At 34.7% G+C, this 105,878-nt stretch overlaps 2 protein-coding genes and 1 long non-coding RNA gene across 4 annotated transcripts; 2 read left to right on the forward strand and 1 right to left on the reverse strand.

The window, feature by feature from the left end:
* Nucleotides 1-2,450: 2,450 nt before the first annotated feature.
* On the forward strand, nucleotides 2,451-94,012 carry LOC123554346 (uncharacterized). 2 transcript variants are annotated; one of them, XM_053548164.1, is made up of 9 exons: nucleotides 2,451-3,468; nucleotides 3,672-4,425; nucleotides 4,703-4,791; nucleotides 5,101-5,223; nucleotides 5,621-5,780; nucleotides 87,601-87,735; nucleotides 90,332-90,468; nucleotides 91,175-91,307; nucleotides 92,025-94,012. In XM_053548164.1, exons 1-8 carry the CDS (start codon nucleotides 3,439-3,441, stop codon nucleotides 91,280-91,282), a joined length of 1,536 nt encoding a protein of 511 aa, XP_053404139.1. In that variant the 5' UTR covers nucleotides 2,451-3,438; the 3' UTR covers nucleotides 91,283-91,307; nucleotides 92,025-94,012. The 2 variants fall into 2 exon arrangements, with proteins under 2 accessions (XP_053404139.1, XP_053404138.1); XM_053548163.1 differs by lacking the exons at nucleotides 87,601-87,735; nucleotides 90,332-90,468; nucleotides 91,175-91,307; nucleotides 92,025-94,012 and adding exons at nucleotides 6,708-6,842; nucleotides 8,080-8,216; nucleotides 8,902-9,039; nucleotides 9,779-11,427 and having other exon boundaries at nucleotides 2,520-3,468.
* Nucleotides 18,774-31,042, reverse strand: LOC128558544 (uncharacterized). The gene is made up of 3 exons (XR_008371696.1): nucleotides 29,810-31,042; nucleotides 29,014-29,128; nucleotides 18,774-19,298 (listed from the first exon to the last, which is right to left on the reverse strand). It is a non-coding gene; the product is annotated as an uncharacterized LOC128558544 (long non-coding RNA).
* LOC128558543 (baculoviral IAP repeat-containing protein 1b-like) lies at nucleotides 85,262-87,590 on the forward strand. Its single transcript, XM_053548166.1, has 3 exons — nucleotides 85,262-86,022; nucleotides 86,302-86,390; nucleotides 86,701-87,590. The coding sequence occupies exons 1-3, from the start codon at nucleotides 85,266-85,268 to the stop codon at nucleotides 86,854-86,856; spliced, it is 1,002 nt and encodes a 333-aa protein (XP_053404141.1). The 5' UTR covers nucleotides 85,262-85,265; the 3' UTR covers nucleotides 86,857-87,590.
* Nucleotides 94,013-105,878: the final 11,866 nt, after the last annotated feature.

Genomic DNA, 105,878 nt, shown 5'->3' on the forward strand with positions numbered 1-105,878 from the left:
TCTGCTTTGTAGGCTCACTAGAAGGAATTATAATAATACAATAAGTAAGTCTAAAATTTGTAACTCTCTTATAATCCCCATTTAGGTATATTTTGTACGGGAACATTGCCACCGCCCTCATCTTCATCATCATCTTCAGCACCGCTATCAGATTCTTTTGTCTATGCTATAGGGTAGCTAAACCAAATTTTCCCCTAACAGATTTGATATTATTTGAGGTGTTTTTTTTGGCGCGGCGGGGTTGGGGTGGGGGGGGGGGGGGGGGGGGGGTTAACAGATCCGACACCTAAGACACTGTCAATAGGTTAGAGACCACCAATTGTTTTCCCATAGACTTACATTGTAACAATATGGCGTGCACGGCCTTCCATACATCGAAACATGTATATCTAATTACAAGTTTTTCAAGAACTATCTTAGTTCTACCAAAATATCGGACGAAAAACATATGAATAGTGATACTTTATTTAAGTAATTTTCGTGTGAATAAGATGACCCCCTGTTTACATCATTGACATGGCGGGAGAAATTCGCTTGATAAAACTTTTTTTCAATACACATAAAATGTAGCAAATTTTGCCAAAATGTATAATAAAATACTGTAAATGCAGTGAAAAAATATCAACTTTGAAAAAATAATCACTTCCTGGGTTTGTTTACATGACTGACCAATCAGAACGCACAGACGTTACCTTATTCCCAGGTATACACTTACCTCATTCCCAGTAAGTCCCCTGTACTTTTTTGAATTGGTGGTCTCTGACCAATAGGAAAGTGAAAGTAGACTTGTTTTTTTCTCTCAATAATTAATTTTATGACAAAAGTCAGCATATGATAAAGATTTTAAAACTTTTAGTAGTTACAATTAACACTACTTATTTTATTTCATTCAAAAAAGGTAATTTTGAATGTTTTATCTTCTCTGCGGGACTTATTTTAGTGTATTAAGTTACGCTCTATGTATAGATTGCGTAAATTCCGAACAGGTAAATCTTCCTTAATCATTTTCTTTTTCATAAAAATGATAAATATGTTCTGAAATTGCTTCATATTCTTTTAAATTTTAGCACCAATGTAAAAATGAATATGTCTTTATTCATATGTCGTTATCTTACTACTGTGTGCTGGATATTTATGACGATATTTGAGGACTTGAATAATTTCATTTGAAGTTTCGAAATCAAGATTTAAAGATGGCGGACTGGAGTTACTAGGATTATCGGAATAAACAAAATGGATTGAAATTTAATTTCAAATAATATTTAGTCATTAGACATATCTTTAAGGGATCCAGGAATATGAGGAATCGTTTGTTCTAACTACAACATTTCTTAATTAGCATCTTGTGATTGAAACAGAAAATGATCTCAGAGAAATTAGCACTAACCTTTTTAGTTTCAATGTATGACTTTCAAGAAAATAAAAACGGAAAGTGGAAGATGTGAAAAAACTCTTAGATTCTAATTCAGTCATAAAAATAAGGACAAAATTAAGCAACGTTCAAAGAATGCAAATGCCCATACCTTACTCTACTTGGAAATATCAATACGTGTAAAATCAGGACACTGCCGTTGAACGGTCAGTAGTAAAACAACACGGGTGATTTTGATGTATATTACTTGCGCCAAACCTCACTCTTTAACAACCCTACTCCCCACCCCCGCCGCTCCCCCAATCTCCCTTCAACTATACTACAGATGTGGCAGTAACCATACGTAATGACACAGTGTAAAACACTTAACACATAAATGCTCATGTAAAGCCCATGTAACCGTACACGTAAGTTAATGATATTATTTACTCAATGATTTCACTGAAGCCAGAGCACAAAGTTGAACGTATATACGCTCTGTACATCCAAGCTGCGTACAAGTCAAATGGTTTATCGCGTCCAGAAATTTGTACAAACCGGACAGAAGTTGCGAAATTGTCATTTGTGCAGGAAAGAAGCGTTTACCATAATGTCCCGTACTGGACAGGAATAGTGACCATGCACGGACACAGCCAATTTTCTCAGAGGGGGTCCGATCCCCTGCCCCCTCCCCCCCCCCACCCTGGAAAATTTGAAATTTAGCACTTCATTTTTTGCATTCTGGGACAGTTTTATGGACTATCCTGTTAAATTTGGGAAAATGATAAAATCAAGCTTTCTTGAAGGTAAAATTCTTAGTTTCCTTTAGATAAATAATATGAATTATGTCGGGGTCGTATGTAGCAGCAGCCGCATATACTTTACATGCAGTCCTAATGTTGCCTTTTTCGAAAAACATTTTCTTTCCTTTTTGTCTTCTTTCCTTAAATTTAGCACTTCATTTTGCATTCTACAGGTTTTATGACTCTGTAATTGGCGAATGATAATTCAAGCTTTCTTGAAGGTAAATTCTTGTTTCCTTTAGATAAATAATATGAATTATGTCGGGGTCGTATGTAGCAGCAGCCGCATATACTTTACATGCAGTCCTAATGTTGCCTTTTTCGAAAAACATTTTCTTTCCTTCTTGTCTTCTTTCCTTTTTTAAAGATTTTCCACCCCCGGTCACCCCCTCTGGATCCGCGCCTGGTGACATATCATGCTTTCTGTTTATGCAGGTAAACTTGTGTTTGGTTAAATTTCAACAGAGCACAATTGTCTGAACAGTGTACAAACTCATTACTGTTTTTTCAGGCAAGGGTGGAAAAAAAGTGGTAGACAATGAAAGCAGTAACATTTTTATTAAAAAAAAATAAACAATGAGACAAACATTTCCAACATCTTTGGACGGTTCAAAAATCCCATGTTAAACATACGATAAAGCCCGAAACGCGTGAAAATGTTCCGATGGTAAATCGGGTGAAGTAAGCGCTCTATGTATGAAGTTAGATTATGCGTCTAGATTGATTAAACTGGGCGAGTCTACTTACTTATTACTTGAGGATGAAAAAAAAAACGTGTTTTTTAAATGTTGCTCTTAAACAAGGGTGGCGGTTGAACTACTAAAAGTACAACAACAGTTAATTCACAACAAATCGTACGGTATGTTTTATAATCAGTTTAGTCGTATTTACGCTTATGAGACCTGTTTCACCCACAAGTAAAGAATTCACAGGTCCATCATGAAATATTTTCCCCAGCGCGCATATACTTGTCCTATTCAATATGATCGCGGCCGCGATCAATAAAATAATAAAATGGTTTCTGTTCATTGTTGTATTTAAGATTCATACAGCTAGCGAATATTTCGATCCATTCTAAATGGTAAAGGAAGTTATTAGGTCGGATCACATTACATAGCTACTTCTTTTTGAAATTGTAAGTGAAGCATAACGTTTTCTTTGACTAGATCTAAAATGTTGATATTGAAATTCAGGCGTTACTGTTATACCATATAAGATTCTGTTCCATGTCAGAGGAATATTTCTGACTGTATTCATTGATTCGATTAGCCGACAGGAGTCTGGATGACAGGGGAAAAAAAAGACAATGTGCATGTATGATAAGTTAACTATAAATAACACTGTAATCACCTGATATATAAGTTTTACAGTGAGTAAAATAAAGCGTCCTGTGAACCATTGTGGAAGTAATTTTATCTTTCCTTACTACCAAATTTTAGCGTGTGTAGCATATATATCAATAGCTTAAATTGTTATCTTTCTTATTTACTTTTCATATGCGTACTTTTTATTTACAGGTAAAAATGGGTGAAACAAGCAGTTTTATGCATGAATACAAATTAATGAAAGAACCCCAACAGCCAGGCCACAATCTACGGGCGTTTTATTTGGATGCCAACATGGAAAGTTCGTCACTAGACATGATGAAATATGAAGAGTTACGCCTGGCAACCTTGCGAAGTTTTCCCAGGGAAAATAAGCCCGACATTGTCAGCATCGCAGTAGCTGGGTTCTACTGCGGCTCAGATGGTGATGCAGTGACTTGCTATTGTTGCGGTTTAACACTTAGAGAACTGACAGCAGAACACAATCCTATGGAGATTCATAGAAGGATGTCTGAACACTGTAGGTTCATTAGTCATAATCAAGACGTGAATAAAAGTTATTTCAAACGAACTCGTTGTGAAGAAGTCATACTTCAAGCAGTTCCATCTTGCGACAAAAAGGATCACCAGACACCATTTAAGGATGTGAAAGATAGAGACGAATGTACAGCATACCAAGAAATGGGATATCTGGAACATCTAGAAAGAAATCAGATAGCTGTTTCTGCTGTGCAGCAAGGAGTGAAAGTTAAGGCAATGTGTAACGACCTTGACACAAAGCAAGCAGACGAGGAGAATAACCTAAAGAAATGTTATATAGCACAGTTGGAAGAAACAACGCAAGAACTGGGGACAGCGCGTTCCAGTAAACTATCAAATTCTCAACAATTTGTTGATTTGGGTATCAGCCTGCGTAAACCTGTGTTAGGGACTGCTACAATTCCAGGTAGGTGTAGATTCATCTCGAAAGCTGTTTTATTAGGTAAAAATATGTTATATCAGATCAAATTAATCACTGGCGCTTTAAAACAGATAAAATATTATTGATTTGATATCTTTTAATACCTTAGACTTCTGATTAATATTGTTTGTTTTACATTCGCCCTTGGTGGCTTGGATATAAGAAATTATATCAGAGTAGCCGGTATTTTGTTTTGCTTATTTTCTTTCAATTCTAGCTAATACAGGAATCGTTTAAACGAGTAATAAATAAATACTTCCAGATTGTCCCATAGACCTGAAAGAAAAACACAAACAGAAGCCATCGATACAGAGTGAAGAAGAATTCATTAGTTTGCATGAAATACCATCTGTAAGCATTAATTTCTTTCTTCAAAATCGGTAGAAAACATAACGGTATCTTCTTACAAATTGTATTGATTATTCAAATGATTTAAATCATATGTATACAGATATCGTTAAATGTACCGGTATTTCGTTTTATTTTCTAGGAATGTATACATTTAAAAATGTCAAAAGATGTTATTGAAAGTCTTACATAAAACAATCTTAGCTTATATGTAGTAAGTCATAAATCAGTTTTAGCTTAGATATACTTTCTAGAAATCTGTCTCATATATATTACCAAAAAACTAAATGTCTTATGTTAAACATATTTTAGAGTGTAAGCTTGAATGTGCCATCCTGCCTGGTAAAAAAAGTTACACTGATAGGAAGAGGGACGTTTGGTAGATGCTATAAAGGCATAAATGCAGAGTCTGGTGCGATGCTAGCAATAAAAGAGGTATTTATTGTATCACTATTTACATATTACATGCATGTATTGTAGGGTGCCTACAATGGGCTTTAAAAGTCAATGTTGCAAACAATGTTATTGTTGGACCTTTTGAAAGTTTCACTAAGTTTGAATAGTTTTCATAGGAAAAGAACTCTATAAGACTTGTCTTTCGTTCTAAGCCTTTCCATCAACTGTACTTGTAAAGTTAGTATGTTAATATAATCATGTTTATTGTTGGGAAAATATGTTTGAACAAACTGTTTTCATAAAAGATGTTAAAGGTATCATTCACTAATCTTAGTTTAAAAAAAGATATCATGGTAATTTCAGTAAAGTAAATATCATTGTGTGGTTCTTATCATATAATGAAACAACCGACAGGTAAATAATCTTTTTTTTTCAGATACCTTTCAGTGCTCAAGGGAAAGATGGAAAGCCTGCACTAGAGGATACAAGAAAGGAGTTCTCTCTGCTGAAGGGTCTTTGTCACCCAAATATCATACGTGTGCTATGGGAAACATGTGATAAAGATAAATATCATATAGTTATGGAGTATATGCCAGGTGGGTTAAAAACTAAAGTCTTGTATTACTTACATTTCCTGTCCTGACACATACGTGTACTTATGTCATAATTCATACAGCGGTACCTTTTAGTTCCTGGCAAAGAAAGGTGGGGATGAACAGAATGTCAAATTTCAAAGCACTTTGAAACAGTGTTAATTTAATGTGCTTTTTAGTTTTGAAAAATGGTGTTGGTCACATTTAGGTTATATTTTCTTTAATTTTATTTCCTTTTAAAAATGATTCACATAAATCCAAACAATCACTTCTACGAGAAGTGCATTTTGTTTTGTCACATAAATGTACGAAAGTGAATTCGTTTAGTAAGACAAGAGGACTCCGTGGTCGAGTGGTAAAGGTCGTAGACTTCAATCACTTCCCCTCACCGATGTTGGTTCGAGCCTCACTCGGACCGTTGAACTCTTCATTAGAGGAAGCCATCCAGCTGGCTTGTGGAGAGCCGGTGGTTTTACCCAGGTGCCCGATGCTCATTTAATAGCTCCTTGATAATAAATAGGTGGCGGAAGGGGCACCCGGGGTCTTCCTCTACCATCAAAGCTGGAAAGTCGCCATATGACCTATAAATGTGTCGGTGCCACGTTAAACCCAACAAAATTTGTAAGACTATCTGGTCAATTTTCTTGCCAGTACATGTACTATTTAAATTTTGGAAAGCCACAATTAGCAAAGCATTATTTTAGTGAAATTATTTTTGGGTTCCCACATAAGGCACAGATTTATGGGCAATTGCCAAACGAGTTATTTACGCAAAAAGCATTTATCTAAATATTAGTATTAATTTATATTGAATATCAATCATTTATAAGATACGATTATGTTAAATATAACCATCGAATACATTTTTAGATTTCTAGAAATCTTTTATAAAGTTAAAATAGTAACAAATGCATACCCTTGATCTCACAGGTGGATCTGTCGGTGGTCTTCTACAATGGACTAAAGATGGATTAGAAGAATTACAGATCATACGTTACACCAAACAGGTTTTGCACGGCTTATCATACCTGCATTCAAAAGGAATATTACACAGAGACATCAAAGGTTCGTCATTCTTTAAGTGGTATATAATAGTATGTGTGATATTCTAAAGTTGACTACGGTATGGGAAGGTAAAAGAAATATTTATGTGTTCATTAAAGCCATAATGACACACAAAAGGAGATTAAACCGGAACAGTCTTTTATTCAAAATTCAGTTCCCAGTCTTCATATGATTTACATTAAATACTGAAAGGTGCAAATGACTTTGTATTTTAATTTCTTTTTATGCTTCCCCCACCCTCTCCCCTAAGGCATATAGCAATTAAACTGTCCGTTTGCCCTTCCGTACGAACTAGATTGCCTACAGCCCAAATTAATGACACTATTTAGTTCATATCCACACTCGACTATCGACAGACCTACAAAGTGACCTATATATAAATGATATTGACACTTATATGATTTAAAGCCTTAATTAACAATATTTTTGACCGAATTCAGTCCATACTCGCACTCGACAATGTCTGTGGCAAGACCTATAAACTGACCTATATTTAAGTGTCCCTCATATGACCTTAACCTTCAAACTTAAAAAAAACCCAAAATTTTTGGTCATACAGCCCACAAAAATGACCAAATTTAGTCCATACTCCCACTCATCAAAACTCCAAACAAATCTATATATAAATGACATTGACTTTTATTTGTCCGTACGAACCAGATTGCCTGTAGCCAACATTAATGAATCTATTTAGTTCATACTCACTGTGGCAAGACCTAAAAACTGACTTATGTAAAAATGATCTTGACCCTTATATAATGCTCAAACTTAAAACCTTAAACATCATTTATGGTCATACAGCCGACTTAAACTACCGGTTTTAGTTCATACTCTAACTCAACACACCTAACTTTGTTGCAAAACCAACAAGTTGACCTATATATAAATGACCAATAAATGGAAAAGAAAAACATTTCTTTTTTATTTATTATATACTTGTCAAGGAGTAACATTAAATTTTTGATATTTTCAACATATAGATGATATTGACCTTCATATGATCTTCACCTTTATACTTAAATTGAACGAAGAACGGCTGATACACTAGACACCAGACAACCGCTCCCCTTTAGTACTTGCAATGTGAAAGCAAACAAAGTTCTATTTGTTTGAAATAGTACTATGTAAAAGATAGCTGATAAATACACTATAAAACATTTATGGATAATAATATATAGAAAGACCCTCGAAAAATGCCGATTAAAATACATTATTTTGATCACCTTTTTATTTGCAGGAGAAAACCTACTTCTAACAGGAAATGATCTTGACCTTAAAATAGGTGACTTCGGAAGTGCGACTAATGTGGATTGTATAATCAATGGAGTGAAAGAAAAATCCCATGTAGGGACTGTGCCATTCATGGCTCCCGAGGTATTCAATTTTTTCCTTTTCCTTTTTGTTATATGCATAGCTGTTCTGTTTTTGTTTCTTCAAGAAAACACTAAACTAAGACTGATCAGTTGTATCCTTGAACTCACTTTCATAAAAACTCATAAATAATGTCATAAATCAGACTAAATTACAGAAAACTGTAATTTTCGTATTCATCTTAATATAATCTTTTACAGCAGGGACATTTACTAATTTTGCATACAATGGTTTATTAAATTGATAATTCCTTCACTAATTTTGGGGTGTTCTATAACAATTGTATTGAAAAAGTATGCGACATTAAATTTTTTATTCCTCTTTTACATTGGAAGGGAAAATGAACACTGTCCTTTTTAGCAAAAGTATCAACAAGTTATAGCCGGAGCTATGATGACTTATTTTAGAAAACCGGTCTAATAGTCCGCTGTCGTGCCAATGAATTGATAATGTTGCCATATGTTTTTTATTTATAGTCCGATGTTCATAATTATACGTCCGTTTTAATGTTCATTAAGCTCATACCAAAATCAAATAAATAAGTAAATAAATAAATAAAAAATAATATATATACATTGCCAAGTGTTGAATATTTCGCTTCATTTCGTGTTTGTAATTATTTTTCCTTCACGTAAACTACTGTATTATAAACCGTTTAAGTTCTGATATTACATTTATGAATTTGAAGGTGGCAAGGGAAAACAGCTATACGGGTGCCGGGGATGTGTGGAGTGTTGGGTGTTGCATTATTCAGATGGCTACAGCCAAACTTCCGTGGAATGCAGACAACTTTGACAACTTCGACAAATGGAGGCTTTTATATAAGGTTTCTTTGTATAAAATTTTTTGGTCAGGTTTTAAACTGACTGAACCTAGAATAGCATCGATATTAATTATATAATATGAATAACTATATGAAGTATTCAGTACTATTTAAAATCATTATTCAATATCTTTTAAATGGATATTATATGGTATGAACTATAGATACATTTCTCCTGTAATTTGTTTTGCTGCATAACCAATGCTTTTGAGGGCATTTACTTTTACAGACGTATTTATTAATCAGTACAAACTCGCCGCGGATTCACTTTGGTTTTATTTTGTACAATAACTTACAATGTAAAATGCTTTCGAAATTTTGAAAATTGAACACAAGATGCAATTTTAAGTGATATGTGAAATTAGAACTCATAGAAGAAAAGAAGAGACAAGAAACAAAGATTTTATTACATTTCATGTAATTTTTCATCAAGACGTTTAAAACGAATCTAAAAACAGATTGTTTTATTTGTGTATTAAGACATGATGTTTTTTCGAATCCAACTTTGTTTCAAAATTAATTGGCGCCAAGTACTATAGGACATTCTTTGGAGAATTTGGATCTTAAAAAGACAACTAAAATGATACGTTTATTTTTCGTATCCTTGTGGAAGTTTTGATAACAATATCAATCAGAAGTTTGTATATCTCCAGAAAATTGCAATGTATTATTTTCAGTTGAATCACTTTTTATCACAGTATAAATATATATATTTCTATACTCTGTAATTTTACTGTTATAGATTGGCACGTCGTCGGATCCGCCTCCCATCCCACACTGGCTGTCTCCATCCCTGAAGAGGCTTACCGAGTCTTGCCTGCTGACGAATAAAGAAGGCAGGCCATCAGCAGACGAGTTGTTAAAAAACGATCTCTTCATAGAAAGTAGGGAAGATGGCTATCCAGGTGTTTTTGAGCAGAGCGGAAATGTGCATGAAACTATGTAGGAGAGGTGGAATGAAAGAGGTTTTCATTATTGGTGGGAAAACTATTTTAGCTGATTGAAATTGTTTATGCCTTTCTCATTTCACGTTTAGCATAGTTCCAATATCAAGCTGAAAACTGCGTTATACTTCTTGTGTGTGAGAACGGAGGATTGATACATGTGAAAATATGAAAGCCTTCTTTTTATTCAAACAATATAGTCGTGTTTACTCATTCAGTAAATTGTGATCTTAACTAATTATACTTGTTTACTGCGTTACATCTCTATGTGCATTGTTTAATTATTGTTATTTTTGTTGTTCTCAAGATTTCTTGTATATACAGTAGGGTTATTTTGATGGTAACTTGATCTGGCACAGTGTATTCGGCTTGAGTGGATTTTGCCAGGCCAGATCAAAAGAGGCACGGCAAATTCCACTCGAGCCGAATACAACATCACAGACCTTACTGCTGTTATAATGATCCTTTATTATATATATCCCCACCGTTTTGTTTGTTGTTTTGTTTTTAACCAAGGAACATTAAGGATGATTGATGTTAAGATTGAACTGAGTGAGTTTTTTTGTGCATTAGCTGTTTATAGAACACTGTCAGGCCATCGATATTCCTTAATGAAAGTATCTGGCAACAAACATAACACAGGATTTAGAGTAAAATATACGTAATATGTTTTCTGTCTGTTCGTTTTTACTTGTGAAATACAAGTAGTATTTACTACAGACTTTATATAGGCAGATGATTATTTGATATTTGTACCGCCAGTATATACTTTAGCTTATTTCAGGATCTTTATTCTATTTAACATCAGTGCTTTAGTGTTATTCACATGTGATATGCTGTGTAAAATACCGCTTTTGTATTTTTTACCAACAAAAAACATCTGTTAACAAAAGTAAAAGACTTACCTTATTTAACAAAAAACAACAACAACAACAACAACAAATTGTTAGTAAAAGCAAAATACTTATTTTATTTATTTTATGTTCATTTTTTTATTCCAACCTTGCTTAATATTTAAAGTGTGAATGTAACGAAAGGAATAATAGCATTTGTCTTATTTCAATGCAGAATTTGAATTGTCAGATCATTGATTGTATAGTTTTGATAAAGGTACGGGCTAAATTGCCATGGAAATATATCCTTTTTCTTATGTGTAAAGATGTATGAAGATGTAGTGAAAACTCTTACACTTAGTCCAGATAAAATAACTGGACAATTAAGGACACGAATAGCTTCAAATAATTTCTGACATTTATGAAAATCGGAATAAAAATGAAATGAGCGGACGATCAACATTTGTCTTTTAGATATATTTTTACATTTGTTTAATATTCTAATTGAACAATTTTAATAGTGTTAAGGATATACAGAAAACTTACGTATCTGTATAAAACATGTAGTATATAATTGTGAAAAATATTATATCAATAAAATCAAATAACCATCATACACATGATGCGAGACACATCTGTTCTCAAGTAAATTACTCTGAGAATTTATAAAGAGTATATTTGAAGAAAACTTTGATGACGCACTGCGTGTCACACTATTTCGCGACAACGATATGATCTGCCAATATCGGGCCGATATCATTCTGATGTTGGCCAAATATCGTTTGCCAATGTCGGACCGATGTCATTATGATGTTGGTCCGATATCGTTTGCCGACGTCGGGCCGACATCATTCATATTTGCAGCCGATATTGAAGCCGATATCGGGCCGTTATAGACAACGACGTCGGTTTGATATCGGGCCGATATAGAATGCTGGCTGGGTTATTCCATCAAAAGCGTGGTCTTTCAGCATGACCATCCGCGACCCCACGTTACACGTGTCACCAGAAACTTTTTACAGATGAGCAGCATTGACGTTTTGCCTTGGCCGGCGTGCTCACCGGACTGCAATCTGATTGAACACGTCTGGGATTACCTTGGACGGCGGTTATGTTAACGTTAACGTTAACCGCAGCCTGCAACGTCCAGAAACTGACAGCAGCGCTCCACCAGGAGTAGGCCAGACTCCCACGATATCTGTTATGTAACTTGTACTGGTCCATGAGGTGACGTCTTGCTGCTGTGCTACTGGTTGTGTAATTAGTGGAAATCCTCTGACCAGTCTATTGATATTCAAGACTTAAAACATAATGCGACCAAGAAATGCTGTCTAATTAACCATCATTTTTTTTTTAAATAATTAGATTGCGAATGGAATTGTTCTTTTCTAATTTTGAATCACGGTACACAAAATATTATACAATGAGTTTCTTCCGTCAATGTAGAGACATATTCGTTATACTTATGTAAAGCTTGCCACAGGGCGTAAACCCTAGCACCACCACCAAAAGTGATAAGGAAAAAAGCTGAATTTATTTTTCATTGATTGATGTAACTTACCAGTATTTCGAAAATCGGAGAATAGAGGGCTTTGTAACCAGCAGGAAGTTGGCAGTTAGCAGTTGCAGCAGTTACAGCAGTTAAACATTGCGAATGTATGAAATGTCAATAATTATAAAGCTGAAAAATATCAAAGCTTTTAGTAAGAATGTAACATCTATATACAGTTTGAAGTTGCATAAACCTACGGATCACCGCAAGTTTGCACTGGAGTAGAACTTGCAGTTTTGCTGTTGTTAGGTTTTAATAGCAGCAACAACATTCTTTATTCAAATAACTGTTGCAACAACCACTAAATTAACAGAATCAATGTTACTACTGTATTCCAAATTTTGAGGGCGAACCATATATAGCTACGTTTATTTTGGAAATAATATCTAGCATAAACATATTTAACATATATAAACAATTCGCAGAGTATATGGCATACACCAGCGAAAGAATTTCACGAGTCTAGTCTGGGTGAATTATCCACGCAGCGTGTAACTGACTAGTATTAAAACATGGTTCTGCTGTTTATTAATTTCGATCGATTCTAATATGTTTTTTTATGTAAAGACGTAGATGGAAGAATGGGGAAGCACTATTTCACGTCTCATTTAAGGCGTCAAATCTTGTAGGTGGAAACGTCATCGTGTGTAATTGTGCTAACAACGCTGAAAAACGTAGGAGTGCGTAGAGTGAGTTATATTCTGCGTGCCTAATAATCCATACACTATGCGTAAATTAGCTTTAAAGTGTAACAAGCCTTTATTAAATGTATATATAGCAACACTCTTTATCCGTATCTGTTAAAGGTAATTTTACAAAATGTGCACATATTTAGAGCTCTTTTACTATACAACATTAAAAAGCTTTTTTTTAAAGAAACATGTTGGTTCATGTTGAAAAAATGTTACAGTTATAAACTGTTGCGACATCAACCATTTCTGTCAATTCATCATACAACACCAACATCATGTCTCTGGTACTGAATTAATAGAATTATTGTGTCTAATACCTTCATACAGAAAAAGACTTCTGGACATAGATATTTAAATTGTAGTTACATTAATGTAACTGCTATGATATTACATTGTTATAGTACGTAAGTTATACCTTGTCAAAACAATATTGTCTTTTTTCTCCTACTATCGCATGTGCAGAACTAAAGTGTCAAGGTTCCAATTTCACTGGTTGCAGTTCCAATGCGGTTTTGTCTTTTGCCTGACATGAAAAGATAGTCACGACTAGAGATCACATGGGTGGGTTGTGGGGTAACATATGAACCCACTAGCCTGATGCTATTTAGCGAGAGATACGCAACGAGAAATAGCTTTTTATACTGAAAACCCGTCCTTGGAAGTTAAAACATGCTGTCTTCAGTCAAAACTGGACGACGATTATCCCTGAAACATTAGAAATACGCAAGTCAAAATAGGAGACAGGAGCGGGATTCAAAGACACACATTTGGTTGACTTGATGAATGAATAAGGATTATCAACCTGGCATGTCCGATCATCCAATTAAGTTTCAAAGTTCTAGGACAAGTGGTTCTTATGTTAAGGATTGAAAATGGTTTCTCAATGTTCTGGCCCCTCTGACCTTGAACTTTGACGTAGTGACCCTAAAACCCTAGTTTCTTCTACGGTTACGGCCAGGCAATCAACTCCTGGAGGCGAAATAGCGTTTTCGAGCGTTCCTAGCCAAACGTAAAAGTCCACCCCTGCTCGGAAGCCAGACCTGAACCAGGATGGCCACCACCCGGGCGCGTCGGGCGTCCACCCTCTCTACAACGCTCACCCGGTGGCACCCCAGTTTCTTCTACTGTTGCGGGACTGGACCCCGACACCAAAAACTCGCCATTTTACGGTCTTCCCCGAATCTGACGCACGCTCACGAAAAAACCAGACCTTAACCGGGGTGGCCGCTATGCCGGGTCCGCATGCACGGACCCCCTCTACAACGCCCACCCGGTGGCGCCCCAATTTCTTCTACGGTTACGACCAGACAAACAACTGCTGGAGGCGAAATAGCGTTTTCGGGCGTTTTTGACCAAACGCAAAAGTCCACCCCTGCTCGGAAACCAGACCTGAACCAGGATGGCCACCAACCGGGCGTGTCGGGCGTCAACCCTCTTTACAACGCCCACCTGGTGCCACCCCAGTTTCTTCTACTATTGCGGGACTGGACCCCGACACCAAAACTCGCTATTTTACGGTCTTCCCCGAATTTGACGCACGCTCACGAAAAAACTAGACCTTAACCGGGGTGGCCGCTATGCCGGGTCCGCATGCTCGGACCCCTCTACAAAGCCCATCCGGTGGAACCCCAGTTTCTTCTACGGTTACGACCAGACAATCAACTACTGGAGGTGAAAAAGCGTTTTCGAGCGTCCCTGACCAAAAGCAAAAGTCCAGCCCGCTCGGAAACCAGACCTTAACCAGGATGGCCACCATCCGGGCGTGTCGGGCGTCCTCCCTCTCTACAACGCCCACCCGGTGGCACCCCAGTTTCTTTTACGGTTACGGCCAGGCAATCAACTGCTAGAGGCGAAATTTTAATTGCGTTTTCGAGCGTTCCGGACCAAAGGCAAAAGTCCACACCTGCTAGGAAACCAGACCTTAACCAGGATGGCCACCACCCGGGCGTGTCGGGCGTCCACCCTCTCTACAACGCCCATCCGGGGCACCCCAGTTTCTTCTACTAGTAGTGAACCGGGCCTCTATAGATCACAATGCACTCGTTGACCCCTTCTTTATTCTATATAAATGAGGCAGTCGGGCTGGGAGGGAGTTTTCAGACTCGTCCATGCACGACAATTTAAGATATACACTTATTTCATTCTGTATGTCGAGAAGTTTACATGTTCAAGTTACTATTGCGTTAAATCGATCTATTAAGCATACTAAAAACATGGAGTAAAGCGATATTCTCTTATTATCATACATCTTAAAAACAGTAGTAAAAACAGGTTCGTTTTGACTTACGTTATCAATTTTTATTATATTTGTCTTTTTAGATGTGAATTGTACTAGATGCATGTACATTTTGTATTATCCTTCTGTGCATAAACAATACTAAAGTACCTTTTAAAATTATAACAACGAAAGTGTTTTACTTTGTTTTATTTGTTTATATATACATATTAAATGTCGGTTTATACACATAGATTATGTTTATTTTGCATCAATCTACAGAACACTTTAGTATTAGCTTGAAGTTCAATAGTATTTACAAAATGACTGCCATTAGTATTCTATAGCTGTCCTCACATTGTTAAACAATGCTAAAACCCATATGGACAGGAAACGTAATTTTCTCTAATCACTCTCTTATCAAACACTATTTGATAGTCTTTCCTTTCGGATACAGTTACTAGTTGGGCAGTATCTCTTGCTCTTGAGATTTTGTTTGCATCTGCAACTGATACTTTGCCCAATGGCGTTTTTGTCACAAATTTCTTTAACACTTCAAAGTTCACATTTAACAAGTTTTTGCAATTAAAGGTAATTTCTCTTATCTTGTAGTGTGTATAATTACCATTCTCGTCAGGCTTTTGTAGCTTGTATGCGTAATTTTTTGCACCGCCTGTCATGAAAGTTTGAATTTCGTTGTTTGGCACCTCATCTGTCAGGCCACCGAGATAATCATCTAGATCAGGTGTCTGCTTACCATCCTTTGTTGTAAATATCACTGAGTCAGTGTCTGCGTACAAAGCCCTATTACCCACACAGTCTAAATAAGAATAAAGCTTTAAGCGAGCTTGAGCCGTTGTGTAAGCCGCTATAACAACATTCGTTTTTGTATTTGAATCTACGAAATCACCTGCATACTTCCAGCGCATTTTAACCATTTCATTAGATACATAGTTTACCGCAGTTACATCTTCCTGGTCCGCTGCTAGCTTATCGAAATAAATACTTGGTTCGGTAACATAGTCCACTTGCTCCATATTTGATCTTTGTCCAAACTTTCCCCAGAAAGAGTTTAGCATAAGCTTTGCTAAGGCACGCATACCTGGATTTTTCTTAATCTTGTTGTATTCAAGAAGAATTCTTTCTATTTGGTGGTACATGTTTATATATTTACGTTTATCTGCTTCTGTTTGACACCACTTTGGCCATCCACTAGCTTCCTGCTTTATTTTTAGAAATGTGTTGACGTATTCTGTAAATAAACCACCAGTCTTTGTAATTGGATCATACTGTGATAGTTTATCAAAGTGCCAACTTCGTAGATTTTCACAATTGTGTACCCTTTTCGTACAGCCGTTTTTATTTCGTCTGTAACCCAGGTGCCATCCGTATGATATCATTTACCATGATATTTAGTCTCTGTACAGGTTTTACAGAGGTGAAACAGGAACTTGTTGTGGTTTCTACAAGGTAGCACAGGATTAAAAAGGTTCCTTGGGGGAAATACTTTACACTTCATTAGGCCTTCATAATCGTCCAATGAAGTGAAGTCATCTGTGATGATGTCAGGGTGTTCTAATGGTATCTTACCAGTTTTGTTGATATAGGGATACAGGGAGGTAACATCATAATATTTTATATTCTCGTCAACTGTAGCTTCTTTATACATGGTGTATGCCTCTGGACGCCCTCCATAGAAGGCATCGCGTGGTTGTAAGGGTGTAACTATATCCAGCTGGCCTACAAAAGTTTTCATATGTTGGTCTTCTTTTAACAGTTTGTCAAAGTCTGATTCCCATATGCATTTGTAAGTATAGCCTTCATTTTCCAGGTACTTTCTTTTTTCTACTATTTTGTCGTACAGATCGCCCATTGTCATTTGATTTACAGAATTGATAGTAGGCCGAGCGGTTTTGGTAGGATTCCCGTGCTAGAAATCGCCATGAAATTCTAATACAACCTTTTCACCTTCCTCTGTTTCATAGTATCCGTCAATAAGATACTGTCCAATAGCTTTCTCACCCTCATTCCTTGCATGTTGAATGTTTCTTCCTTCAGTATGGGCAATATGTTTTATCCATTGAAGCGCTTTTATTGACTGTTTTCGCTCAGGTTTGTATCCATGGTGTGGTATCAATGCAATGGTTTCTGAATGAAGGTAGTTGGGTTATTATATGAAATGTCAGGCAACCCTTTAAGTGTCGCATTCTGATTTTTCTTTCGGTCGAACAAATGTGGACAGTATCCTTTCTTCAACTCGTTGAACCCAAACATGTCTGGTAATTTTGCCAAAGCCATTGGTAGAAAATTAATCGAATCTATCATTTTTACTTTACAAGAAGGTACCGTAAGACACATGATTTTAGCTCCATTTGGTATAACCTTTGGCTGTACAGCATTTATATATAAGTACTGAAGTATAGAATAAGAGTCATAGCCTTGAAAATTATGGCATAATACCGTGGGTTTATAATTGTCTTCTGAGAACAGCCAATGACAAAACTCGTTAAGGGTGTTTTCTCCATTAAAGATGACTTCTCTTGGATCGCAATTTTCACATTCGTCATTTTTATCCATGCAAACTGTGCAAACTTTCTAAGCGACACATAACTTGGGCTTATTGTCATAGACACCACAAGTATCTTTCAAACAATTTTGGCATTTTCCGAAGACATCTGGGTTGTATCCCTCTTTGCACTGAACTATCTCGTCCTGCGTGCACTCAAAGTTAAAAAAGATGAACGATTTTGCGTTTTCTATTTGATCAATTATTTCTTCCTCTACAGAAATTAGACCAGCAACTGTTTTACGTTCTTCTGGCATCATGTAACACAAATGTCCTTCTTCAAAGAAATCTTTGCAAATGTCGCAATATGAATTTCCACAAATGTGTTGGCTTTTAGTTAATTTTGTGTTAACCGTCCTACTGCAATCTTTACATCGGTATATAATTTTGCATGTGGAATTTCCTTTAGTCGTAACACGATGGTGAAGGTCAAAACATTCTGCTCCATAGAAATATATATTACAGTTATTGCAGAGAATCCTATCCTCGTCTAAGAACCCATAAATTTTCCTACAGGCATGACAAATATTGTTACATTTGTGATCGTCTTTGGTGTTGTACCCTTTGCAACACTTTTTACAGTAATAATTTCTTGATACGAAGGCTGCCATACTCGTTATAACATCATAATGGTCATCGTGGTAGTACAAATATAACTTTTTCTCTGTGTCAGGTCCTGTGTATTTATACTTAATGTTTGATACACATGATTGTAATTGTAGTACTTGTGAATTTCAATCCTCCATCCACATTTCAGGAAGAACATCAGGTCTTGTGAAGTTGTAATTATAGAGAAGGTACTGTATGGTAATGTTCTCAATGACATCCTCCAAAATCCACATTCTTCCATGGACTAAGAACATCATGGCGTCTTCTATTGTGAATTTTTTCCATGAATAGGTAGCATATACCATAGGTAGCTAAGTACAGGGATGGACACTCCACAACTAATCTTACTAAATCCTTTGACTTAGCTCCCTTGGTGATGTCTTCAAATATGGCTTTGAATATTCTTTTCAGTGTGAGTAGCACATCTTCAGTCACCTCAATATTTTTAAAGTTGACCTTGTATGTGGAACCAGTTGTCTTAAACTTTTCTATTTTCTGCTCTCTAATTTTCCTTACACTATAAAACTGTTTAGGATCATCGTCCTTCCTAAGCTTCTTTACAAGCGGACCTTCATCGGTATTTGTAGAGGACCTTTTTTGTGCACCTCCAGTCTGGTTATGAAACCTATCAAAATGATCATCTAAGGCTCCACGTCGAGTAAACACTCGTAAACAATCCGGACAATGATGGCTGTTTTCACCGCTATGTAAATCCCTTTAAACGTTTTCTTGCAGTTTGGACATGGAAACTTTGGCCAGTGATTTTCTGTCCGTCGATGTTGTAAAAGCTGGCTTAGCTTTTGAAATGTAACTCCACATGTTTCACAGTGGTAAGTCATGTCGAATTATGTCTGAAATAAATGATGAATTATATTTGATAAAAGCTTTGACAGAATTGATTTTACAGGAAAATGCAATATTAATAGTAATAGATATGTAATTTCTTTTCAAACAATGTTAGAAGAAAATAACATTGATAAAGAAGGAAAAGCCGTAATGCAAATGATCTCTTTTTATACTTTCCTTATTATCCATGTGTACTATAAAGGACCTCGGACATTTTCCTATTCAGATTGCCTTTCCAATTAAGGAAAAAGTGACATAGGGCTAGACTTCTGAAAGTGCATAGTAACAATAGTTGAAGACCATTTCTTGATAAATGCGACTTCATTTTACAAGTTTATGAACAAAAAGAAGACTTTGTAGACATTTGTCATTCTCTTTTCTATTAAAATATGAACATAAATCATTTCTACGTTTGAAACATCTTCCCCCACCTCAGTGACACAACAAAATATTTCACATGCCTTTGTAAATAATTATTATATACATATGCTGCAAAATTGGTACTTGGTCACAGGGGGGAAAGTGTTTAAAATTGAAAAAACTACGTACAGGGTGTCAGCAAATCAATTTTACATAAATATTTGCCACTTATTGCATGTGTTTCCTAAACATTACATAGCTACAGCTTTATTCATTTTTGTAAATATTGCAAGCATAGAAAACACTAAACTAAATAAATAGCGAACATAGAAAGTCAATCTAGAAAGCAGACTGATACTTATAAGTTTAACTTATGAATTTTTCAATCAGATCTGTTACCTCTTGACAGTCTAAGTCCGTCAATTGAGTGTCATCAGGACTGAGACAACTGCGTCTGTCGTAAGTCAAGAACCAAGCAAGTGGCTTAGACATATTACATATATATGTGTCTTCAACGTAAACATGACAAAGAGATATAGACGAAACTTCTATGGGAATAGTACGGTGCCATTTCCGTGCAAAATTTTTACATTTTGTGGGACACAATCGAAGGGAACCTAGAATGTATTTTAAGAACAACATTTGCTTTTATTCGATCCAGCATCCTATACTCTAACAGAACTACACCAGACACCAACTCCATAACTGACCCCGTTGCTTCCAGAACTAACACTGACGCCCATAGAACTAGTATTGACTCGCCCAGACCCCCCCCCCCCCAGAATTAACATCAATTCGCTCACACGTCTGAAACTTATTTCGAAGCTAACCGAAATACTAGTAAGGACCTCAAAGAACTAACACAAAAACCCAAGGATATATCAACATAAATGTTGATACTAGCTAGTGAAGGTTTGTTCCACTGATATAAAATGCTAAAAGTAAGGCACCCCTGAACCAACAGTGTAATAGGCAGTCTCCTGCACCCCTCCGCTTCAACTGAAAAAGGCCAACTACGCCAATGCATGGCCAGCTACACCACTGCATGAATTCAATAATAATCCTCCACATAATGCCCGGTCAGTATTGTACATGTATAAAAACAGTATAGAAATAGATGTATAGAAAACAAACAATAGGCTATGATCAATGCATCTGTTATCATGGGCACTCGGGTAGAAATAACTAAAGTACAATTATGGGACGGACCAAAAGTTTTGTTCCACTTTTATTTTTTCCTTTTCGTTTATTTTTTAAAATGTCAATAAAACTGATAATCTGCATGGTATAAGTTTATTTAATGTGTTAAAATATTTCATAGTAGACATACCTTAAATGCCAATCCTTATTTTAACTAAAATACACATATTAATTTTTTCAAAAATATGACCCTTAGTTACAAACTGTTAGAATTTCAAGAAAACGAATATGAAATAAAATTATTTTTTGTGACAGTTTGATAGGAATATTACTTTTTTATCAGTATTTGAAGCCATTATATAAAACTACATTGTATCAGCTATTGAAGTCAAGAAATAGCATTGAACTTAGGGCAAAATCCCTAGCATAATGTCCGATGTCCTTATATTTGGCGCGTGGCTAGATTTAATCCTGACAGCAATATTTTTACAATTTAAGTAATACACGAGTTGTTAGAGTTTAACAGAATCACCATACGTTTATTTAACAGTTACAGTAGTCGTTTATCATAAACGTTATTGATGTTCGCGCGCTTTATGTCAGATAAAAGTTTTCGTTATCCAATTCAATTAACTTGTAGTAAAAATATTCTTTTGGTGATCGTAACGAGGTTTACATAAACAGTGTAACTATTTAGAACTTAAACCCATATACACAAGTAACAAATTTGCTGCAAATGCAGCAAATGAGATTGCACGGCAATCAAGAGAATTGTAGCGATTTAAGCTCTAAGCCTTATGGTTTGTAGAAAAAGTCCAATTTTGACCCTGGGCCCATGAAAGAGTAAGATCAAGGTCCTTTTAGAAATTGTTGATGGAGACACGACTTAATATGGACATCAAACGGTCACAATAGCTAATCTTATCACTATGTGACAGGTATTAATCAAAGCGCTCAAAGCGCTGATGGTGGCTGCTAATCAATGTGTAAAATATTACAAAGAAAGTGACATTTGAAGAATTCTTAATTTAAACCAGAAGAACTTTTTTTTTTTTTTTTGGGGGGGGGGGGGGGGGGGGGGGGGGGGGGGGGGGAGGGGGGAGGGCAAAATATTCAGCTTTGGTTCCAAAATTAATCCTTTTTTCATTGCCAGTCATTGTTTACATACACACTGATTCTGTCTTTAACAAATAATTTTGATCCTTTTTGATTATTTGTGACGAAAACAACAACTTAAATTATTTTACTGTAAATAAATAATATAAGCTTTTTCTACAAACCATTCAGCTTTTAAGATTTCTTTCTAAAGCGTTTGGACAGTGCCTGTCATTAATAAAATACACACTGATTTAGTCCTTATCGGATAACTTTGGTTTTCATGAAATTTTTGTGGAAGAAAACAGCACAAAACATGCACCACAAATGCACCTCAGAATTTCAGTTCTGCAGCCAGTGTATTTAAGAGGCGCATTAATTATCACTCCATCTGTTAAACTCAAAAGTCCGCTAGACATAACAGCAGGCTTCGACAAAAATGTTGGACATTTATGTCAGACAAACTTACAACTTTAGTTAGATCATGAAAAAAATCGAAAATTAAATTATGTAACTGGCGAAACGAAACCGTTTTAATTTTTATACATATTTGTATCAGTCCAGATATTTTGAGCCGCACCATGAGAAATCCAACATAGTGCGTTTGCGACCAGCATGGGTCCAGACCAGCCTGTGCATCCGTGCAGTCTGGTCAGGATCCATGCTGTTCGCTTTCAAAGCCTGTTGCAACTAGAGAAACCGTTAGCGAACAGCATGGATCCTGACCAGACTGTGCGGATCCGCAGGTCCATGCTGGTCACAAATGCACTATGTTGGTTTACTCTTGGCGCGACTGAAGTGAGCAGAATCTGTCTTAAAACAATTCAGTTTTTAAGTTGGTCAAATCTGTTATCCGATGGCTTGATACAGTCTCAAAAAGGCGAGTATTAATATCATCGCTGCGCCCGTTGATAATTCGTGTTTTGTTAGACGAAACTGTACCGAATACATGTGTATCTGTGCATTAATATAGTATCTTATGTTGTACATTTGCTGAATGAAGATTATCTGTGAAGGAATATTATTTAGAAAACATACATGTCTTTGATTCTCATGGCAGGTCACATTGCAAACAATATTGAATGAATTTTAACTGAATATTCTTTTGTTTTGTTCACTCTCGTATTGCAAAGCATGTTTAATTATATTTTGTTCTTAATTAATATAACGATGAACTGTACATGTTCAAGTTATATCAATAAATTACTGTCCTGTTCTGTTCTGTTCATAAATCATCTTACTAAATTAGTGCTCTAATTAGTGTTAATTGGCAGTAGCAACGCCTGAGGAAATCCGTATCACTGCTGATTATCGATTTTCTATAAATAGCCTAATTAACATCTGGTCATGTTTTCCAGTGTTTGAAACGACAACGAGACAATACTGTCTAAAATCCGGTAACATTCTTAGATCACTAGGGTTGCATTAATATAATATCTTATAATTTGATAGCTTATGATTGACGAACATTAAAGTTTATTCTGACATATTTGAAAATTGTTACAACTTGCTGGAAAAGCTATGGTAGGTACAAACTGGTATTGTCTGTGGACCGGAAATTCCGTTTCTATTTTAAGCCGTGGATTATCTGTATATGTATATAATCTGTAGATAATTGCTATTAGAAGTCATCGTTCTTTATCAAATACAGTCTTATATTTTGGGAGTTATACATGTGATCATGCATGACAATGCGGTTAGGAAACATGTTTGAATTGTCAGTCTGGATTCCCGGCTAGGTTTCTACCTTTTTTACGTTATAAGCTGCGTGACCTTTAGGGCAGTACTATGCAATAGCTAATCATCGCTCAGTTCAGGTGACATGAGATCAACGTTTATTCACGTGATCATAAATTTGCATATTTGTATTCATACACGTGGTTGTTTTAATTAAAACGTTGGCTTCAGTTTGTATTGATTTTAGTTGCCGAATTTACATTAAAAATGGTATTAAGGCATATATTGTAGCATTGCATATTCTACACGTTGTGTAGATAATTATTTCCCTGGAAAGCCTGGATCTATTTTTGGTTGCGTTGTTAGGATGGTCTTAAGAACTGACAAGATTTCTCAAACAGAGTATTCTTTTTAACACTGGTGGCAGCAGCCACCAAAAATGTAAGCAAAAGTGAAGGGTAAGAAGAAACAGAAGTGTGAAAGTAACTTATTTTGTAACAAGGGCGCGAAAGTCACAAATACGCCCGTCAAGAGTTTATTAAAAGAAAGGTTTCTGTTGGAGAATTGGTTGTATGATTATATAAGGCAAGTTAATCTTAAAAAAAAATGCAAGACCACACAAAAATCCTACCAGGTAGAGATATGTCAAAATACACCTCAAAATTGGATGTAACATGCATGTTGTACTACAAAAAAGTGGTCTCGATTAAGTAATGAAAAAGTTATAATATAAGCTATTTGTAGTAACAACAAAGGGAAGTAATTCTATAGAAGGGACCTGCGCATGACACTTCGTCTCATGATGTACACTTGTGCCAAATGACATCAAAATCCCTCCATGCATGAAGAAGAAATGCATCGGACAAAGTCATTCTTGTATCTGACCTTTGGTCTCTAAGTGTGACATTGACCTTAGACCTAGGGATCTGGTTCTTTTGCATGACACTCCGTCTCGTGGTGGTGAACAATTTGTGCCAAGTTTCATTAAAATCCCTCCATACATGAAGAAGAGATGCTCCGGACAAAGTCATTCTTGAATCTGACCTTTGACCTCTAAGTGTGACCTTGAGCTTAGACCTAGGGACCTGGTTCTTGCACATGACATTCCGCCTCATGATTGTGAACAACTGTGCCAAATTCCATCAAAATTCCTGCATGCATGAAGAAGATATGCTCCGGACAAAGTCTGTGGACGCCGCATTTTTTTATGATGACTCACTATATATGTCCAAAGTCTGGCAATAATGAGTTGGATGTCATCCAATGACACCCCTGACTTGATAATACTTAATACTTTGAACTTTTGTGTCAATGTATTAAGGGGGACCAGAAACCATGGATACAAATTAATTTTATGGAAGACAAAAATAATGGTATTGTTATTGACTTGTTAGAAATTAATTACACAACTATGTAGTCCATGACAATTATTAGTCCCCCACAAGTATTTATGACTTAGCTATTTTTTCTGCATAAGTAACTGGATCCTTCTGCTCTGTCAGTATTAATTCATATCAGTCAATCTATTTCTATGCGATATCTTGTCAGGGATAAAAACTGTAAATTTAGTAGGAAACTGAAATGTTTATTTATATGAATAATTACTAATTCTGCTTAAAAAAGTAAAACTGCATATTTAAGTCAGGCTAGAGAACTGCTTTGCTGTTTATGTACATATAAAGATTTGTCAATGTGCAAAGGGCTTATTGCTAGGACTTGAACCTAGAATTCTTACAAGAGTAAGTGTGTTTCTTTACACTACAAGAAGTGATCCCATAGCAACAGTGACATGTATTTAAATACAAAATATTACATATGTATGTAATCCTTCAGAAACAGATACATTTTCTATATATCAATATTAAAACAAAAGACTAAATTGTTTAAGCCTACATGTACCTTATGTAAATATACTGATAAAGCAAAGTAGTATATAAATGATAAAATGCATAAAAAGATAAGGTAATTCCAAAAACTCTCAGCAATATGATGAGTATCCACTATTTATAAACATTAGCTAGATCTAATAAATGTATACTTTGACTACAAGTTATACCTCCTTGTCTAAATTTATCAAAATGAATACAGAAGCAACGTTAGACTTACGTCCACTTTAATGTCACTGTACTGTATTGTAGTATATATCACTTTTTGACAATTAACTGCAGAAATTTAGTAAGCTGTAATAGATACCTCAGGATTTCATTACTTGTAGTTTGTGTGCAAATACACATATGCACATTAGGTATGTAAGAAAGTGCAGGCATCTGATACTAACCATGCAAAGCTACTGCAGTCCCCCATAGGGCATCAAATGTCAAAAAAAACCCGGGTCACCTTGCGGACTGCATTACTCTCCTGTATGGTGGCTGATTTCTGCCATTCGCGTTTTCGAAACGCGACCCGCAGAGCGAAAACACAAGTATAAACTATTTGAAATGGTGCGGTGCGAAAACTCACTATTTAGAGGGGGCTTGGAGTGAAAACACGATAATAATCCATGTCGTGGGACGAGATTTAGTAACTGGTATGCCGGGGGCGCGGGGCGAAAACAGAATAATTATCGCTGCTTAAATATCGTGTTTCCCCCCACCCCCGAAATTTCAGTTACTAGATCTCGCCCCACGACCAAGCTAGTTATCATATCTTTCTTCCGCGCCCCGCTAGATAGTCCCCATGATTTTAACTTGTTAATTCTCTTTTTTTTCTTTTTTTTTTTCTTTTTCTTTTTTTCGCTCGGTGGGTCTCGGGGCGAAAACTCGCTATTTAGTGGGGCACACACAAAGCGAAAACAATAACTCATGTCAGAGTTAACTGGACTGCTTTTACACATCAATGATCATCACCAAGCCATGACTCGGAATCATCGTAAATTACAATATTCACATACCCAGCTAGGATATTGATGCAAGTAATATTGCAGACTTTTCCATCATAATTCCTACAAAACGCTTGATTCACTATGGGTCATTCGGGATATTCCAAAGATCCCGGAGAATGCGAATGGCAGAAAACAAACTCCGCCAAAAGTTACTACTTTTATGTATAATGATAATAAATACACCTTCAAATTTATCCCTATAATTCCCTAATCCATTGGCATCAAGCCAATATCCGACATCTTTTATCGTTTCCATTTTCCGACGACATATGTGACAAATAAAGAAAACAGTGACAATACTGCTAGCAAGACAATTTGACCCCAAGACATTTCAATTCGAGCCCCAAGACATTTCAACCCCAACTCCTTGGACATTTCGACCCCATTCAATGATATGCCTGAAAACATCTAAGAATGTCGTCATTATTATAATTAAGCTTTAATCTATAGATAATTGAGCAATTTCAAAATGTAATTGCGCTTAATTACCAATTAAAATGTTACAATAAGGTTATTTTCGCGAAAATAAGATTTTTTTTACGAAAATTAGCCATATTTGTCTAAATTTCTTTATTTTCTAAAATTCTTTTTTTAATTTCTTAAATACTATATTAGTACATGTCTTCTTATGAAAAATGAGTGATTTTTATCTCACAATAACGAAATAATCATCATTTATAAATTATTCTTTTATTAACGAAAATAACGGGATTTATGTATCAGCCGCGTTTAATTTTACGATTTGATTTTGTTTCCGCGCAGAATAGGACGAAATCAACACTCCCATAGGATTTTCTTTTCAAAACCATGCTAAATATAAATATTTTTTCTTGAAACTTAACATGGACACGTAGAAATATATTCCTAATAAAAGCTCGAAAGGATTTTTAAAAATATTCATTACTTTAGATTATATGTCTTGATTTTGCCCAACACTTGAGATTTCTGCGCATACAAAATCAGGGGAATTCAAGACCCGCATACGCTTTCTTTTCAAAATCACACTAAATATTATTATTTTTTCTTGAAACTTAAAATGGGCACGTAGAAATATATTCCTAATAAAAGCTCAAAAGGATTTTTTTTAAATATTCATTCCTTAAAATTTTAAGATTTGATTTTGCCTCTCAGTTGAAATTTCAGCGCATATAAAATCGGACGAAATCAACATCCGAATAAGTTTTTCGTTTATTAATCATACTAAATATAAATATTTTTTCCTGAAAATTGACATGCACACGTAAAAATATATTCTTAATAAAATCTTAAAAGGATTTTCAAAAAAAAAATGTCCATCACTTTAAATTTTATGCCTTGATTTTACCTGTCACTTGAGATTTCTGCGCATGTAGAATCGGCAAAATCAAGACCCGTATACGTTTTTCGCTTCAAAACCACCCTAAATATAAATATTTTTTTCTTTGCACACGTAGATACATGTATATACTTTTGATAAAAGCTTAAAAGGATTTTAAAAGATATTCATTAGTTTAAATTTTATGTCTAGATTTCGCTTATTTGATTAGATTTACCTATTGACCATATCGACATTATAGGATAAATCCCGTCTTCCGGTATTTCCATAAATGGTGGTGGGGGGGGGGGGGGGGGGGGCTGGCGAGCTTAACCGATATAAAGACCGTGTACAATATTAGTGATTATTTTTGCCAGAAGATAAGGATTTAGGAAAGTTCTTACCTTCATAAAATGAAAGTTCTATTTTACAACCTTACAACCTCGGCAACAAAATCTGTGCAAAAATAATTTGTTAACCTTGAAAAATATGAATATTTTCACACCATTGGTATCGAGCCACATAAGCGGCAGTGTAGAATAAAAGATATCGAGTTCTCAGACGAGGAAGGAGAAGAAAGTGAAGATGATGAGGAAAGTGGCTCTGAAACTGTATAAATATTGACAGTATTTTGTATGTAGTTCATTTGTGAAGCAACGTTTGAATAGAACAGACATAGCTCCATGGGAGAAATATTTGAAAACAATTTACTTTGATCCTAAACATCCAGCGAGTTCCTCTGGACCGCAAAAACTGTATAAAGCGGTAAAGGATGAAGGCAGATACAATATTGGAATGCACAGAATCAGAAAATCCCTACACAACCAAGAAGCATAAAGCCTTCATAAACCTGTGAGAAGACGATTTCAAAGAAACCATGTGGTGAGAGCTGGAATAGATGACTTATGGATGACTGATTTGTCCGACATGCAGAAATATGCAAAGCGGAACGAGGGATATAAATACATCTTACTGGTCATCGATGCGTTCTCCAAGTACGTTTGGCTACGTCCATTAAAATCAAAGATGGGTGATGTTGTAGTAGATGCCTTCAAGGATATTCTGTTAAAATCTGACCGAGTATCTAACTTTTGTAATTTTCACGTTACTGTATCCGATGTAAAACACACGCAAAATAACAATATTACATATTTTTTCACAAACTGGGCATGGATTTGTCGGCAAGACGCAACTACATCCCGCTGCATTCCCCGATTTCTAAAAAGTTTTTACTGTAAAAAGACAATAACCAAAAACATTCAATTTTACTCACCTTACTCGTTATTTTTGTAAACATCCTGCGCAATGCCTGCGCCGTCGGAAGCGCGATGCCTTCATTTCAGTGCGGCACATTTTTCATACCCGTGTATATTGAATTATCTTTGAAACTGTGTCAAATAAATAAATGAAAAATACTCTAATTTAGAAATAAGCAAATGCAAAATTCAACCTATATCTTGTTCAAATGGGGTCTCATAGTCATGTTAAACAAAGTTTAATGTGTGAAATGTCTTTATTTACGTTTTCCTATATAGTTTATTAAGCATCAATTAAATTGGCGAACGTTTGAGGAGTGAATTGTGCTATATTTAAATAGGAAAATCTAATATTTGATACTATATTTAAATAGGAAAATCCAATATTTGATACTATATTTAACTTACATGGTTACTGCATTTGTTCTACGGAAAGTACAATATTTGTTACTTTAACCCTTACCCTGCTAAATTTCTATAATGAATTTGTTCATATTTTAATTTGGACAGTACCATTAACTGTTAAAAGGGGATGCTTACCAAAAAAGATATTGACTGAATGGCGAACAGTGTAGACCACGGTCAGACTGCACGGAAGTGCAAGCTGATCTTAGTCTGCACTGGTCGCAAAGGCTGAAACATTTGCCGCCAGCAGGCTAAAGGTTAATAAAAGACGATATAAAAATGAGAAAGTTGGGTAAACATTATTTGAACGTTTAACATTGAAAGTTTTAGCAAATTTGTGACTACAACCTTCGCTGCTCGCATTATTAAGTGGGAATCCAGGATACTATAGTATTTATAGATTCACACCTGACCAGCCCGATTGCATCATTTATATAGAATACCAAACGCAAAAGTCCACCCCTGCTCGGAAACCAGACCTTAACCAGGATGGCCACCACCCGGGCGTGTCGGGCGTCTACCCGCTCTACAACGCCCACCCGATGGCACCCCTGTTTCTTCTACAGTAACGGCCAGGCAATCAACTGCTGGAGGCGATATAGCGTTTTCGAGCGTTCCTTACAAAACGCAAAAGTCCACCCCTGCTCGGAAACCAGACCTTACCAGGATGGCCACCACCCGGGCGTGTCGGGCGTCCACCCTCTCTACAACGCCAATTCATAAATTCACGATTTCTAAATTTCACTCAAAAATCATGATTTCTTGAAATCGTTAATTCTTCAAATTCAATAATTTACATTTTCCAAATTTCACACAAAAGTCGTGAATTCATGATTTCATGAATTCGTGAATTCTTGAGTTCCTTAATTTCATTAATTCGCGATTTCCAAATTCAGTATTTCAATAATTCATAATTTCAAGAATTCTCGATTTCCATTTCAATAATTCACAATTTCACAAATTCAACATTTCAATTATTCAATAATTCAACATTTCAATTATTCAATAATTCACAACTTCATAAATTTACGATTTCCATATTTCATGTCAAAAAATCAAGATTTCAGTAAGTCAATATTTCAGTAATTCACAATTTCAAAAATTCTCGATTTCAATTATTCACGATTTCCATGTTTCATGTCGAAAATTCAATATTTCAATTATTCAATAATTCAATATTTCAGTAATTCACAATTTCAAAAAATTCTCGATTTCAATATTTCAGAATTTCACTAATTCAAGATTTTAATTATTCAATATTTCACAACTTCATGAATTCACGATTTCCGTAGTTCAGGTCAAAAATTCAAGAATTTAATTATTCACGATTTCATGATTTCACAAATACCACGTCAAGAATTCTCGATTTCATTTAAATACTTCATGATTTCTACTTCACAAATTCATACTCAGAATATGGAACAATGTTAGCGATAATTGAAAACAACGTTTTTTTAATTAATTAGATCTTCGTAAGAGCACTGTCTACCAAAATCTTTCAGTTTTTCCATATGTAAATATTAGAGTCCTTTTAAAGTATAATATAACAAAACGCTTTCTCCAGTAAAAAATATTTAAATGCACGTAAACTATCATCACATCAGATATGATTATCGTTGACATCCCTAATGTTAACAAAAAGTATACGTGGTTAACATCCCTAATGTTAACTATTAAACGCGTTTCAGTATATATATATATACCGCCGAGTTGTAGCAGCCGACAGATACACGTGGTTACTATCAAGTTTATCTGGATAAAAATAGAACACGGTAAGTGATTTATTTTAGCTTATGAGAGTGATCTGTCGCTTTTATTTTTAGGTTTGGATTTTCCAGACCGTTGAAAGATATTAATATAAAAATATTTCAAATACTATACAGATTGAAATGTACCGGTAGCTCAGTTGCTATAATTACTGTTTTTAAATTAACTTTTGCGATTAGGAGGCTGTGGGTTCGAATTCCTCACAGGGCGATTTGTTTTATGATTGAATTTGTTTTATTTATATTTTTCATATGTTTTTTTTTTATTTCTTTTTATTTCATCATTTCAATTTCGTTTTTAATTTCATTCGTAACATTTCAATACATTCAATACATTTCAAACACACGCGTCCAATGGAGCATCCTCACACTCGCTGGAGGCGTCGGTTTCCTCCGAATTAGTGTCATCAGCAAGTTGAATGACCAAATTGTCAAGAGCTATGTTAGCCATGTTGAATAAATTCACAATCAAGAAGATATTTGAAAAACATATGGTATATGCGAAAATAGCAAAATGTTAATGCAATTCAAATACATGTTTAACATCAATATTTATCTTTTATTTTATATATACATATATTTTTCATTTTATATTTTGTTAACAGACATCTTAAAATGATGATATGATCTCCATTGGAATTCGAACTCACAAAAGTTAGATTCTAGAGCCGTCGCGCTTACCACTGCACCATGGCGTCTAATTGTCAAACAGGCAGTCAGTTTAATATTTATTATAAAATTAAGTTATAAAAAGGAAGGGTACCCTTTTACTGAAGTGGTTTATTCCAGTAACCTTTCAAATCTATTAATAAAAGCGACAGGTCACTCCTAAATGCTACTAGTAGTTTGATTTAACTCGAACTGGTCCTCGCACACTTTTTCACTATGCAGTTCTATTGGAAAACCATAACTTTCAGAACTTTCGCGATGAGAACTTTTTCTACAATGTAGATATTGATGAAACTTATCACAGATTATGTTGAGGCCCACATGGAAGATTGGGAAACCAAATGTGTTGCCTCATTAAATAAAGTCTTTTCTTACTTACGTACTTGCTTATACTTACTTTTTTACTAATACTTACAGATGTAAATAAACACATGATCAACCTTTAATTTGGTGGAATAAAATATATAGGTCCGTGTGCTTATTTTTGAGATATTTGAACACGATTAAATGGGAGGCGGACATGTCACGTATTTTATGATAGAATTTTGAATTTATAACGTGCAATATGTTTTAATATTATATTTTAACTTTAGAAACATATAGAAACAGTTCCATTGTAACAAATTTACTCACAGGTTTCGATTAATTCATAACTTGATTTACATTTCCGTATGCATCTATGTTTTACCGATAAATGATGTTACGACATCACTTTTTCTTCTTTTTTTTTTTTTTGAAATGTGCAGAAGTACCTTGAAACATACCGGTATAATTGACCATGGATGTAATTTTTTATAAGATTTATTTTACACGAGTTATGAACAACGTACAATTAAATGAGTATTTGACACAAAAAATGTCATTGTTTATAAAGAACAATTCTTGTTAATTGTAGTTAGTGTTGATCATAATTTGAGTTGAAAATATCTGAACAAACATTAAAAACTTTCCCCCTGTAAAATGAGAAAGTGATGTAGTTTGTGTCTTTTTATATGTATATGACTCAATACTTTGATTCAGAATGATAAAACGAAAGGTATCATTTTAAAAAGGAATAATTTATAGTAAAACCAGGATAAATATAGAAAGAAATGAGACAGAGTAGCTCTGCAATTTAAATATAAGCCTTTTTTATTTTCTAAAATTAAGATACATTAAAAAATGATAATTAAAAAAGCTTACCTGTCACTGATCTTTATTCTTCTATCTTGCTCCAATAAGGCGCGCACTTATACCAAATAAAAAGACAATTGTATTAAAAACTTCTAGATTGGAACATTTAAATTAAGTGCATATGATATACGAACCAGCACTAACAACAAATTGATTTGTGGTACCAGATAACATGTCAAACAATTACTTTATTAAGAAGCAGTAAGATAATTATGCACAGAGTCTACTATGACTGTGATTGGCTGCAGCTGGAATCCTTTCAGAATTATTATTGGATACATCCACCTGCAGATAGAGGGCCATAAACCACCAACTTAAGAGGGCCACAAATCACTATTTTTGGGGTACTGTACAATTATTACATAACATTATGTAAGAGATTAGTGGGTATTACCATTAACTTCTGTTTTAAAACAGTAGGAGTTCCTTTTGAACTGTGAAATCAGTTAAATAAACATCACTTTAACTCGGCAGGGGATTGTCTTTGATGTGTCCCCTATACCAAAGAACTATAAAAATAATATTTTATACTTCTTTGCCTATACAAAGGAATTAGTGAAACTTTAAAGAACAATAAACAAAATTTAGTGATATAACCAAAGTATATAAAATTTGCTTACTGAAAAAAATATTTCTAACCAATGAAATTTAGAGTTTGGTACATGAAATTGTATGATACATAATGTATAATTTTCATTCTTTATATATTTTCTTTTCTCATTCCAGTACATATTACATTTAAAGAAAATTAACAACACATTTTCCCCAACTTTTATTCAATGTAATTATTCTCAAAGATTAATAATTATAAATAAATGTTTCTATGTTAAACATATAGAATGTAACCAAAGGTATTTAGACAGTTGCAAAATTGATAGTTACCTATGTTCAGAATATGTAACCAAAGACATATAGAAAGTAACCAATGTAACTGAGATATTTGATGAAAAAAGAATAGAAACAAACCACGACTGGAACAGTGGTAATACCACTGCTAGTGGTATGACTCGATCATATCAGTTGGTAGATAGGCATCATGTTACGGCAAATGGACATATTCAAACTTTTTATTGGCTCAGTAATCAATGAAATGCCAAATAAAAACGGTTTACTTACTTAACTAAGCCATTAAACAACACCAACAAATTCACAAAAAACTGCGAACTTACTGGCAGACTGCTTGGAAAGTCAGTCATATGTCGGCTTCTGGTACGGAAGGTCTTTTCACCCTAAACATCCAAAGACACCCCAATACACCACAAGGCACCTAGAATATTAATCTATTTGTATCTTTTATTAAAACCATATTTTTTTTAAAGACATGTTAAATTTGTTTAAATAACCTTCAGAATATATTTGTTCAAGGAAATATATCTGAGAACATCAGCTGAAACGAACTTGTTATTATTTTAATTGTTAAGGAGGAACCACACTATAACTTTTTTTCAGAGCCCACGTTATTGACTGGTACCAACAAAAACTGGAAGATATTTCTGATTTAGATCTGTGTATATTTTTACGTTTAGTGCATCAGTGACGTTTCCATGACGTCGCAAACATGACCACTTCGCGCACTTTTGACGTCAGATATACGTGGACAAAATCTGCCTTGAAAGGGTTGTACCGGCAATATTTTTAAACGTAAACCCATAAATTATACATGAAATGAAAGCTGACATGAAACTCCAGACGATGATTTAATCGGAATTGTTCTACGTTTTCGCGTAATAAAATGAAAGCCAAAAAACGAGTTTTCTTTTTACTTAAATTTTCCACAAAAAATAGTTTCGCTCAGCATTAAAAAAAATCCATCCGTAATTTTTTTACCAAAATTGAATATGTTTTACACTAATACATCCTGTAAATATGTAGTAAAAAACAGAAAGTTTCACCGTGCCGTTTTGTAGCTATATGAACTTCTTAAGCATTACTACAGTAACATTTTTCGACGCTGAAAAAAAATGACGTGAATGTGAAGATATGGCCCTTAAGGTTAGGCAAAAAAGGTTTGTTTCTGGTAACATGCTAAACAAATAGGGTAGGTAGCTAAAGTGCCGCCAGTTTTTATTTACACATTTACAATTAACTATAATAGATTTTTATTTAATGATGATTTAATCGGAATTGCTCTACGTTTTCGCTTATTAAAATGAGAGCCAAAAAACGAGTTTTCTTTTTACTTAAAATTTCCACAAAAATAGCTTCGCTCAGCATTAAAAAAATATCCATTCGTAATTTTTTTTATTAAAACTGAATATGTTTTACATTAGTATGTTTTCTGAATAACAGTCAAAATTTAGAAAGTTCTGCGGAGGCTGTATTTTTCAGTTGATCTTCATGAAATTTGATCAGAATAATTGCCTATATAAAATCTAGGTGGAGTTTGAATATGGGTTATCTTGGGTCAAAAAGTAGGTCATTAGGTCAAATCAAAGAAAAACATTGTGTATGCAATAGAGGCTGTATTTTTCAATTGATCTTCATGAAATTTGGTCAGAACAATTGCCGTGATTAAATCCAGTTCTAGTTTGAATATGGATTATCTGAGGTAAAAAACTAGGTCACTAGGTTAAATCAAAGAAAAACAATTTGTATGCGAGAGAGGCTGTATTTTTCAGTTGATCTTCATGGAATTTGGTCAGAATGATTGCCTTGATGAAATCTAGGCTGATTTGAATATGGATCATCTTGAATCAAAAACTAGGTCACTAGGTCAAATCAAAGAAAAACCTTGTGTATGCGATAGAGGTATTATTTTTCAACTGATCTTCATGAAATTTAGTCAGAATGACTGCCTTGATAAAATCTAGTTGGAATTCGAATATGGGTCATCTGGGGTCAAAATCTAGGCCATTAGGTCATATCAAAGAAAATACTTGTTTAAACTTAAGAGACCACATTTTTGATCAAATCCTAATGAAAATTGGCCAGAATATTTGTTTCCATGAAATCACGAGGTCAGACATGTTTACACTGTTATGGTGCATTTCTCAGGTGAGCGACCTAGAGTCATCTTGGCCCTCTTGTTGTTTTTGGGACGAAACTACCGCATTTCGAACTTTAAGAAAAACTATTAATTTCTACCTTTGTACGGTAAATTACTCTATAAAACATACCAGACCAGATATAATTAGAATGTATATCTGACATGAAATGAAATAAAATAATCTGGCGTAAATTACCGTTTTCTAAAGATTGCCGACACTTCAACTTTTGTTGTTTTATGGGGGCAAGGGACAGTTAATATGAAAATTACACAAATCTGCGCTGATACCAGTGCGAAAAAAAATCATGAAAAATCCAATTTTGATAAATTCAAGACAAGTGTTGAGCGAATGTATTGCATAGACTTAGCACTTCATTGTATGACATTTTCAGCCTGCCGATTCTGTTGCTTCTGTGATAAAACAGGTAAAACGCAGGTTTCAGGTCACTAAAGTTTGAGGCAAAAATGGCCCAAAATGCACGCCTTGCGCGACCTGTACCGTATTATCTGCAAATGACTGACCTAAACCACATGCATATTTTTAAAGCATGTGGCCAGACGAAAATAATGGTGGGAAGAAAAGTGTCTCATAACCGTTTACTTTTTCCGCTGTTTTGAGCTGAATCTGGATGGATGAATGACCGTTTCCATTTCGTCTGAATTCCCTTACCTCAGGTAGGACTTTAGGACCGGCCGTCTAAAATCGATTCAAGTATAAATTTACTTTACACAATAACTACTCGTACGCAGGAATCCTCATTTCTATAAACATCATAAATAACTAGTTGAATATAAATGCCTTTAAAGTGCATCTGTCTATTTTATTAAAAAACGTACTTTTGCAAAGAAAAAGGGGAACAATTCAATTTTTGATGGGACAAAATTATGTTCCAGGCTCTCAAGAGTCTTCCCTCTTTGATAAAAATCAGACTGGTTCATTTTGCTCATTCTAGGTAGCAGGGTACACTTAGATGCGAAAATTTTGGGCACGGACGGTCTTACATGTACAAATGTAGCGAGTCGCAATATTGCACTTCCCTTATGAGCAGAATCAGGGTGGCCATTTTATAAATTGCGTGCATGCTTTGTGCTTTTAATTAATGGCAAGATCAGGATTCTCACACAAGAATAAAGAAAGTTATCAAAACGAAAGGTTTACACCATCCATGAAAAATAGCATGCCAAAATCATCAATTTTGCACTTTTTGAACAGCCTGCAATAATCCCGCTGCAAGAACAATGCCCGATTTTATTGCATTTCTCATTTTACTTACTGAACGTCAGGATATAAACGGAATGGGGGCCCATCCAGCTCGTTTTTTCACAAAAATAGCGAAAATGTTCCTGAGTATCAATCAACAAGCACAGAACCCTTCCGTGATTTGAATTTTTCCACGAAAAGGTGTCTCATTGATCATACAAAGCTACCAGCAGTTAGTTTTCCAACTGACATCAGAATTTTACATGTATCGGCTGTATAAATTTTCTAAAGAATTAATAATCATTATCTCTCACCTTAATTTACAGACATCCAAAATCACGAAGTTCTATTTATAACAAATATTGACGGGGGCCAAAATTCGAAGTGTACCCTGCTACCTCTAGCGTATAAAGTCTGAACACCACTAAATCCAGTTGAGGTTTTTATTATCCCCCGACGAAAGTCGGAGGGATATAGTTTTGGCGTTGTCCGTCCGTCCGTCCGTCCGGAGCCATATCTAGGAAGTGGTTGGGAATATTTTGATAAAACTTCATATACATGTTCACCACTATGAGTTTATGCGGCCCGTCAAATTTCAATCAGATTGCCCAAGTAACACCAGAGTTATGACCCTTAGAAGGTTCTAGTGTTAACTATAAAGAGTACTATAATAAATACGGCAATTTCTGCATCATAACTTTTGATATATTTGACCTAGAACTATGAAACTTAACCAGAGTTTAGATAACCATAATGTGATTGTGCAGACACAATTTGTTTGGATTTATTTTATTAGTTCAGAGTTATTGCCCTTTAATTGTATAAAAAATCCACATATCTGTACATAACAAACTTACTATTTGGTAGAATTTCATTAAATTTCTTTCATTCTATACCATAAATATTTATTGTAAACATGTGAAGTTTTGTACCCACACCGGGTCACCCTCTTACCTTGGTCACATTCCCCCTCCCGACCCCAACCCCCCAAAAAAATCCAAAAAAAATAAATCTTATTTTAGAATTTTTTCAAACAAACTTCATAGACATGTCAACCCCTATAAGGTTATAAGGCCCGTCAAGTTTCAGTCAAAGTGCCCAAGTAACACCAGAGTTATGGCCTTTTGAAGTTTCTAGTGTTAACTATAGGGTACTATAAATATAACAATTTCTGCATCATCACTATTGACATATTTGACCTTGAACTATGGAACTTAAACAGAATTTAGAGCACCATAATGTGGTTGTGCACACACAATTTCGTTCGGATTTCTTTTGTAACTTCAGAGTTATTGCGCTTTAACTGTATAGAAATCCACATATTAGTACATAACAAACTTACATTATGTAGAGTTTTATTAAATTTCTTTCATTCTTTTCCATGAACATTTATTATAAACATGTGAAGTTGTGCACCCACACCTAGTCACCCCTTGCCTTGGTCACACCCCCTCCCCCTCACAACCACCCTCCCCCCAAAAAGAAATCATTCCTTATCTGATATTTTTTTCAAACCTTCCTTGAATATTTATCAACATGCAATTTGTACCATTCCCCCACCTCGCTCCTCCACCCAGTCATGCCAATCACCAATCATGCATCCTCTGCCCCCACCCACTTTTCATCTTTAATTTTCCATTAATATTTATAACCAACATGTTAAGTTTTGTTTCCTCACCCGTTCACACATCCACCCCACTCCCCCTATCAAAAATATATAAACATATATTTATATATATACATATATATATTTCCATTCATTTTTTTTTAAATGTTCAGACCTTCAACATGTTAAGTTGTAACTGCACCAACCTTGCCCTCAGCCATGTCCAAGATAGTTTATTTGATTGTGTTCTCTTAAGGACATCTGTCCTTTTAAGTTTAAATGTACATGTTAAACAGCAACACTTGGTGCCAAACTACTCAAAGACAATATTTCGTTCAAGTTAAATTTCAAGCTCACATTTCAGTTAACTTCTAAGCTTATTACAGTTAGCATATTCCATTCAAAATAAATTCTTTAGTCAGGATCAAAGTGTCATACATTTATTATGTACTCTTTAATTAAACATTTGTTTTCTGTTAAACTGATTTTGACTAATGAAATTCTTTGCTTCTTAGTAACATCCTTAACTTTTTGCCAGATATATTTTTTTGCCATTCCCCACCGCAAACCCTTTCGGCGAGGGATACCAATTCATCGAATTTGCTTGTTTCATATTAAATCCACTTACTTCATAACAGTTTTTCGACATTTTCTAGCATATCAGATTTTCAGACTTGGATCGCTACTTTACAAAAATAAAAAGAAAAGGGGGTGTTAACTTTTATATAAGAAAATTACAGTTTGTTAAATACAACCCGCTGAATTTACTACTTTTCGCTTCTTTCAATTTCTCTTTTCGAGACATTAAATTCTTACGCCGCCATTTTTACTTAGCATGCAATAGGAACATGTCGATTTCAATAGAATGCAAAGTGATACATACTGAAACGCGGTGGGGTAAAAGTAAGCACGTCGATGTCGAGAAAATGCACTAGGAAAGGAAAAAAGATTAGTACTATTTATATTTGGACTACTTGTGATAGACCTGCGGAGGCTTACATTCTATTTGGTAGTGATCAGCCTATAAAACAGTCACCCATTCCACGGTTGGGTTTTCTGCGTTACTAAAAATAACTTCCGACTCGCCACTTAGCGGCTGTAGCATTGCTATTTAATCTTTGAAACTTTTAACACTTCAGTGCCGTGTAAGGCTCTGGGCAAGCCAAAGCTTGCGCGCTACCAAGGGGGACAAGCCTCTACGAACATATAGCCCAGGTCCCAACATACCACATATTGCTTGTCTTGCAGATTTCAGTCTATCATCAGTACCTGTTGTCACGTGGTCTATTATTTACACTATTTCGTCTTCAAAAACTTCACACTTATAGGCATTAAAAATGTTACTTTGACTGCAACTCACCTCTATAAACCTATTAAAATGCGTAACTAAGCAAAAAGTCTTCTAAAGCATGCTATTTATTTATGTTTCCTATTGATAGTGGATATCTATTAAAGTAGGTCTTCACTCGTGTGACTCGCTATGAGTTTGGTTTATTCTACAATTTAGATCAACGCATGTGAATTGGCACTCAAAATGCATTGTTATCAAAAACAAAATTGTTGGTAACAACTTACCTTGTTCTTGACAAAATCTACTTCAAAATATTTTAATACAAAAGACGTTACACGGACTATACACTTAAATGTACAGCAAGAATGACATAATTTTCACTGCGCATGCGCGAATAACTGAAAGACTGAAAATGATCAAATCCGGTTCAATATAATACAAATTCTGCAAATATTGCAAAATATAAACCAGAAGGAACAGAATCAAATAATATCAATTCCATTATTGTTGCGATTAAACGTTAGAATATTCACTTTCCAAGTGTCAAACGAAAATTTAACAGAAAATATGACTCGATGGGAAAAAAAATCGTCAAATCCGAACCCATGGCACATTCTTACACCACCTCTATATTATTTTTACTATATGTTCTATGTAGGCACTGGACACTACTGCAATTTTGCATGCATTCCAACCCCCTAAAATACCTGAACTCAACAGAACTATTCAAGAGAAAAATGCCAGCCACAATAGATATGGGGTTAACCGGCTCTTTCTTCCATCATTTTGAACAAAATCACATACGTATGAAGAATACTCTCCAGATGGCTGCAAACAGGCAAAACAGGCCCTATCAAAAAGTCATGTTATGCATATTCTGACATTCTCATTCTGTCAAATTGTACATGTACCTACTATTTCATATCTCCTCTATTAAATTATGCCATTTATTGCAGGTCTTTCACTCAAAAATTCACCAATATTCACCATCAAACAGAGGAACTATTTTCCGCGTAACCACTTCCTTATTGTGGTCAACCAAGGGCAAATAATTGTGTTCTTGAGCCATATGCCTGGCCCTGATGGGCCGTGCAATAAAAACAAAGCCTAAAACTTTTGAAAAAGAACAATATTTCCGCTCTTTACTAGGAAGCAGTTATATACAAGAGCTGGTGGAATCTCATAACGCAGTATCTGAAATTGTTTATTAGCATAGTTGCACCCTGCCCGTCCGTCCTTTCGTCCGGTCTGTCTGTCCAGGAAGGTCTAATACGTATTAGTTGTTCCAGGTCCGTCACACATATTTCCGATCAATAACTGGAGAACCATTTGACATAGAACCTTCAAATTTCATAGGGTGGCAGGGCTTATGGATTAGATGACCCCTATTGTTTTGGGAATCAGTTAATCAAAGGTCAGGGTGACAGGAGCCTAAACATGGAAAACCCATTACCGATCAATATTTTGAGAACCACTTGATCCAGAATGTTGAAACTTCATAGGACGATTAGACATACATAGTAGATTACCCCTATTGATTTTGGGGTCACTCTGTTAAAAGTCAAGGTCACAGGGACCTGAAAATGTGAAACCATTTCCGGTCAGTAACTTAAGAACTACTTGACCCAGAATGTTGAAACTTCATAGGATGATTGGATATCCAAAGTAGATAATACCCCTATTGATTTTGAGGTTACTCTAATAAAGGTAAACGTCGCAGCAGACATAACATGGAAATCCATTTCCGGTAAATAATTTGAGGCCATTTGACCAAGAACCTTCAAACTTCATAGGGTGATATGACTTACAGAGTAGATGACCCTAATTGTTTTTGGGCTCACTCCATCGAAGGTCAAGGTTACAGGGACCATCTGTCCGTCACACTTCATTTTGGATCAACAACTGGAGAACCATTTGGTCTACAGCCTTCAAACTTCATAGAGTGATGAAGTGCTTGCAGAGAAATGACCCCTATTGTTTTTGTTGCTTCTAGATCAAAGGTCAAGGTCACAGGGGGGCTTGACCATGGAAAACCGTTTCTGATCAATAACTTCATAACCACTTTGCCCAGAATGTTGAAACTTCATAGGATGATTAAACATGTAGAGTAGATGACCCCCAATTGTTTTTTGGGTCACTTGATCAAAAGTCAAGGTCACAGGGACCAGAACATGGAAAACGGTTTCCGATCAATAACTTAAGAACTATTTGACCCAGATACATACAACGATAGGACTTAAAGAGTAGATGACCCTTATTGTTTTTGGGACACTTGGGCTAAGGTCAAGGTCACAGAGTTTTGAACATAGAAAACTCTTTCCAATCATTAACCTAAGAATCACTTAACCAAGAATGTTGAAACTTAATAAGATGATTGGACATGCAGAGTAGATGGCCCCTACTGATCGGTCACAAGGGCCTGAACATGGAAACATGGAACAATTCTTAACTTGAGAACCACTAGGCCCCGAATTTTGAAACATTGAGGAATGATTCGACATTCCAAGAAGATGATCCTTATTGCAGCCTACTATCAGTGTCTCTTTGACTTTTGCTCTTGTCTCCTATTGACTTTTTGCCTTAACGACTACGCATGGGGAGAGATGCGCTTTTCTGCAAAGCATCTTTTAATTTTTCATGGTTATTGTCATATACAAGTAATACAAAGTGTATGTTAGTTAGTTTTTGCAACGTTCATTGAAAATTTGTCTGGGTGCCGGTAAAATACCTTTGTATGTATTTTTGCAGATCTTCCTACAGTAAGACAGTGATTTAAAATTGACCAAACATGGATATTTGTCAAAAAGTGATATCGTGTAGATTGAGAAATGTATCTGAAATGAATTTCTGTTTTCATTCAAACGTTAATGTGAGAATCGTATCCCACAATGGCTCTCAATGCAGAATGAGAGTGTAATGACACTCCATCAAAAACGCCTGCTTACATTTTTCGTCAAAAATTTGAAAATATGCATACCATTTTTCAAACGGATTCTAGAATAAACTTCGTCAAAAATAATAATACCTTTATGACTTATGTTTGCTTTAATTTTAGTTTAACCCGATCGGTGTCTCAATTAATTATATTGCGACATGACTTACCTAGGTGAATTTTGTTTTTACTGATATCATCCAAGCGTTTGTTAAGAATATGATATGACAATCACAACATGACTTGAAATAATGCTATTGTAATTGTTAATATTTCTACTTCATACAGGATGAGTCTGTATCACTTCAAACATTAACTTTCTTATGTTAAGCTTATGTAAGGTATTTTACACGACCGAATGAAATTTCATAAAGCGGTATACTCTTACCTCAGTGAATCTATATAATCGTTATATGTATAACTGGTGGCACACTCCTCATGGAACACGTTTTGAATCAGTCCAGATTTTATATTTCACAGTAGATATAGTACATATAGATTTCGTTTATTTGTCGATTGTTGTTAACATGTCGTGATAAATAAGCCATATCATGAGTACATGTTTGTTGACATGCTTTCATGATATTCAAGGCCATCACTTTTTTTTAACATATATCTGATATCTATGGTAGCTGATTTCTGCCATTTCGTGTGTTCGTGTCGGCGAGGCGAAATGTCGAAGTAACGAAAACACGAAAGGTCAAAATTATGCATATTTATTCGTGTCGGCGGGTCGAAATGTCGAAGACACGACAACACGAAAGGTCGAAAACAGCTTACTTGTCGTGTGTTCGCCTTTCGACATTCGAGGCGAATACACGAAGTAACGAAACATTGAAGGCGAAATAACGAAATTTTAGAGGCGAACACACGAACTTTTGTATTAATCACTTTTCGTGCTGGCGGGTATCAACTCTTCGTGTTGTCGCCCTTTTTTGTCGTGTCTTCGTGTATTCGCATCGAAAATCGAAAGGCGAACACACAAGAAATAAGCAGATTTCGACCTTTCGACTTTTCGTTACTTCGACCCGTCAACACGAACATACGACAAATGTGCAATTTCGTCCTTTCGTGTATTCGCCTTCCGGTAAGCATGCGCATAACAATTACACATATGCTGCTGAAATGAATATGCTGTCTAAATGATGTGTTTTACCATTTATAAAATATTATTTGTCCTAAAACGAAAGCTAATGATTTATATTCCATAAAAGATGTCATTGTGTAGATATTTTATCACTTATATTAAATTTACATGTAGGCTACATACATTAAGCTTCTGTCTGAGTCTAACGGGGCATATCATTAATATTACGCCGACCTGAATTTTGAGTGCTATCTAGATAATGTGTTTTACCATTTTTACATTTTTTTCTCAGTTTATGATAGAAAATATTTCATATGCAATAAAACATGTCACTTTTCAAGTATTTCAGTTCTGGAATAAAATTCATATATAAACCGCGCCATGAGAAAACCAACATAGTTCATTTGCGACCAGCATGGATCCAGACCGGTCAGGATTCATAAAGTTCGCTTTCAAAGCCTATTTGCAATTAGAGAAACCGTTAGCGAACAGCATGGATCCTGATCACAATGCGCGGATGCGCAGGCTAGTCTGGATCCATGCTGGTCGCAAACGCACTTTGTTGGTTTTCTCATGGAGCGGCTCATAATCATTACGCCCCAGTTTGCGCCATTATTATAGTGTATTAAGGCAGACCATACACGATACATTTGTAGTGTGTTTGTTTCGGCTGGTCGAAGTAACGAAAGGTCGAAAACAGCTCAGTTTTCGTGTGTTCGCCTTTCGTCTTCCGAGGCGAATACACGAAGTAACGAAAACATTGAAGGCGAAATAACGAAGTTTTAATACCCGCCGATACGAAAAGTGATTAATACAAAAGTTCGTGTGTTCGCCTCTGAAATTTCGTTATTTCGCCTTCAATGTTTCGTTACTTCGTGTATCCGCCTCGAATGTCGAAAGGCGAAAACACGACAAATAAGCATTATTTCGACCTTTCGTGTTTTCGTTACTTCGACATTTCGCCTCGCCGACACGAACACACGAAATGGCAGAAATCAGCCACCATAGATATCCGATATATCGACATACTTCATAAATAGATTGTTGGTCATAGATTAGGGGGTCACTACGTAATAGCGTGGATTTGGAAGAGGTCCAAGTGTGGTCTATACCCGTCTAAATGCACAAAATCAGCATTTAATTTTGCAGTATAAACTAACCCAGCATGTAAAAAACATGTGCTTAAAACGTTTACCTTTTTAGCTCCCCTGAACCGAAGCTATTTGCATAGGTGTGAGATCCTGCGTCCATCGTCCACCGACCGCAATTTACATAAATATCTTCTCCTTTTTAAACTACTGGTGAAATCACACCAAACCTGATCTGTGGAAGGGTCCGTTTTTTCTTTGAAAATAAGAAAGAAAAACATTTAATGGACCGCTTATTGGATCTCCATTTAACTTGGTTTGTAGCGTCATTGTAAGGTCCTCTCACAAGTTGTTCCAAATAGAAGCACTTTGATGACCCTTTCAGGGGCAGCTAGAGCTATAATAAATAAAACATTTACACCACTCTTTCTAACCGCTTGATGGGTTTTCATCAAACTTGGTCCTAATCATCATTGTAAGGTTCTCTCCCATCTATATTCAAGTAGGACACTTGACCCCTTTTAGGGATCGCCAGAACTGAAATTAGAATAAAAACGTTAAGCAACTTCTTTTTATGATGGGTCTCCATCCAACTTGTTCTTTAGCATAATTATAAGTTTCTCTCCCATATATAGGGCACTTATTTACATTTTATAACCTGCTAGAGCCAAATTAAAAAGAAAAAGAAACAATCATTTCAACAACTTCTTTTCATGAACCGCCTAATGTATCTCAATCAAACGTGCCATGTGGCATCATTATAAGGTTGTCTTTTAAATTTGTTTCAGCTGGTGTAACTTGGTCCTTTAAGTAGAGTTAAAATAAAAAATTAAAACTTTTAAACAACTTCCCCTCGTGAAGCGCTTGATGGATCTTCATCCACTTTGATTTGATAGCATCATTATAAGATCCTCACCCAAATGTGTTAAAATGGGGGAACTAGGTCCCTTGTATTGGCCACTGGAACTAAAATAAAATAAAACCTTTAAAATTTTCTTTCACAAACCGTATAATGCATCTTCATCAAACTTGGTCTGTAGCATCATTGTAAGGTCCTTTCCCATATTTTCCAGCGGGGGACTTAGTCCTTTTTACCGGACGCCAGACCTCAAAATAGAAAGACATTCAAACCACTTCTTCTTGTTAACCGCTTAATGCATCTTCCGCCAAAATGGTTTGTAGCATCATTAAAAGGTCCTTTCCCAAATGTGATCAAATCGGAACAATTAGCTTAATTAAGGGCCGCTAGAGCTAGATAAGAAACACATTCATGTAAACAACTTCTTTTCATGAAGTGCCCTATGGATCTTCCTCAATATTGGTCTGTAGCAACATTATTAGGTCTTCTTCCAAGGGGGTACTTGGTTTATTCTAGGGTCACTAAAACTGAAATGGAAAAAAATAACGTTTTCTTCTTATGAACCACTTGATGGATCTTCAGCAAACTTGGCATGTAGCATCATTTTAAAATCCCTCCCAGCTTTGCTCAACTTGTGGGCACTTTGCCCTTTATATGGACGCCAGAGCTAAAATTAGAAAAAAAAACTTAAACATTTTCCTGTCTTGAAACGCTAAATAGTCTTTATTATGGGCCGCTAGAGCTAAAATAGAAATACATACCTTGAAACAACTTCTTTTCACGAACTTTCATGAAATGTGGTCTGTAGCATCAGTTGAAGGTCTCCTCCTAAATTTGTTTCAAATGCGGGCACTTGATCCCATTTAGGGAAGAAAAAATAGAGAGAAAAAACGTTAAACAATGTCTTTTCATGAATTGCTTGATGGACCTTCATCCAACTTAGTTTGTAACTTCATTATAATGTCATCACTCAAATTCGTTCAAATGGAGAAACTTTACCGCTTTTATGGACCATAAAAGCTAAAAATAGAAGAAAAAAAAGTTCTTCACATGAACCGCTTGATGGATCTTCGTCAACCTTGGTCTGAGTATCATATTGCAAGGTGCTCTCCAAAATTTGTTCAGATGATTTTCCACGATCTCACTCTGCGCTAACCAAATTTAAAGAATAGAGACGGGTATATAGGCCTACGAAATGTTATATATTACATGAAAGAGTATCCTCAATATGCATAGATACAGTTGAGAATAAGTTGGATGTTAATATGAGTTGTAAAGTTTTAATGACCTCAGAAATGTGCTGATTCCGACCGCTAATAATGTAAAATATTTTTTAGTTTTATGAAATTGTCTAAAAATGAATGAATGTTTTCACTTTAACATGTAGTGAATCGCTTCGTTACAATGCCAAAAACTTGCTTTTTGAATTCTTAGAAGAACAATATTTTATCTAAAGATACGAGTGTATTCTGTTAAACTATTGAAAGATATAATACCAACGGTATGATTAAGACTGTTTCTATGTTTCTTTAATGTTAATTTGTGCAAAAGTAAAACAATTTTCTCATGATTTTAATACATGTAGTCTCTTATACTGCCTCTTAATGTTAATTACACGTATAGGTTAAATTTTAACTGACACCATTTGTATTTGTATATATTGTATAAGAGTCATTTTTAAGTGTTGTATATTTTTGTTTTCGACAATTGTTAATGGCTATGTTATTTTGCTGTGTCCAGACTCCAACCGTATTCATTTGTTAGCATACAGTTCAATTTTGCGAATATTCATAACGTCAGTTTCCCTGCTAATCTGCATTTGAGGGGAGATCTCTCAATATCAACGTAAACATTAGATGATATCAATATGGATAGTTGTCCGGGACGCCAAATTTGATTGTTTGTTTTCTGGTGTTTTTTTTTTTTTTTTTTTTTTTTTGAAAAAGAATAATTCAGGCTGTGAATACCATTTTAGACGTAAATTATCACTGTTTTAGGCGGCGCAATTTTCCCTACTAATCTGAAAAGCCCTTCTCCAATTTGTACCGAGAAAGATACACGAGTTCTGCAGTGAAAAATATTGTACGACATAAAGAGTCAATACAGTGAAAAGATAAACTCATTTTATCTATGTTTAAGTGGAACTCTTTTTTTAAATAAAAAGGAACAGAAGTTTTAGATTCTTGTACAATCACCTTTTCAGCTCATCAATTCTATGTCGGGAGAAAATGAAAAAAAGCTCTTCGAACTAAACAGAATTCATTATGTCACATTCTAATATAACAAGACGTATATTTCTATGTGAACAAAAATATACACAAGCTGGTATCTCGGTAACCACCAGAGGAAATAGAATGAAACATAAAACGCTGGTCTTATTCGTTGTAAGACGATCATTAAAATATAATGTTATGCATTCTAATCTGCATACTTTAAATTTATTTACAGAAAACTAATGGACGGAAACAACGATTCGCCGCCTGAAGAGCGACCAAATGTTGTAACAGATGCTGAAGACCAAATTCTGCATATATTGGTTTGGATGTACGTAGCCAGACAAAGCATTGTTCTAACATATAGAGCAATGCGATTCCCGTTACTAAGATACATCACGTTTCTGAACTTTCCCAGACGGGGCCTTCAGGATGTCCGTGATTTCGTCGACGCTGGTTTTTATTATGCAGGAAATGGTGACACTGTTTTTTGCCATCGGTGTGGTTTTAGTAAAGGAAACTGGGTTGCAAGAGACAGTCCTTTAGACATTCATCGTCGGCATGCTCCTCTCTGTACTTTTTACCAAAATGATAACGTCGTGAATATTCACCCTGTCTTCAATTTTCCTAGAACTAGAGAAACAGCTGGAACAGTAAATAGAGACGATTTGCATGGTCCATATCCTGAATCAAATGCCGCCAGATTCGTAGAGCAAACGATTGAGCAAATTGAACTACCTATGGCTAACCTACCAGGACACGAAGGGCGCATTTCTATACAGGTATCGCCAGAAACTTCTATATTGGAGGCAAGAACAAACTCTTTTGCTAACGATATGGGTGTTCACATTAGGCAAATCAGATCAATATATTCACGTAGGCCGGATATCGCCGACCCGATAAATGAAAGTCATGGATATTCGCATTATGATAACATGAGAAGTGTACAAAATGTTGACATTCATCGTCGGCATGGTCCTTTTTGTACTTTTTATGCGAGTATGCACTCCGTCTTCAATTTTCTTAGAAATAGAGAAAATGCTCGAACAGTAAATACAGAGAATTTGCATGGTCCATATCCTGAATCAAATGACGACAGATTCGAAGAGCAAATGACTGAGCAAATTGAACTACCTATGGCTAACCTACCAGGACACGAAGGGCACATTTCTATACAGGTATCGCCAGAAACTTCTATATTGGAGGCAAGGACAAACTCTTTTGCTAATGATATGGGTGTTCACATTAGGCAAATTAGATCAATATATTCACGTAGGTCGGATATCGCCGACCCGATAAATGAAAGTCATGGATATTCGCATTATGATAACATGAGAAGTGTACAAAATATTGACATTCATCGTCGGCATGGTCCTGTTTGTACTTTTTATGCGAGTATGCACTCCGTTTTCAATTTTCTTAGAAATAGAGAAAATGCTCGAACAGTAAATACAGAGAATTTGCATGGTCCATATCCTGAATCAAATGTCGACAGATTCGAAGAGCAAATGATTGAGCAAATTGAACTACCTATAGCTAACCTACCAGGACACGAAGGGCACATTTCTATACAAGTATCGCCAGAAACTTCTATATTGGTGGCAAGGACAAACTCTTTTGCTAATGATATGGGTGTTCACATTAGGCAAATCAGATCAATATATTCACGTAGGCCGGATATCGCTAACGAAATGCTCGCTATCAGTGAAGGTAGTTTAGATTCAAACAATACCGAACAGTCCTACCAAAATGTCTGAGAAGGTTACTAAAATCTAGCAGGGGCTATTCAGCTAGGCAAATAATCTGTTTTATATCCCATAAATCTACACGGCCTGCTGTGCTGACCGACATCCTCACATTGATTACCTGCTATTTGACCTTACCTTACATGAATTACTGACCACATGTTTAATGCCTTTTCACTAATCATAGCAGAAATTTATAGAAGTCTTATATTGTGTACAAAGCAAGGAATGTTCTATTTTTCATCATTTCCAAAGAGCTATAAAATAAATTTAATCTTATTTATTATTTCGGAGTGAGTAATTTTATATTTTTTGTATTTATCAGCTATATTCTTGAAGCAAAATTTATCTGGCAAAACAATAGGCAGTACAGTTCAGTTATTTTCGAGAACGTTTTTTCATAATTATTATACATTATTATACATATATACAGAATGAAACTAAGAATATTAGTATTAGTCTCTACCTGTTTCACCAGAGGGTTTTATAGTTTTACTACTTCTATCCGTCGGTCTGTCCATGCTTTAATACGAATCGGTACTTCTGCTGTTACAGGAGACAATACAAAATAGTAAATTTAATTAATTCCCTAATTCTTAGATCGTGACTAAAACTTCTTTTAGGTGGCTTAGTTCCGTCCACCAGAACGTCCGTCTAATTGTTTCAATAAGTGTACAAAAGAAAGGATAATGCAATAGCTTGAAATTATTTGATAAAACTGTCTATATGTTATAAAAAAAACAACAAAAAAAAACATCAGGTGATAATGCATGCATTTTGTTTTTGCCTAGTTATGCGAATGTAAGAAACTATCCTGAAATGACTTAAAAAGTATATGGTAGGTTATTGTAACTTGCTATACTGATAGGAGGCACATCATTTATTTTTTGCAATGTTTGTGCCTTGTCATGAGAAAACTTTAATAAAACAGCTCTTGCAATAAATTGAAAAGCATTTAAGGTAGATCAGTAGAGGAATTAAAATCCTGGGCGAAGCAATGAAAATCGATCCCTTTACGTTAACATGCGATATACCGAATGATATATATATATTTACTATCAATTTGAAAGTTGCGTCCTACGGTCCCTGCCATCATTAGACAGTTCTGTTTAAATGTTATGGGATGAGTTGAATTTGGATCAATTCCTAATTTAGGCAGTACTTTTTTCATATTATCTTGATACGACTGTTTTCTTTTTAGCTCGACTTTTCGAAGAAAAAGTAGAGCTACTGCACTCGCCCCGGTGTCGGCGTCGGCATTGGCGTCGCCGTTGGTTAAAGTTTTTGATAAAGTAAAATATCTATGTTAGTATCAAAGCTATTGACTTGAAACTTAAAATACTTCTTTACTATCAAAGTCTACACCAGGAGAAATAATCCCGATAACTTTGATTGGAATTTTGACAGAATTATGCCCCTTTTAACTTAGAATTTTTGATTAAAGTTTTTGATAAAGTCAACTATCTCTCACTCAGTTACTATTAAAGCTTTTGCCTAAAAACTTGAAATAGTTCGTTACTATCAAAGTCTACACCAGGAGAAACAATCCCAGTTACTCTGGTTTGAATTTTGACAGAGTTATTTCCCTTTTTAACTTGGGATTTATTTTACTGGCAAAGCTCTAATTCAGAGTCAAGCACTGAGAAAAGTAGAGCGCGCTGTCTTACGGACAGCTCTTGTTTAAAGGTCCAGTAACACTTAGAATTAACTTACAGCATGTTACAATATATTTTTCTGTGACATTTAGTTGTTTCTACTGTTCTATATGTGATATTCACATCTATATTTTTTACATGTACATTTTGTATATTTTCTAGACTTTTGGGTGATCTCAAACTTCAAAGAGTTAAGGAAGGCCAAAGTGACTGACATTTGTCATTAGAACCTTGTTACCAAATATCTCCTTACTGTAAAATCTTTTGATTCAATATGTTTGTTTCTTTGATATGTCATTGAATGCTGCCTTTGAAATTGTTTAAACAATTATATTTCTGTACCTCTGTATTTCTGTATCAGTTTGCTAGAATCTTTAGACCTGACAACATCTTAAATTTTATTCTGGATATATTATATTAATAAACATCAAAAACCATAAACTGACTTTTTGCTATTCCCCAACAACAAAACAACGTATCTATTACACTACATGGAAAACAGTTAAAGACCTGCTCCAGTCCTACCTTTTAACTTTAAATTGCCACTGAAAAAGCATGAAATACTGACTATGAACAGTGGCGCCTGTCAAAATAGAGTTTATTTTATATAAAATTCTATATAAAATATCTGTGGTTTTGCTTGCGAAAGTGTGGCGTGTGGCCGTTAACTGTGGCCTATTGTAATCATGGGTTGCATACGCACAGGAGACATTTCTCTCTGTTTTGCAATATCATTGAAATAAAAATACTATGCTATATTTCTGTCGTATAATTTCAACTTAAAAAAGCAACTCTAAGATTATTTTCTGAGCAAATAAAAGCCAATTTCATCAGAAAGTTTATAACTTTCTAGGTAAAATAAATGCTACATTCAAAGTACTGGGCTTTTAAGCTATTTCTTACTATAACTCCAATATGAACTGCTAATTGTAAAGATTAATTTGTTTAACTTTCATAGGTTCATATGCTTTAATTGACTTTAAAATGTGTTAAATTTCCTTTAGCATTTCATTCAAAATGCATCTTTACACAGTTTGTACTTTTTGCCCAGATCTCAGAGAATTTCTCTCTTTTCCCTTAATCCATGCATGTAATTTTATGACCATTTAATGGACATTAGTTAATCAAAAGCTGTTAATTCAGACAAGTTGCAAATTGATATGATCAGTGGCAATGCCTCACCTGACTATAGTCTAAGAAACCACTGCATGGCTATCCTATCTGCAGAAATAAGACTGACCAGATACATAATTTTATAATTTATTTATTCGCTTGTTGAAACTTAAGATTCCAACAAGGATACACATTTGCTTTCCAGTCTGTCGCAGTACAGACTTAGCCAAATGCGTGAAAAATACTTGAATTTAACTGTTCTTGATTTTGTTTTATTCTTTATGAATACAGCACTGTTTTTAAAAATATTCATAATATAATAAATTTAAGCAGCATAAAGTTACTGGAATTATAGCTTTAAAAAAAAAAGAAGTTTTATAGATGGTATAAAGCTCAGAATGATCGAATAGCCTGCTATACTCTTGAACTCCACCTTTGGTCCTTATAAAACCTCTATCTTTATATGGTATACAATTAATGTGATTGTTTTTGAACAAGGATAAAACTGTAATTCATAGCATTTCCATACTTTTTTTAGTCAATTGCTTAGTAAGATATGCAGTACATCATGTTTCTCTAGCAAGTCTTACCTAATTATATTTGAAATTCAGTTGGTTCGAACTACCTATGTCTCGAATAAATTTCCATTGGCCGAGCAAGTCGGAGCACTTGAACAAAGTTGGACTGTACTATATTTCGCTGAACAATTATTAAACATATATGAATATTTACTGTTACACCTCAGTAACAAAACTTTCAAAACAGCAACATCTTAATTAAAGATACATGTTTTTTCTTCAAAATAATGTAAACTACGTAAATGATGTGAATCATAAGGATATTTCATTCATAATTTTTAACAGAATTCGCTCATCTGACTTTGACTGTTTGACCATAATTATATATGTCACGTCAGATCATGAATGGTTACATCTGTATTAAGTATAAACTAGTGGCCCGTAAAAGGGACCTAGAGCCACCATTTGGACACATTTGGGAGAAGACTACTAGTTACTTTACAATAATGCAACAGAGCAAGTTTGATGAAGTTCCGTTTAGTGGTTCACGAGGAGAATTTGTTGTAAGATATTTCTAATTTTAACTCTAGTGGCTGCTGAAAGAGGCCAAAATCCCTATTTTGAACAAGCTTCAGAGAAGACCTTATTATGACGCTACAAAGCAAGTTTGATGAAGACCCATCGAGCAGTTCAAGCGATGAGTGAGTTTAAAGGTAATACTATTTCTAGCTCTAGCGGCCCCTAAAATGGGACGAGTGCCACAACTGGAAGTATTTTTGCAGAATACCTTATAATGATGCTTCAAACCAAACTTGATGAAGATCCATCAGGCGATTTTTGAGAAGAATTTCTATTTTTAGTTTTGCATACAAGGGGCTGTGCTCCCAAATTTGTACAAATCAAAGACTTTGATGACGATCAATGAAGAGATTCATGAGAAGAAGTTGTATAAAGGTTTTACTATGTTTAGCTGTCACTGCCCCTAAAAGCAGTAAAGTTGACCCATTTGAATTCTCTTGAAAAAGGAACTTGCAAGACTGCTGTATGTAGACCAAGTTTAGTGTACTTCTGTTCAAGTTCCAAAGGAGATGTTTATGAAACTTCTGGACGACAGACTACAGATCATGAATGCGAGGCCTATACATATAACCCACAAGACCCTTCGGATTCGATGAGTTAAGACATTATTTTAAAGGCACTGACCTTCAAATCATACGGCAACAAAATTTATGAGTATTTTTTTTTTGATGCTATATATTTCTTCAAAAGGCTTTGAAACATAGTTATTTTCAGATCATAAATCATGGATATACATAACAATTAGTTGTTTTTACTGATTTTTAGCTCATCTGATTTTTTGAAAAGAAAATGATGAGTTATTGTCATCACTTGATCGGCGTCGGTGTCGGCGTCGGCGTTGCTTGGTTAAGTTTTATGTTTAGGTCAGCTTTTCTCCTAAACTATCAAAACTATTGCTTTGAAACTTGCAACATTTGTTCGACATTATAAGCTGACTTTGAACAGCAAGAAAATAACTCTATCCTGCTTTTTTCAAGATTTATGGCCCCATTTGTACTAAGAAAATATCAGATTTCTTGGTTAAGTTTTATATTTAGGTCAACTTTTCTCCTAAACTATCAAAGCTATTGCTTTGAAACTTACAACACTTGTTTACTATCATAAGCTTACCCTGTACATCAAGAAACATAACTCCATCCTGCTTTTTGCAAGAATTATTGCCCCTTTTGTACTTAGAAAATCAGTTTTCTTGGTTAATTTTTATGTTTAGGTCAAGCTTCTTTCTCACTACTAAACTGTCAGAGCTATTGCTTTTAATCTTAACTTGGCTAACCTCGCTTGCTGTTACCCCAATATCAAAGCTTGACCCTTGTTAAAAAGCATGAAAAAATAACTCCATCCTGCTTTTTGCAAGATTAATGGCCCCTTTGACTAGAAAATATCGGATTTCTTGGTTAAGTTTTATGTTTAGGTCAACTTTATCTCTTAAACTATCAAAGCTATTGCTTTGAAACTTGCAACACTTTTTCACCATCATAAGCTGACCCTGCATATCAAGAAACATAACTCCATCCTGCTTTTTGCAATAATTATTGCCCCTTTTGGACTTAGAAAATCAGCTTTCTTGGTTGAATATTATGTTTAGGTCACTTTTTTCTCTTAAACTATCAAAGCTATTGCTTTGAAACTTGCAACAGTTGTTCACCATCATAAGCAGACGCTGTACATCAAGAAATATAACTCTATCCTGCTTTTTGCAAGAATGATGGCCCTTAGGAAATCATGAGTAGGACAATATTTCTATTATACAAAAAATATCAGATGAGCGTCATCACCCGCAAGGCGGTGCTCTTGTTCCATTCGAAATGAAAAGCGAAATGGTAAACTGCCTTAATTATAAAACTATATATTTAAACACCATTAGGTATCTATTCATGTACGTGGTGTATCAATTTGGTCAAAACTGCAAGAAAATATTTATTGCCCGAGTTTGATTCCCAACTCGGGCTTTTTTTTTCTTGACTGGCATTTTAATTAGTTTAGAAACCAAAACTCATGTTCTAATGTTCATAACATCACCAAACTTTAATTTTAAAGATTGATCATTTTACCTAAATTCTGATGGTTGGTGCCTTTAATGCTTTTTCAATAAATAAACCTGAAACACTGTTAAAACTAGAATGCTTTCTCAAAGGGACTGGGCCCAAAATTTTGGCCATTTATGATTTTCTTAAAACTGAAGGTTTTGTCATATTATGACTTTTATAAATGGATGTTTATTTCTTTTTTTTTTTAATCCACATGATGCTCTATGCATTTGATCTTGGTCATGCAGTTTAATTAGGAAACAGATTATGGAAATTCATGTAAATAGAATTCTTTATATTTTTAGATGATATAAAATATCAAACTCGTTGCTTAATTAGAAAATACAAAAAGCATAAGATCTATAACTATTTTACTTAAAGTTTTCATTTGCCACAATTTTGAACTATAAACAACCACATCTTTTTGAAATAAATTTCACAATATTGATTATAAATAACACAGACTTCTTCTTGTAACAGATTCAAGCTGTAACAATACATGTACAGATCAAAATGATCCAGAAACAAATACACCACAATAAATCACTATTGTGATGACCTGTGGTCCCATATTACTCTACAGGGGCTAGAAATTTTACTGCTATGGTGATCAGGTTAATTGCTTCACCAGTAAGCAGGCGCCCTAGTAGCTTCTACTAGGAAAACTGGGCAAAAAGAACGTACTGTTTAGTAATACAACAACTGTATCTTTTTCTTGATTCCTCATGCAATGAAACCCACTGACCTAATGTTAATCTCAATGTTAAACGCTGACCATGGAGAGGTGTTAATTTTGTATAAAACAATTTGACACTGTAATCGACATCCATTTTTAAATAATTTCACCATAAATTGGAATTATAAATAATCAGGACTTTTTATGTACAGATTTCAAGCATGTAAACAAATTCACTTTAATTATAATGAGCCAGAAAAAAACATGTCAAAAAACTTTCGTTGTGAAATGAGACTCGTGGCATATTTACTCTACAGGTCCGAGATTTTTCATCACATATACCAGTTATGCCTTTGCAACAGTAACAGACTTTCTTTCGACTAGAAATCGGCAAACAATCGGAAAGTACTGTTTGTAATATAGCAGACTGGGAACTTTTTCGGATTCGCTATGATAACCCATGACGTAAGTTATTATGCTACACGTGACATGGAGAAGGGTGCAATTGAGCAACTAACTCGAAAGAAGATGAAAATGCGGGAAGGTCGAGCACAGAAGGCGGCAGCTCAGTTCTACAAACTTATCCGCAAAGCATTACAATGAGTAGTAACGAGACCAGTGAAATGCGTGACGAAAGAAAAGAACAGAATTTACAGGCGACAACTGTTGTTGATGTGGAAGTTGAATCAAACAGTGAGCAGCCAGGTGAGCAAAATCGACAGGTATGGCCATTTAAACATTTTGCGCAGTTCTGCAATAGTTTAAAGGATATATTATCAACGAATGTTAAAGTAAAGTTAATCATTATATTAAAGTGGATCTTTTAGAGGTAAATATTTTTGTTAGTAACGTTCCTTATTGTAATGGTCTATTTTAATTAAAGGTGTGCATTTAAAAACAATACGTGTAAGTAAAAATGATAAAGATTGTGAACGTTATTAAAAGTTATGTCAATATATTTTAAATGGAGCATGTAATACCATGATTGATATCTGATTGAAGAACAAAAAATAAATGGTGGAAGCAACATCGGTAGTGGCTGTATGGACGAACTTGATGATGTAGACACAATGAACCACAGCTCTGTTGGTGATATAGATGATGCCAGTACTGATACAGAGAAAGAGAACAGACATGAAAGTTGCGAGCATTACCAAACAAATGATATAATTCCACACGAAAATAATTCAAAAGGTAAACAATTGGCTATGATATTCAAACGTTTCTAGAGATTGTTTTGGTTGAATTATTTGAAATGATATAAATCATATTTGAATATCTCAATGGTTTTATTGTTTAAATTAATGATTTGAAATATTTATTGATTCAGATATATTTTGATTGTAATAGAAATATTATATTATATGACCAATACTTAATAGAATTCTCTAAACGGTTATGTTGATGGGGTCAGCGTCAACAGAGAGGTGTTAAACACTTTTATGATACTTTCAAAAAAAATAGATATTCTCTATTTAGTTATTGGCACGTTTATTATTATATCTATTAGCAAGAGATATTTTTACAGCATATTATTAACAGGAAGAAGATGATATTAAACAGACAGCAAGACATAAAGCTTGATTGAAGCAAATTCAAATGCGAAAAAAATAAAACTAGGACTAACTTGACTTTAAAAATAACAACAGAGCTTTAAAACTTAGGATTAGGAAGTGACTATTTAAACATTGGGCTGCGTACTATAAATTGATTGAAAATTTATATAAATCATTTTCAAATGATAATTTAAAATCAAGTACAAATTTGTAATAGAAACTAAAGCACATAGATATCACAAGATGTCTGGTCGATTTTCATTATGAATTACTGTTTAAACTTTCTAAGTGTATGATGTTCAATAATACGTTATCATGTAGCCTCTGAAACATCAATATCATAGAAGATTGTATTCGGACTACGCGTCTCAAGATTTAATCTTTTCATTGTGTCTTGTTCATTTTAACTATTTTGGAATTAAAGCATTGTTATGTGCTGAAATAACCATATTCATGGACAAATTAACAGCAGTGATTCAATTTTATGTGAACTTTCATTTCAAAGGTTTTCTTCATAGAATTTACCAATATTTTAGAAATACTCTAAAATTGCTAGAAACATAGATAAATAGTCAAAAATATTTAATACAAATAAGGTGCTTTGTCGTTACTTTATACTTATTTTAGAAAATTTGACAATCATTATTTGTTTGATATTGGTGATCTCTTATTGATAGTACAGCATTTCTAAAGCACTGAGTTTAGAATTTTGTTTATAACAAATAATTAATCAAGCATAACTTAAAACAAATTATTTAGATTATTCTCATTCTAGTTCAGCAAATTTCTATTACTATATATTATTTCTCAATTTGAAGTGAAGAAGAGTTATTTTAAAATCTCAGATCAGCTTAATAAGATTTTTAAACATAAAGGAACACGATAAGTTGATTATGTTTTAGTAAACCATGGACCGCAGATGATATTCAAAGCTTAGGTTAGACAGGAAGCTTATCAATCAGATAACAGAAATGGCTATTTATACTGCTTAGATACTATAAAATCAGGACAGACAGACGATATCTAATAACTTTAATATCACGATGACTATTTAAAATCATGTAGGTATGGATACTCCGACATGAATTCAGTTAATTTTAACTTAGGAATTGAATCAAAGATTTTTATTGCCAGGGCAGAAGATACTATTTAAAATATGAACGCAAATTAGTAAGTAAACCGGGTTCCAAAATCAAAACACCAGATAACCCAGATGTCAGGGCAAATTCGAAACTTTTCAGTTGCGGATGAATTCTGTTTAAATATACACAGTGTAGTGATTTATAATAAAAACTCGTTTTATGTAGGTCTGAAACCATATATCATAGCAGAAAAATGATATTCAGATACCGCGTCTAGATAATCTTTTTTTCATTCGCCTGTCTTTCGCTACTACATGTTTAATGTATTTTTGAATTAATGCATTGGTTGCTGAAATCAACCAATATGATTTACCAAATTAACAGCACGTGTATTTCACATTCTAATGCAGAAACGAGTGGAGCTTCATTTTCAAAAGCGGTTGCATTACCCCTTGAACAAGAACTAACCACAAACACAACTTTAGCAGAAACGGATTCACAAGATGCTGGAGAAAGCATAGGTAATGATGAGCTACAAATGCACACTATTTTCAAAGCAAAAGGTGCTTCTTCGTTGGTATCTTTATACCTCTATTTTCACGTATACGCAAGTTTTGAGCTTAAGGTTCAATGAGAGTTATTACTGAATTATCTGGTGTCCATCGTCCGTTGTCCATTGATAAACCTTTACCAGATTTTGTAAATAGTCCCACTTGACTGTGCTTATGAATCTTCTTCTCATAAACAAATTCATTATTTCATTTTCAAAGCATTAACGTCAAAACCTAAATCTCCTTTTAGATCTCTATCTCTAAGTATACATACATTTTCTAACTTGAGCTTAAGGTTCAGTATGAGTTATCTGTGCCCACAGTCAATTGTGAAGTTGATAGAAGTTTATTTTAAAATAAGCACTCCGACACCGAATCAGCTTTAATAAACGATTTTTTCTCAGCAAATTGGCATGAGGCGCTTACGCAGGAATCAGCCTGAATTAAGCTTTGTGGATTGTTCAAATGGCTGTTCTTAGTAAACCTATGGACCGCCGGATATTAAATGATAAAAGAAAACAGTTAGAACCACTTGAAAGCCCATTTATCGATGCAGAATAACAAAATACCTTGGCTTTATCATGCTTATGTACAGAAAATGCAAGAGGATTTTCAGTTAACGTATATCTAACTAACTTTACAAATCATATTCACGACTTGTGTTAAGATATTCATGTAAGGTATGGATTACCTCCCTGCAGTGAATATTCAGTATAGAATTTTAGACTTTATAGGTAATGTGAATCAAAGTATTTGTTCATTATTGCCGAGAAGAAGCAAGAAATACTTTCTAAAGAAGTAACCTTATTAGCCCCCACCTAGCTGAAAACCAGTTTCGTGGCTATAGGATTGCGCTTTTTCGTCTGCCATTCCGACCGTCTGACCGAACTTACATTTACATACTTAGCTTGCTATAGGAACAATTAATGTCATTCATTCCGTATGCTTTTATGTGGCTATTGTTCTTTTACGTGGCTAAAAGAACAATAGAGAGAGTAGCCACATTAATACCTATATGTAGGAACTTCCGTCTGTCCGTCCGTCCGCATATTACCCCATATTAAGACGATGTGTCATGCACATTTTTCAGACACGCAAGGCTACACTTAGCAGTCAATTGTGAACATGGCATGAACAGGTCTGTTTCGTGTCCGGCCCATAACTCTTTCATTCATAAAGGAATTTTAAAATAACTTGACAAAAATGTTTTCCGTAATCAGGCGACGTGTCATGCGCAGCACACAGAACTCTAGCTTAAAAATATTTTCACACTTGGAGATCAAATGTCAATAGGTTTTATCCTCCTTTCAGGTCCATGACTTTGCCATGCAAAACATGATTTAAAGAGAATTCCTATAGTTTTTTTCCTTTCATAGAATCTTTTCAAATTCACATATATGATAAGAAAATTTGTGCTCAAAACAATGAACAAATAAAAACAATGGGTCACCAGGCTTGTTTTTGTGAAAAATTGTTTTGAACACACCCACTGTTGCTGAAACTGCCAGCGATTTTTCAACATTTTCATAATTTTCTGCTTTTTTATAAATACCATCCAAAATATACATCAAGACAGCACAATAACGTTTATTCTTTTTACAGATTTTATTATATACTTACTTGATATCATAATCATATTTGTAATACTATATCTTCAATATCCTTACAATAATGGGTACAAATTACAAAAACAAATATTGTTTCATATTCACTTTTGTGAACTTTTTTCAATGAAAAATACTCATAGTGAAGAATATTTTTTAGGTTTTGAAAAAAACTCTCTCATAGATTTTTTTCCTGTTTTTCTTGTGTATAGATAATTGTATTATGAGCATAAAAATGGCTAAAAATGTATGGGTCACCAGGCTAAATTTTTTGTTAAGACCGCTAGAATACAACACCTCTTCGGACGGAAAATGGCGCGAACCATGCCAAATTGATTACATGTATGTCTGCTAGTAGTTAAAAAAAGTTTTCAAAATTCTTAATTCTTTCTATAATTGAATACTAAATAATCTGAAAGGTGATATTGTCTTATCAGTACTAAGTCAATTATCTTACATTATATGAACAACACTGTCTTTGTACTAAAATGCGATATGAAAACACAACCACAAAAATGGCAAGATACCGGTCAGGCATGATACTTGTCAATATAACATAAACCAGTATCAACATTTGATTACTGATAAAAACTTATCAAAAATGTTATTTCATTCAAGATTCCTCAAATTTAAGATCGTCTGTCACATGTTTCAACAAATGTCATTTAAGTTTTCCATAGAAAGTGTCAGCTGCGCAGAAAGATGCGCATAAAAAACTATAGGAGTTCCCTTTAAATATTAGTTTGCACTAATATTTCCTAGATGAGACAACATGTCATGTGCAAATTCCGGACCCTAGCTGAACGGTCAAGGTCACAATTTTCCTGTCAGGTCTTTATCTCAACAATCCTTAAAAGAATTATAGTATTACTTCGCCGCACAAATGTACCCCCATAATAACACGACATGTCATGCGCAACACCAAGACACCCGACTCTAAGGTCAAGGTCACGCTTTAAGGTCATAGACCAATAAGTATTTTTTTTCTGTACGGTCAATATCTCTGTCATTCATGAAGGGATCTTAATATTACGTGTCAAAAATGTTTTCCATAATGAGACAATGAGTCTTACGTAGTACCTAACTCAGAGGTCAAGGTCACAGTTAAAGATCAAAGGTCAGTAGGTTTTATTTCCTGTCTGGTCATAACGCTGTCATCAATTAAGGGATTTGGATATTACTTAACACAAATGTCAAGGTCACATTGGAAGGTCAAAAGTCAATATTGCCCTTTTCCTGTCCAGCAAATGTTTTAATATAAGCTCATGTGTCATTTGGACCCAATTGAAAATGTTAGTGTATTGTCTTCAGAATTATTTACCTTTAAATTCTTACATTTCTTCGCATATTTTTCTACCATATTTATAGATATTGTAAGCAATCAACAACTGTAGATTTTTGTTTATGCAAATTTTGATCCAAATGTTGTGATATAACATAGAGCATATATGGTACAGTTTATACATAATTGAAAGATATCAAATCATTATGTAATACTGCAGTAGGGAAGATAATTTGCCTTCCAGTAGGAGACTGTGTATTTAGTATCCTCATTGGAAGATGATAAAATTATGTCAAAAGTGAAATGCAGTTGATGGATATTGCAACGCTTTTGAAATAATGTAAATAATTTACATTCTTCTTGTATTTTACCAATATCTAACTTTCACTTTAACCCAATTTATAACCTTCATGGCGGGGAATCACGTGGATAATTTTCTGCTGTTAATGCTGAGCGGTGTTTTGTATTTGTTTGATTCCTATGTATTTTCCTTTTTAAAAAAATCTTCAGAGAAAGTACAGGCGTTAGAAGTACATTACAGCACTAGACTTTACGCCTTCCAACTCCAAAGCACTAGATAGTACACCTCTGATTATCTTCAAGAATGTTTATTTGTAAACTATTACATTTTACCTTAAAGCAGAACAGATCAGAATATAGTTGCTACTACGCAACTTACAAGATGTCACAACTTAAATTGAACAGATAATACATATTGACAGTCCAGTGTTATCCTGCTTCAGAAATGTCACCTTCTTGTGTGAGATGTGCAATTTACACTTGTCAATCTTACTTATCAATTTTAATTCTGATTCTTTATAATTCTCAAACGCTGGGCACTGAACAATGATAAAAACATTTTACAATAAATATCTTTGTTGAATTAAGGTAACTTTTGTGCATACGTGATACGTCTAACCCAAAGACTAGCCAAGTTTTAAATACAACCATGATTAAGACTATGTAGTATACGACATTTTGTGATATATTTTTTCAATTCTTTTCAGAAAATGGTAAAGTCGAAATCCCATCTGACCCTCCAGGTAGCGAAGAATAAATTTAGAAAGAAAATAATCAGTGCGAATGTTTCTAGTGCCACTACGATTTATGGAAAGAGAAAATTGGCGAAAACACCAAACAAGTCGCCATTTCGACAGCCATTCAGATCACCTTTTTTACAGAGCATCACCTGTTTATAAAAAAGTAAAAAAAGTACTTCTTCAAAATGTTTATTTGACAATGGTCATGGAGCGAGCCAAAAGAAACAAATAAAAAATGCTGTCTTCCGATAAGATGGGAATTTATAACCATGAACGCTAATGATAAACATATTGCACAATGTGCCGTGTTTTACATTCAAACAATTTTCTATACTCGCTCAGTCTGGAATATAACGAACAAACGTTTGATATAACATCCAACTAAACTTTTTATGAGTAACAAGTTAAAAGTGTTTTTAATATGTCTATCGGGTATACAAGCGCTCCTGAATAAGGGCGCTCCACATCCTACGTATTACGTTGTAAATTCTGTGTTGAGTTGACTATTTTCTTTAACGATGTCGTACTTTTCTACTAATGAGTTATACATGAAGTAGAAAGAATATACACGGTCCTTAATACTAAGTGCTTATTAGTTTTATTTTTTTTTAATAACCAGTTAAGTTTTTAGAAATATTTTTCAGCACCTGAAACTATAGAAAATTCCATTAACATAGAACATATATGTTACCTACGAGAAGTTTATTATATATACTTGATATAAATACATGTATTTGACGAAAATATAAGTTTTTCTATCATTTACAATCCGTGTTTCAGCTTCTTTCAGCCTAAGCTCAACTGGCCCAGCTTAGCTTGACCTTGAGCGAGACATATAAAGACTCTTCGTTGGTAGCATGAATCGAATCAACGATACACTTTTGAAACAGCTTAACATGGGTAGTGACTACGTATGTGTGAAGAAACAAAAGTCCAGTTGATGACCGACAATGGCTAATTCTAATTTGGCTAGACCCCTATCGCAAACATTTAATAAGATACACAACTCATTTCCAACGTTATGGCATTTATTTTATTTTTTTATAACATAATAAAAACATAAACGATTGATATTTAGGCCAAAAGCTTGTTTGTTTCCAGTATCCTGACCTTCTTTGAATTTTTGCCTCGACCCTAAACGTTTTTATGTCCATGGAATTTTTTTAAACTTTTTAACGAAAAGTTGCAAAACTGCCCTTTTTATGTTTTAAACACGGTTAGTGATGTTAAAAGTCAACTTGCTGATGCTTTACGGCATAACCCCATATTTGTATTAAAGTTTTGACACATAAATAATTTCCGAAACGTCCCATTTAGTAAATAGGGAAAAATTCCGACCTACCTAACCTATATTGTTCCGCCGGCACTCCTGCCTAGGACCGGGAACAGTTGTTGAGTTGGGTTCGGACAAAGAGTGATGACAATGTACCTATATTTCTAGCAAAGAGGCAAACTCAGTGTTCAGTAGTCACACATCTTTTATTCAGATATAAAGTTCTGGCAGTTCCATGGTAAAACATTCAGTAGTACACAAAGTATTCATAAGTTCCACATATCTCCAGAAGTTACTGTTCAATGACTCATATACAGTATGCTTAAGTCAGGATTTATTACGAATTGTGGAGCCGATCTGTATGCATTCAACACAGGGGTTACTTTCTTCAGGGTGATGGAAAGATTGACAATTGAGGAGCCGAAAAACGTGCCTTTTATAGTTTTAGCACAGCTCCGCATACGACAACAATACGTGAACAGTACGTAACGTACGTGGAGATAGCTACTATCCAATCGAAAATGACGTTACATAAAACGTACAGTGACACCGGAGCAACCGGAAATTAAACAAATGTCGTGGAGCGAAAGACCGATATAAGCGAAGTATTTCTCGCATATCTTTCTAAATAACAATATTCCAAGCGATTCACCGATATAGATTGATCAATAACAGGTAGGGCTATCGATTAATACCGTTGTTTAGGTCTGACATAAAATACGCGTGACGAAATCGTTGATGTAACTTCTGGTTCTATGCGGTCAAAAATATACATGTACAAGTTTCATGTTACTAATCGTGTTTAGATCAGTTGGACGACCTAACATTGCACCCTCCCCTAAAAGGAATTCAGTCCCTGAATTGGAGTGAAATTGATAGTACTCAATAAGGAAAATGTCTCTAGTAGGTAAATGCTGGTGGGGAGTCAAACTGATCCAAACTAGACTGACTAAACATTCATGAAAATAAGAATGGCATGCATGTTAAATCACACAAGTATACAATAACATAATTACGGTAAAAGATAGTGACTGGTTTTCAAATATTTTATACAAAAGTCCGCGGCTAAACATTTTACTGAATTACTTGAAATTTCCCAACTATGACAATTAACAAGTAATAATACATCAACTAGTAAATTCAACAACATATCAATTTGAAATATCTTTATATTCTTTTAGAATTATGTTACTCAAAAGTAAATGCTAAACAATACATATTAAGTATCCTATCCTCGGCCGAAAGAATAGTTTACTTTAAAACATAAGATTAATAATTAAAATGTATAGTTACAATCTAACGTGATACTTTTACGACTTAAATATGACAGTCTTGCTCACTAAAACTATCACACTAAAGGTATTCTGCTTTAAAATAATCACATAAACAGATTAACAAAATTACACTGTACCCCATATATAAAATTTACTCTTAAATTCCTCACAATATCATTACTTGGTATTCTCATTTAAATATTCATACTAAAACTCTAAACTCGGTATCCTTACCTAAGTGCCAGGCCTACTATAAAATGATTCGTAAACTAAAATAGGAATATAAACATTCCAAAATAAAGTCTCAATCACAGTGGCACATTAAAAGTACAAAAAGAGTGGGGAGACAAAAGGGCTTGCACGACCCTGGGCGCCAATATAATAATACAAAAAAAATACCTGTCGGGATCCCAAAAAGTGACTGCCTATTATTAAAAGGAGAACATGGAGTTTTAACCCCCCACAGGCGTATGTCAAACAACACATGTAAAGGTGTGTGAAATGGCACATGTAAAGGTGTGCAAGGTACATGTAAAAGGTGTACCCGCAGGGCCTCCAATCAGACATTCTTAATCAACTTACATACCGAGAACCCTGCTAAGGCCCATGAGCAAATAACAATAATAGGACAGAATTTAAGTCAGCAATAGGTGTAGGCCTAAACGTAGTAACATCTCCTGGTTACTATAAACAAGTCTCCCATAGTATTCAAGTATTCTATTAGTAATAGCAAAAATAACGTATGTGCTGACAATGATTTATATACATATAAAAAGTGCAATAAACAACTGACCGTACGAAACCTTTACACATTACATATAAAGATGATTCATGGATACCTTTAATAATATTCAACTTCTATATACTGCAAAATCTCATGTACATTTCTAAAATAGCTATAGCAATATGATCTTAAAGTAATAGTGCACTATTAAAAGAGTATGAACTTTTCAGATGGTGTCTAGTGTACAGTGTCAAATTAAAACAATGCAGGCTAATGACTAAAAACCAATTACATGTAATGATAAAGAATTACCATTTAATTAATAGGAAAAGTTATGTACTGGTAGTTTAGTTTAAATAGACATATATGAATAAACTAGACTGTATACTGGTAACACTATTTAGCATAAAATATTAATTATAATTAAACTCCTATTTTTACACATTTTTAGAATAATATAACACCAACAGTAATACAAAAAATTGATAATACTACTTAATTCTATTACACAACAGTTCATCAGACAATTATCTTCTCCTGTTTCTGTAGTCCTAGTAAGTCCTCCATGGTGTGGTCGTTAGTCTCGACAGTGCAATGGTCAATAAATAAATCCTGGTCTAGGTTAGCCTCTGGATATTGGGCTATAAATGAGTATTCATTTGGAATTTTTGGGTTCAAGTTCTGCAATTTTTCATGACATCCAGTAAAGGCACTGTATTTTCCGTGATCATTGTCATTCAATAAAGGATTTGGGAGTTCATTCCAGGAATTGTCATTTTCACATCCATCATACGTATTTGTGGCAGTTATGGGAATCTTCTGTTGTCGATGGCTTTCAGCTATACGTAAAGCTTCAAACCTGGTTGCGGTTATCTCAGCTTCTTTTAAAGTTTTAGGTTGCCTCTCCAATAAACGTAGTCTAATATCAGAATCACTGATACCTTCAATGAATTTATCTATTGCAAAAGCTTCAATCAAGCACATTGAAAAATTTGGATAAGCCAGTTTGGTCAATTTCATGATATCACGGGCTAAGTCTGAGATAGTCTCTCCTGGAAATTGTCTTCTGTTTCTCAGCTTGACTTTAAATAATTCTTTCTGCTTTAAGGTTACATGGTGTTCATTCAGTTTCTTTACTAAGGTGTCATAGTCCCACTTCTCATTCTGGTCTAGTTCTAGAAGAACTTTTCTAGCACTTTTAGTAAGACAACTTACTAAATAAAGTCCCTTTGTCTTTTGATCCAAGCTATTTATCTTGCAGTTAATGTTAAAGGATTCAAGGAATTCTTGTAAATCTTCTTTTCCATCATAAGTAGGTGGTTTAAGAACTACATTACAGATTGAATCTGTTTTGCCTTCTTACTCTTGGTTTACTGGTTGGTAGTCAATTTCCGTCTCAGACATCGTGTTATCTGTATAGTGCATATGAGGAAGTGAATTTCGGTTTGTTTCTGGTACGGCATTCTCTCTAGGATATTTCCTCACACTGTTCTGTTGTAACTCTTTAATACTCTGAACGTCATGTTCTAGGACTCTTAATTGTTCATGGACTTCATTATTGTATTTTCTCTAGGCCTTTATACTATTGGAAAGATTTTCTATCAAATTATCAAGTCTCTGTTTAACTTTAATCATTACAGACGTTTTTGGGTTTCCACTAAAGTGCATTCCTCCTTCTCCAACGCTTTCATATGGATCAATATCTTTTTCATGACTTAGGTTTGTATTTTCATAATTAAGCTGAAGATCATCATCAATGGCTTTGTTTCCAGTCTCCATTTCAATCGTGTTACATTTAAATGCATTGGTACAAGTCATCACTTTTGTCTCTTTCAAGGTAATTGGCAGGTATTGTGATGTAGAGATTCTCTTACATTTTGTTACAGCAGTCCCCCTAACAAATTAATGGTCCTTGGATCTAATGGAACCAGCCGATAGAATCCGTGGAGCTAAATCCTATCACCCAGGTATGTCAACTAATGATAGGGTGCTAGAATGGTCAATCGTTCCTTTAATGTACTGTATTATACTCGAGGTAGATGGTTGTTTATGTTTTCTGTGGAGCTTATGTCTTCACCGGAGCTGATTGTGGAGCTTAATTTCTTGTGGAGCCAAAATACAATGTTGTGGAGCCATTTTTCTGTGGAGTCACTTTATGGTTGTGGAGAAATATTATTGTTGCGGAGCTATTTTTTTACGGAGCTACTTTAGGGTTCCGGAGCAATTTTGTGGAGAAATTTCACGGAGCTTGGTTGGTCAGGTCTCTAGAACAAATGATGGTACTTCTGGTTGCTTTGTTTGTTGTGTTGATTCTCTACAGTAAGTCTTGAAATAAATCATCCCACTTCTGACACCAGTTGTTCCGCCGGCACTCCTGCCTAGGACCGGGAACAGTTGTTGAGTTGGGTTCGGACAAAGAGTGAAGACAATGTACCTATATCTCTAGCAAAGAGGCAAAATCAGTGTTCAGTCACACATCTTTTATTCAGATATAAAGTTCTGGCAGTTCCATGGTAAAACATTCAGTAGTACACAAAGTATTCATAAGTTCCACATATCTCCGGAAGTTACTGTTCAATGACTCATATACAGTATGCTTATGTCAGGATTAATTAAGAATTGTGGAGCCGATCTGTATGCATTCAACATAGGGGTTACTGTTTTCAGGGTGGAGGAAAGATTGACAATTGAGGAGCCGAAAAACGTGCCTTTTATAGTTTTAGCACAGCTCCGCATACGACAACGGTACGTGAACGGTACGTAACGTACGTGGAGATAGCTACTATCCAATCGAAAATAACGTTACATAAAACGTACAGTGACACCGGAGCAACCGGAAGTAAACAAATGTCGTGGAGCGAAAGACCGATATAAGCGAAGTATTTCTCGCATATCTTTCTAAATAACAATATTCCAAGCAATTCACCGATATATATTGATCAATAACAGGTAGGGCTATCGATTAATACCGTTGTTTAGGTCTGACATAAAATACGCGTGACGAAATCGTTGATGTAACTTCTGGTTCTATGCGGTCAAAAATATACATGTACAAGTTTCATGTTACTCATGTACAAGTTTCATGTTACTAATCGTGTTTAGATCAGTTGGACGACCTAACAATATTTTAGCATGATACCGGAAACAAATAACATTTTAGGCCTTATGATTTAGAGAAATGATTATAAATGAAATTATGGTTGAGATCAATAAATCGTTCTGTATTATCCTAACAAAACAGTGGTGGTGTGGAGGTTAAAGCAAGCCTTAAGAAACGGTACCATTTGTATCCACAACAATTGATATAAGAGCTGCTACTCGTAACGGAACGAAAGGCACAGAATTGTATAATTACAATATTGTTTTGATCTCGTTTTTGGAAGCATAAACATTTAAATTAGTGAATTTCACTTTATTTCAAACAGAGTTAGATAAATATCAAAAGGTCTATATAAAAACTTAGAAATCACACATGCCGTTGACCAGAACATGACCTCCTAGAGAGATTTCTAACTCGTGTAATAGCACGGCATTAAGTAATTTTTCGTTGAATTCTAAATACATACAGGAGTTAAAAAACGAGAGCTGTTTTTGAGAAAAGCGCATGTCTCCCACAATTGCTTTTTTAAAAATCATCTTGATTGGCATTTCTTCTCAATTATGTATCTGAGTCAACCATGCACCAAGACCTGTATCACTGGCATTAGTATCTTTGGCAATTCAAGGGTCATAATTCTTAAGTGCCTCGGCCGATTTGGCTAGTTATCGAACTTGGCCGAGAACTTTTGTTCAAGTTTGGTGAAGATCGGATTAGAACTGTCTGACTTAGAGCGCGGACAAGATTTGTGACAGACATGCTTTTAAAAATCATCTTGATTGGCATTTCTTCTCAATTATGTATCTGAGTCAACCATGCACCAAGACCTGTATCACTGGTATCAGTATTTTCGGTAATTCAAGGGCCATAATTCCGAAGTGCCTGAGCCGATTTGGCTAGTTATCGAACTTGGCCGAGGACTTATTGTCAAACACATTTTGTTCAAGTTTGGCGAAGATCGGATGAGAACTGTTTGGCTTAAAGCGCGGACAAGATTTGCCACAGACAGACACACGGACACACACAGAGACAGGAGTAAATCAATATGTCTCCCACCACAGACATTACTAAGGCTGATGCAGAAATATGTAACGCTTCTCTGTGGTCACCATTGTCAGTACACTTTTATCACAGGTAATTTGTTTAAAATCACAGATAATCACAAAAATAAAAATAAGATGAAAATAAAAAGATACAAAAATGCACCTGGCAAAACAATGTTTGGTTCGATATTTCTGTATGCAGGTTTGTCATACAGACACTGATATAAAAATAAAATGTTCATAAACGTAAAAATTAAGTACCCGACTTTCTTGAAGATTTATGTCAAACTCCTTAATAAACTATTTTACCCCGCTTTAAAATTACAGAGTATTGCAGGTATTTTATATAAAAATACTAAACTGCCATGTTGAAAAGATACTTTTTCATAGACCATTTTCAGATGATGTTTCGGACCAATGACACCCACAAAGGTGTCAGCGAATTTAGCCACTCGACAGCGTTTCTTTACGCTATAGTGAAACACAATATAAGTAAATACTAAAAACAATTTAAATGATTTAAATATACAAACATATTTAAACACTAAATCATAATTCCAAATAAATACCATCTTTATCAAATAAAAGTGTATTCACTTGACGTTACAAGTTTTCTTATGCCTGTAAAGGCTTGTGCGGAATCTATAACCTTTCCGCACGAACACTTATGGTTCTTTTCGCCCTTGTGTCCAGCAATGTGATCGATGTACAGTTGCTGGCTCCTAGTTTCCATTCCGCATTCGAGACACACATATTCTGGCTTTCTGTGTACGTTTGCATGCCTTTTCACATCGGAGTTAGTTGGGAACACTGCCTCGCAAACAAAACACTTATGTTCTTTCTTTTCTTGGTGAGCACTACACCTGTAATTTATGGAATTTCCAGTTGTAATAATTTTTGTGAAGAATCTGTTACTGGCCTAGATTTGAAGTTCTTGATTGACCATTGCGTCAACAAATAGCCAGGTACATAAAAAGTCATTAGTTGTCTCAAAAATGGTCATTTAGCCAGTGAAAGTTTGTCTAGCACTTGTATTAAGATATTTATTTAAACATAATTAGATATGGGTGACTTTAAATATAAAAATCTTAAAATTACCTAAGGCGCGTCATATTTGCTCTGCTGTAGAATCTTTTCCCGCAGCACATGTATGGAACACTTTTCTTGTGCCTTCTCACGTGATCATTTAGGCCGGATCGGCTCTTGAACTTATTCCCACAAGTTTGGCAAAGATGCTCTTTTGTGCTGTAATAAAATGAGAAACTGTTGTAACCTTAGGGTACGCAAAATTATGTATTCAAACAAGATTTGGAAAGTGGAAAATGTGTACGTGAAAACCATCCAAATTTAGAGTGTACGTGAAAACCGCCAAATGTACGTGACGGCCATCATTTAGAAAAATTCGTTTTAGCCGCCGCGTAGCTTGACATTTTCTTTCTCGAAAATTGAAGGATATCATTTCGGGGGCAAACATTGCTCAATTTATTTACAAAGCACGCTTTTTTACGGTGATATTTATAATATACCAGCTGTACGTGGAGTCCATCATTCTTGTTCTGGGTACTTTTCGTCAAATTCAATGAATGTTCTCGGAAAGTACAAGGATCTCGGCCCTAAAATGGGTATCAAAATAAATCGGAAGTAAGGCCGCATATGAGAGGATATATACCAACAAAAACAAATTATTAAGTACTAGAATACCCTGTTTTTATAGAAAAAAATCGGCTCTTCTAGATGCCATTTTGTCCGTGTCACCCGACTGTTTACGTCACGTGATTCCCCGCCGTATTTAGGGTCATTTCTCTATTTCGTTCACATGTGGTCAAGTACACGGGGTCACTTGGCCAGTGTTAGGTGCTGCAAGAGCAAAAACAGAAATACCATTAAACCTTATTTCATGAACTGTTTGGTGGATTTTCCTCCAACTTGGTCTGTAGCATCATTAATGTCCTCTCACGTATTTATTGATGTCAATTTAAGAGAATACAGGCCGTTAGCTCCAAATATAGAAAAACTTCCAACGTCTTCTTATCACGAAGCGCTTGATAGATATCAATAAAATGTAGCACCATTTTAAGCTCCTCCTTTCATTTAATTCAAACAGGGACACTTAGACATTTTTTGGTCACTTAAACTTAAAATAGAAGTGTCGTTAAACTTAAACAAATTCCTCTGATGAAGCGCTTGAAGGATCGTCATCAGACTTGGTCTGTAGGATTCTTATTAAGAGGCAGGGGCTCTACTTTACGCCTCTATGGGGACACTAGAGCTAAAAAAAAAGAAATCATTAAGTTTTGTCTGTAGTATCCTCGTAAGGTCATCCTTCAATATCTGAAAAAGTGGCCTCTAAAGCTGCTTTTATGGGCTTTTATATACTAAATACAGTGGTTACTATACACGATTCAGTGTGTTGGTCAAATAGTCAAGGTCAAGTTAGAGGCTTAGGGTCGCTATGGCCTACTTGTATATGGAACCGTTTTGGTCAAATACATTTGTTGTTTAAGTTATAAACGGTGAATAAAGTTATGCTGGTTCTAATCCAAAAGACTAAAACCGGGAAGTCGTAACGAGAAGGCCTGAATCCTCGACAGGGTAGTATCACCTTGAATGATAACCTTTTAACCAAACCTTGAATAATTCAGGCAACAACTGTTATTTATATCAGAAGTGTAACGAACATTTCTTAATAACTATTAGACAGACATGTATTTTCAAACATGATTCTTTTTGTCTTTATTGGTAGTAAAAGAAGTAAGATGTATTTTGTATACATGTTACAAAACTAACATTACATAAAGTATTATGATGTAGATTAAATTTACATTGATCATAATCAAATAACATATTTTGTAAACTACTTCCGGTTTGAAATTCTCAAGGGGTAGGTATTTTGTATTTCTTGCTAATATTTTTGCAAGATTCGTAAAATTATATATCCAACAATAAGACATTCAAACCGCACTTCAGATCATCTGAAAGTCAAGGTCACAACTAGGAACATCTCTCGTGCATGTAAGAATATTAAGATGACTGATAAATGTATTGGCTTAAATAAGTTTAAGACGTAACAAAATGAAACAATCAAGAAAGAAACGTTTCAAAAGTAATAACAGTTGAAACAATATTTTTAAACATGATACGCTTGTTTTTCTTTTTTGTCGTTTTGTTGTTGTTTTCTGTTTTTGTTGTTGTTGCTCTTTTGTTGTTGTTGTTGTTAAGGGTTTTTAGATTTTTTTAATTGTGAACCACTTTTACCACTTTTGAAATAAATATTTAGATATCAATTCTTTATAAGCTGGAAGGGGTAATGGTTAACCAAGAATAATATTTTATTTACATTTTGTTATATCATTTAGATAGAGAGCGAGTGTAGCTGTGTATTGTTTATTTAATTACTTTTATTAATTTAGATATATTGTATTTAGCCAACTGACTGGGTTCCAAGCAAACATGCTCTATCATGATATATGGGCGATCGGATGGCTTATAAAAGACCTTTTTGGTGTAAGTGTATATGTAGACGACTACGGATAAAGGATATCATAGAATATTTAACAAAAGATACTTCCGCTTCTCTCGTAATAAATAAAGGTAACGTTATTCTCCTCTGTTCGATATTTTTTTCACGTTCACACTCAGTAATAAACACAATATTGTTACAATTGGCTTTAAATCCAGCAAGGATATCCTAGAACCTTCAGTAATATATGTAGTACTTCCTGTGCAGCCATTATGTTTAAAATTTTACCCTTGTGCCTAACGGTCTACAAAGTAAATAGTTCTTACTGTGTATAACTTGTTGTTTCATATAAGCCTTTCATTCATTTACACTTGTTTATTTGTATTTGATACTGTGTACAAAAGGAGTAAAATTATGATTGTAAAATCTATTCTATGTAAATGGATGATTCAGAACAAGTTTTCTGTGTATATAAATAAAGAAGAATCGATTCTGAGCAAAATCTGCGGGCCCAAGCTCCTCTAATTTTTGAGTCTGAACAAAAATACCATTGGCAGAGTTTTTATTCCATTGGTGTCGAAGACCCGTGAGGCATATGATATCCGTCGTCCATACGTCCACCCGTCCACAACAAAAACGTAACACATTATTAGTTAATATTAATACCAAGTGTCATAGTCATCGCACGGTTGCGTTAGACCGCCAAAGGAAGAACTGATCTTGCTTATTGATCGGTTGGTTTGTGTCAGACTTTCTTATTACCTACGTTCCTGTTTTGATTTTGTATGGAAACTGGCTGAATTTTTCGTTAACATTATTGCTGTTCAAAATATGTTCTGTCCAGTGTTTCAAGAAAACACCTTAATGATAATTGAAATTGATCGAAAAACGTATACATTTACGTAGTCGTGTACATTTTCATTGAAGCAAATGAAGATTTGCCCGTAAGAACGGTTGTAGCGGTCTAGTGGTAACACTGTCTAACTACGAAACCAGGGATCTTGAGGTAGAGCTCCCGCTCCTCCTGTGACGTATCTCTCTGCCAGTTCTATTTAAACGATAGTCTGACTGCCTTAAACTCATTTGAGGAAAGAAAGACAGATATACAATAAGAAAAGCCACCTTCCAAAAACGCAGTCCCTCACATCGTTTAAATCCTATATCAGTGTATACATGTTTGTATGTATAAATGACTACTACATACACAAAACAGAGACAAAAGTAAAACATATAGACAATGCTGACAAAGAACAATCGAAAGAACGCAGTAGAATGGTCAATAACAAGACGCAAATCGAAGTTTAAACTGGTTTACAACTTTGCACTATCCTTCAACCTTTATCAAGGACAGTGTAAATTAAAGTAATTGATGTCAGACGAATCCTTGAAACAAAACGACAAAACTCATGTGTAAACAGTTCTTAAACGAAATCCTTACGAATTATATAGACATTGTTGAAGGCAGAACAACAAGAAAAATATCAATAAGAAATAAAATTTATGGCCAGACGAACATAGCCAGAAACAGTTCAGTTCCGATGGGCTTTAGGAACTCTTCTACCTGTTCCGTTAGAAACTATTGCTGAAAAGCGTAGCGAAACTAAATGAAATACGCACATTCGATTCTATCTTAATAGTAAAATAAAAGTAAAAGAGAATGATAGTTTACTTACAAAGGTACATATTGTGTTGTTTCCTGAAGTATTAACGATGGCAAAAAGACCAATACGTAATGGACTTTACTCAAACCTGACAAATGTCAATTTAAAGCGTAGTTTTGCCATGCGTCTTTGTTTAAATGCTTATAATTTCGATCTGTTCTTGAGGAGGTGGGAGGTGGGGGTGGGCGGGGGGGGGGGATGGGATGAGTGGGGGGAAGGGCAATACATGTTATCTTATATATATATTGTCAAACTTGACTTTGCAGTCAGGTGAATCTAGTTTACACGCTAGGATATCATTGAAGGTTCCATGTGCACCGCCGTATGAATACATCTGCGGATGTTTCTAAATTGATTTTTGTACTTGTGGCATGTGTAAATGTTGAGTTCTGCTCAACCCGGGGCTAGAGGGCGTGGACGGTAGCATGCATTTCCACTTTTTCTATTTTAGATACAGAGTTCTAACAACAACAAAAAAAGAAAATCGAGAATGACCTACTCATATAGATAGGACCCAGCCAGGGAAGCTAGCTTATGTCTGCAGTTCCCCAGACGAGTGCTGCCTCCCTAGTAAATCGCCACTCCGTAACATTATTTATTTTTCCAAACTACACTGTATAGATGATGTATTGTAAAAGGCTTCAACAGTAGAAAAATAGGAACATACTTTGTCAGTTTTTGCGATAGAGAAATGGTTCAGCACTTGGTAGAAAGCTTTATGGCAAAGTTTTTATCAGACAGGTAGAATGATACGTCATATGTTTTCAGTGTTTCTGAAAATTTGAAACAGAAATTTGTAGGTCAGATTATTGCTCTTAAGACTAACTTAGAGTGGCCCCCTCACTCACCAGACTTAAATCGATTAGATTTCTTTTAATGGGGATGTCTAAAAGAAACAGTCTATTCTCCCAAGCCAGATAAATTATTGCATTTGAAGGATTTAATTCGCCGTGAAATGCGCAGTATCAGTTGTAAAACTTGCAAAGACACTATCAGGAACTTTCGATGCCGTTTACAGTGCGTTTTGCAAAATCAAATCGATGGGGACATTTTGAACATCTATTGTAACTGAAGAAAGTGACATATGAAAATGATTTTTGTGTAAAAATAACATACATGTGTATGCTAATGATATATATATTATAATACAGACTATTGTAAAAACTGACAATGTTATTAAAGTTATTTATATTATCATATATTATGGATCACCCTTTACATTAGACAAACACACAGTATATAAATTTTATATCATAAAAACGGAAATAAAAAGGTTGGTTCGTATCATTTAAGACCGAGTAAGACCTACCTTTGATGATTTTTAAGTTTTTGTTTGATGACATTGCCTTGAACTTCAAAACGTAGCATGTCCAGAATATTTTAGTATTAATGTTTCAATCAGCAGCAATCATTCTTTTATCACATTGAAAATTTCCATTTTGTGTTACACCACAGTAACGAGTTTTGCGTCTTCTTCTGAAATACAGACTGAAGATACCATTGCCAAATAAATTAATTTAGATCTTGTCTTAAACGCAATTTTCCAAAACTATCTTTCCTACGTTTTACACATAAATTTGAAGAAACTTTAGCAGCACTTGTTACTTGCTAATATATAATAAACCAGTTTGATATTGGCTATATTTTCTAGGATTTAGACATAGAGCGTGTTGTAATGTACATAAAGATATCGGCCGTGTAATGAAGTATTTCGACCCCCATAGAATAATGACCCCCCTGGTCATTATTCTATAGAAAAAGTGACCCCCGGTCATAGTATTATGACCTCCAGATCATATTACTATGACTCACCCACGTGAAGTAAACTGAACCTCACGAAGAATATTGACTCCCATAAAAAAACGACCCCCGGTCATTTGGTCAAATTTAGTGATAACTCATGTTATCTAAGGCCTAATTGCTGCATTTTATGCCCCCACTCGGGGGAGGGGGGCATATAGATTTGCCCTTGTCCGTCCGTCCTTCCGTTTGACCATTAGCCCCAGATACCATCACTTGACACAGAAATCAGAGCATTCCGCAACGGGAAAAGGGATTCTATTTCTAGACGCTGTATCTTGGTGTATACATTTTTTTCAGGAAAATAACAATTCACAATACGTTCACAAAACACACCAGTGTCCATAACCCCTGCAAACTTCGGTATGAAGTAATTCTTCAGAAGAAAACTGCACAAGAAACTGCTAGCATAGAACTTAGTATTAATAGAAGTTGCAATACTTAGCAGTGGCAGTAAAGTAAGGTAGCGGCAACAATAGAAAGTAGTGGTAGTAGTAGTAGTAGTAGTTGCAGTGGTAGCAGCAGCAGCAGCAGAGGAATAAGTGACAGCAACAACAGCAGCAGGAGAAGAAGAGGTAGATGTACAAGACGTATTAGTGGAAGCAGGTATAGTAGTATCAGTAGTAGTAGTAGTAGAGGAACAAGAAGAAGTACATGTAGTAATAGCAATAGAAGTAGCGGCACCAGTAGTAGTAGTACAATCAAAATGTTAACTATTGGCAATGGAGGGTATTAGAGTTGTAGATCTAGTAAAATTGTCCGTTAGGTTTGGTGGGGATCACTTTTTAATAGATATTATCGTCGAAAGTCTTTTTAGGAGCCGGTGTTTAACACGGAAAGAGTAACATTTTTAAATAGAAGAATGTCCGGGAATCGATATTGTATGAGAGTTCGAATGTAGTAATTTCGGCAGTGAGTATTTTACATGGAAGGAGTCACTTTTTCTATAGAATAATAACCGGGGTCGTTATTCTATGAGATTCGAAGGCAGTCATCTTCAGGGAGTCTGTATTTTACTTGGAGGGGTCAGTTTTTCTATAGAATAATGACCGGGGGGGGGGGGGTCGTTATTCTATAGAGTTTTCAAAGGGAGTCAGTTTTTTATAAGGGGAGTCAATATTTTACAGGAAAGGAGTCACATTTTCTATAGAATAATGACCGGGGGTCGTTATTCTATGGGGGTCGAAACACTTCATTACACCGGCAGCCCATGTCTTAAAATCACCGATAACAAAAGAATCGGGAACTTTTTCCTACACGTCCAAAATACAGAATTCCTTCATACGTAAACTTTGAAACTTTCTAAATTAACTGTTGACCATGCTGGCAAATGGTTCTAGGAAGAAACTCTATTCAAGTAAAAGTGTTTATACTGAAACAAAAATTCGTGTCATAAATGGTCATAATTTTCGTTTTCTGTAAATTTGAAGTGAATACGTATATATAATAAGAAAACATATGGTAAAGGTTCTGAATTTTCAGTTTCGGTTATGTTTCTAGAACAGTAATAGGATAAAGGGGCTACTCACTAACCTTACCAAAATCACCTAATTGCAACATGTAATTTCAAAAGAAGAATAATACCCAACAGCAAGAGCCATGCCTCGCCAAACCGCAACTGGGGGTAGGTAAAAAAACAAAAAGAAAACAAAAACAAAGATGTATCCATATGGTAAAGTCAAAATGTTACAAACAAAGTCAGCATGTATCCACTTTCAAAACAGAAATTCAGCTAATCAATGTTATTCGAACTTTCAATTTAATGTTATTTAATCACTTTCAATGACGGCGTCATGACAGTATCATAATCTAAAACATCAAAGTATAATCCTTAAACAAACTTTAAGTTCCAGTGGAAATTTTCACAAATTAAACCAAAGCCGACATTCCAAAGAATTGCCTCTTACAAATGAAATGATTTTGTTGATTAATAGTTACTAAGAATACGTTATTTCATCTCTATCAGGTCATGCATTTTGACTATAACTCACCGCAAAAAGCTATAAAAATAAATTTTATACTTCTTTGCTCGCCGCAACCTACATAAATTACGCATTGACCTGCACGCACGTATGCACAGACAAAACAAAGCAAAGCAAAACATAGAGACAAAAACACATGCAATAATAATTCAAGTTTCAAGATTATTGAAAAAAGAATTGCAAATTTAAAATGTATACATATGAGTAATAAAATTGTATTTCATAGTGCTAGTACCTGGGAGACGTATCAAGTACCAAGTAGTACAAAATATGATATATATATTATATAAATTAGGAATGAGAATATACATTACTTGCATTTCGACATGATATGTTTACAGAAAACTTACATTTTCACCAAAACTGCTTTGTCATTAATATTCTTTGACTTCGCTCCCGTATCCAGATCCCGGGTTTTAGTCCCTGATGAGCATTTCGTAACAACTGGCAATAAATACGAACACCGCTGTGTTTATCTTCGAAACTTATATCTTGAGAATTGAAAATATGGCGGTGCGGAAGTAATCGTATGACGTCATTCTATTACCACGCGCTTACTGAAACACGCTAGCATTGTGTTCGCGTTTGGCTATCGGCAAATATCATGTTTGGCAATATTTTCAAGTGTGTTCTTGTTAAAATTGCAAGGCCGATCTTATGTAACGTTTTAGAGAATGTTTCTGCCATCATGTTTTTTTTCACACAGTATAATTTGATTTTCTTTTGTAAAAAGTTCAAGGTCAAAACTCAGCCTGATTACTAGATCTGGTGATTAACCTTTCATATTAAATGAAATAGCATACCTTTTTTACATTTTCATCCAGGTAATTCTTAACAACCGTGTCTTCCATTTTATACGTATAGAAACCGGAACGCAAAAAGTTTCGTATAGAAGTCTTGATTAACCACCGTGTATTTGTAACTTGCACAGTCACCAATTGTTACTATGTTTTTGCGTGATATTTGTATTACAAAGGTTCTAGCAGCATTGCGCCTGGTCACAGGTGTAATAACATGTATTTACATTTACCTAGAAATATTGTTTAAATGTACATGTATGTACTTTTTAATGTTACCTTAAATATCAAGTAATGTTATTTGCATTTTGGGTCGAAGGCCTTATATTACAATAAACCAATGTCGTATCGTATCAAATCGTATCGTATTTACTGAACTTCTAATGGAATTAAGTTTTGCAGTAACCGAACGCAGGAGTTCAATACTAGTAACTTATCTATAACCTATTTATAGTTTAACCATTACCCTGCTAAATTTCTATAATGAACTTGTCCATCTTTCAATTTGGACAGTACCATTAACTGTTAAAAGATACTGACTGAATGGCGAACAGTGCAGATAATGATCAGACTGCACGGATGTGCAGGCTGATCATGATCTGTACTCGTCGAAAAGGCAGAATCAGTCGTGTCCAGCATAATAAGTGTTAACAAGTAAAGTAGATAACCATTAGAAACCCCCAAATTTGCCAACTAAATGATCTACTTTGTAGGCTCACTAGTAGGAACTACAATAATACAATAAGTGAGTCTAAAATTTGAAACCCTCTTGTAGCTGATTGGATATTTAGGCTAGTTAGAACCTGTTGCTATTGATAATATTACCTCTAGACATCGTTTTGTGGCCTTGACCTTTATATTAAAGTCTATGACTTGCAAAAGAAAACAGAGACAAAATTGATCAAATAACATCTGTTCATGTGACAAGACTTTTCTAACATTCACCTTATAAAATCTGCTAGCCTTCTAGAAAATGTAATGCGTTCGCCGATGATCTTAAGGTTTTGCATTATATATAGCTACCAACGGTTTTATGAGATGGTCTCGTACATTAAGGCTGAGTACTGGCAAACTGTGAATATTTCAAACGTTGCTTCTATAGGTTCCTCCATGACTGAAGGTCGCTGACTTCGAACTCCTTGCCCATCGCCGACAAGGGATCGAAACCTTACTTGATGTGTAAAATTCTTCATGTAAGGAAGCTGGCTTATCGAAAGTCGTTGGGTCTACCTAAATGCTCGCCTAAGCCTGAAGGAAATGCCTGGATGGGCACCTTGAGTCTTTCCCCACCACCAAAAGCTGGGAAATTCGCATTTCCCATTTTATTTTGTTTTATTTTTTTACCTCCTTATCAATAAAATGTCTGTCCAATATTTGTGTTGTCCCTTTGAAATTACCAGATATATTTTTCAGTTTTAATATTTTAATGTTTCAATGAAAAAAAAAACAACACATTATGAGAACGCTCTTTCTAGTGTAGTGTATATGTACTTATGGAATTAAATGTTAATAAACATGTATTCACAGTGCAAAAACATCCATAATATATAATGTGTACAACATGTTTGCTTTCTCACTTATGAACGTTGCGACATGGTACTTTTTGTTTTGGATTATCGTTTACATATACTCGGTTTTTATCGTAGACTCCTGGTTTTTTACATTTAAATTAAAGCGAAAGTGTTCAATATAGTTTTGAGGTGAAATTTTGAAGTATTCTAGGTTGTAGCATCCTCTAGGACAAGTGAAGCTAGAAAGTGAACTTAGTATGTTCATTACAGTGATATTCCTTCTAAAGTAAGTCTTCAATACATTTTTAACCAACGCAGAAAACGGCAGGTACTTGAAAATGCATCTTTCTGAATGGTCACTTAGACTTCCCGATGACAATTGTCATAATATTATTTTAAAATTAATACTGCTTTTTCTTCTGTTGTACAGTGCGGACTTAATTAACGTGTATATTTATCTTAGCAGTAAAATCCGTGAAAATGTGCACTACTTAAGCGCGTGGACCCTTCTCGCACACCATAACTATAGTTAGGACTTCTTGAATGTGTAAAGGCATGTACACAAAAATGGCAGATTTTGCTGACACTTGGGTTGTAGACTTGTAATGTGTTGTTTTAGAGAAATAACTAATGGAAACAGAAAAATAGCGCTCAGCTTATTTACACGAATAGTTCAGGTTTATTTTGTATGTTACAGCTTTTCGCATTTATGCCTAGTGTGAATCGAAAATTCTGACACTAAAATACGGATAACTTTTCCCACTTTAGTCTTTTGATTAAAGCAAGAGTTCGGTACTTCATTGTTTTAACGTATTGTCACATTGGAATAAAGTTTGTTTTACAGCCACTTCGAAATTCTACAGAAATAATATTATGCAGAGCGCCGTCGGGTATTTCCGGATACTTTATGTCTTCCCAGACATATTTTGGAAAACAAATAGAATTTCGCGCCTTCACGTATTCGAAAAATCAAGGGAACTTCTTACCGACCTTTGACTATAGTTTCCGGTGCTCTACCCACCCACCTGATTTATTTTTCAAAATGGTATAGCCCTTACGGCTAGTATGTTCGAGTATTCCACTTTCTATTTTATTTCTCTACAACTGCATAAAAATCAGATGCCTTAGATTTACAGTAACTGTTTTACTTTGTTGCTTTTAGAATAGATTGGGCCGAAGTGAAAATAATTATTTCACAAAAATAAACAACATTACACTTCAGATAACAAAAACTGCTTTTGCCTCTTTGAAAGGTCAGGACTTCATTTCTGTTTACCAACGTATTTCCCGCAACAACGGCAGTGCCGGTTGTGATAATGTGATGATAATCGTGATAATGCATCTGGCAATAGGATAAAGAATTTTTTTGGTGACAGAGACTGAATGTTAAAATAGTGGATATTTAAAAAATGTTGTCTATTTAGGAGAACTAATGTAGTCTGTAATTTTTATCTGAGACAGGGAGGTAACTGCTTGTCACCTTGTGGTAATTTATTCACGTAGTGATCATTCTTTATTTACATAAATGTATGACGTAAATTCCCATTGTGTACATTCCGTCCAAATTGTCTAAAATAATTCTTTATTTTTTTACTTAGAAGTCGCTTTTGGTATATACGATATATATCGTATAGGCTACAAACTTTAACGTGAACTCCCCCCCCCCCCCCCCCCCCCACTTTATTCATATTTACTACGGGGACATTGCCACCGCCCTCATCTTCATCATCATCTTCATCTGCATCTTCATCATAGCTATCTGGGATAGCTGGACCAAATTTTCCCCAACATAATTGATATTATGTGATTTTCAGGTGTTTGGGGGCGGGGATGGGGGCGGATTTTGTCTGACACCTGAGGGTGTGCCACATCTTGTTTATTTACAATACTTATAATTGGAAAGTGAAAGTAGACTTGCGTTTTTCTCAATAATTAATTTGATGACAAAAGTCAGCTTATGATAGAGATTCTAAAAGTTATAGTTTTAAAATTAACAACATTTGTTATTATCTTATGCAAAAAAAGACAAGGTAATTTTTAAAGTTTTACCTCCTCCGCGGAACTTTATTTTAGTGTATGTACAATAATTATGAAAATAGTGACGTCACGCTCTATGTATAGGTTGCGTAAATTCCAAACAGGTAAACCTTCCTTAATATTTTTGTTTTCATAAAAAGTGATAAAAATGTTCTGAAATTGTTTCATTTTCTTTTAAATTTTAGCACCAATGTAAGCATAAATATGTATATTTTTCATTTATCATTGCCTCTTACTACTGTGTGCTAGATATGTATGACGACATTTGAATAATTTCATTTGAAGTTTCGAAATCAATATTTAAAGATGTCGGACAACTGTATGGTTGGCAAAGAAATCGTCAGAATTGGAGTTATTAGGATTATGAGAATAAAAAAAAGGGATTGAATTTAATTCCAAATAATATTTAGTCATATTTTTAAGGGATAATGGAATATGAGGGATCGTTTGGTCTACTTACAATATTACTTATTTAGTGTCTATGGGGCTTCGATAGAGAAGTTAACCGTTACTTATTTAGTTTCTACGTGTACATAAGCGTCCACCGGCTGATCACATATTTAAACCAGGGCACCGCCTTCGAATGGTCAGTAGTATAAACAACACGGGGGAGTTTGATGTATTTTACTTGCGCCAAACCTCACTCTTTAAACAACATTACATAATCCTTTTCAAATTATTACTGAAGCAGTTTACTTTGACGAGATCTCAAATGTTGATATTGAAATTCAGGCGTTACTGTGATACTATATAAAATTGTTTCCATGACTATATTCATATATACAATACTTGGTCATAGAAATGGGAGACTGAATAGAGATTAAGTTGCCTATAAATAACATTGTTATCACCTGTCTTGACTATGCTTTTCAAAAACGTACTTTTTATTTTTATTTACAGGTAAAGATGGATGAAACAAACAGTTTTATGCATGAATACATATTAATGGCAGAACTCCCACAGCCATATCATGATATACGGGCGTTATATTTGGATGCCAATATTATGAAAGGTCTGTCAGTAGATCTGATGAAATATGAAGAGTTACGCCTGATGACTTTCCAGGGATTTCCAAGAGAAAATAAGCCCGACATTGTAAGCATCGCAGTAGCTGGGTTCTACTACGGCTCAGATGGCGATGCAGTGACTTGCTATTGTTGCGGTTTAACACTAAGAGAACTGACAGCACAACACAATCCTATGGAGATTCATAGTGAAATGTCTGAACACTGTAGGTTCATTAGTCATAATCAAAACGTGAATAAAAGTTATTTCAAACGAACTCGTTGTGAAGAAGTAATACTTCAAACAGTTCCTTCTTGCGACAAAAAAGAACACCAGACACCATTTAAGGATGTGAAAGATATAGACGAATGTACAGTATACCAAGAAATGGGATATCTGGAACATCTAGAAAGAAATCAGATAGCTGTTTCTGCTGTGCAGCAAGGAGTGAAAGTTAAGGCAATGTGTAACGACCTTGACACAAAGCGAGCAGACGAATATCTGGAGAATAACTCAAAGAAATGTTGTATAGCACAGTTGGAAGAAACAATTCAAGAACAGGGGACAGCTCGTTCCAATAAACTATCAAATTCTCAACAATTTATTGATTTGGGTATCAGCCTGCGTAAACCTGTGTTAGGGACTGCTACAATTCCATGTAGGTGTAGATTCTTCTCCAAAGTTGTTTTATTAGGTAAAATATTATGTTATATCAGATCAAATTAATCACTGGCGCTTTAAAACAGATAAAATAGTATTGATTTGATATCTTTTAATACCTTAGACTTCAGATCAATATTGTTTGTTTTACATTTACCCTTTGTGGCTTGGTTATAACAAATTATATTAGAGTTACCGATATTTTGTTTTGCTTATTTTCTTTAAATTCTAGTTAGTACAGGAATCGTTTAAACGAGTAATAAATAAATACTTCCAGATTGCCCAATATACCTGAAAGAAAAACACAAGCAGAAGCCATCGATACAGAATGAAGAAAATTTCATTAGTTTGCATGAAATACCATGTGTAAGCATTAATTTCTTTCTCCAAAATCGGTAGAAAACAAAACAGTAGCTTCTTACAAATTTTATTGATTATTCAAATGAAATAAATCATATGTATACAGATATCGTTAAATGTACCGGTATGTCATCTTATTTTCTAGGAATGTGTACATTGAATAATGTCAAAAGATGTTATTGAAAGTCTTACATAAAACAGTCTTAGCTTAACTGTAGTAAGTCATAAATCAGTTTTAGTTTAGATATACTTTCTAGAAATCTGTTTCATATATATTACCAAAGAACTAAATGTCTTATATTAAACATATTTTTAGAGTGTAAGCTTGAATGTGCCATCCCGCCTGGTAAAAATAGTTACACAGATAGGAAGAGGGACGTTTGGTAGATGCTATAAAGGCATAAATGCAGAGTCTGGTGCGATGCTAGCAATAAAAGAAGTACCATCAACATATTACATGCATCTATTGTAGGGTGCCTACAATGGGCTTTCAAATTCAATGTTGCCAACAATGTTATTGATGGACCTTTTGCATTTTGTTTTGTCATATAAATGTACGAAAGTGAATTCGTTTAGTAAGGCAAGGGGGACTACGTGGTCGAGTGGTAAAGGTCGTTGGCTTCAATCACTTGCCCCTCACCGATGTTGATTCGAGCCTCACTCGGGGCGTTGAATTCTTCTTTAGAGGAAGTTATCCAGCTGGCTTGCGGAAGGTCGATGGTTTTACCCAGGTGTCCGCTCGTGACGGAATTATGCCAGAAGGGACACCCGGGGTCTTCCTTAACCATCAAAGCTGGAAAATCGCCATATGACCTATAAATGTGTCGGTGCGTCGTTTAACCCAACAAAAACAAACACAATTTGTAAGACAATCCGGTCAATTTCTCGCCATGTGCTATTTAAATTTTGGAAAGTCACAGTTAGCAAAGCATTATTTCAGTGAAATTAGTTTTTGGTTCCCACATAAGGCACATATTTATGGTTTACGTAACATCTGCGATTACTTCATTTTCACATTATATCTACAACAATTGTCAGCAAATGAAAAGATTGTTTAGAAGCATTTATCTAAATATACATATTAATCTATATTAAATATCAGTCATTTATAAGATACGATCATGTTAAACATAACCATCGAATTCATTTTTAGATTTCTAGAAATCCTTAACAAAGTTAGCTATCTAGTACAAAATTCATACCCTTGATCTCACAGGTGGATCTGTCGGTGGTCTTCTGAAATTGACTGAAAATGGATTAAAAGAATCACTGATCATACGTTACACCAAACAGATTTTGCACGGCTTATCATACCTGCATTCAAGAGAAATATTACACAGAGACATCAAAGGTTCGTCATTCTTTTAAATGGATTATAACAGTATGCATGATAATTTAAAGTTACTACGGTGTGGGATGGTAAAAGAAATATTTTTGTGTTGATTAAAGCCATAATGACACCCAAAAGGAGATTAAGAACAGTCTCTTATTCAAAATTAAGTTTCCAGTCTTCATATAATTTACATTAAATACCGAAAGGTGCAAATGACTTTTTTTATTTTAATTTCTTTTTATGCTTCCCCACCTCCTGCCTTAAGGCATATAGCAATTACACTGTACGTTTGTCCCTCCGTACGAACTAGATTGCCTACAGCCCACATTAATGACACGATTTAATTCATACCCACACTCGATTATCCTTGTGACAAGACCTACAAACTGACCTATACATAAATGACATTGGCCCTTATATGACTTAAAGCCTTAATTAACAATACTTTTAAACCTACAGCCCAAATAAATGACCGAATTTAGTTCATACTCGCACTCGACAATCTCTGTGGCAAGACATATAAACTGACCTATATGTAAGTGACATTGACCCTTATAATGACCTTAACCTTCAAACTTAAAACCAACATTTTTGGTCATACAGCCCACAAAAATGACCAAATTTAACTCATACAATAAACCTATTTATAAATGACATTGACCTTTATCTGTCCAACAGTAATGAATATTTAGTTGATAATCACACTCGACAATCCTTGTGGCAAGACATAAAAAGTGATATATATACAAGTGACCTTGACCCTTATATAACTTTCAAACTTAAAACCTTAAACATCATTTTTGGTCCTACAGCCGACTTAAACTACCCAATTTATTTCATACTCACACTCAACACACCTAACCCTGTTGAAAAAAAAACAAAGACAAATATCAAACAGGGAATGCCACGTACCAAAATCGCAGCCTCCCCAAAACGAAACTACAGCACGCAGACGTGCACACCACAAACACACACACACACACATACACATACACGTGCACACATATAAAGCCAACACACGAGGACAAAACGAACAAACAAAGGAACACACACACATACACGCGCACACACACAAAGCCTACACAAGAGGACAAAACGAACAAACAAAGGAACACAGTGGGGCACCGCCTTGGAACGGTCAGTGGCAAAAACACCACTGGGGAGCTTAAACCGGTTTATGGTGCGCACCCAACCTCACTTTTACCCCACCATGTTCCAAAGACACGGGACAGTGTAAATAAAAGTAATCCCCTGCAGGTGAATCTCTAACACACGTAATGGAAACAAAAAGCATGGCATGTAAAACACAAAAATGCTCGTGTATAAAAATATAAAAAGCAAACCTTTAGAACCAAAAACGTATGTACTCAATGCCTTTTCAGAAGACAGAGCAACAAGAGAAACACCCTTAAGGGCCCGACGAAACAGGCCAGAAGACAGATATCAAAACAGTTCAGTCCTGGTAGGATTTAAAAACTGCTTATCATAGAGTCCTCCCCCTCTTCCGTCAGACACAATCAAAGAGGGAAGCGTAGTGTCCAATTGTAAACGGGTTGAACACTAAACATGCGGTATGTCTCAAAACATTTGGGTCGTAACCACTTTTAATAAAACGTTTTATAATTTTACCAAATACATTTGGAAAATTACCATGACCCAAGATCTTACGAAGTTTGTAAACCACATCCCCATAAAAATCGGGTTTAGAAATACCTTCTCGCAGAAGTGTCTTTAAATTACTATTGAATTTTAAAACTAAATCAGAATTACGATAGTAAAATTTAGCAAAATATTTACGCAATTTGTAATAACGGTAGCCTTGCTGAAGAAGTTTACTTGTAATATATAGATTACGTTCATTGAAATGCTTGACATGACTACACGCTCTGGCAAACCGAATTAATTGAGAAATATATACCTGATAAAATGTAGCCTGAGGTACATCCCCATCCAAATGGGGAAAATTTACAATACTAAAGTTAAAGTCATCCCTCTTGTCATAAATTTTGGTATGTATAATATTGTCATAAATAGAGAGATGTAAATCTAAAAACGAAGCATCAGTATCCGAATTGTTAGTTTTAATTAGCTGAAGCTCCCTAGGATAAATAGTACCCACCAATTGACCAAAAAACGGATTATCCATATTAAGAATATCATCCAGATAGCGTGATGTATTATTAAATGCAGCCAAACCAACAAACTGATCTATTTATAAATCCTTGTTGAAAAACCAACAAACTGATCTATATATAAATGACCAATAAGTAAAAAGGAAAAAAGTCCAATGTTTTGTTTTTCTTTTTTATTTATTATATACTTGTCGAGAAGTAACTTTTAATATTTTTAACATATAGATGACCTTGACCTTCATATGATCTTCACCTTTATACTTTATAATTTATACTTTATACCTTAAAAAGCAACTGAACGTAGAACGGCTGATACACTAGACACTAGACAACCGCTCCCCTTCAGTACTTGCAATGTGAAAACAAACACAGTTGTTTTTTTTTTAAATAGTACTATGTAAATGATAGCTGATAAATACGCTATAAAAACATTTATGGATAATAATATATAAACATTATTTTGATTACCCTTTTATTTGCAGGAGAAAACCTACTTCTAACAGAAAATGATCTTGACCTTAAAATAGGTGACTTCGGAAGTGCGACTAAGGTGGATTGTATAATCAGTGGAGTGAAAGAAAAATCCCATGTAGGGACTGTGCCACTCATGGCTCCTGAGGTATTCAATCTTTTCAATTTTTGTTATATGCATAGCTGTTCTGTTTTTGTTTCTTCTAGAAAACGCTAAAACTAAAATCAATTGTATCCTTTTACTCGCTTTCATAAGAACTCATAAATAATGTCATAAATCGGACTGAATTACAGAATACTGTAATTTTCGTATTCATCTTTTACTATTATAGCAGGGACATTTTCTAATTTTGCATACAATAGTTATAACATTCACATTATTAAATTGATAATTTCTTCACTAAATTTGGGGGTGTTCTAAAACAATTGTATTGAAAAAAAGTATACAACATTAAAATTGTTATTCCTCTTTCACATCGGAAGGGAAAATGAACACTGCCCTTTATAGCAAAAATATCAACAAGGTATAAACGAGCTATAATGATGACTTATTTTAGAAACCCGGTCTAATAGTCCGCTGCCGTTCCAATAAATTGATATACTGGCATATGTGATTTGTTTATAGTCCAATCGATGTTCACATTTATACGTCAGTTTTAATGTTCATTAAGCTCGTTCCAAAATTTAAATAAATAAATAAATAAATAAATAAATAATATATTGCCAAATGTTGCATATTTCCCTTCTTTTCGTGTTTGTAATAAGTGAAGTGATATATTTTCCTTCGCGTGAACTGTCTGTATTACTCAATTATAAACCGTTTAAGTTCTGATATTACATTTATGAATTTGAAGGGTGGCAAGGGAAAACAGCTATACGGGTGCCGGGGATGTGTGGAGTGCTGGATGTTGCATTATTCAGATGGCTACAGCCAAACGTCCATGGAATGCAGACAAATTTGACAACGAATGGAGTCTTTTATATAAGGTGTCTTTGTATGAAGAATTTTGGTCCTGTTTTAAAATGACTGAACCTAGAGTAACATCGATAGTAATTATATAATATGAACAAGTATATGCAATATTCAGTATTATTTAGTATCGTTATTCAATATCATTTAAAAGGATACGATATGTTATGAACTATAGTTCTCCTGTAATTTGTTTTGCTACATAAACAATGCTTTTGAGGGCTTCTACTTTATTCTATCAATACAAACTCGCCACGGATTCACCTTGATTTTATTTTGTACAACAACTAAGAAAGCAAAATGTTTTCGAAATTTAGAAAATTTGAACAAAAGATGCAATTTTAAGTAATAAGTGAAATCGAACTCATAGCAGAAAAAAGACACAAGGAACAAAGATTTTATTACATTATATGTACGTTTTCGTCCAGACGTATAACTCGAATTTAAAAATATTATTTTATTTGTGTATTAAGACATGATGTTCTTGGAATCCAACTTTGTTTTCAAAATAATTGACGCCAATTACTAGACATTCTTTGGAGAATTTGGATAGATCTTAAAAAGACAATTAAGAATAATATGTTTATTTAACATCTATGTGAACAATTTTATTAACAATATCAATCAGAAGTTTGTATATCTCCAGAAAAGTGCAATTTATTATTTTCAGTTGAATTATTTTTATCACAGTATAAGATATATAAATTTCTATATTCTGTATTTTATTGTTATAGATTGGCACGTCGTCCGATCCGCCTCCCATCCCACACTGGCTGTCTCCATCACTGAAGAGGCTAACCGAGTCTTGCCTGATGATGAATAAAGAAGGCAGACCATCAGCAGAAGAGTTGTTAAAAAACGATCTCTTCATAGAAAGTAGGGAAAATGGCAATCCAGGTGTTTTTGAGCTGAGTGGAAATGTGCATGAAACAATGTAGGAGAGGTGGAATGAAAGAGGTTTTCATTATTAGTGGGAAAACAATTTTAGCTGATTGAAATTGTTTATGCCTTTTCCATTTCACGTTTAGCATTAGCTGAAAACTGTGTTATACTTCTTGTGTGTGAGAACGGAAGGTTGATACATGTGAAAATATGAAAACCCTCATTTTATTCGAACAGTGTAGTCGTGTTAACTCTGACATTCAATAAAATAAATGTGACCATAACTAATTACTTGTTTACTGCGTTACGTCTAGATGTGCATTGTTTAATTATTGTTATTTTTGTTGTTCTCTAAATTTCTTGTCTAAAATAGGGTTATTTTGATGGTAACCTGATCTGGCACAGTGTATTCGGCTTGAGTGGATTTTGCCAGGCCGGATTAAAAAAAGGCGCTCCTGGCAAGTTCCACTCGAGCCGAATACAACATCCCTGACCTTACTGCTGTTATAATGATTCTTTTTATATATATCTCCACTGTTTTGTTTCAGGTTTTTTTTAACCAAGGAATATTAAGGATTATCGATGTTAAGATTGAACTGAGTGAGTTCTTTTGTGCACTAGCTGTTCATATAACTCTGTCAGGTCATCGATATTAGTTAATGAAATGAGTCTAGCAACAAACATAACACCGGGTTTAGAGTTCAATATATTTAAATTGTTTTCTGCCTGTTCGTGTTTTTCTTCTGAAACACAAGGCGTATTTATTACAGAATTTATATAGGCATATGATTAATTTATCTATTGTACCTCCAATACATATTTTAGCTAATTTCAAGATCTTTATTCTATTTAACATCAGTGCTTTAGTTTTATTCACCTGTGATATGCTGTGTAAAATACCACTGTTGTATTTATTACCAAAAAAAACAAAAATTGTTAGTAAAAGTAAAATACTTACTTTATTTTATGTTCATTTTTTTTTAATTCCAAGCTTTCTTCCTCTTTAAAGAGTGAATGGAATAAAAGGAGTAATAGCATTTGGATAATTCTATGCAGAATTTGAATTGTCAAATCATTGATTGTATAGTTTTGATAAAGGTATGGGCTAAAATTGCCATGGAAATATATCCTTTTTCTTATGTGTGAAGATGTAGTGAAAACTCTTACACTTGTTCCACATAAAATAACTGGAAAATAAAGGACACGAATAGCTTCAAATATTTTCTCACGTTTATGAAAATCGGAATAAAAATGAAATGAGCGGACTATCAACATTTGTCATTCAGATATATTTTTATATTTGATTTATTCATAATCATAATGTTGTCACTCGTTAATTGTTTTACTATTATTGTTTGATGATACAAAATCATAGGAAGAAACTTTGTTACATTTTAATAGGTATAGTTATAGTTATCAAAACAGTGTTATATATTAGTCGTCAGGACCAGTGCAATGTGTGTTCGTTAAAAAAAGACATTCCGCATTTTCTGTAAAATCTTCATTCACTTGGTTTGGTTTGCAATTGTTCGAGTTGTCTCCCTTTAGCTACAACTTGAATTAAATATGGATGATAAGAAACATAAGAGATAGACAGTTTTTCTAACATTCTTACAGTATACTCATAAAAACTGAACATTTGCTTTAAAGTGTTAACATCGTCTACTATCTGTATGAAAGATAATAAATCACATGTCAAAATAACCAGAAAAAAAGTATTTTGAATTGTATTAGCACTAATCAGTATAACGTTACATATTATTCTCCGTATGTTTGTAATGATGTATCATTGATATTGTAGCCGTAATAAAACGACTTGTAACGTTCAACTATTGATGTTACTTTAGCTTAGGTAAAAGTTTCAAAATAAGCGCTAAAGAAAGAAAATGTAACTTCTTCATATCCTTTATTAAACAATTATACAATCTGTAAGAAGACCACGTGGACGCACAGAACACACCAGGCAAAAATAGAAATCGCATTTTGATTGAGTCTGTATATGTGAGGCAATGAAACGTGCAACAACCCTCACGCCCCAAGCATTTAGATCAGTGGATTTCTATTATACAGATATCAAAACAGAAGGTGTAGGTAAACCAGATTTAAGAAAAGGAATAAAAGCATCACTTTGTACAGAATTTGAATGATACTATAGTTTGGATATAGGTACGGGGTAAAAATGCCATGGAAATATATCCGTTTTCATATGCGAGATGTTGCGAAAACTCTTACACTTGTTCCAGATTAAAATAACTGGAAAATAAAAGACACGAATGACTTCAAATTCTTTCTGAGGATTATGAAAATCGGAACTAAAATGAAATGAATTGACAAACATTTATCTATCAGATATATGTATTGTTTTATTAAATATGCCGCATTTTTTTGTAAAATCTTCATTCATGATACTTGCTTGGTCTGGTTGTTCGTCTTATTTCCCCTTAGCTGTTACTTGAAGATTAAAATTATGTCTTTAACATGGATTATAAGAACAAAACCGCTTCAGATATGGTTATTTACAACGTCAGGTTTTGTTCATTGATAGGTATTAAAGCAGCATGCCTCCAGATCGTTCGACAATAAAAAAGAATTATTTTTTTAGATATCTTGAAATAAATGCTATATTTCTTAAGAAGGCTTTAAAAATTAATTACTGACAAACTTTCTGTTACGGAAACGCTTGAGAATTTGCTGTTTTTACTACTTTTTACGATGAAAATTGAAAAGCGTTTGTCACGCTTTTACTCCAGGTAAACTGTCTCAATTACAAATATCTATATTTTGAAGTCATTATTCACTACTTCAGCTATAGTGCTATTGGTTACGACGACGGGAAAATGTCTATATTGCCGCGGCGGTCCGGGGTTCTATTCCCGACGCGGTCATCTTTTTTTCTTGATTTGGAACTTTTAAAATATGTTAGAAACAAAAATTCATAATCTAATGTTCATAATATGATCAAACTTCAATTTGAAAGAAAGATGTTTTTCAGCCAAATCTGGAGGCATGCTGCCGTTTGTGATACGTATCTTATTCTTTTCCCTGTAGCCACTTTATTCATATTTTGAGAATATTTATTATCCTATTGAAGTATTCTACAGACAATTAACTTTTTATATATGTTTTTATTTTGAAAATATTTTAATGTCTTCTTGCTTCCCTAGACGTTTAAAAGTTGGTGATTTTTGTATTATTTCTTTATTTGCCGTGTCCGTGGTATTTCCGGACGCGCGCGGAAACGCACGAACTCGCCCGAAGTTTAGCTGTCGATGATACAGAAAATATGATTGTTACAATATAGTATTAAGTGATAATAACAGTGCGGGAATAATTTCAGTTATATTAAGGCGAACCATAGTTTTGGGGAATTACAAGCTTTCCGCAAAATAAATGTTACAGAGAAAGATGCTGACGTATCATATGTTAATAAATAAAAAAAATATAAGACATGATGCACGTTGCAACTATATATATTTCTTTCTAAACCACTGTCTCGTATTTTAAAGATTCGTTTAATTATACTTATACCCCTTAGTTTAAGTTTTAACCATAAATATGTTATAAAGAATTTATATAATGCAACATTTGAGTAAATTGTTTTCAGAGCCTCTGAAACAGCCATATTAAAGCGCTTTTCGATAGTTGTTTATTACCAATTAATAGCTTTTTGCAAGTTTATTGCTTATCAACACCTTTTTATTAGGGGATTAGGGACGATCAGGTCTTTTTATTACACAGATAATAATCTTCTCGGTGACTGCGGAAGAGCATTTTGAAAATTGTAACATGTTTAATGAACGAGACTTAAATACACAATAGATTTTTTTTTTCATAAGATAATGGGACAGTGATTGAGTATTTACTTGTATTTGATTAACAGTATTTTTTCCTGAATACAGGTTAATTGTTCGATATTAAAGTATAGATATATAGAACACGTGTTAAAAGTTCGCCTAAGAGTGAAAATATTATACTATAGAAGTTTTGTGACAACATTGTGAAAAATTGTCGTTTATTGATTTATTAGTTTATTCAAAGAAGTATAAAATACATTTTTAATTTTTTATAGCTCTTTGGTTTATTGTCTCTCCTGAAAATTATTATGTACTTTCTCTGCTCCATATTATATAATGCTTTCACTTGCGAAATTGAATTGAACTGAATGTACGCACAGCTAATCTCAAGAAGGTATAGCACGCGCTAAAAGATATGAAAAATCTGTAATCCCCGGTTAATATAGTAAACATATTCGTGATAGTTATTATGAATAACCTTTACACTACATTAGTGTCACTTTATCCTAAATCTTTTCTAAAAGACTTTTTTCTATGGTGTGCTTGTTTTATTCTTAGGTTTTCCACTTTTTATTTTAAAAATCTGACATTTATTAAATCAGTCAGTCAGTCCCTTTTGAGAAACCTTGAGAAGTCATAATTCGCACATACTTTATTACACGATGACTGGCTCGGGGGCAAATAGGTCACACTTCCAATTAACAGGCTCTGGTGTCATAAAAAGATACCTTTTACATTGTCAAGTATGTTTGCTAGTTTGTTTTTCTGTTCATTTTTCATCAGTGTGTGACAATATGTTTTTCAAATGTTCATTACATAGCAAAATTAATTTTGACAAGTTAAATATGATTAATAACAATAATAAAAAACGCATTTCACATCTATTTATAATAACTGAAAATGAAATTGTCAAGTTTGTAAGCACTTTTAAAAAATATTATTTTTTTCCTGCTTTCTATTTTTTAAGATAATAGTAGTTTCATGTACATGTATGTTATGCTCGCCAAATATACATGATTTTGTGTATTTATATTTGTTTTTATGTCTCAGTTTCTTTAATGTAAAATATAAAGAAGATAATATAGTGTTGATCATATTTTCATATACTATGCCAAAGAAGTATAAAACACTTTTTTATAGCTCTTTGTGCAAAATAAAAGAATAAATAACGTAGTGTCTTCTTTTTTCCGCTCCTTATTTTACATTATTGAAAAACAGAATTAAACCAAGTTGATGACTATATTTGCTGTTGTTGTTTTACCGGTACTTAAAATTGGTGTAAAATAAATCACCTTTCCCACTACGTTTTTACAGGAGATCTCTAATCTATAATCCTTGTTTTTTTATGATCGGCACCTCCCGTGATACGATAAGCGGAGATAGCCGAACCATAACGATCTAAAAAATATCCGATAGTGTCGATATTTAGCTAGACGGTCGAAGGGAGACAACAAGGTATAGCGTTGATCTCAATAAACAAGGAAAGATAATAGAATCGATTTTTGCCCAATTCTTCAGTATGTTTAAGATTAATTTATAGAATGCTAGCTTTCAGTAGTACACTTTGAAAACCGTTAAGAATCCACGAATGTGCTATTTTTGTTTTTCAACACCGACTGACTGCTATCTCTATGAATCATAATGATATTTTAAAATGAAGTTAACAAAGTGTAAATTCCATACGTTTGTAATTAAAGCATATATCATTTGTGTCTCGTACCCGTAATAAAAATTTTGACTTGAACGCGAAGTTGAGCTGTTCAAGTCAATATGTTTTTATACATTAATCGAAAAATCACTACTTTAGCCGGGTTTTGCCCAACACACCATTGCAACTTGACAAGCAAAAGATCGCGATTGGGGAAGGTTTATTGCACGTTACATTTATCAACACATGACACTCAACGCGCATTTTATTCTCCTGTTACATACAGTCATTCAGAAAAAAAACTTGCTGGAAAACAAATAGCAACGAGTATTCTATGATGTTCAGAGCACATCTTAGGCTGTATGCCGTCCGAAATAACTGAATACTAAACCCGCTCCATTTGATCCGAGATCGTACAGTACTGAATCGGTTTTTCAAAGTAACGATTGGATACGATGGGGTGTGTGCTAGGTAACCAATAAAATTTCATTTCCATTTGTCGTAGCCGGAACGCATAACATGCCAATAAAATACCGTAAAATGTAAAATATAGGCGAACTCTATGTAAAATTCAAGAATGGATGCGTATAGGAATTCAGTATAATAATCCTTTAATGTGTCAAAAATTACTATTATTACATATTTCAAAGCTAATAGCTTGGCTTAGCAGGTTCAAATCCCGGCGTTTTCAAGACCAACGGGGACTAGACTTATAAACCTTATATAAGAGATATTCAAACATGTTAGTTATATTAATTATAAAAAGCACTTTTATTTCGAAAGTCTTATGTTCTACCGAAATGTAATTTAATCGCAAATATCAAACAGTTAGCTGGCGCGTGATAAATATAAACCATCAATTGTTAAGTTAAACAAATCAATATAAAGTTCTTAAGCAATGTACATTTTTGATGATGAAATACTTGCTCATTCAAATGATAATTAGACCACGTAAGTAATCAATAACGTACACATCAAACGTGACATGGAATTTCATAAAATATACAATTACGCAGTTAACGATTTATTACAGTGCATGTTACCCAACTATTTGTTGAACCCATGTTCTATACAATCTGAGTCACAGTCTGACTTAGTTTTATGATTGCCTGATAAAATAAACTGGGACGGGAACAATTAATTTGAATTTAGCTATGGATAGTAATTATTAAATTGTAATTACTAATTAAAACCTCCCTACTGGCCACAGCTAAGAAGTCTTTCCGTGAACGTTTCTTTTTTACCCGAAATGTCAGAGGAGAGCTGGAAATACACTGCATGTCCCCGCCAGAATGAGGTGTGCTTGTGCATACAAACATCGTGTAGCTGCCGAACTTTATCTCACAATGGTATAATTATACAATCAAAGAGAATGCAATGCTGTGTGAGTATACTGGCATGTGGCAAACCGCATGTTTGTCAATAATTTTTTTATTATTGAAAATGAAATAAAATAACTTTGTACGAATTTGCAAACACTATTACATTACTAGTGTGTTCTTGATAATGGCCGCCAGCACATGAACAGGAATAGGAATCCCCACGATATACTTCCGTATTTAAAGCTTGTCAACAATCGATACGTAGAAAATATATTATATGAATGATCAAATACACATTTATAGAGATAACAGCAACAAACTATAGTATTTGTTGAGTTTAACGTCGCACCGACCAGCTATGATGGTGGAGGAAGATCCCAGGTGCCTCTCCGTGAATTATTTCATCACGAGTGGGCACCTGGGTAGAACCACCGATCCGCGCAGTCTGGCCAGGATCCACGCTGTTTGCTAACCTTCCGTAAGCCAGCTGGATGGCTTACTCACATGAAGAATTCAACGCCCCGAGTGAGGCTCGAACCCACATCGGTGAGGGGCAAGAGATTTGAAGTCAACGACCTTAACCACTCGGCCACGGAGGCCCCATAAACTATAGTATGATTTACGTGTTTATATTTAGAATTTACATAATACTTCTTTAGGCTCGGTTAAGTGGGGAAATGCATACAATCTAACAGTTGTCATTAGTGACAAACATCACGTGTTAAGAGGACATCTTCGGAACAAAAAAAACTTAAATAAACACTAGGTCGCGGCATGATTTGTCACGGACATTCTAAATTTAGAATGGAGGTGACCTACATGTACTCATGTCGGTCAAGGTCACGGCAAATGTTAACACATTTGGAAAACCATGCGAAAATAGCAGGTAAACAACGCCGCGACTCAGAAAAAAAATCATTGTTTCGGGGAAAACACTAAATTACCACTTCCAAGATATCACTGATACGGAATTCCGTTAGGGCCATCGCCTTTGAACGTGTTGATCTGATATGCGATACTCGATAGTACGATGATGAAAAGACGAAATCGCAAAAAAACGATAACAAACACGCGACAAAATGACGATGATAACGCGATACTATGATAACGAAAACGCGATAATATGACAGTACGATGATGATAATGCGATAAACTATCACGTTTTCACCATCGTACTGTCGCGTTTTAACCATCGTACTATCGTATTATCATGTTTTCGTTCTCTAAGTATCGTAATTTTGCGTTGTCATTATCGTACTATCGCGTTATCACCATCGTACTGTTACGTTATCACCATCGTGCTGTCGCGTTATCACCAATGTAGTGTCGCGTTATTGTCATCGTACTGTCGCATTATCACCATCGTACTGTCGCGTTATCGCCATCGCACTGTCGTGTTATCACCAAATATGAGTTTTCTATATAGTATAAAACTATTAACAACAAAAAAGAATGTCAAATTGTACCATTAGTGTATTCGCTTAGAGCCATATTTTGGGTCCCGTGCGATTGGAAAAAAGATTAATGGCGACATATACCAGACTGTTCCATAATGTCTGAAGTTCATTCTAAGCCATGTCGCCAGTCTGAATTCTGCGACTGGACCGAGTTATGACGTCATCAAAATGGCGACTTTTTTTTTAAAAATTAGATCTATCATCATCTTCAAATGACTGATAGGTTATTTGTTTTTGGTGTTGAAAGTGAAGTTTGTTGTAATTTACATCGTACACATACATAATTATTTAGCATTATGTTATTTTGAATAAAAGTTACGTCATTTATACAATATTAAAGATATTATGCTCAAATTTCATATTTGAATATATGAACATTTATCTCATATCATTTATGGAATTATAAAATGGAATTATAAAATAAACATGTTTGCGAGTATGAAAGGTAGTGTGTGAGGTTTAGATACTACATAATAATTAATGTGTAAGTAAACACAGAATGAATATATTACGCTACTAAAACTCTGGAAGTTTGTTTGAAACAAATGATTGTTACTTTACAGACATTTAATTGTGATTGCAGTTTACACAGTTAGTTTATATATTTAGCCAAGGTTTAATGAGGATTTTCTAGATTTAGATCAATATGCAATGATGAAATATTTATGTAAAAGGTGAGCATAGTACATCTTTAAAGGGACATGAAATAAAGGGAACGCTTTGATGAAGTAATTTCTGTGCTGCCTCGTAATTAAATGTAAATCAAAAAAGAAACCTGTTGATAATAATCTAATAGTAATAATCTTACATAATTGAAAACAGTAATAATAGATTAGACAAACTTATAACCAATAGCACCATCAACTCGCAGGGACTTGACCCTTCAAAAACTGTATATTTATAGTCTGTGATATAATTCTACATTTGGACTTTTTAACGTATCTTTCTGAATGAGTGAACTCTTTTCTTTCAAGTGACCTTTGTCCTGCTATTTAACACAGCTGGACATAACTATAGAATAAAAGTGTATAACTACAATGTATATATAATTCATCTTTCACGTTTATAAATTACTTTCTTCTTTTCGTTGCTGTTGTTGTGACATTCATGTATCTTCGCTATTGACCAATTCAAATTGATGTGACGTCGCGAAACCCTTTAACCATGAAATACCACTCTTCCGTAAAATATACACAGCAATTTAGTGAAAACTGACATGATGTCTGTGGAGCATTTACAATCATTTTAGAAATGTTTAAGCCGCTGTGTGAAACACATCAATAAATTTGTTTCTAACATTTTCTTGACAATGTTTTAACATTTGTTCGTTAATATCTTCTCTGTATTGTTTTAAATATTATTGTTTTATACCTGTAAATATGTATCAAAATGTCTGATCACTAAGCTCCAGTAGCACAACTTTGCACGATATGGAAACTATGTACGGGTATGATATGTTAAAAGCACGGTGGTAAAATGTGCCCTAGCGTTTATGCAACTGTCTTTTCTACCATTCGAGAACGCATTTAATATGATGATCATGATTTCTCTGACATAGACTGACTTTGCATCTTGGTAAGCAGGGACACAATGGATCGCGCTAAATTAGATACGAAACGATTATTATTGCTAAAGCAATAGAGTCGAATGTGACTGAAAATAAACAAACGCCCCTAGTACTACCTAGAAGTGTTATAATGAGTCTTTTAGGTAACAAGAACACCGCAATGCAGAGCAATATACGCCGAAGGTATGACATTTGACCCCTAAGTTTGACCTTGACCTTGAAGGCAGCCATCCGAAACATGCACTCTGTATATTGGCTCGATATGTGGTGAACATTTGTGCCAAGTTTCTTTAAAATCCTTTAATCAGTTCTAGAGTTACAGAGCGGACACGAAACAAGATTCATATGACAATTGACCCCTAAGTGTGACCTTGACCTTGAAACGTGTCATCTAAAACATGCGCTGTGCGCGTCGTCTCGGTGTGGTGAACATTTGTGTCAAGTTTCTTCGAAATCCTTCAAGGGGTTCAAGAGTCACAGAGCGGATACGTAACTGCTTACGGACGGGCGGACAGACGGACACCGGCGTCATAACATAATACGCCCCCTTCGGACGTATAAAAAGCCTGTTTGTTTTCTGTCAAGACAGGCAATCGCAAATATTAGTTGTTGAAAGATGCCAATGCTCTGTTGCTGAAAAATAACAAACGACAATCAAAAAGTCTTGCAATATTTCAAATACGTCTAAATTCGGCAATAAACACAAAATATGCTAAGCTATTGTCGATGAATAGAATACATAGCAATTCCATTTTTGGACGGAAAGGTAAACAAATAAAAGCTTTCCTCTACAGCTAAATTATTTAGGGAAAACTGATACTCATCCCTCAGGTTGGTACTTACAGGACCAGTAACAGTTACTGCTGATAATCAAGATCTTATTGGGGAGTCCATACCTATTTCATTGCACGTTATCTACGTTGGTTGATTCTAGATCCTTCCGCGGAAAGCAAGAATGCCAATTTGAACATTTCAAGGACAGTCACGTTCCCAGCTCGTCACAGAATCTTATGTGCCCGACTCTTACATGAATACGCATACATCCACAATTCTACTGCAACTATTCGTGATTATAACTAATAACATTTACAGGTTGCAGCCGGTGTATTATACATTAAACATCAAGAAGTATAGAACTAAAATACTTCTTACACGGATTATGTATTTAAGTAGACTACCCTTAGCCCATTAGAATCAGATAGCTAATAATAATAAACGGCAACCGTTCTCTAATTAGGTTGCCTATATTCCAAGAAACTTTGTGAATAGTCGCCATATGTTCTTTGCCGTTGACAATTGTCAGAAAGACACTTTTGATAGCAAGAATTCTGTCGTAGAACTGTTATGAAATTTCTCCTAAAATGTTATTTAATGTTGTACCAGCCCTTGACTATTGATAAAATTATCACAGAACTTTCAAGAGTTCTCAGATTTCCAGACGATGGCAAATGTTTCATCACCCAGTCGTGATACCCATCATGAAAAGTTTCCTTCTCAAAAATGCTTGCCACAGACTGGGCTAAAATGACCGACATGTAGATAAAATTCCAAACTATGGACTATGAAAGGTTTATTGTTTAAAGACTCCATTATTGTTCAATAAAGTGTTGAGATCCTATGGAAACTACTAATCCCAACTTTTAAAAGGCTTCTATCAAAATAAAACGTATCTATCGGGTAAGAAACGTTAGAAGAAAGGTAGGAATTCTAATCATTGCATTTGATTAAGTGCGAAGGTTTAAAGTCACAGATACGGATAGTGGGCCAGCAAATTGGTACAGTGTTCATTTGTTGCAGAGATATAAAGCGCACATAAACAGCTAAAACACTATTGGAATATGATGATATTCGTATATTTTGATGGTATATAGCATATACCAAACAAACATATTCAACAAGAAAATGAGCTGTTGAAATAAAGTGGGTGGGGTAAGATATATTTTTATCATTTCACATTATTTAATTGTTTATATACCTCAATATTGATATTACATTGACAATAAATATTCTAGGATGGAAAACCAAAGATAATAAGGTGAAGTTTTGCTGTGTAACATAAATAGATAATGAATTACGCAAAGTTATATTTTCAAACTTGGCCGCCATTTTGATGACGTCATAGATCGGTCCAGTCGCGGAACTCGGACTGGCGACATGTCTTTTTATGACCTTCAGACATGGTCTAACAGTTTGATATATGTCGCCATTAATCTTTTTTTTCGATCGCACGGGATCCCCGTTCTGAATACACTACATGATCAGAGCGAATTTTTTTTAACTGACATGAATATTTTCACAAATATTATGATGAATATTTTCACAAATATGATGGCTTTTCTTTCTACACTGAAAAGCAAATGCATGTTTTGTAAAGCTCGAGTTATCGACTAGATGTTGAAATCCATAAAACGCATAACCACATTGAAATCGGAGCATCGAAAATATTCGAATAATATTTTTTTGCAGTTTGCATGGCACATATTTTCAATTTAATAAATCACAGTCTGGCAATATTCTGCAAAAATAGATAGCATTTCATTTTCGATTTTCAAATGTAAAAATAAAAAGTAAAGCGATTAACAACCAAAAGTGGCACTGTTAACGCCCCTTTACTTTAATTTTATTTATTATTTTACAGGAATGAGAAATGCAGTAAAATTATATTTGCACAGCATTTTGAACCTGTTCAACATCCCACACGCTTTGTCTCCTTAAATTCATTTTACGTAAATGTCTCTTAATTGAAGAAAACTGAAAAGGCATGCAAAATGAGTGGTTGATTATGTTGCTTTTGACTAACTAGCAGCTGTAGCTGTAAGAAGATCATCAATAAAAATCATGATTTTCACACACGAGCACCCGCGTGCGAATCTGCATATCGCCTTATCGCGAGAGCGGGAAATGTAGTACCAAAAGCTTAACTTCTAATCTTCTAATTTTTAGGATGCACATTCGCACCGGACGGCGATAATGATAATGCGAGAGTACGATGGTGATAATGCTAGAGCACGATGATGATAAAGAGGCAGTACGATGATGATAACGCGGCAGTTTGTTTGTTTGTTTGTTTTGTGTTTAACGCCATTTCAGTCATGTAACGGCGGACAGTGCTATGGTGATAACGTGATAGTACGATGATAGTAACGCGATAGTACTTTGTTGATAACGCGATAGTACGATGATAGTGCGATGGTGATAACGCGACAGTACGGTGATGATGATGCGACAGTACTATGGTGATAACGCAACAGTATGATGATGAAATTGCGAAATCACGATACTACGATAACGGAAACTCGATAATACGATAGTGCGATGGTGAAAACGCAACAGTACGATGGTGAAAACGCGACGGTATATCGCATTATCACCATCGTACTATCGTATTATCGCGTTTTCGTTATCGTAGTATCGTTTTATCATCATCTTGTTGTCGCGTTTTCTTTATCGTATTTTCGTGATTTCGCGTTTTCATTATCGTACTATCGAGTATCGCATTTCAGATCAACACATTTAAAGGCGATGGGCCGAAAAGAATTCCGTACACTGACACATTGCTGTAACATGTTTTATCATAAATGATTAATTAATTTCTTGGAAGACCAATATAAGGCGATTCATGAAACGTGCTGGTCAGTAAGGAGACACAGGATCGGCGACTGCAAATGCAGTGACATAGGAGCTTTGGAGTTTTCTTTTGTGTTCGTTTTCATCACTTTCCAAGGGAAACATGCCTTTATTCACTCAATTTATTTATCAAAACAGTGATAAGTGGTAGCAACACAAAGAAAAACATGTTCAAAAAGTTGTTAAATGCTCCACTCTGATAAGAGTAACGTCACCATATGTTGCTACTACATTGAAGTACATATATGAAAATTTGACAGCTGAACAAACAGGGTGGCTTCAACTTACCTA

Source organism: Mercenaria mercenaria, chromosome 7, assembly GCF_021730395.1.
Source record: "Mercenaria mercenaria strain notata chromosome 7, MADL_Memer_1, whole genome shotgun sequence".
In the NCBI taxonomy this organism is placed as follows: Eukaryota; Metazoa; Mollusca; class Bivalvia; order Venerida; family Veneridae; genus Mercenaria; species Mercenaria mercenaria.

Bases quoted from the DNA above. Each gene is read 5' to 3' on its own strand.
- LOC123554346 (XM_053548163.1), top strand. From the start codon at position 3,439: ATGACAGGGGAAAAAAAAGACAATGTGCAT. The intron at 3,469-3,671 runs GTATGATAAGTT...TTTTATTTACAG, and splicing joins AAAAAAAAGACAATGTGCAT to GTAAAAATGGGTGAAACAAG. The intron at 5,224-5,620 runs GTATTTATTGTA...TTTTTTTTTCAG, and splicing joins CGATGCTAGCAATAAAAGAG to ATACCTTTCAGTGCTCAAGG.
- LOC128558543 (XM_053548166.1), top strand. From the start codon at position 85,266: ATGGATGAAACAAACAGTTTTATGCATGAATACATATTAATGGCAGAA. The intron at 86,023-86,301 runs GTAGGTGTAGAT...AAATACTTCCAG, and splicing joins AGGGACTGCTACAATTCCAT to ATTGCCCAATATACCTGAAA. The intron at 86,391-86,700 runs GTAAGCATTAAT...ACATATTTTTAG, and splicing joins GTTTGCATGAAATACCATGT to AGTGTAAGCTTGAATGTGCC.